This window comes from Eschrichtius robustus, chromosome 17 (assembly GCF_028021215.1).
Source record: "Eschrichtius robustus isolate mEscRob2 chromosome 17, mEscRob2.pri, whole genome shotgun sequence".
In the NCBI taxonomy this organism is placed as follows: domain Eukaryota; kingdom Metazoa; phylum Chordata; class Mammalia; order Artiodactyla; family Eschrichtiidae; genus Eschrichtius; species Eschrichtius robustus.
In genome coordinates, this window is record NC_090840.1 from 53,118,592 (window position 1) to 53,262,770 (window position 144,179).

The 144,179-nt window shown below is 39.4% G+C and overlaps 3 protein-coding genes and 1 pseudogene across 3 annotated transcripts in view; 3 read left to right on the plus strand and 1 right to left on the minus strand.

The window, feature by feature from the left end:
* The window catches only part of CTHRC1 (collagen triple helix repeat containing 1), an 11,322-nt gene extending 2,933 nt beyond the window's left edge, over positions 1-8,389 (plus strand). The window contains exons 2-4 of the mRNA XM_068526246.1: positions 2,186-2,407; positions 4,387-4,603; positions 7,858-8,389. Of these exons, the coding sequence (XP_068382347.1) occupies positions 2,186-2,407; positions 4,387-4,603; positions 7,858-8,000 (582 nt within the window). The 3' untranslated portion in view covers positions 8,001-8,389. The remainder of the gene's footprint in view (positions 1-2,185; positions 2,408-4,386; positions 4,604-7,857) is intronic.
* Positions 8,390-32,914: 24,525 nt separating this feature from the next.
* SLC25A32 (solute carrier family 25 member 32) lies at positions 32,915-88,833 on the minus strand. Its single transcript, XM_068526244.1, has 7 exons — positions 88,342-88,833; positions 46,397-46,547; positions 44,475-44,560; positions 43,023-43,183; positions 42,533-42,646; positions 42,061-42,206; positions 32,915-34,175 (listed from the first exon to the last, which is right to left on the minus strand). The coding sequence occupies exons 1-7, from the start codon at positions 88,493-88,495 to the stop codon at positions 34,040-34,042; spliced, it is 948 nt and encodes a 315-aa protein (XP_068382345.1). The 5' UTR covers positions 88,496-88,833; the 3' UTR covers positions 32,915-34,039.
* LOC137751584 (HMG domain-containing protein 4-like) lies at positions 51,267-53,150 on the plus strand (annotated as a pseudogene).
* Positions 88,834-89,005: 172 nt separating the features above from the next.
* On the plus strand, positions 89,006-114,911 carry DCAF13 (DDB1 and CUL4 associated factor 13). Its single transcript, XM_068526245.1, has 11 exons — positions 89,006-89,107; positions 90,817-91,016; positions 91,591-91,698; positions 95,234-95,323; positions 96,903-97,058; positions 100,784-100,861; positions 102,753-102,835; positions 105,866-106,030; positions 111,210-111,345; positions 112,607-112,770; positions 114,601-114,911. Exons 1-11 carry the CDS (start codon positions 89,038-89,040, stop codon positions 114,686-114,688), a joined length of 1,338 nt encoding a protein of 445 aa, XP_068382346.1. The 5' UTR covers positions 89,006-89,037; the 3' UTR covers positions 114,689-114,911.
* Positions 114,912-144,179: the final 29,268 nt, after the last annotated feature.

The following is a 144,179-nucleotide window of genomic DNA, read 5'->3' on the forward strand; positions in this document are numbered from 1 at the left end:
TTGCACTGTTGGTGGGAATGTAAATTGATACAGCCACTATGGAGAACAGTATGGAGGTCCCTTAAAATACTAAAAATAGAACTACCATATGACCCAGCAATCCCACTACTGGGCATATACCCTGAGAAAACCATAATTCAAAAAGAGTCATGTACCACAATATTCATTGCAGCACTATTTACAATAGCCAGGACATGGAAGCAACCTAAGTGTCCATCGACAGATGAATGGATAAAGAAAATGTGGCACATATATACAATGGAATATTACTCAGCCATAAAAAGAAATGAAATTGAGCTATTTGTAGTGAGGTGGATGGACCTAGAGTTTGTCATACAGGGTGAAGTAAGTCAGAAAGAGAAAAACAAATACCGTATGCTAACACATATATATGGAATCAAAAAAAAAAAAAGGTTCTGATGAACCTAGAGGCAGGACAGAAATAAAGATGCAGACGTAGAGAATGGACTTGAGGACACGGGGAGGGGGAAGGGTAAGTTGGGATGAAGTTAGAGAGTGGCATTGACATATATACACTACCAAATGTAAAATAGATAGCTAGTAGAAGCAGCTGAATAGCATAGGGAGATCAGCTCCGTGCTTTGTGACCACCTAGAGGGGTGGGATAGGGAGGGTGGGAGGGAGATGCAAGAGCGAGGGGATATGGGGATATATGTATACATATAGCTGATTCACTTTGTTATACAGCAGAAACTAACACAACATTATAAAGCAATTATACTCCAATAAAGATGTTAAAAAAAAAAGCTTTGAAGTTATTTTAATATATAAGGAATCTTGATTTTTTTGTTCTCACTGGACAGTATATTTATAGAGAATGATAGTATTAGATCATTTATACAAATAGGGATTGTTAAAGTAAAAATTTAAATGAATTGGGCTTGCGGTTTGAAGGGTCTAATAATGGACCAATTCAGGGATAGGCACGAGGATTAGGCAGATGGAGATCCAGCTTTACCACTGATGTAGCTGTATTGCTGTGGGTGGCTTATGGCTATGTGTGTTACCCAGCAGGTTTGCTAATGCTCTCTTCCCCAGTCCTAGTCCACTCAAGGGAGTGGACACACTTCCCCTGGGCCACTATCTCACATGGTCTTGAGGAAATAATAAGAATACTCATGGCTGACTATATACTATGTGCCAGGTACTGCTCTAGCACATTTTATGTATTATCTCACTTAAATCTCCTACAAGGTAAGAATCTTTATTATTTTTCCCCATATTTCAGTTAAGGAAACAGGCATTGAAATGTTGAATAACTTGCTCTATCTCACATAGCTAATAAATGGTGGAGCCAGGATTAAAATCCAGAGTATATGACTCTAGAATCTATCACTCAACTTCTACGTGATACTACGGCACCACCCCCCCAAGGAAAACAGAGATAATCCTAGCACTTAAGAGTTTGTTAGATTACTGCCACCCTATTAAAGACTAATGGTCACTTGCAATGAGATTATTTATTCCTTCTTCTTGGTGGGGAGGGCTGAGTGGGGTTGGAGGCCAGAAGTGTTCCAACACTTCCTCCACATGAAAATAGGGAGGAGAAGCATGTGTGCTTATCCAACTTAGAGATATTGCCAGTGTAAGATAACTATTGAGTTAAGATTTTATTTTATAATTATATCTCTGAGAATTTATCTTAGGGAAATAATTGAAAAGAAGAAAAAAGCTATGTGGATAAAGATTTTCATTACAATAATGTTAACGATAGAAAAAAAATAGAAATAACGATCCCAAAATAGTGCAATGTTTGCATAAAATTGTAAAAGTATAATTCTGAAATCCAAGTCTCTTTACAATATGTAGGGTTAGAAGAAAAGAGCAGTATATCAAATTATGTCTACCTTAGAATACAGCCATTTAAAAATTGTGTATGCTTTTAATGAGCAGTAGAAAAAAGCAGACAAATGAAAACATTTTCTCTTCTTTGATTGTGTGTGTGTGTAAAGTCTGCAAAAAAAAAAAAAGAATAGGAAAGAAATCCTAATATTTTAGAAATAAGTTTAAAAATCCGTTCTTTATATATAAAAAATAACTCATCTGGAACATGGGCAAGTGGTATGAAGGGATTCTTGACTCCAAGGCCTCAAAGTAAATGCAGTTCTGAGTCTTTGAATCTTAAGTGAAGGGAGTTTTTCCCCCTTTCTTTTTTCTGTTGCAGTATAATGGCATGTGCTTACAAGGGCCTGCGGGGGTGCCTGGGCGAGATGGGAGCCCTGGGGCCAATGGCATCCCTGGTACCCCTGGGATCCCAGGTCGAGATGGATTCAAAGGAGAAAAGGGGGAATGCCTGAGGGAAGTCTTTGAGGAGTCCTGGACGCCTAACTATAAGCAGTGTTCGTGGAGTTCACTGAATTATGGCATAGACCTTGGAAAAATTGCGGTAAGTAAAGTCTGAATTATTTTAAAGTTGAAGTAAAACTTAAAGGTTTTCATAGTTGAGTGATAATTTTAAGTGTGATTTTATTTTATTTTTACTAAAAGACAAAAAGTATTAAGGAATGGGTACCATGTGACTTCTAACTTAGAATTAGTGAAAACATTGATAACATTTCAGAATTAATTTTATAAAGCTATTTCTGAGATAAATATATCACCATATTATTTTAACCCTAACAATACTTAAAATAACTTACTCTTTTTTTTTTTTAAATGGAAACAAAAAGGGAGAGCATAGGTGTCTGTGTTGGACAGTAAGCAACTTTCCAATCTTGTCCTAAAGTGCATTTAAATTAGTCTAAGAAATTCTGCTGTGGTTCCAGATATAAAGGTGAAAAGAAATATCCAAGAAATTAACACATGATTGGAATTATCTAGAGGTGGGAAGTCCATTGGTATTTGTCCTTATTCTGGGTAGCAGGCCCAGCTTAAAATTGCTAAGCTTAAGAGAAGTAGAATGGACCAGAGATACACTACAATGACCATTTAAAATTATTCTGTAATATTTAGGGAGAAAAATTACTCAAAATAGCTTGTCTGGCAATGCATTTGGATTAATGACTCAGTCACTTTGATTAGTGTTTGCTTCCAAAGTAACTGGCAAGTCCACTGGGCTGGCACAGAGTTGAAGTTGGTGCCATTTCAAGCCTCTTTCTTCTTTTGTTGACAGACTCTGTACATGGTTCTATATCCACAATATATTATTCCTTGATATTAACCACTACTACCACCAGGCAAATAGAAGAGATTTTATTTTCATAAAGCTCTCAGGTTCTAAGTAGCAATCTGTGTATTATCCCTGCTCCTCTTTCAGCTCTTTAATGTCCGCTCTATTATCTATAAAAATGTTTGAGGCTGTCTTGATTTGATTTCTGTGTGGTAGAATTTCCATATAGCTTCCATAGTTTGGTGACTGACCAGTTATATTTTCACACGTGTTTTCTTAGAAAGCATTTTGTTAAAATGTTGCCTACTTCTTTAAACACCTGACGTTGATAGACTGGTTGCTTATTTATAGTTCATCAAAAGTTGCTGGCTGAGTTCTCTCTAAAAACTTGCCCTGTGGACTCTGGATTATTAATACAATATGTTTTCAAGTTCCTTTTAGCAGTGGTCAGAATGGGTTTGGGAGCCTTCTACAGGTAAAAGGTAGTAGGACCATGAGCCAATAGACAAACAAATTTTGCAAAGACCTGGGTCTTATCATTGTGTCATATAGGTAAAGACTAAAAACCCCACCTATGCTTTACTCCTGATATTGTTTTCTGTTGCTTAAAAAGAAACAGGTTAGGGACTTCCCTGGTGGTCCAGTGGTTAAGACTCCGTGCTCCCAATGCAGGGGGCCCGGGTTCGATCTCTGGCCAGGTAGCTAGATCCCGCATGCTGCAATTAAAAGATCCCGCACAAGGCAATGAAGATCTCGCATGCCTCAACTAAGACCCAGCGCAGTCAAATAAATAAATAAATATTAAAAAAAAAAAAAAAAAGAAACAGGTCAAAGTAATATATATGGGCAGTGCTAGTCTAGAATGTAAGTTCCACGAGGGCAGGGATTCTGTGTTGTTTACTGTTGTATCTATAGTATCCAGAACGTAGGAAATAATTTTGGAATAAAAAGAAAAGTAAATATATAGACTGTTTTGGTCTAAAATACTGAAGACTGGCTGTTTTTGGTAAAAACTGAAAGATACCCTCAGTGGAGTGAATAATTCTAAGAAAGCCATAATTCTATTTTCTTAGAGTTTCTAATATCAGAGTCTCTTTTCCATTTGCAGAGAACTGCTTTCCCTCTGTAAAAGCTAAGTTTTTAAAATGCAGTTTGGGGAAAAGGATAGTTAAATAAAATGCACAATACAATTTGAAAGCATCTTTTTAATTAAAATTGAAAATGCTAATTAAACCCTATTTCTGTGTTTGTGACAGGAGTGTACATTCACAAAGATGCGTTCGAACAGCGCCCTAAGAGTTTTGTTCAGTGGCTCGCTTCGGTTAAAATGCAGAAGCGCATGCTGTCAGCGTTGGTATTTCACATTCAATGGAGCTGAATGTTCAGGACCTCTTCCTATTGAAGCCATAATTTATTTGGACCAAGGAAGCCCTGAACTGAATTCGACAATTAATATTCATCGCACTTCTTCTGGTACGTAGAATGGTGACGTTGCAGAATGTGCCTCAGATCTTTAGAGACTAAAGATTAGTTTTGAGTCCACTATCATGGTAGGTCATAGCAAGCTTTCTGTGCATAATTCTCCATCCTGGTTGCACTTCAGAATTTCTTATAGATCTTTTAAAAACTATGTGGATGCCTGGGTCTCATCTGTGATCAACTGAATCAGAATCTTGGGGTAAGACCCCAGCAGCTGTGTTTTTTAAAAGATCACAAGGTTGAAAATCACTGAGTTAGATGAAATGGCGAAATAGCCAATAATGCCGTAGAGCAGTGGTTTTCAACCTTAGCTATACCTTGTGTTCAACTGGGGAACTTTAAAAAATCACCGTGCCTGGGTAACACTCCTCCATGAAGGCTGACTTAATGGGTCTGGTTGCACCTCAGGCAATGGAACTTCCAAAATCTCTCCTGGTTATCTCAATGTTCAGCCAAGCTTGAGAACCACTGGCTTAGATTGATAAGAAGGCTGATTTCTCTGCCTTGTTCTTTAAAAAGGTAGGTACAGTCCGCTGCATTTGTAAAAGAGAACATTTCTATATTGTTCCTGCATTCTCTGTTTGCTTCTACCTCCTATAAAAGAAACGACATTCAATTAAACCAGTGGTCACTTAAGCTGTTAAAAAAAAAAACCTTGGACTTCCCTGGTGGTCCAGTGGTTAAAACCCTACGCTCGCACTGCAGGGGGCGCGGGTTCCATCCCTGGTCAGGGAAGATCCCGCATGCTGTGCGTGGCCAAAAAACCCCAAAACTATTGGGTTTTTTGTTTTGTTTTGTTCTGTTTTTGTTGAGTTTTTTGGGGTTTGTTTTGCTGTATTTTAAGGTTCATTGAAAGAGTTTAGAAGCTACCAAAAAGTAGAAGGGGAAAAAACTACCTATTAATGTCATCACCCAGACACACCACTATGAGCATTTGGCTGCCAGCTATTTTGCTTTCTTGAGTTGCTGTGTGGCAGGAGCTGGGAGTGTGGCACACCATAACACAACACATGCCGAGAGAATCACAAGGTGTCGATAGCGATAGCTTCATTTCCCTGATTTCTTGAAAGGATTTCTCATGAATCTTGTACTTAAAAATGTCAGAGGGAAGAGAAGAGATCCCCTCACTGCTAACCAGAAGAAATATTTCAGCATTCTTAGGGATCAAGTCAGATACTGATCCCCCAAATTAATAGAGCACATTTATCCCTAAGAAATCAAGGGCATCCCTTCCATTTTCTTCCTCAGATCCCCACAATATCCTCAAGATGTAAAGAAGATACTTTAACCCCTTCTCTCTGCACATAGAGGAGGTCCAGGGAAATAAAGTGTCTTACCCTGAACAGTCGACTCTGTCCTGGAGAGCAGAAACCAGAGCCCTGCTCTCTTGTCTCCCAAGACAAGGTTTGATCAGATGAAAAAGCCTTTTCACTAAGTTCTGTGCTATAAAGGAAGAGGTGCTTTCCATCTGAGAAGCAGTAACTAAAATTTTTAAAATCTGGGTAAAATACAAAATTTGACTAGGAAGTGATATGTGTTTAAATAGTAGTTGATATAAGCAACTTACTTTCTATTGTAGTATCTTTAAATGTGTGTGTTAATATCTTGCTATAATGTAAGCTCTCAGGCCTAGGAACTGTGACCTATACATACATATACTTTGTAAATTATTTAACATAGCATTTCCCAACCATGTTGTGGAAACTTATTTGGTGTGATCAGTTGGGTAGAATGTCAGAAGTAATTTGTTATTCATAACAGTTTTTGTCTTAAGATGAGTTAAAGGTTACCTCTATAATAAATTCACTTTCCCTTGCACACTGATACTCTTTCTTGAGGGAAAGGAAAGGGATGCACTTACAGTTTGCACATCAGAGGATGACATTAAGCCTTGGATATGTCCATGGGAGTTTGACATACATTAGGATGTCATCTTCTTACCTGGATCTAGGAGGAAAACAGGTTGAGAACCCCTAATCCAACATAGTTTAAGTGCTTAATAAGCTGCAATACTACCTTATCACAGAAAAAATGTTCATTCATTCAAAAAACATTATTTCATTTGTTAAAGACCATGAAGTGACCACTTGACTCTCCCCGTCCCGTGTGAGGCTGACACTGAACGCAAACTTGTCTGACCTCCTGTGGGATGAAGTGAACAAATTTTTAGGCCGTGGATGTCAAGACCTTGGGAGAACATGAGGATTTCCAGGCTTTCTCACCTGGCATGATACTGAGAATTCTAGATTAAATGGGATTGTGGGCACGCACTGCTTAGTTCTCCCAACTTTGAAAGGGGCCTGAACCAGTCACAGGTCCCCAGATTCAGAGGGACTTGCCTTCAATTCACTGATGTCACAGCTGGTGGAAGCAGATTGCTTTAGGCCTGCAACCCCTGGCTCGGTTCAAATGCACTAACCTTAACCAGATAGGAAAACTAACCAGTCACATGTGGTCATCCCTACCCTACTTATATGTAAGAACCCGTTTTCTTAAAGAATGTGCCAATCTGCCAGCCTTTTCCCCCTGACACAGACGTCAAAGGGGTTGTACCTTTTGCCTATTAAAATCAACACTGGGGGAATTTTTTTTAATGTTGGAGAAGAGCCTTGATAAGAAGGAATGCGACTTATATATATTAGTATGTGAAAGTCGAGAGGACCTGTGAAAAGGCACGTGTTTATAAACCATAAAAACACAGAGGAAAAACAGGATTTACTTAGTTTTTTGTTTTTTTCATGGTGAGGAAATTCTGGATTGAAGGACTGATATAATGATTACGCTAGAATTTTCTTTTAATGTTATAAAAGTCCTTTTTTTTTCTAGTTGAATACCATCAAGTGTATACAGGTAAGTGTTGGAAAGGGCTTTCTTTACAAAAGACTTACATATCACGTCGAAGTCTTGGCTTTTAAAAGTGTAGGCTTCCTTTGTTTAGTCAAATAAATTGCTTTTTTTTGTTTTAGGTCATCTCTGTAACTAAACAAAGTCTCCCTTTATGATTAAAACCTCTAAGAAAATTCCCCGTGAAGCTTATTTCATAGAATGGATATGTATACATCTTTAAAAAAATATTTATGTGCTAAGAAAAAGAGAACTTATCTGTATGAGACCTTTATTAAGTATTAGCATTTTTAATTCCCTGTACATTAAGTAGATTTAACCTAGCTTGCTGAAGTAATACAGTTGAGCTAAAGGTTTTTGCTTTTTGTTCTATAGAGATCTGTAATTCTCACCTTGTTTTGCAGTGGAAGGACTCTGTGAAGGAATTGGTGCCGGACTAGTAGACATTGCTATCTGGGTTGGAACTTGCTCAGATTACCCGAAAGGAGATGCCTCTACGGGGTGGAATTCAGTGTCTCGTATCATTATTGAAGAGCTGCCAAAATAAATCCTTTCGTTTTTGTTCCCTACCTCTCTTGTATTATACCTTTGAATGGTTCATTTTAGTGACCCCTTATATAATTTTTATGTGTACATCTGAATGAAAAAACAAAACTAAATGTGTTTACAGACCAAAGTGTGATTTCACACTGTTTTTAGATCCAGTATTCATTTTCCTTCCATCAAAACTGGTTTTGGGATTTTTGTAGAAAATTAAAATACTTTCTTCATATTCCCATTCCCTGAACCTATAATTTGGAATGTTACTGCGGTCTCCGTTTCTTTCCTGTTCTCTTAGTGTAGCACTTTTTAAAATATAAAAGCTACCAGTCTTTGTATAAGTTGTAAATGTTCAGAATTGTTTTATATCTGTGAAATAAAACTTATTTCAAACAACTTTAATATCTTTAACGTAATTGCCACTAAAATGAGGGTTTCTGGTACTTTATATCTGGAAAGTTGAGGATAAACCTGATTTTGTATTTATCCGTTTAACAATCATGTTTTAAATTTAGTACATGTATAGTCCTGTTCCATATTTTGAGGGATTCAAAGAGAAAGGGATATTTATGTGTCAGGAAATGCACTAGCACTTTACAAATTTTATCTTAATTTAACAAAGAGTAAAAAGACGGGGACTCTGGTCTCAAACTGCTTACCATTTGGTAGGGAAACTAAGATACACACAAAAATAACAAATCAAAGATTTAATATGTTGATTGTGACAAAAGTTGTTGAAGAGGTGGTATAATTCAAAGAAAGGCCTATCACTTCTGGCTGAGGTGATCAGAAAGAATTCATGATGAAGGAAGTACAGGTGTAAGACTGATAAAGTTAAGTAAATCCTGGGCTTGACTTGGAAGTGTCAGTATGAACTCATAAGGTATCCTAAATAAAGCTATAAAACAATTAACAACAGAAACTCCTAGCTTTGTTTACTGAAAAGACCTAGAAATAATGACCAAACTAGTAATGCCCGGATTGTGATCTCTATATACCATTTCCTACTAAAAGGAACTAAGGCTCCTTGAAGAAATGGGTGATTTCAGCTCTGGGGCAGGAAATGTACAAGATGAGCCTGGAACATCTTGGCAACTATGAAAGACGACTCAACAGGATCCAAGAGCCAATGTGGATTGGTTCTCACTGGCAAAGATGATACGATTTAAGCATCAATGAAGATAACAACTGGAATGGTTTGAAACACATCAGATATGTTTAAATGCATGAGTTCATAATGATATTAAAATAAAATTCATTGGTCAACTTAGAGGATGCCAGGAAATCAACTTGTTACTTTGAAATTTGGGGAAAAAAGCAAAGCATTTGTTCTGCTTTCTCTACATGAACTGTATTTCTGGGTAACCAAATTGTTGATGAAGGAAAATTTCTCTATAGAATGTGTGTGTGTGTGTATTTTATAGTAATATATATTGGTATAGATAACAAATGAAGAAAGTGATGGGATATCCCTCTTTTCAACCCTGCATGATTTTAGGGCTCTAGCAATGATCATCAATGACTGATAACATTCCAACATGAAAAGAAGACTATGTGCCCCCTAAGGAAAGCACATAACACTACCCAAGAAGTTGTTTTGCAAGAAAGAATCAAACCTGGATCTGATTTAGCCTCCAGATACAACCGTTAAATTTTAGGCAATACAGGGGATAGAAGAATATGTTAATTGACATAGGATTATGATCAGCAAATCAGGACTATGGAAAACTTGAAAGACAACTGGGTTTCCTCAACAAATATACTGCAACAAAGGAGAAAAAGGAAAACATGGATTAAAAGAGATTTAATAGGTATTAACTCTTTTTGGTGTTTGGACTTTATTTGGATGCTTGAGATAGTTCAGGACATTTAAACATAGATATTTGATATAAAATGATTTTGGGTTTTGGTGTGAAGTAGTATTGTGGTTATTTTAAAATAGCACTTATATTTTAGAGATACAGACATATTCAAGATAAAGTGATATGATGTCTGGAATTTGCTTCAGAATAACCTGGAAAGGAAAAGTGGGTGAGAGGGGGTCTAGATGAAATAATGTTGAAGATAGGTAGAAGTTAACCAAGATGGGTAAAAGTTGTGACAAATGGGGACTGGGATTAAGGACATATTGAGTGGAGACCAGAACATTAGTTAAGACCTCTTTGAATTGGCACAGACTGTGAAGGTATTTGTGTCCCATGTGAATGCCCGCCAAAGGACATCAACTGCACAGGAGGCTCTTAATGATGAGGTGGACAAAATAACTCGCTATGGATGTGAGTCAGCTTCTTTCCCCAGCACTCCAGTGCTAGTTCAATAGACCCCTAAACAAAGAGGCTGAGGTGGCAAGGATGGAGGTTATGTATGGATTCAACAACATGTAATTTCCCTTACTAAGGCTGGCCTGGCTAGTGCTTCTGCTGAGTGCCTAATGGGTCAACAGAGAGTCCAACCTTGAGTCTCTAATATGGCATCATTCCCAGGGGGACAAGCCAGTCACCTAGTGCAGGCTGATTACACTGGACTTATATCATGGAGGGGCAGAGGTTTGTTCTCGTGGAAATAGACATATATTCTGGATACAGATTTGTCTTCCCTGCCCTTAATGCTTCTGCTAGCACTACCATTCATGGACTCACAAGAATGCCTTATCCACCACCTTGCATTCTAAACAGGATTGTTTCTTATATATATATATATATATTTATTTATTTATTTGGCTGTGCTGTTTCTTAGTTGCAGCACGTGGGATCTTCATTGCCGCGTGTGGGATCTTTAGTTGCGACATGCAGGATCTAGTTCCCTGACCAGGGATTGAACCCAGGCCCCCCTGCATTGGGAGCACGGAGTCTTAACTGCTGGACCACCAGGTAAGTCTCTAAACAGCATTGTTTCTGATCAAGAAACTTCATATCACAGCGGAGAAGTGCAGCGATAGGGCTTGTCCCATGGAATTAACTTGTCTTTCCACATCCCCCATCACCTGGAAGTGACTGGCCTAAATGAAAGGGGAAATGGCTTACTGAGGACTTATTGATGGTACCAGTTGGTAGACAACATCCTGAAAGAATGGGGTTCTGTCTTACAGGTGCAGTATATGCTTTAGATCAGAAAGCATTACATGGTGTTCTCGCTCCTATAGCCAGAATACAAGTGGCAGAAGTGGAAGTGGCTTCTCTCACTATTACATCTTATAACCCATTTGCAGATTTTTGCTTCCTGTCCTGACAACTTTGAGCTCTGCTGGTTTGGATATCTAAGTATCCAGTAAGGGAATGCTTCTGCCAGGGGATACAACAATGTTTCCACTGAATTGGAAGATGAGACTATGTATTTAAAATAACAGAAATGTCTTTATCCCATGGTTTCTGTGGGTCAAGGATCTAGGCACAGGTTAGCTGAGTCCTCTGCTCAGGGTGTCACCGTGCTGAAATCGAAGTGTTGGCTGAGGCTGCAATCTCATCTGGGGCTCAGTGTCCTCTGCACAGGTCATGTGGTTGTTAGCAGAACTCAGTGCCTTGCAGCTGCGTGATTAACGTCCCTGTTCTCTTGCTGTCAGCGGGGGATGGCGCTCAGCACCTGGAGGTCGTTCTCAGGGCCTTGCCATGCGGCCCCTCCTATCTCAACATGGTTGTTTTGCTTCCAGACTAGCAAGAGAACTCTTCTGCTTTTTTATTGTTCTGAAACATGTTTTTATCTTTCATTTAACATTAAGAACATCTTTTCTGTTGTTGTTGTTGTTGTTTTGGTGGGATTTTTTTGGTTTTTTTTTTTTTTTTGGCCGCTAGTGCGGCATGCAGGATCTTAGTTCCCCGACCAGGGATCGAACCCGTTCCCCCCTGCAGTGGAAGCACAGAATCTTAACCACTGGATCACCAGGGAAGTCCCAAGAATGTCTTTTCATGTAGACGAATGTATGTTTACCTCATCCTCGTAAACAGCTACACAGCATTCCATTATAGTAATAAAATAGATCATCATTTATTTAGCTAGACCCTAGTGACTGATTGTTAACATTGCTTTCTATTCCCATTGTTCCAAACAATGCTGCAATGAAATTTCCTTGCACACACAGAGTATGTCCTGGGGCATTTCTGCAAGTGTGCCTGTAGGGCAAATTATCCCTGGGTCCAAGAGGAAGCACGCTTCAAATTTTGATATATTACTGACTTACCCTCAAATATGACAATTTTCACTCCTGCCCATAGTGTTGGAGAATTTCTGTTCTCCCTACCCTAGCCAGCATGGGATATTATGAAACTTTTTTTCTCCTTCCAGTTTCCTTGAGATATAACGCATAATTATGCACGGCATAATGATTTGGCTTAAGTACATCTTGAGATGATTATCACAATAAGTTTAGTGAACCTCCATCATCTCATATAGATACAAAATAAAAGAAATAGAAAAAAAATTTTTTTTCCTACTGATGAGAACTTAGAATTTACTTTCTTAACAGCCTTCACAGATAACATACAGCAGTGTTAATTACATTTATCATGTACATTACATCCCTAGTACTTATTTCTATAACTGGAAGTTTGTACCTTTTGACTACTTTCATCCGCTTCCCCCTCCCCTCAATCCCCACGTCTAGTAACCACAAATCTGATCTCTTTTTCCATAAGTTTGTCTGTTTCTTTTTGAAACCTAATTGACCTACAACACTATGTTAGTTCCTTTTGTACAATATAGTGATTCGATATTTCTATACATTTCAAAATAATCTCCATGATAAGTCTGGTTGGCAACCAGCTGTTTGTTTTCTGAATCTACGACTCTGTTTCTGTTTTGTTGTGCTTGTTCATCTGTTTTGTTTTTTAGATTCCACATATAAGTGAAACCAAACAATATTTGTCTCTGTAAATATCTTCTCTCATTCAGTAGGTGGCCTTTATTTTTTTCGTGAATAGATGTTGAATTTTGTCAAAAGATTTTTCTTCATCTATTGAGCTGATCATATGATTTCTATTCTTCAGTTTGTTAATGTGGTGTGTCACACTGATTGGTTGGTAGATATTGAACCTCTTTCATCCCTGGAATAAATCCCACTTGATCATGGTGTATGATCCTGTTAATGTGTTGTTGAATTCAGTTTGCTAATATTTTGTTGAGGATTTTTACATCTGTGTTCATCAGTGATATTGGCCTGTAATTTTGTTTTCTTGTGTTCTCTTTGTCTAGTTTTGGTATCAGGGTGATGGTGGCCTCGTAGAATAAGTTCGGAAGAGTTCCTTCCTCTGCAATTTTTTGAACTAGTTTGAGATGGATAGATGTTAACTCTTCTTTAAATGTTTGGTAGAATTCACCTGTGAAGCCATCTGGTCTGGGATTTTTTGTTTGTTGGGAGATTTTTTATTACAGACTCAATTTCATTCCTGGTCATTCAGTCTGTTCATATTTTCTACTTCTTCCTGATTCAGTCAGGAGATTGTACCTTTATTGGAATTTGTCCTCGTCTTCTAGTTTGTCCACTTTATTGACATATAGTTGTTCATTGTAATCTCTTATGATCCTTTGTACTTCTGTGGTGTTTGTTGTAACTGCCCCTTTTTGTTTATGATTTTATTTTTGGGGGCCTTCTCTTTTTTTCTTGATGAGTCTGGCTAAAGGTTTATCAATTTTGTTTATCTTTTCAAAGAACCAGGTCTTAATTTCATTGATCTTTTCTTTTTTTTTTTTTTTTTAGTCACTATTTCATTTATTTCTGCTCTGATCTTTATATCTTTCCTTTACTAACTTTGGGTATTGTTTGTTGTTCCTTTAGATGTAAGGTTAGATTGTTGAGTTGATATTTTTCTTGCTTTCTGAGGTAGACTTGTATCACTATAAAATTCTCTCTTAGAACAGCTTTTGCTGCATTCCATAGGTTATGGATTGTGTTTTCATTTTCATTTGTCTCCAGGTATTTTCTTATTTCCTCTTTGATGTCTTCAATGACCGATTGGTTGTTTAGTAGCATATTGTTTAGCTTCCACGTGTTTGTGTTTTGGGTAGTTTTTTCCTTGTAGTTGATTTCTAGTCTCATAGCACTGTGGTCAGAAAAGATGCTTGCTATGATGTATGGTCAGGCCCTCAAGATGGCTGTTCTCTTGCTCTCTGTACCTCCCCTGATGAACCAGTCCCTGCTTTACTCACATGACTCTCTAATCCTCTTAATTATAGGGCTTAATTAGTAACTGCCTACCTACTTGCCCCCTGCCCCAGCTGCTGGTTTCCCTGGTAATTGATGAGCTAATCTGGCATCAATTCACCCTATAAATGGTAGCCGCTTTCTCCCAGGAGTGGTGAGGGTTGCTTCCATGTCCTGTCTGCTGTCTGCCACGCACAGCGAGGTGTTGCTCCAGGACCTTGCTTCATGTGTAAGTTTCTCTTCTCCAATAAATCCTTGATGTCTCTGTTGCTGTCTCTGGGTGAGAAAACTCCTGGGAGCTGAGATGTCAGGACATAAGGATGGGAAACAGAAAGTTGTGGAGGTGATTGCGAGGAGGCCGTCTACTAGCATGTGGGGCCTTGTGGTAGCTGTGTACCATGAGAGGTGTCTTTTTCTTCCATTATGTTGATGATATCCTGTTAACCTCAGTCTTTTTCCAGTTTAAAAGTAGCAGCCCAGTGCTCCTCGTTCATCTGACTGCACGGGGGTGGCTGGTGAATAGAGACAAAACTCAAGGACCTGGATTATCTACAAAATACAAGCATACCCCTGACCTACCACCCCTAAACAATTACAGACACAGGCTTTAGGGATATGAATTCAGAGACAGACTTGTGAATTGAACATGGCCCGTTACCCGGGAGTGTTTGGTTGAGGTCTGTGGCAACAGCAAAATAATAAGAGTGCCCTTGGGCTTCTGGTCCCAACTATGGAAGGGGGCAGAGCAATGATAGAGTGTGATGGAACAACAGCTATATGCAGTCTACGATACATTACAACAGGTGGAAGACATTACAAAAAAACTACCCGATTCTTTGAGCATGCAAAAAACCACTATTCATTTGTATGCAACATATAGGATCCCCGTGGACATCGATAGTGACCAAGGAATCTACTTTATTGGCCATGAAGTTCAGGAATGGGCCGATACAAAGGACATACACGGGCATTTCCACCTGCCTTACAACCCCACTGCTACCGGGCTATGAAGAGACTACTTAAACAACAATTGAGATGGGAAACTCACTCTTAACATGTGGACACATCCCAGGAGCAATCATCCCAGTGCCGACGCCATGTTAACCCGGAGGTAACTAGTCAACACTGTTCGAGTTCAACTGTTGACCACCGAAGGACTGTTGCCAACTACATCAGGACAGCAACTCATTTTTGCCCTTCACAGGATCTATCCCCAGGGGAACATATTATAAATAGCCCTTAGGACTGGCAGGTAAGTCCTCAGTGGTTTGGGTTTGCTGTCCCATTGGGGAATAGGATCAGAAATGTTTACAGATTTACAGATTTCACCTGTCTTCTACCCAGCCCCACCTCAGATTACTAAGGTAATTAATCCAGGCCTCTACTGTAGAAAGGCACCATTATACTAACCCTGTGCACTGTTACACCACCTCTCCAGTATTCGGCACTGGCTATGGAGACTGAGGGTGGGCAGGTGGTATGGTATTGCAGGCCAGGACAAAACGCTTAGACAGGAGTGGCATTACCTCAGAATGATGTTACTGCTTGTATTTTGCTTAACGGTCATGATCTTCCCTATATTGTGCCTGTTAGACATCTTGCATCTTGTCCTACTTTGAGTGAAGGGAATCTGTTTGTGGACTGGGTGACAATGGTGGCCTCACTGAGAAATGAGTTTGATTGCTGGCTCTACAGGGAAATGCCATTGTCACCCTCTGAGAGTCCATGAAAAATTGACTTGATAAGCACCTGGTTCCAAAGCTTGCCCAACTGTTGGACTGTCTGTATTGCATTTGTGGTATTTGGTTGCAGTTGCACTTCTACCTACCTGTCCTCAGAGATATAGCAGAAGAAGTATGGGCCAAGATTATAGAGGTCGTACAGGGTATGTAAGGGTGGAGTGTTTGACCAGGTCATTCAAGATGATTGTCCTCTTGCTCTGTATATCCCCTGCTCAGCCAGTACCTGCTTCACTCACATGACTATCCAATCTTCTTAATTATAGGGCTTAATTAGTAACTGCCTATGTGCTTGCTCCCTGCCCCAGCTGCTGGTTTCCCTGGTGATTTATGAGCCAACCTGACGTTCATTCCCCCTATAAATGGTAGCCTCCCTCTCCCCCGAGTAGCAAAGACTGCTGCCATGTCCTGCTTGCTGTCTGCCACGCACAGTGAGGTGTTGCTCCAGGACTTTGCTTCAGGTGTGTAAGATCTCTTGTCCAATAAGTCACTGATGTCTCTGTTGCTGTCTCTAGGCTCTTTCTTCAGTCTTGAGGCTGGCAACTACGAGGCTTGCAGGCCTGTGGGGTGCAGCCCAACAAACGATTTTAATCTTCAATTTACTGTGACTTGTCTTGTGGCCTAACATGTGACCCACCCAGGATAATCTCCCTTTGAATTATAGTCAACTGATTAGGGACCCTAATTACATCTGCAAAATTCCTTTTGCCATATTGTTCTATAATCATGAAGGTGATATCCAATTGTATTTACAGGTCCCTACAATACTCAAAGGCAATTACACTGGTGTTTACCCCAGGGGGCAGGAATTGTGGGATCCATCTTAGAATTCTGCCTACCACAGGCTGGCCCCCTGGCCATCTTACACTCCTTATACCACTGAATCAACAGGTGAAAAAGGTTAATCTACTGGTGTTATGATCTCAGTTACCGCAGGATATTGCTTGCCTTTATAATGGAAGCAAGGAGGATTTTTTCTGGAACCCAGGAGATTTTCTGAGGTTCCTTTCAATACTTCCATGCCAACAGTAAAGATCAATGGAAAGCTACAGGAACTGGAAAAAGGCAGGACAATTGAGGATTCAGACCATTCAGAAGGGAAGGATTGAATCATTCTACCAGAAAAGAATCTGGAGCTGTGGGTTCTGGCTGTGGGCAAGGAAAATAGGGAATAAGTGGGTGAAGGTGGAAGCTATAGACGTCAACTCTGACCTCATGAATAACTACAGAAACCAGGACTGGTAGCTTTGCATATTTTCTGTTATATGTATGTGTTTATTCTAACTTCTCCTTCCCATTTTAATTTTATATAACACTAGGTGGAGGTCAACTTTACAATGTAGTCTTTAGTGGGACCTAAGACTGAAATTGAGGCCTAATTAATATAGGCAGCAATGGATTCAATGACCATTGAGGCTTTGTGTTTTACTTGGGGGAAGGGCAAGAACTTCACTTATCAGAGAGTTAGCTGTTTGTTGCTAAAATGTAGTTTCTTTGTTGGGCAGGCATTGAAATGTGTGTAGAATGTGCATATGAAAGCTGAGAAGTCAAAGGGGTCGACTGAGCTGGTTATGAACTTATTGCTTCCCAGCTCCAAATTCATTCTCCAGTTGCACACCCAGAGTGCTCAGTCCTTTGACTGCCTTGTAGCCCCAGCCCAGGAGGCTTGGTGATCACCTTGCTGCGGTCTTAAGAGGCACACCGCATGCTTCTGGCTTCATGCTGTAGCAACCCACAGCCCTCACCACGCACACTCCCAAGCATGGCCCGACTTTCCTGCCCCCTGCAGGGCTGTTCCTGAGACCTTTCCAAGGTGGACAATGTCTGCTCTGGCTTGGCACCTGCAGAAACATCCCAGCTTCCTCAGCAACCTGCTTACATGCCTTGGCTTGCCTGTGTCCTAGGTGATTGTTTCCTGTTTATCAGATAACACTAAACCAGTTCTGGCACAGGCAACCCAGCAAACATTCTAACTGGCCAGTGGTCGTCTGCAACCGTACCTTCTCCAAAATTCAATTAACTATCAAGTTAAGAAAAAGGGAATTCTGTTGGAGCCAAACTGAGTATTATAACCCGGGAAGCAGATTCTCAGAAAGCACTGAGACCTCTTCCACATGTTAGAAGTTGAAGGCATAGACTTATACGTTTTTGAGACAAAGAATCATACATCAAAATGACATGCTGATATTTTATACAAAGTTCACCAAAGATACATAGTCCAGGTAAGCACATACAAAGCGAGCAGGGAGTCACGGTGACCCCCTGCAGAGCTGGGAAAGAACACTATTCCTTTAAGAAGTTACATTGCTAGTGTCAGAAGAAAGAAAAAGGTTGAGCAGGCACTCCCACCTTTGAGGAGCTCTGCTTAATGTGTAATGCAGATGCACACTGGACATTAGGGAGGGAGAAGGCCCAAACAGAATTTTATGTTTAATTTTTTTTGTCCTGCCTTTAAATTTTATTCTATCAGAGGTATGAATGACAGAGGGGGATCCTCTTCCAAGCTTGCCTTTCCTTGGGTACTCTCCCTGTGCCCTAGGGTACTGTTAAGGGTTCTCAACACGCAGTCATCCCTCAGCATGAGCAAGGAATTGGTTCTAAGGCTCCGCCCCCCCCCCCCCCCCCCCCCGGTCCCCTGCGATTGCTGAAGTCTCTTATATAAAATGGAGAAGTACAGTCTGCCCTCAGTACCCCGGGGCTCCGCACTGGAGGATTCTGCATCCGAGGATTCAATCTACTGCAATTCAATTTACAGTTGGTTGAATCCGGGGTGCAGGACCCATGGATACAGAGGGGCAATTGTATTTATTTCACTCTATTATAGCTTAACAATTCTGGTTAAATTTACCGTGTTCTGTCTCCTGGTTGGACCTAGATTGGTAGAGGTGTGATGACTTGCTTGACTTTGGGACAAAGAAGTGAGCATGAGTAGCACCTTCTCCCCTCTCTTTGGGAATAAGCTGCTCACAGAAAGCATACATTGGACCCCAATTCTCCATAAGTCTTACAAGGGCAGGTGGAAATAGTCTGGGTCCAGTGCTGTCTGTGGCTGGATGCGTATGTCTGTATCATTATGGGGCTCGGTGTAAGGAAGCCCTCTTTTACACAGATATAAGGCTGAAATTAGAGAATGAGGGTTCTAGTAATAAAGATAATACATCATGTTCCACATACCTCTTGTCTCCTTATGTATTACTTTAGAACCTGGGTGGGGAAGAGGTTAACATGCTTCACTTAAGGGAAGAAGCTTATTGCTATTTCCGTTGACAAGTTGAGTGTGAATTGGTTTTATCACTTTCTAGGCTTGTTCTATTCATAATTAACATATATGGAAACTTACATTAATATAAACAAACAATCCTGCAATATTTGCTGTCAGAAAATATATAAGGGACAACCTTCAAATCCAACTTTTGTGTAGTTGGGCCTTCAACTATAAGCAGATTTTAGTTATTTTTCTAAGTCGACTGGTCAATCTCTTATGTTTTTCATGGTGAGTTGAATATCTTTATTATAAAAAAAAAAAGTTTCTCTGTAAAACTAAACGTTTTAAAGAACCTATACAACGTACATAAGGGTCCCAAAATGCTCACTTTTCATAAAAATGACATCTATTTCCATAGACGAGTTCACCAACATCCTGACAGCTGATGGAAAAGTGACACATAGACTTTAGGGTCTAGATCACAGATTCTGTCACCTAGGAAGCTTTCAAGTACCGCAAGTAATAGAAAAACCCAACTGAGAATGGCTTACATAGAGTGAACCAATTAACTTCCTTTGAAACTACAGAGATACATGTTGCTAGGAGTGAGACTAGAAGCTCACATAATGTGACTTAGAACCTAGTTTCTTTCCATTTTTAACTGTCACTGCCCTGGTGTTGACTGTTTTTGGACAAACTCCCTCCCTACCCGCCCCCCGCCCCTCCGCCTCCAGTTCATAATCCTAAACTGACTTTGAGGAACTCAAGAATTACATGAATCCTTTTTGTGAAACAAAGAGAATCTATATCATATATTCAGCAAAAGTGTTTAAGAGTCACTGATTGGACCAACTTAGGTAATCGTGCCAATTCCAAAACATTCAGAGATGGCACATTCAGATTGGCTCTATGAATCAGGGCCTTTCTCTGGGGCAGGTGAGGCCCATTTTCCATCTAATCACAAAGGTGAGAATGGAGGGAAGGGGTAGGTACTGAAAAGAAATTCAGGCTATTACTCCAAGAAGGAAGAAAAATAGATACTGGGCAGCCATATAACAGGTATTCATTATAGGTACTTCCAGAGTCTATTTCCTATTTACTCAAAGAAATTTAAGACTTTAGGTAACCTCAAAATTCACATATTTTCTGCATGTTACCTAACACATTTTTAGAAAATAAAAAGGTAAAATAATGTGAAATGATTTAATTTCTATAAGTAATCTTATAATCAAAGAGACCTTGCTACAAAAGTGCAACTTTATCTAGAGGATTTTATATTCAGTAAAGTGTTCACATTCAAGAGCAAATTCTCATTCTGATGACTCATGAAGTCACTTGTGATATTCCTTCTTTAGTGTGGTGTTTATATAAAAACAAGAGTCTCTAAAATTGCCATGGCAAAAACACATATTGAAGCTTGATAGCCTTCTTTTCGCAAAGCATGGTTCCCATCGTTGTCTTGGATCACACTGTACCTTATGTTCATTCTCTGGTACAGAGCTCCAGCAGCTTTTTTTTTTCTTTTTCTCTTGCCCTGCATCTTAATCTTCAAGCATTCTCCTACAATCATGTTCTGGTTTTCCCTTTGTCAGCCTCTGCCACTTCCACTCCCTCCTAGACTCCTAGTACTTTTTTCATGCTAAAGTTCTTTCTTTACCTTTATCTGCTGAAATCCAGGAAAGAGCCTGTAGTGAAATGAAGACTTGCAGTTTTCCCCACCTGCTTAGTTGCTTGCAATCTGTCTTCAGCTGCTACAATTTGAATCTGCCTCAAGTTATCAGTGGCATTAATCTTCATCCTACCAAAATATTTACATGGTTGATAACCCCTTTTTCTTTGATCCTCTTATCTGATTGGTCTTCCTCTGTCACTCCTAAGACGTAGCCATGTCTTTCTGTTCTATTAATTTCTCTCACTGCTCTTTTATGCATCAAATAAACAGGTTTAGTAAGGCTCTGAAAGTCCTCATCTTTCTGGTCTCAATCTTTCAACTTCCTCTTCCATTTCTTGTTCCATTACATTGACTATTCACTGCTCAAGACATGTCATCTGTGCTTTTTTCCAAGGTTCCCTTGGAAATATCTTCCTTCAAGGCTCAGCTTAAATATTTTCCCTCCATGAACCCTGCTCTAGTTTCCTCCAAACTTGAACTACCTCCAACTCCGTTAACCAGGTCCATGCTCTATCACCAGCTCTTGACCGAATATTTTTTTTTAAAGGAATTCCTTTATTTTTATTATTTTTATTATTTATTTATTTTTAGCTGTGTTGGGTCTTCGTTTCTGTGCAAAGGCTTTCTCTAGTTGCGGCAAGCGGGGGCCACTCTTCATCGTGGTGCGCGGGCCTCTCACTATCGCGGCCTCTCTTGTTGCGGAGCACAGGCTCCAGACGCGCAGGCTCAGTAGTTGTGGCTCACGGGCCTAGTTGCTCCGCGGCATGTGGGATCTTCCCAGACCAGGGCTCGAACCCGTGTCCCCTGCATTGGCAGGCAGATTCTCAACCACTGCGCCACCAGGGAAGCCCTCTTGACCGAATATTTGCAAAAGCTCTCTAGCTAGTATCCCTGCTTCTTGCCTGTCTTCTACTTGTTTCTCCATACTACCACTAGAACTGTCTCTCATACAGTCTTAACCCCTCATTATGGCCTATAAGATCTGGCTCCTGCTAATGTCTATTGGCCCAGGAACTGTGCTAAGAACTTTACTTGAATTAATCCATTTAATCCTATGAGCTACATACAGTTTAAAATTTTTACATCTTTATTGGAGTAAAATTGCTTTACAATGTTGCTTTAGTTTCTGCTGTATAACAAAGTGAATCAGCTATATGTATACATATATCCCAATATCCCCTCCCTCTTGAGCCTCCCTCCCCTCCCTATCCCACCCCTCTAGGTGGTCACAAAGCACTGAGCTGATCTCCCTGTGCTATGCAGCTGCTTCCCACTAGCTATCTATTTTACATTTGGTAGTGTATATATGTCCATGCCACTCTCTCACTTCGTCCCAGCTTACCCTTCCCCCTCCCTGTGTCCTCAAGTCCATTCTCTAGGTCTGCATCTTTACTCCTGTCCTGCCCCTAGGTTCATCAGAACCATTTTTTTTTTTAAGATTCCATATATATGTGTTAGCATATGGTATTTGTTTTTCTATTTCTGACTTACTTCACTCTGTATGACAGACTCTAGGTCCATCCACCTCACTACAAATAACTCAATTTCATTTCCTTTTATGGCGAGTAATATTCCATTGTATATATGTGCCACATCTTCTTTATCCATTCATCTGTCAATGGACACTTAGGTTGCTTCCATGTCCTGGCTATTGTAAATAGTGTGGCAGTGAACATTGTGATACATGTCTCTTTTTGAATTATGGTTTTCTCAGGGTATATGCCCAGTAGTGGGATTGCTGGGTCAAATGATAGCTCTATTTTTAGTTTTTTAAGGAACCTCCATACTGTTCTCCATAGTGGCTGTATCAATTTACACTCCCACCAACAGTGCAAGAGGGTTCCCTTTTCTCCACACCCTCTCCAGCATTTATTGTTTGTAGATTTTTTGATGATGGCCATTCTGACCGGTGTGAGGTGATACCTCATTGTGGTTTCGATTGCATTTCTCTAGTGATTAGTGATGTTGAGCATCCTTTCATGTGTTTGTTGGCCATCTGTATGTCTTCTTTGGTGAAATGTCTATTTAGGTCTTCTGCCCATTTTTGGATTGGGTTGTTTGTTTTTTGATCTTGAGCTGCATGAGCTGCTTGTATATTTTGGAGATTAATCGTTTGTCAATTGCTTCATTGGCAAATATTTTCTCCCATTCTAAGGGTTGTCTTTTCATCTTGTTTATGGTTTCCTTTGCTGTGCAAAAGCTTTTCATTAGGTCCCATTTGTTTATTTTTGTTTTTATTTCCATTTCTCTAGGAGGTGGGTCAAAAAGGATCTTGCTGTCATTTATGTCATAGAGTGCTCTGCCTATGTTTTCCTCTAAGAGTTCTATAGTGTCTGGCCTTAAATTTAGGTCTTTAATCCATTTTGAGTTTATTTTTGTGTATGGTGTTAGGAAGTGTTCTAATTTCATTCTTTTACATGTAGCTGTCCAGTTTTCCCAACACCACTTATTGAAGAGGCTGTCTTTTCTCCATTGTATATTCTTGTCTCCTTTGTCAAAGATAAGGTGACCATAGGTGCGTGGGTTTATCTCTGGGCTTTCTATCCTGTACCATTGATCTATATTTGTGTTTTTGTGCCAGTACCATACTGTCTTGATTACTGTAGTTTTGTAGTATAGTCTGAAGTCAGGACGCCTGATTCCTCCAGCTCCGTTTTTCTTTCTCAAGATTGCTTTAGCTAATCGGGGTCATTTGTTTTTCCATACTAGCTCCCTTCAGGCTGTCTTCACATAGGCAACCTCAGTCCTCTCCCTGGGGTCTGACCTCTGAAGCCCGAGCCTCAGCTCCCAGCCCCCACCCACCCCAGCAGGTGAGCAGACAAGTGTCTCAGGCTGGTGAGTGCTGGTTGGCACCAATCCTCTGTGTGGGAATCTCTCCACTTTGCCCTCTGCACCCCTGTTGCTGCGCTCTCCTCTGTGGCTCTGAAGCTCCCCACCCCCCCATCCCCACCAGTGAGGGGGCTTCCTAGTGTGTGGTAACTTTTCCTCCTTCACAGCTCCCTCCCAGAGGTGCAGGACCCATCCCTATTCCTTTGTCTCTTTTTCTTTTTCTTTTTTCTTTTGCCCTACCTAGGTACCTGGGGATTTTCTTCCCTTTTGAGAAGTCTGAGGTCTTCTGCCAGCGTTCAGTAGGTGTTGTAGGAGTTGTTCCACATGTAGGTGTATTTTTGATGTATTTGTGGGGAGGAAGGTGATCTCTACGTCTTACTCCTCTGCCATCTTGAAGGCCTCCCGAGCTACATACTTTTAATATCCTCACTTGCAGTAGATACTGTTGACCACCCACCCAGATCCCTTTTACAGGACTGGTGCACCCACAGCCCAGCTGCTGCAGGTGTTGGCTAATAGCTCACACCTCCATCTTACCTGGAGGATTGCCCTTGACTGAGGAGAGGCACCCAGCCAGCCCTCCAACTCCTCCTTCCCACACCACAGGTAGTCAAGGACTGCCTGATATGGGAACATAATAGCCCAGCCCCTCAACTCTGGGCAGGACAACCTCTGTGGTCCATCCATACTGCAGAGTGCCCTGCTGGGTCAGGCTGAGGCTGAACTTCTGAAAACTCTTTTTCCCCTGCCAAATGCTGTTTTCTTTACTCCCTTATAGATTTCTTCTAAGGGCACTCCCTCAATAAATACTTGCCCAAGAATTCCCATCTCAGGCATGGCTCCAGAGGAACTGATTTTACAGATGATGAAACTTGAGACAGAGAAGGGTAAAGTGATTTGCCTAAGGTCAAACAGAAAATGGGAAAGCTGAAGTTTGAAGCCAGACAGTCTGGCTCCCAGGCTGCGCTCTTCCCCACCAGCGTAATGACTACTTCTCCAACCTCCTTTCTGGCCAAATTAATTCCCGCCTCAGGGCCTTTGTACTCCTTATTCTGCCTAGAAAGTGTTTGGGAAATAAAATCCATATTTTATAGTTAGACAAGAAAAACTTACATATAAAAATTTTGTCTCTGGCCTCCTGTCTCCCTGCTACTGTGCATCGTGTATCTGCATCATGCATCAGCCAAAAGTCCCGCATCGGCAGAAATACCTGCTCAACCATAAAGAGCATCATTCTCCTAGCATCAACAAGACAACTCCTTAAAAGACAGTATTCCTTCTTGATCTTGTAAGGGGCCATGATGATGCTTAGATCTGGATTGTGTAAACTGTCAATAATGTATCACTTAGTGTACAGCCCTCTGTCGCAAAAAACTTAACGTAACTGTGCCTTGACTTAACAAATGGGTGGAACAGTACTCAGAGCTTTCTGAGATGCTCTTCCTGGGTTATAATCCTCAAATTTGGCTTGAATAAAATTTTCCATTTCTTTCTTAAAAGATTGACTGATTTAATTTTTGTCGACATATACTTGGCATAGTCTGCAGGATATCAGACACCTGACAGAGGACACATGGAGTCTACCCAGAACCAGTGCTGGGTACCAGCATGGGCCCATTGGGCCCCACTGGCTTCTCGGTACTCCTCAGGTGTTTTGATGAGTTCTTCTGATATTCGGATCTCATTGTTTAGGTGATGATGGATCCTCAAAATTTTATTTGGGCTGGTTTTCACTTAAGACTTGGAATCTTAAGGGGCACCGGTGCATTTCCTAGGCAGGGCTTACGGGTTCTGGGCAAGAGGTCCAGGGAAGCATAGGTGGCTGGGTTTTTGTTAAATTTGGCTTAAATTTTAAAGAATGAGTTGATACATGGTCCGAACAAAACTTTTACTACTGAAATAAGAGACTGAATTATTCACCTTGGAAGAATAAAGGGACATATTGCTCCTTCTGGCCACAAGGCAGTCCTATAGGGGAACCCCACTATGACCATAAAGTAAATAAGTACTGCTCAACCAGGGGGCATAACAGAGGCTGATAACCTAGCCCCCCAACCACCCATGATGGTTTTAGGCCATCATAGGGAGAAACCAAGCCACATAAAAGAAGAAGTCAAACCCATCCAAGGATAACTCCTTGGGGAGCTAGACTCAGAAGCAGCACACATGTGATCCACCACACTGTCCTCAGAAAGTTGTTCAGATCATATCTCATATCTGAATTAGGCTACAAAATTAATACTGGGAAACTGTGCCCGTGCAAAGAGCCACCTGTGGGAATACCAGCTGGGTTTACATATGCTTGCAAGTACTCAGTTGGGAACTAAAGGAAATCGGGCCCTGAAATGGCCAAATTGGGGTCCTTTAGACACTCCAAAATGATTTTGAGTGTGAAGTTAACGCCGGCAGTCTTTTGGATCTGTGCCTGCAAGGTTTGCTGGAAACAACAGTGGTAATATTTTTCTAAAATTAGATTAGCAGGGGAAAATATTTGTAGGGCTAGCTCCATGGATCCTTTGGAGAAACATCCAAGCTGTTAAAATTTTAGAGAGCTCTTATCTATCTTAATCTATTGTACCTATTTTAATTGGTATGTAGATGCCCCAAAAGATTTCAAAATTCCAAAATAGCCTCACTGAAAGATTTGTTGCAGAAGGCTAATGAAAGTAATGATATAAAATGTACCTAAAACTTTTAACTACTGTTTCCCTCTATCCTTCTTTGAGTACTCATTCTAGTAATCTTCTGAATTGCCTTTCTACTCTGAAGACACTACTAAATGGTTACCTTTAGAAATGGGACCACATGAGGCTGTAGGCAAGCCTCTTCATATCAAAGGCCAAACTGAGGGTCATAGTTAAACCCAGGGAGGATCCTCAAAAGTGTTTGTAAGTGGATTCCCAAAATGGGAGGCCACCAATCTGACTAAACTGACCATAACTGATATTTGGAGCCTGATAGGAACTGTTTTCGGGGGAGGGGCACTTCTCCCCTAAGCTAAATGAGGGAAAGTAAAATATTCTAACATAGATGAATGGGTGTGTCAGTCCTTTGATATCATTGAGGTGGCCACCCAATTCTTTGAGGAAAAAAAACTGTCCTTATTTTACAAGTCTAGTCTTTACAGGACCAGAGGTGTGGATCCAGAAATAATCCAAAGCCTACCAATCCTTTTACCACTCCCCAAACCTCCCCTATTTATCATAAGAGGCTTGTAAGTATTGAGTGAAAAAAATTGTTTTCTGGCCTTATGGGAACAAAGTCATCCTAGGAGGAACTTGCCTTTCTCCTCCTATGCCTTTTTTTTTTAAGGTTTATTTATTTATTTATTTATTTTGGCTGTGTTGGGTCTTCGTTTCTGTGCGAGGGCTTCCTCCAGCTGTGGCAAGCGGGGGCCACTCTTCATCGCGGTGCGCGGGCCTCTCACTATCGCGGCCTCTCCCGCCGCGGAGCACAGGCTCCAGACGCGCAGGCTCAGTAGTTGTGGCTCACGGGCCCAGTTGCTCCGTGGCATGTGGGATCTTCCCAGACCAGGTCTCGAACCCGTGTCCTCTGCATTAGCAGGCAGATTCTCAACCACTGCGCCACCAGGGAAGCCCCTCCTCCTATGCCTTTGAGATGCAAATGTTTTACCTGTCTTTTCCAGGAACGCTTATCTCTGCTATGTTTTTAAAATGCAAATTCCAGGAAAGGGGGTAGGTAATTTGGAACTTGTCAAGGACAAATAGAAATCTTAAGTGTCTTTTCCATAAATATTAGTAAAAAGTGTTTAGCCATAGACAGGTGACCTTGATTTGTTCCATATGCCAGAAACCCAGTGTGAATCCAACCTCTTTTGTAACTGATCGATATTATATCATTGTACCTGATTCATGACTGAAATTTTGGAATGGGAACTATGAGGTCTCTGGTGTGTGTGTGTGTTTGTACGTAGCTATATGTGTGTTGTAGATGTGTGTTGCAGATGTGTGGTATTGCCAAAATTAATTTGTAAAAGAGCTCTACTTAATTGGCTTAAAGGAAATTAAGTGTTTACAAAAATACTTGTAAATATAAAAGAAACTGGCCAGAATGAACTTCAGGTTCATGTGATCTGGAAAATATTCAGTATTGAATTAATATGTGGTATTAAAGTTAGCCTAAGCTTGTTGGTTTGATTAATACGGACACGTCTTTGGAAAAGATGTTGCAGGAAAGAGTGGGGCACGAAAGGATGGTCATGTCCCAGGTCTCGGGTGAGTCCCTGGAACGGCCACCAAGTGTGGGTTCTTGGCTTCGCGCAGGGAAGAATTCAAGAGCGAGCCATGGTAAAGTGAAAGGTTTATTCAGGGAGGTACACACTCCATAGACACAGTATGGGCCATCTCAGAAGGCAAGAGGCAATGGGAGACACACACTCCACAGACAGTGTGGGCATTCTTGGAAGGTGAGAGGCCCCAAGGTATAGGGCTGTCAGTTTTTATAGGGGTGGGTAATGAATGGGAGGAGTATTCCAGCTATTTTGGGGAAGGGGTGGGGACTTCCAGGAACTGGGCCACTGCCCACTTTTTTGACCTTTTATGGTTGGCCTTGGAACTGTCATGGCACCTGCGGACGTGCTGATGTGTTACAATGAGCGTATACTGAGGCTCAAGTCGACTCGTCTGCCATCTTGGACCTAGTTGGTTCTAACCAGTTTATGATGCGTCCTTGGGCTATGTCATTCTTTTAAAGGTTGTGCCCTGCCCCTTTCCTGTCTGAGTCATCAATATTAAATATAATACTTTTACTGTACCTAGGTTTACTAGAAATCAAATAAGACCTTATTACTGTTAGTTTGTCAGCAAGAAAAATAATGGTATGAAAACTTTTAAGTAAATAAAATAGAGGTAAATGAGATAAGAGCTTTAGGTAAACTCTTTAGGAATAACTGTTTTGGGAATGTCTACTTTAAGGATAATATTTCCAGATTTTGGTAACCTGAAACAAAACTAAGTTAAACTACGAGAATTTCTTCACTATCTGGGTCATTACAAGTAGGATAAAATACTAGAACATTAATTGCTGGGCAGGCCTAAGTTTACCTACTTTTGTCTTATGAGAAACTGAAGATGTTTGAGTTTATTAGATACATGTCGTATCACATTGAGGAAAGAAATTCTATAAGGTGTATGTTTCCAGAGGTTATAAAATACGTTCATAATTGTCAATCAGGAAATGCTGGTATGACAGTTTATAATTACTTGCTTCTTGGTTTTTGCTAGAGATTAAGATTCTAAGGTTAAGAATTATAAGGGAAACATTTCAGTATGCAAGGAAAGTAGGATGTGTGTTTTCAGCAAAAAAAGAGGAATGAAAATGCATTTTGTTAAAAAAGGTCATTTTGTTCTAGAGCTGGTTGTTTCTAAATGGATACATAAAGTTGTCAAATGTTTGTGGAAAGGGAACACTGAGAGTTTTGTACATGATAGAATTGGCTTACATAAGATTGAACTTAATTAAGAAAGTGAATTTTAAAAGTAAAGTGGTACAAAACCTGAATTTGGTTCTCTAAAAGGACAAAGTTTTAAAATATTGAACTGTTTTTGATAATAGATTTTGAGTTTCTTTGTGTTTAAGTGATCTGTATTTGCCAGTGAGATCTTTTATTGTCACTTTAGTTAAGTGAATGGGTATTGTTTCACAGTGACCTGTGATTCTATTTGGCCAAGTGTTGTAAAACTTCTTGATATTTTTGACAAACTTCCCAAAGATAAAATCCTAAATGAAGCTCATTTGACCTCTAGCTAATTTTGACGTTTTACAAAGGGTCCCTAGAATACCTCAAAATATTTGTTTTCTCTCCATCTCAGAGAGAGGAATATTAAACTAATTAGGCTTATTTGGTATGTTAAATTACACGGGAAGCATTGTCAAATAAGTGGTGATAAAACTTCTTAGATTGTATCCTATGGGTAAATGTTACCAACATACATATTCTAGAAATTATACGGAACTCTTAAAATTCTGGTAGGTCCTGGTAAATTATATGCGTCATTATATTAGTAATTATCTTAAATTGTTGTGTGTCACAGCAATAACCAAGTTTTCCAATTGCATTATAATCAGGTCTTTAACCTTGACTTTTTAAGTCTTTTGACATTTATAGGCAGTTATCATTGTACTCTTTTTGCAAAATGCTTCACCTTCAAGAAGATCCACAGAAAGTACTTTTTGACATGAACAGATTTCTGATAATTTTCACATCATACTGCTCAACTGGGTAAGAAATTAGAATTCTAATAAACTGGATGGCTTCATGTAACTGTTACCAGAAGATTAAGATCAAGGACTAGTCACATAGGAGTGGGTGAACAGACTATGGTTATAATTTTTGGTTTTTGTCTGAAATATTACTGGGTTTTAATCTGTTTTCCAGATATAAGGAAACCTTTAAAATATACCTCTGTAAGTAGAACTGAAACCTTATCTTTTCTCTCTACCAGATGCCTCCAGAATTTGGAAACTCTTAGGTTCCCAGCAGCTTTATCAGGCACATAAGGAAGGCCACCTCCTAAAAGGTACAGGAACCTCACAGTATTTTGGGGACCTCGAGAAGAGAGGAATTCGCCTAAATCCATCACCCAAATCTACAGATATCACAGGTTGAATCTATGACACACCTTTGGTATGGGTTTACTAGTCCTGAGGTTTTTAAAGTTCAATCTGAGATTCTTCATGAAAAGTTCCAGCACAGCCAATTTAAAAGTCTATGTGGTCAATTACCCAGACTTATTTTGCAAACAAATAAGTCTTAATTTGGCTATATTTGGTAGAAATGAGGGTACTTTTAGAGAGAAAAAGATTGTTTCAGTGAATACAGAATTCTAGTTTTGTTAATTGATGTCTGTATCTACTGGAGAAGACTCACTTCCCAGATAACTCCTTGTTAAGTTTAGTCATTAAAAAGACACTGTTTCTGAAGTTTATCACAGTAACCTAACTTTGGAAGAAGATCAAGATGCGTCATGACCTGCAACCAGGTTACGCATACTGGAAAAGACATCAGATAAAGGACTCCTTTTGGCCACTTCGGAAGGGACCTTATCAGACCTCTACAACTGAATGAACTGCAACTCCAATTTCTGACACCTGACTTAGACTAAGACCAGCACTACCAGACCAGGATGAGAATATTACATCAGAAGTAGACAGCTGACCCAAGATGCCAGAGCAGGTCTGTATACTGATTACTTTGACAATTGCTCACACTTTTGCTAATGAACCAAATGTATTCCTTGGGCTCAATCACATGCAAGTTTCAAAAAATCAATCCAATTGCTGGGTTTGTGGCCAATTACCAGTACTCCCAGGTTGCCTTGGTGGATTTCTCCTCTCCAAAGCTCTAATTGGATGGTCCTTAGAAATTTTATTTCAAACGAAACTCTAGCACCATGCAAGCTAACATTGCCACCAATATCACTAAGTGATACCCTCTTACCTGGCCAATTAATGGTGCATGTTCTGAACCTGGTCATAATACTCCTTTTTTATTAGATGTTGAATATTGGGTAGCTCCTAACAGGACCCAATGGATTTACTGAACAAGGTTATGACCTTGGCTCTCCGCAGGTTGGTTAAGAAGATAAAAAACTGGTTTCTTTTGGGCTCAAGGTCACCTATGGCTACCGTGGAAACAGCCCCTGTCAATCTGTAATGTGAGTACTCTGGTTACTATCAGTTTTCCAAACGGCATGACCATTTAGCCATGATATTTGTTTACTCATCTTATGACCCATGAAGTGTCAGATTTCTGCTCTGAACAATCCTCTTCCCAGTTTAGGGGAAATACTAGGAAAATGGTTTTGTTCAGGAGGATTTTGGCTTAAATCTTTGCTAATGATGTTGCTACTACTACCAATCTAGTTTGTGGAACTTATAAGTTGATACTTCCCTGCCTTTCACGCTGTGTCACCTACTCATACTAAGATAATGTCTAAATGACTTGAAACTATAGATCACATCTGTAGTTCTATATAAAATAATGGACATACCCCACACACATGTGAGGAAAATTGGCTCGTCTTACTGGACAACTTAGAATTGAATGTCAGTCCTTGCCAAACATCCTGCTAGTACCACTCCCCCGAAAGGAGAGAATCAGGCCATTAAGACCTGGCATCAAGGGATAGGCAAGCAGCCACCCTGGTTTTGAGGGACCAAATATTTGATCACCTAACACTTTCTACTGAAAGATTATTTCACACTTTCCCCCCATTGATCATTAAAGTTCATATTTTATGGCAAGACAAGAAAAACAAACTTTTCTCTGCCCTTTGGTGACCTCTCTCCCAACTACTATGCATTGTGTATCTGCATTATGCATCGGCCAAACCTTCCCCATTGGCAGAAATACCTGCTCAACCGTAAACAGCAACACTCTCCTAGCATCAAAAAGACAACTCCTTAAAAGACAGTATTCCTTCTTGATCTTGTAAGGGGCCACGATGATGCTTAGACTTGGATTGTGTAAACTGTCAATAACACGTCATCTAAATGTATAGCCTTCTGTCTCAACAAACTTCTATAACTGTGCCTTTACTTCACTTCTCAGAGCTTTCTGAGATGCTCTTCCTGGGTTGTAATATTCAAATTTGGCTTGAATAACAGTTTCCATTTCTTAGGCTGACTGATTTTGTTGACATCTCATCGTGGCTTGCTTCCTCACTCATGTCAAAATGTTTCAAATATTACCTCCTCAGAGACCTTTCCTGACCCCAACTGTCCTACCTAGCATAGCAACACTATTCCCAACTCCTTAGTTTTACTTCTAGCATTTAATATTTGAAATTATATTATGCATATTTATGTTTTGTCACTCACACTAAAATGAAAATTCCCTGAGGGCAGGAATGTTTTGTAGCTCATTTACTGCTATATCCTCAATGCTTGGTAACATACATGGCACAGCGCAGGAAGGAGTGCTGTAACTGTTGATCAAGTGGAATGAATTCTCTTCTCAGAACTCTTGCAGGGCTTGTAGAAATCTTCTTGCATGTTCTTAATCTAGAACTGTAGTTATTTAATGCTTATTCATCCCACAAGCCTGTATGCTCTCAGAGGACAGGAATTATGGCTTATTAATTTAGGGGTACACAGGAGGCATTCAAATAATGGCACTACCTCTAAAACTCCAAATATCAACTGTAACTTGTCTTTCCATACAGGAACTACTATCAGGATTTCATATGAATAATAGTATTATTCAGAAGGAGGAAAATACATCACATTTAATTTATAATGCATTCCTCTGCATGTAACGAGATACAGTAAATACAATTAAGTACTTATCTTTATTTTTAAAATAAAGCCATTTTCAAAATATAAAAAATAGACCTCTTTTCAAAGAACCATTTAAATATGGCTTTGAGAGCCACAGTATTTTATTTATAACAAATAGATGGTACTGCAAAAAGCATTCATAGATGTTTACGTAAATAAAAATGTTAGTATCATTCTGGCACCCTTTTGGGGCAGGCCTTTATATTTATAGAAAAATTACTGTAACTCAAAAGTAAAATCAATAATGGCCTTTAGTGTAATTTGTATTTAAACCTGAATTTGAGCAACCAATGTAGATTGGTCACTTATTTGGGATCTGGACCCATATGTCTGAAATCTGAAGTAGAAAGTTAAAGCTTCTCATTTCCATACAGTTTGTCAACAAATGTACCCCAGTCATTCTAGTATCTATATAAGGTGATCTATCAGCAACACCAGTAAGTGATTTATAGACAAATATGCTAAGTAAGGGCTGACACAGCTGGATCCTAGTTCAGATTTTATAAACAGACACTAAGTATCTATGCCGAAAACTAATGTGATCCAGGATTACATTTTAAATTATGAAAGAGCTTCTGGGAAAAAAATGTGATGGAATGACAACAGATGTCAGGTACTTCTCAAATTAAGAGAAGTACATAACTGCATTCCAAATGAAGTAAAACAAAAGCAAATTTACAGTGGATTTTTTTCCCCACCAAACTTTCCCATTTCTAAAATGGTCAGGATTTGGGCAACATCTTTCCCAGCAAACTCTTGAAACAGCAATGACATCTTTTAAGAAGCCATTTTTTTGCTATTGCACAGAGGCTGATTTTAAAGCCAATACAGACAAACGAGTTCAGAAAAAGGAGCAGTATTCAAATCCATTCAGCAAATGCTGCAAATCAGCTTCTGCTTGGACAATGAAACGGAGAAAATCTGTGAAACTCTCCATTTGGTGTCAGTTTTACTGTTGTGTTGCTGGCAACCATTTCAGGCAGAGGAAGCCAAGTTCCATACGTATGGGGAAAGCAAAAGCAGAAAAACATTGTGAAGGCTTAGCAGTTCTGTGACTTCTAATTATGAGCCATGTTTGCTGTACAGTATTCTTCTGAGTTTCATGTCTCAAATACAAAGGAGCACATGGCTGCCTTGGGCAGATGCACTGGAATTATCTTCTTTTAGTTTACTTTTTCTTTTCTCTAAGGCCAAGTAAAAAATGTGAGACATTTTCATATACCACAAAGGTAATACAGCAGGCTGGAGTCACTCTAATCAAATTGGGGGCAATTCCTTTGTAAAATCCACGGATGCCTTCTTTCCTTTAGAGAGAGAAAAAAAGTATATATATATACATATATACTTAATTTCCTACAGAGCTAGCCTGAAGATATAATCATAACCATCTTTCAAATGCCTTTAAATGTATGAACATGTAGGAGTATTAGCTGATCTAATGTAGGCATTAAACATCTCATAACTAATAAAAATGCTAGACAACACTAAATATAGCACACAAAAATAAAACTTTATTTTCTTAATGCCTAGAATTGGAATAAAGCCTTAAAACTTTTCACTTACGTTCTCAATATATATATTTACTAAAGTGAACTGAATTTAAACGTTTAAATACTCTGTTCTGGCCTTTTAGAATTAAAAAGAAACGTTGGGATGTATACCTATAACAATTTAACCATTCCCACACTGAAGACATGCATCTCTTCCATACATGGAAACAAGTGTTTGCAAAAGTTCTGCTACCAGTAGCAGATGTGGGGCCTTTTTTTCTTTCCTTTTTTTAAAATTGGAGTATAATTGCTTTACAATGTTGTGTTAGTTTCTGCTATACAATGAAGTGAATCAGCTATATGCATACATATACCCCTCCCTCTTGGACCTCCCACCCCTCCATCCCACCCATCTACGTCACCACAGAGCAAGGAGCTGAGCTCCGTGAGCTATACAGCAGGTTCCCATTAGCTAGCTATTTTACACATGGTAGTGTATTTATGTCAAACCTAATTTCCCAATTCATTCCATCCTCCCCTTCCCCCCCCCCATGTCCACACGTCTGTTCTCTACATCTGTGTCTCTATTCCTGCCCTGGAAATAGGTTCATCTATGATTCCACATGCATGCATTAATATATGATACTTGTTTTTCTCTGACTTACTTCACTCTGTATGACAGACTCTAGGTCCATCCACATCTCTACAAATGACCCAATTTTGTTCCTTTTTATGGCTGAGTAATATTCCATAGTATATGGAATATACTGCGGTATATATACTATACCACCTCTTCTTTATCCATTCATCTGTCCATGGACATTTAGGTTGTTTCCATGAGCGGGCTACTTACAAATAGTGCTACAATGAACACTGGGTTACATGTGCCTTTTTGCATTGTGGTTTTCTCAGGGTATATGCCCAGTAGTAGAACTGCTGGGTCATAGGGTAGTTCTATTTTTAGTTTTTTAAGAAACCTCCATACTTTTCTTCACAGTGGCTGTATCAATTCACATTCCCACCAACAGTGCAAGAGGGTTCCCTTTTCTCCACACCCTCTCCAGCATTTATTGTTTGTAGATTTTTTGATGATGGCTATTCTGACTGGTGTGAGGTGATACCTCACTGTAGTTTTGATTTGCATTTCTCTAATAATTAGTGATGTTGAGCAGTTTTTCATGTGCCTGTTGCATCTGTATGTCTTCTTTGGTGAAATGTCTATTTAGGTCTTCTGCCCATTTTTTGATTGGGTTTTGTTTTTTTGATATTGAGCTGCATGAGCTGTTTGTATATTTTGGAGACTAATCCTCTGTCAGTTTTGTTTGCAAATATTTTCTCCCATTCTGAGGGTTGTCTTTTTGTCTTGTTTATGGTTTCCTTTGCTGTGCAAAAGTTTTAAGTTTCATTAGGTCCCATTTGCTTATTTTGTTTCTATTTTCATTACTCTAGGTGGTGGGTCATAAAAGAGCTTGCTGTGATTTATGTCAAAGAGTGGTTTTCCTATGTTTTCCTCTAAGAGTTTTATAATGTCTAGTCTTACATTTAGGTCTTTAATCCATTTTGAGTTTATTTTTGTGTATGGTGTTAGGGAGTGTTTTAATTTCATTCTTTTACATGTAGCTGTCCAGTTTTCCCAGCACCACTTATTGAAGAGGCTGTCTTTTCTTCATTGTATATTCTTGCCTCCTTTGTCATAGATTAGTTGACCATAGGTGCGTGGGTTTATCTCTGGGCTTTCTATCCTGTTCCATTGATCTATATTTCTGTTTTTGTGCCAGTACCATACTGTCTTGATTACTATAGCTTTGTAGTATAGTCTGAAGTCAGGACGCCTGATTCCTCCAGCTCCGTTTTTCTTTCTCAAGATTGCTTTGGCTATTAGGGGTCTTTTGTGTTTCTATACAAACTGTAAAACTTTTTGTTCTAATTCTGTGAAAAATGCCATTGGTAGTTTGATAGGGATTGCATTGAATCTGTAGATTGCTTTGGGTAGTAGAGTCGTTTTCACAATGTTGATTCTTCCAATCCAAGAACATGGTATATCTCTCCATCTGTTTGTATCATCTTTGATTTCTTTCATTAGTGTCTTTTTCTTTTTTTTAAAGACTGTTTGGAATTTATTCTCTTAAATAAGAACAGTAACATTTGTTAAAAAAAATTAAAAGTACAACACCTTAGTTTCACAGTAACGGAAAAACAAAGTTACACAATTAAATAAAAACTCACAAAGAAACACACCAAAACTCACAACAGCACAGGTTAAAAACAAAGGCAAACGCAAGGCTTCATGGCAGGAAGCCTGGAGGTGGACAGGCGCACCGTTCCTGGCACAGCTCTGGCCTCTGTACCACGCCTGGGGACCCGCCTGCCGCCCTCCACCCCAAGCTTAACGGACCAGGAAAAGTGGGGTGCAGAATCCCTTAATTCACTGGTCAGGCCTTCAAGGCCATGCTGAGGCCCCTTTCTGGAGAGACTAAGGATTCCACTGTCCTACAGACATACTAAACACCAAGAGACAGCAGGGAGCTGTGGTAACAGAGCTGGGGTGGGGGGAGGGGGCAAACACTGGCCTGAAAGCAAAGCGGTCCCCTGGGGTTCCTGAGCAAGAGCCCTGCTCCCCTGGTTTGTCTAAGTCACCTTTCTGGGGTTGGGAGTGTGCACTGCTCACTTTCTGAGACACTTGCCCCTGTGGTCCCCACCTCCCCCAGGGTGCCTGGCTACTCTGCTCTCTCCAAACCCCGACCGGAATACTAAGCCAGGTCAGTGGCACGGTCCCCAGTGTAAGCCAGAACCAAGGAACAAGAAGATTGGGAAAAAACTTCACTAGTATGTTATTATTATTTAGGGCACAATACGTAAACGTTTACTTGTATATATGAAACTAAACCAGTGCAAACATATGTGTGTATATATATAAATGTTCATACAACACCATCTACTTTGACTCTTGGGGTAGGGTTGGGGAGGGAAGCTGGATTCGGAATTCTCTTTGCTTTTCTAATAGGCTTTTCAGAAATGCCTATAAGAGAAGAGGGCTTGGGAAGCAGTGGGAAGATCTCGTAACTTCCTCCTGATGGCAGGAACCCAGGATTGTACCGTATGGCTATTCTAGCTGGGAAACGCATGCATTTCCTAATGGCTCATTCAGCATCCAAACTATGGAACCCAAAGGTGACCATGCAAGTGACCACGGGCATGCACCAGCCACAGTGAGGCAGCCTTTTATGCTAAGATCATCTTTCCGTAAGACGACAGACAACAAAGCCTTTCTCCCATCCTATGTCTGTGACCTGTACTGGAAGCAATGCTCTTCTGTTCCCTGTGATACCCCAAGCCTGTACACTTCAGTTTTGGTTACCCACTATGTGAGGTGTAAAGGGGATTCCTCCGGATGAAAAAAGGATCTAAAAACCTTCAACCGAGAGTCTTGTATTCAACGGGAAAACATCCCACTGGGGGTTTTCTTTCTCTGCCTGTTGTTATCCAAATGTTTCCTCAAGTCAGGGAAGGTATGATGAGGCCAGGGTAAGAAAATCTGTGCCAGGTCCACTGACCTGCAGCAGAAATATAAGAAGCTTTTGAAACAAAGCATTTACTGATTTTGAGACCAGAAAAGAGGGTTTCTACATTAAAAGCACATTACAAACAAAGATGCTAAACCAGGCAGTAGCTGTAGGCCAGATTGCCAGAGACAGATGATGCTGGACTAGATTCTAACTTGCGGGTTGTGTTTTTGGCAACAGCAGTCATTTTGTTGTAAGAGGAGAAGAACATAAGGGAAAAGAGGGAAATGCCCATCAGTGTCTTAGTTTTCTGAGTACAGGTCTTTTTGTCTCCTTAGGTAGGTTAATTCCTAGGTATTTTATTCTTTTTGTTGCAATGGTAAATGGGATTGTTTCCTTAATTTCTCTTTCTGATCTTTCGTTGTTAGTGTATAGGAATTCAAGAGATTTCTATACATTAATTTTGTATCTTGCAACCTTACCAAATTCATTGATTAGTTCTAGTAGTTTTCCGGTGGCATCTTTAGGATTATCTATGTACAGTATCATGTCATCTGCAAACAATGACAATTTCACTTCTTTTCCAATTTGGATTCCTTTTATTTCTTTTTCTTCTCTGATTCCGTGGCTAGGACTTCCAATACTATGTTGAATAATAGTGGTGAGAGTGCACATCCTTGTCCTGTTCCTGATCATAGAGGAAATGCTTTCAGTTTTTCACCATTGAGAATGACGTTTGCTGTGGGTTTGTCATATATGGCCTTTATTATGTTGAGGTAGGGTCCGTCCATGCCCACTTTCTGGAGAGTTTTTAAATCATAAATGGGTGTTGAATTTTGTCAGAAGCGTTTTCTGCATCTGTTGAGATGATCATATAGTTTCTACTCTTTAATTTGTTAATATGGTGTATCACAATGACTTGCCGGTATTGTAAAATCCTTGCATCCCTGGGGTAAATCCCACTTGATCATGGTGTATGATCCTGTTAATGTATTGTTGGATTTGACTTGCTAGTATTTTGTTGAGGATTTCTGCATCTATGTTCATCAGTAATATCGGTCTGTAATTTTCTTTTTTTGTGATATTTTTGTCTGGTTTTGGTATCAGGGTGATGATGGCCTCGTTGAATGAGTTTGGGAGTGGTTCCTCCCTCTGCAATTTTTTGGAAGAGTTTGAGATGGATAGGTGTTAGCTCTTCTCTAAATGTTTGACAGAATTTGCCTGTGAAGCCATCTGGTCCTGGACTTTAGTTTGTTGGAAGATTTTTAATTACAGTTTCAATTTCATTACTTGTGATTGATCTGTTTATATTTTCTAATTCTTCCTAGTTCAGTCTTGGAAAGTTGTACCTTTCCAAAAATTTGTCCATTTCTTCCACGTTGTCCATGTTATTGGCATAGAGTTGCTTGTAATAGTTTCTTATGATCCTTTGTATTTCTATGGTGTCTGTTGTAACTTCTCCTTTTTCATTTCTAATTTTATTGATTTGAGTCCTCTCCCTTTTTTTCTTGATGAGTCTGGCTAAAGGTTTATTAATTTTGTTTATCTTCTCAAAGAACCAACTTTTAGTTTTATTGATCTTTGCTATTGTTTTCTACATTCCTATTTCATTTATTTCTGCTCTGATCTTTATGATTTCTTTCCTTCTACTAACTGGGTTTTCTTCGTTCTTCTTTTTCTAGTTGCTTTGGGCATAAGGTTAGATTGAGATTTTTGTTTCTTGAGGTGAGACTGAATTGCTAGAAACTTCCCTCTTAGAACTGCTTTTGCTGTGTCCCACAGGTTTTGGGTCATCGTGTTTTCGTTCTCATTTGTTTCTAGGTATTTTTAAATTTCCTCTTTGATTTCTTCAGTGATCTCTTGGTTATTTAGCAGCGCACTGTTTAGCTTCCATGTGTTTGTATTTTTTACAGTTTTTTTCCTATAACTGATTTCTAATCTCATAGTGTTGTGGTTGGAAAAGATGCTTGATACAACTTCAATTTTCGTAAATTTTCCGAGGCTTGATTTGTGACACAAGATGTGATCTATCCTGGAGAGTGTTCCATGTGCACTTGAGAAGAAAGTGTATTCTTCTGCTTTCAGATGGAATGTTCTATAAATATCAATTAAGTCTATCTGGTCTATCCTGTCATTTAAAGCTTGTGTTTCCTTATTTATTTTCAGTCTGGATGATCTGTCCATTGGTGTAAATGGGGTGTTAAAGTCCCCCACTATTATTGTGTTACTGTCGATTTGTCATTTTTTGGCTGTATTTGCCTTATGTATTGAGGTGCTCCTATGTTGGGTGCATATATATTTATAATTGTTATATCTTCTTCTTGGATTAGTCCCTTGATCATTATGTAGTGCCCTTATCTCTTATAAGAGTCTTTATTTTAAAGTCTATTTTATCTGAAATGAGTATTGCTACTCCAGCTTTCCTGTGATTTCCATTTGCATGGAATATTTTTTCCATCTCCTCCCTTTCAGTCTGTACGTGTCCCTAGGTCTCAAGTGGGTCTCTTGTAAACAGCGTATATATGGGTCTTGTTTTTGTATCCATTCAGCCAGTTTGTGTCTTTTAGTTGGAGCATTTAATTCATTTACATTCAAGGTGATTATCGATATGTATGTTCCTATTACCATTTTCTTAATTGATTTGGGTTTGTTTTTGTGGGTCTGTTTCTTCTTTTGTGTTTCCTGCCTAGAGAAGTTCCTTTAGCATTTGTTGTAAAGCTGGTTTGGTGGTGCTGAATTCTCTTAGCTTTTGCTTGTCTGTAAAGCTTTTGATTTCTCCATCGAAGCTGAATGAGATCCTTGCGGGGTTGTAGGTTTTCCCCTTTCATCACTTTAAATATATCCTGCCACTCTCTTCTGGCCTGCAGAGCTTCTGCTGAAAAATCAGCTGATAACCTTACAGGGATTCCCTCCTATGTTATTTGTTGCTTTTCTTCTGCGGCTTTTAATATTTTTTCTTTGAATTTAATTTTTGTTAGTTTGATTACTATGTGTCTCGGCGTGTTTCTCCTTGGGTTATCCTGCCTGGGACTCTCTGTGCTTCCTGGATTTGGGTGGCTATTTCCTTTCCCACGTTAGGGAAGTTTTCTACTATAATCTCTTCAAATATTTTCTCGGGTCCTTTCTCTCTCTCTTCTCCTTCTAGGACCTCTATAATGCGAATGTTGGTGCATTTAATATTGTCCCAGAGGTCTCTTAGGTTGTCTTCATTTCTTTTCATTCTTTTTTCTTTATTCTGCTCCTTGGCAGTTATTTCCACCATTCTACCTTCCAGCTCACTTACTCGCTCTTCTGTCTCAGTTGTTCTGCTATTGATTCCTTCTAGTGTATTTTTCATTTCAGTTATTGTGTTGTTCATCACTGTTTGTTTGTTCTTTAGTTCTTCTAGGTCTTGGTTAAACATTTCTTGTATTTTCTCCATTCTATTTCAGAGATTTTGGATATCTTTACTATCATTACTCTGAATTCTTTTTCAGGTAGGTTGCCTATTTCCTCTTCATTTATTTGGTCATGTACATTTTTACTTTGCTCCTTCGTTCGTAAAATTTTTTTGTTGTCTCACTTTTTTTGATGGGTGGGGCTGTGTTCCTGCCTTACTGGTTGTTTGGCCTGAGGTGTCTAGCACTGGAGTTTGCAGGCAGTTGGGTAGAGCTGGGTCTTGGTGCTGAGATGAGGACCTCCGGGAGACCTCACCCTGATTAATATTCCCCGGGGTCTGGTTGCTCGGGGGCTCCTCTCATCCCCTTAGGTGTCTGTGGTCCCCCACCAGTGCCTGGTAGGTGTCCTAGTTGTGAGGAGTCACGAACTCCGTGTCCTCCTAGTCTGCCATCTTGACTCTGCCCCACCTTGGGGCCTTCTTAATTCTATTAAACTAGGTTTTTTATGACTTCCTATGTTCAATGCCATTCAAATATTTTATAACACCTAAATTTTAATTAATTTGTCAAGGTACTTTCACACATCTCATTTGACTTTTATAAACAACTCTGTCAACCTAGATATTCAAATTTTATAAATGAAGAAGTTGAGGCTCATGGTTTTCCATGGAGTAAATGGGATATGGGGAGGAAGGGTCCATCAGCCATGTTTTCACCACAGACACAGGTCTTTGCTATAAAACTAATGATGTCAACTGGACGGTGTAAGATTTACAAGGTACCTCCTAAGAGCCATTTTGATATACCACATACTCTTACCTCCATGTCTTTGTGATTACATCCAATACACCATTGTAAAACATGTGTTGATCCTGCAGACGAGCTCTTACAACTTGGTATGGGTATGTTGCTGCCACAGCAAATATTTTGGATAATGCTGCAACTGATATATATTCTACTGTGCTCTAAAATGACAACAGAAAACATTTGTTTTTCTTTAGGTAGGGTTTCTTTAAAAATATAGAAGTAAAATTTACATAGGGAAACCAACACTGAAGTGGATCCACAAGTGAAAAATACTGTTTCCCCTCTTGAAACAAGGTCTGTGCAATGGGGTTCTATTTTTTACAGTTGTGTGCCATTATCCTGTAAAGTATTTAACTATAAATTAAATTAGTGGCAAAATCGGTACTTATCATCATAGCAATACTACCAAAGTAAATGTGACAAAATTTCCATCTATTTAATGCCCATAAAAATAAATACAGTGTTTTTTCAAGTATCACCTTACCAACTGTGCTTCTGGTAATCTATTGGTATGTTGGTTGTATTTCAATTTCAACAATTCATATGCCATAAACTGAAGGGCACCGTGTGATGTTCCAAACAGCCCAGGAATAAACCCCTAGAAAGGAACAAGTGAAGAAAAAAAAAAAAAAAAAAGCTAAACTAAGCAAGTTTCCAAGGGACCACAGCTTCCGGGGAGGGGAGTAAGGAATGAGTGGCCTCAATGTGTGACTTAGAGAAATGGTTACTCTACAAAGTTTTATTTTAGACAGTCCTTCTCATACCCACCAGTGTCATGATGATACTTCTTATGGTAATGAGGATAAACAATTTAAAGTACAATTTCAATACAGATTTTGGTTGTCATTAAATTGTTCCTTGCCTAAGTCTGGTTTCTTTTCAGGACTGAGTACAGGTCATTCAGAACTCAGACAATAGAGCCAAGGGAAATTACAATTGTCAGCTATTAAAATATATTGATAATAATTCATTACCTTATACAATCCACGCACACCTTCATACTTATATATTTTCAAAAGTGTATCAAACATTCCTTTATATTGCCGCTGTGAGGCATTAACAACACCATCGTACTGTAACATAAGGCGAGTTTTTGTTACCCATAATGGGTTGGTAATGCAGAGGGTCATGGCTCCTGAAATCAGATTTAAATAATATTACTCAGCATACAGGTACTTTCTGACTTCTGACAAGCTGAATTAAGAACAGTCCATTTATATAAGGAATGGGGCTGTACCTGCAACAGCAAGGTGTGGTCCCTTAGGCACAGACCTAGGGTTAATGGGTAGACATAGTTTTTGGTGGTCTTAAAAAGTTCCCCATGTGGTTAGTGAGAAATAAATTTTAAAAGGTGATGAAAACGTGAAACACTTTCCCTTTGAGGTGTGAGGGTAGCAAAGATGTCCTGGCTCCTAAACAAAGTGGCCTAGTGTGGAGAACAGACCGAGGTCCTGGGAAGCAGATGCTGATAAGGAGATACATATACTTAGGAGGAGGACACAGTACAACCCAGAGGGGCTGAAGATTAGGGGAAAAGGACCAGCAATCCAGCACCTCAATCATCTGTGCATGTGCACATGTATACCCACCCCAACTTTATCACACTCTTCCTCAAACCCACTCAAACTAGACATGACACCTCAAAAATTAAATACTATGTAATATCAAAAGAAATATTTACATTCTTTACAGAGAGTGATGATTTTGTTAAAAAAAAAAATTCAAATGGTTAAGTTTCTCATTTGCCAAGTTTCCTAAGTAGTCCTTTATTCAACAAGTATTTATGGAGTCCTATTGTGAGTCAGGTCTCTGCTAGCAGCTAGGTATTCAAAATGAGCAAGATAATTCTTGCCTTAAAAAACAATCAGTAAACATTAAGAAACCAAGGTGGGGAATTCCCTGGCGGTCCAGTGGATTCAGCACTTTCTCTGCCGAGGACCTGGGTTCAATCCCTGGTTGGGAAACTAAGATCCCACAAGCCGTGCAGCATGGCCAAAAAAAAAAACAAAAAACAAAAAACCAAGGTAACAAGGTATCAAAGTAGGAGTTAAAAGACTTATGAGTCCTACTTTGTTTTTCCTTCTGAATATTATACATACATGAGGCAATTAAACAAGACTATTAAATTGTTTAATTTGAAAACTGAAATCATATTTTAATGGAAAAAACACTATACCAAATCATCTTAAATCATTAGAGAGTCATAACCTTTCTAAATATTACACCCTTTGTGACAAGTAAAATTCTTGAAATCTATCCAGAGTAATCCATCAGAATACTTGCCTTCTAAGAAATTTCATGTGATAACTGATTAGTATAGTTAGATGAGCATATTTAAACTCCGGTGTTCATAGGAAAAAAGGCAAATAAAGAAAAGTGAAAATCAAGTTGGAAGTTGATGTTTTATATTTCAAACACTACCTTACCAGCTTCAGCAGCTGAGACGAGATATTCTGTTGCCTCTAACCTTTCAGCTCTTCCTTCTGTCTTATATGATTTGATGGCATTGTAACTAAAAGAATTAAACATGAACAGTTGGATAAATATTTGAATGGGTGACACAAAGCAGTAAATTCTATTTTAAAGTGTGGGTAACTTAAAAATACCTCAAAAGTAGAAGTCAATGCATAATCCAACTACAAAACAAGACCTTTTTCAAATAATGGATTTACTGGAAATGGTTTACTGTAAGACTATACCATCTCTCCCCCCAAATATGTAGGCTGGCAATACATATGTAAAATATTTTCATCACATGTTCAACCATTAATAAAAACAGCAAACAGGAAAACTGGAAGGGGGAGGGTGTACTGGTGCAGCAATTGGGCAGACAAAAAAGGGGCAGCTAACTATTACGTTCAGATACTGTGGCTGGCAATTCTGATACATAAAACACTCCACGGATCCCACCTAACAGATCAACAAGGACCATAGTGGCACACAAGAAATCATAACAAAAGATAACACAAACAGTATCATGAGAGATTCAGGAACTATTACTGAGATCAGAGAAGGCTTTGGGTAGGAGGCAACACTGAGCCAGGTATGGAGAGACAGGTGCAGTTTCAATAGGGAAACACAAGCATGAGCAAAAGTTATAGGGGTGGATGGGAAGACAGGGCAAACTGAGCTACACTTGAGTGGCACACTGACATTTACGCTTTACTTGGCAGAAAACAGCCACAAAATGCTTCTGAGTAAGGGAGTTAAATCACCTTTTTTGTCAAACTCCAATTTCCACTTTCCTCCAGGAAGAAGACTTCAACTAAATAAATCTTTCCAAACTTGACCAATCCATTCTATCATAAAACAAGTATACTGTTTTATGATAATTTCAACACATAAACCTTACATGGCTTGCCCTTAGAAACTCTCTTTAAAGAACCCACACAGCTCTGAAATTATTAACATAATAAATTTTATACATACGGTTTCACCCATCTAGGAATGTCTTACAACTGAAAATAGGAAAAATATTTAAACAATATTAAGGCTGATGTTTATTTTGATTTCACTTAGGAAATATTTTAAGGTTGGTTTGTATACTGCCATAAGATTATGAGAGATCAAGTAAAATATAAGACACAAAAGAGAAGAAGGCAAATATACCAGGTATTGGTGTTTTCCTAAAAATGCCATGTATTAAAACAAAAGCCTCCCCATTCATGGATTCAGTTTCAGATATCAGAGGCAAGCTCAGAGCAGCACCCACTCCTCCAGTGCAGTGTGATAATACTTTGTTTCCATGCCCTTGTACACTCAACAACTTGAATATGGCTGCCACAGGTGCTTTCTGTGGCTTCTTCAGTAAGCATCCAATAGCAGTTATTACAAACGGTGATGATACCTGACAATGAAGGAGTGAGGAAATGAATGAGCTACAAAGATGAAGGAGCAGGTCAAATAGGAGGTAAGAAAGAACATGCCTTAGACTCTTTCAGTCATGCACTGGCTTTGGCTTTCTGTTCCCATAGGGCTATCCTGTGATACATGTTCTTATGAGGACTCCAAGATCTGTCCTCTTCTGCTTTTCCAACTTCATTATGAATCAATGTATTTTGGGAAGCCACCTTCCTGAATCCATCTCACAGAAATGGCTTCTGGAAGAGTGTTTCTCCATCTCATCCTTTTACCTTCTTCTTATTAATAACTTTTTCCCAGACTAAATGCCTCTGATAATAGCTTACAGAGAATGAGACTAATACGCCATTTTGCTCTTTCTAGCCCTTCCAATTCAGAGAAACTGATTAAATGACTCACCTTGCTTCACCAACTGATTTTTTAAAAAATCATTAAAAACATAAATTCCTTTTTATTTACTACTGTAAAATCTCCCAGACCTACTCACAAGAAAAAGTAGAGTCCCCAGGATAAGCCTGCACCCCACACATTTGGGGCTACTCCTTGGTAAAGTCCCCGTAGTCCATCAAGTTTCCAAATGGTGGTCAAGCAATGCAAAACTCCTTTATATTTCGGTCTCAGTTCCAATCCATCACTCACTGCAGTAAAGGATACAAAGAGTTAGGTGGGAGCAAAGTTCTAGCTCTGAATTACATATAAACGTATAGATATCACACAATCAATCACAGAAAGGAGGTAAATTCAAAAGAAAAAATTTTTTGGTAGATAAAATTATTTTCCACGATTTGATATTTTTAAATTAATAAATTCATATATTTATCTAAGTTTTAAGTGTGTAGTATACCCTCAATAAAAACTTGGATAAAGATGTGAGAAGCGATAAGAAAGCAAATGTAGAGAATGGGATAAACTTTCCTGGAAATTCTCTTGTCACAGTCCCCACCAACACACACACACACACACACACACACACACACTGAAATCAGAATAGAAAGTAGAAAATCCCATCCATTGTTTTCTTACTATCAAAAGTTCTAAATTAATAAAACATGATAGGATAAAACAAAAACTGATACTACACACATCCTATGTTACTTAAATAAGGAGAATTCAAATCTGTTTTGGAAGTTTAAAAGATAATGCTTATTTTAAATAACTTCTATTTCATGAAAGACTCCACAAACCAATAAGAGATTGAAAGAAGTTTGTAGTATAGGGTTAATATATCTAATTTACAAAAAGGATTCACAAATCAATAAGAAAATGACAAACAGCCTCTAAAAAACTTATGGGCAAATTACATAAACTATCAATTCACAGAAATGGAACAGAATGGAGAGCCCAAAAATAAACCCACCCACTTATGGTCAATTAATCTATGACAAAGGAAGTAAGAATATACAATGGAGAAAAGACAGCCCCTTCAGTAAGTGGGCTGGGAAAACCAGACAGCTACATGTAAAAGAATGAAATTAGAACATTCTCTAACACCATATACAAAACTAAACTCAAAATGGATTAAAGAGCTAAATGTAATACCAGATACCATAAAACTCCTAAAGGAAAATACAGGCAGAACACTCTTTGAAATAAAATTGTAGCAACATTTTTTTGAATTTGTCTCCTAAAACAAAGGAAATAAAAGCAAAAACAAACAAATGGGACCTAATTAAACTTAAAAGCTTTTGCACAGCAAAGGAAACCATCGATGAAACGAAAAGACAACCTACCAAATGCGAGAAAATATTTGCAGATGATATGACCAATAAGCGGTTAATATCCAACATGTATAAACAGCTCCTATAACTCAATATCAAAAAAACAAACAACCCATGGCACAGGGGCTGGGTGCTGAAACATGGGCTGCAGCAAACAAACTGGGGGAGAGGACTGGGGTTGGCTGTGCAGAGACTGCCCAAAGGGACTGAAGTGTGGTCTGGGCCACAACAGGGTGTGTGTAGGGTGCAGCCCAGATCTGCCATAAAATCCCCATTGTTAACACACATGCACACACACACACACACACACACACACAAAGTGAGGGGTGGGGCCCTGCCATAGCAGCCTCATTCTCAGTGTGCTCACAGCAGGTGCGGCTCCGCTTCTAGGAGCTCTGGGAGTGCGCAAATGCCCACACGCAGAGATGAGGCTAAAATCTGAGCAGATCCCCAATGCTGGAGACTTCAGAAGCAGGGCTGAAATCTGAGCCATGTCACAGCAGCTGTGTGGATTTATGCTGCTGGGGCTCTGAAAGTGTAGTGCCTGTGGGACACTGGAGCATATTACTGGCACTGGAGCAGGTCTGGTGTTAGCACTGGTGGGCTTTGTGGGCACTTGCATGTGGAGGTGGGGCTGGGGTCTGGGCTGATTCCATAGCTCTCATGGGCAGATCCCCATGCTGGACTTCAGTGGCTCTGTGCTGGCGGCTTTGTGAGCACAGCACCTGAGGGACATCCTGGCCGATTGCCTGCATTCCCAAGGCTGAGGGCAGTGCCAACAACACTGTACTTTGTAAGCTCACACAAGTGACACCACAGAGTGCATTTCCTGGTGGACAGCTCCTGAGGAGGAACACTCAGCGGCTCCTATCCCAGAAGGAGCAATCCAGTCCCACCTACCTCACACTGTAGCTTAGAATTGAATATGGGGGCTTCTACTCCAACAACTGGGGAGCAGACCCTGCCCCTGACAGGGCTGTGACAACCACAGAGCAAACATGAGGTCCCGTTCATGATCCAGTGCAGGCTCTGGTTACCACAACAACAATCACACCCCCTCTCAAGGGGATAACAGCCAGCACACACTGAGAAAAGAAGCAGCAGGCATCCATACTAAAAACAGCCCTTGCACCAAAAATATTAGACTCACGCAGGCTACACAGGGATGCTCCCACATAAAAACAGCCTTTCAAGACCACAGTAGATAACTGTTTTTCGTAAACTCATAGTCAGAGAAATATAAATAAAATGAAGAAACAGAGAAACCACTTGCAACTAAAAGATCAAGAGATTTCCCCTGAAAGAACAATGAAATAGCCCTTGCCAGTCTACTAGACCTTGAGTTCAAAAAGGAGGTAATAAAAATACTGAAGGAATTAAGCAAGGATACCAACAGAAATGCAGATTACTGTAAAAACGACATAGAAACTATAAAGAGGAGCCAACTAAAATTAGAAAACTCATTTGCCAAGAAGAAAGCTGAACTAAAGGCAATAAATAGCAAACTGAATAATGCAAAAAACAAATAAGTGATCTGGAAGACAGAATAATGAAAATCACCCGATCAGAACAAAAGACAGAAAGACACATGAAAACAATATATGAGACCTATGGGATAATTTAAAGCATGGCAATCTATGCATAATAGGGATCCCAGAAGGAGAAGAAAGAGAAAAGGTGATCAAAAATATATTTGAAGAAATTATGGCTGAAAAATTCCCAAACCTAAAGAAGAAAACAGATATCCAGGTACAGGAAGCACAGATGGTCCCAAACAAGATGAACCGAAACAGACCTACACCAAGACATATTATAATTAAAACAGCAAAAGTTAAAGATAAAGAGAAAAAAGTTGATTACAAGGGAACTCCTGTAAGGCTATCAGCTGATTTTTCTACAGAAATGCTGCAGGCCAGAAGGGAATGGCAAGATATATTCAAAGTCTTGAAAGGGAAAAACGTGCAACCTAGGATACTCTACCCAGTGGGATTATTGTTTAAAATAGAAGGAGAGATAAACAATTTCTCAGACAAGCAAAAACTAAAAGAATACAGCAATACTAAACCTATGCTAAAAGAAATATTGAAAGGTCTTCTCTAAATAGAAAAAAAGCAAGAATCTATAGGAAAGACAATCACAATTGGAAAGTAAATCATTTAAATAAGATAAATGTTTTTTGTGAAAGCAATTATAACTATAAACAGATAAATATGAAGATGTAAAAGAGGCCATCAAAATCATAAAATGTGGGGAAGGGGAGTAAGAAAACATAGACTTCTTTTTTTTTAAGAATATTTGAACGTATATGACTATGAGTCTAAAGCAGGTATATAGTAATGGGTTAATGTACTTGAAAACCAGGGTAACCACAAATCAAAAACACAACAGATTCACAAAAACCAAAAAGAACTCGTGCATAATTTTTAAAAACCCATCAAACCAAAAAAGTAGAAAGAAAAAGAAACAGAAGAAATACAAAATCAACTGGAAAACAAGGTTTAAAATTGGAATAAATCCCTATCTATCAATATTTACCTTAAATGTCCATGAAGTAAATGCTGAAATCAAAAGACAGAGTGGCAGATTGGATTAAAAAAACAAGAGCCTCCAATATACTGCCCACTTTAGAGCGAAGGACACACATAGATTGAAAGTGAGGGGATAGGGACTTCCCTGGTGAGGCAGTGGTTAAGAATCCGCCTGCCAATGCAGGAGACATGGGTTCGATCCCTGGTCTGGGAAGAACCCGCATGTTGCAGAGCAACTAAACCCGTGCACCACAACTACTGAGCCCATGCACCACAACTACTGAAGCCCGTGCGCCTAGAGCCTGTGCTCCACAACAAGAGAAGCCACTGAAATGAGAAGCCCGTGCACCACAACAAAGAGTAGCCCCCACTTGCCACAACTAGAGAAAGCCTGCACGCAGCAACAAAGACCTGACACAGCCAAAAAAAAAAAAGAGAGGGGATAGAAAAAGATATTCATGCAAATGGAAATGACAAGAACAGGGTAGGAATACTCATATCAGACAAAATAGACTTTAAGACAAAGGCCACAAAGAAAGATAAAGAGGAACAATATATAATGATAAAAGCATCAATACAAGAAGAGGATATTACACTCAATATATATGCAACCAATATGATCACCTAAATACATAAAACAAATACTAACAAAGAGAGAAATTGCTGGGAATAAAATAACAGTAGGAAACTTTAACACTCCACTGACGTCAATGGACAGATCTTCCAAATAGAAAATCAACAAGGCAACAGAAATACTAAATGATACAATAGAACAGGTAGACTTAATTGATATTTTCAGGACATTATATGCCAAAAACCCCCAGAATACACATTCTTTTCAAGCGTGTGTATTTCAGAATACACACGGAACATTCCTTAGGATACACCACATACGAGGACACAAAACAAGCCTCAACAAACTTAAGAGGATAGAAATTATTTCAAGGTCTGCGCTCTGGGCTCGACTGAGGCTCCCTGGCTGCTTGCGCTTTTCGCTCCTTCTCCAAGATGGCGGCAGTCAGCGCACTGAGGCAGGATCCGGGTGAGCCTAGTGAAGATTGCTTTGATGGTGATCACAGCTTTGAGGACATAGGGCTAGCTGCTGGCTGAAGCCAACAAGAAAAGAAACGTTCTTACAAAGATTTTTTAAGGGAAGAGGAAGAAATCACTGCTCAGGTCAGGAATTCTTCCAAGAAGAGGTTAAAGGACAGTGAACTTTACTTCCTGGGGATGGACAAGCACAAGAAGAGGAAGCACTCCTCTGATGATTACTACTACGGAGGACAGTGATTCTTGTTCTGAGTGCCGATAAACCAGGGTGAAGGAGGAGAGAGGTAGAGGGCTGGTATTTTGGAGGATTCAGCATAGAAGAACAGTCTTCATTTGTGATACACCAGATATTTCGTCTTTGGAATCATCACAGAAGAAAAAGAAAAAGTCCAGCCCTCAATCTGCTGATACAACTATGGACCTGTTGAAAGGGATCACTTCCCCTCTGGCAAAAGACACCAAGCCCCCCAAAAAGACAGGAGAAAAGTCCTCCAGTTCTTCAAGCCATTCAGAGAGTAAAAAGGAACACCACAGGAAGAAAGTCAGCGGAAGCAGTGGGGAGCTGTCCCTGGAGGATGGTGGTTCCCACAAATCCAAAAAATGAAACCGCTCTATGTGAACACTGAGACACTGACCCTTTGGGAGCCTGATGGGTTAAAGATGAAACTTATTCTCTCACCAAAGGAGAAGGGAAGCAGCTCAGTTGATGAGGAGTCTTTTCAGTACCCCTCTCAACAAGCAACTGTGAAAAAATCCTCTAAGAAGTCAGCTTGAGATGAGCAAGGTGCTTTACTCCTAGGACACGAGTTACGGAGCTTTCTGAAAACAGCCTGGAAGAAGCACAACTCATTCTCAGATTCACGTTCGTCTCCTGGCCCTGATGCCTCCCAGTTCCCAGAATCCCACAGTGCTAACCTTGATCTTTCAGGGCTTGAACCTATTCTAGTAGAATCAGGCTCCTCCTCTGGCGGGGAGCTGGAGGCTGGGGAGTTAGTGATTGATGATTCTTACCGGGAAATCAAGAAGAAAAAGAAGTCAAAGAAGAGCAAAAAGAAGGACAAGGAGAAGCATAAAGAGAAGCGACACTCCAAGTCTAAGAGAAGGTCAGGACTTCATGCTGCTGCAGTGGGAGAGGTCCCAGCGCTGCCCGGCCCTCCGCCCAGCATCCCGTACACTGGAGCAGCCGCCCCTCCCCCACGTTTCCTGGTCTCCACACAGATAGGCACAGTGAGAAAAAAAAGAGAGAAGGACAAAGAGAGAGACAGAGGAGAAAAGCCAAAAAAGAAGAACATGTCGGCCTACCAGGTGTTCTTTAAGGAGTATCGTGTAACCATTGTGGCTGACCATCCAGGCACAGATTTTGGGGAACTGAGTAAAAAACTGGCTGAGGTGTGGAAGCAATTGCCAGAGAAGGACAAACTGATTTGGAAGGAAAAACCTCAGCATCTGCAACACAAACAGAACAAAGCAGAAGCTACAACTGTGAAAAGAAAAGCATCCAGCTCAGAAGGTTCCATGAAAGTGAAAGCTTCCTCTGCAGGAGTACTGTCACCCCGAAGAAATCCCCACCCACCAACGTGCTATTATTACCCGCCTCACCAGACAAAGCCCCCGAGACAGAGCCTGTCAACGTGGCCGCTCATCTCCAGCTGTTGGGAGAGTCCCTGAGCCTCACTGGACACCACCTGCAGGAAACCGAGGGCATGGTGGCTGTGTCTGGCAGTTTGTCAGTGCTTCTGGATTCCATCATCCGTGTGCTTGGCCCCTTGGTGTGTGTGACCACACAACTACCTGAGCTGAATGGCTGTCCCAAACAGGTCTTGTCAAACACACTAAACCACACTGCTTACATCATGCCTGGACCATGACAGCAAAGACTCCTGGGACAGAAACCTTATCTTGCCTGTTGCTGGCTTGTGTATATGTGACTGCTCCAGAGCCCTTCACTGGCCTCTGGGTGCAGGTTTTAAATTTTTATATATATGCATAATGTGTATATATATGTATATATAACGTATAATATATACATAGGACTGTAACTACTTTCCTTTTAATAATTTTATGAAATGGCAAAGGTTTAGCCAAGAGGAAACCTTGGCATGAATATGGGCTTGGGATTATTTCTTCTCCTGTGGTGGATAAATCTGCCTTAAAAATCAATGAAGACCAGGGGAGGAACCAAGATGGCGGAGCAGAAGGACGTGCTCTCACTCCCTCTTGCGAGAACACCAGAATCACAACTAGCTGCCGGACAACCATCGACAGGAAGACACTGGAACTCACCAAAAAAGATACCCCACATCCAAAGACAAAGGAGAAGCCACAATGAGACGGTAGGAGGGGAGTAATCAGAGTAAAATCAAATCCCATAACTGGTGGGTGGGTGACTCACAGACTGGCGAACACTTATACCACAGAAGTCCACCCACTGGAGTGAAGGTTCTGAGCCCCACGTCAGGCTTCTCAACCTGGGGGTCCGGTAACGGGAGGAGGAATTCCTAGAGAATCAGACTTTGAAGCCTAGTGGGAATTGATTGCAGGACTTCGACAGGACTGGGGGAAACAGAGACCCCACTCTTGGAGGGCGCACACAAAATAGTGTGTGCATCAGGACCCAGGGGAAGGAGCAATGACCCCGGGGGAGACTGAACCAGACCCACCTGCTAGTGTTGGAAGGTCTCCTGCAGAGGCGGGGGGTGTCTCTGTTTCACCGTGGGGAAAAGGACACTGGCAGCAGAAGTTCTGGGAAGTACTCCTTGGCGTGAGCCCTCCCAGAGTCTGTCATTAGCCTGACCAAAGAGCCCAGGTAGGCTCCAGTGTTGGGTTGCCTCAGGCAAAACAACCAACAGGGAGGGAACCCAGCCCCACCCATCAACAGTCAAGTGGATTAAAGTTTTACTGAGCTCTGACCACCACAGCAACAGTCAGCTCTACCCACCACCAGAGCCTCCCATCAAGCCTCTTAGCCTCAACCACCAGAGGGCAGACAGCAGAAGCAAGAAAAACTTTAATACTGCAGCCTGTGCAACAAAAACCACATTCACAGAAAGATAGACAAGATGAAAAGGCAGAGGGCTATATACCAGATGAAGGAACAAGATAAAACCCCAGAAAAACAACTAAATGAAGTGGAGATAGGCAACCTTCCAGAAAGAGAATTCAGAATAACGATAGTGAAGATGATCCAGGACCTCGGAATAAGAATGCAGGCAAAGATCGAGAAGATGCAAGAAATATTTAACAAAGACCTAGAAGAATTAAAGAACAAACAAACAGAGATGAACAATACAATAACTGAAAAGAAAACTACACTAGAAGGAATCAATAGCAGAAGAACTGAGGCAGAAGAACGGATAAGTGACCTGGAAGACAGAATGGTGGAATTCACTGCCGCAGAACAGAATAAAGAAAAAAGAATGAAAAGAAATGAAGACAGACTAAGAGACCTCTGGGACAACAATTAAACACAACAACATTCGTATCATAGGGGTCCCAAAAGGAGAAGAGAGAGAGAAAGGACCAGAGAAAATATATGAAGAGATTATAGCCAAAAACTTCCTTAACATGGAAAGGAAATAGCCACCCAAGTCCAGGAAGCACAGCGAGTCCCGTACAGGATAAACCCAAGGAAAAACACGCCAAGACACATAGTAATCAAATTGGCAAAAATCAAAGCCAAAGAAAAATTATTGAAAGCAGCAAGGGAAAAAAGACAAATAACATACAAGGGAACTCCCATAAGGTTAACAGCTGATTTCTCAGCAGAAACTCTACAAGCCAGAAGGGAGTGGCATGATATACTTAAAGTGATGAAAGGGAAGAACCTACAACCAAGATTACTCTACCCAGCAAGGACCTCATTCAGATTCCATGGAGAAATCAAATGCTTTACAGACAAGCAAAAGCTAAGAGAATTCAGCACCACCAAACCAGCTCTACAACAAACACTAAAGGAACTTCTCTAAGTGGGAAACACAAGAGAAGAAAAGGACCTACAAAAACAAACCCAAAACAATTAAGAAAATGGTCATAGGAACATACATATCAATAATTACCTTAAACGTGAATGGATTAAATGCTCCAACCAAAAGACACAGGCTTGCTGAATGGATACAAAACCAAGACCCATATATATGCTGTCTACAAGAGACCCACTTCAGACCTAGGGACACATACAGACTGAAAGTGAGGGGATGGAAAAAGATATTCCATGCAAATGGAAATCAAAAGAAAGCTGGAGTAGCTATACTCATTTCAGATAAAATAGACTTTAAAATAAAGAATGTTACAAGAGACAAGGAAGAACACTACAAAATGATCAAGGGATCAATCCAAGAAGAAGATATAACAATTATAAATATATATGCACCCAACATAGGAGCACCTCAATACATAAGGCGTCTGCTAACAGCTATAAAAGAGGAAATCGACAGTAACACAATAATAGTGGGGGACTTTAACACCTCACTTACACCAATGGACAGATCATCCAAAATGAAAATAAATAAGGAAACAGAAGCTTTAAATGACACAATAGACCAGATAGATTTAATTGATATTTATAGGCCATTCCATCCAAAAACAGCAGACTACACTTTCTTCTCAAGTGCGCATGGAACATTCTCCAGGATAGATCACATCTTGGGTCACAAATCAAGCCTCAGTAAATTTAAGAAAATTGAAATCATATAAAGCATCTTTTCTGACCACAACGCTATGAGATTAGAAATGAATTACAGGAAAAAAAACGTAAAAAACACAAACACATGGAGGCTAAACAATACGTTACTAAATAACCAAGAGATCACTGAAGAAATCAAAGAGGAAATCAAAAAATACCTAGAGACAAATGACAATGAAAACACGACGATCCAAAACCTATGGGATGCAGCAAAAGCAGTTCTAAGAGGGAAGTTTATAGCTATACAAGCCTACCTAAAGAAAAAAGAAAAATCTCAAGTAAACAATCTAACCTTACACCTAAAGGAACTAGAGAAAGAAGAACAAACAAAACCCAAAGTTAGCAGAAGGAAAGAAATCATAAAGACCAGAATGGAAATAAATGAAATAGAAACAAAGAAAACAAGAGCAAAGATCAATAAAACTAAAAGTTGGTTCTTTGAGAAGATAAACAAAATTGATAAGCCATTAGCCAGACTCATCAAGAAAAAGAGGGAGAGGACTCAAACCAATAAAATTAGAAATGAAAAAGGAGACGTTACAACAGACGCCACAGAAATACAGAGCATCCTAAGAGACTACTACAAGCAACTCTATGCCAATAAAATGGACAACCTGGAAGAAATGGACAAATTCTTAGAAAGGTATAACTTTCCAAGACTGAACCAGGAAGAATCAGAAAATATGAACAGATCAATAGCAAGTAATGAAATTGAAACTGTGATTAAAAATCTTCCAACAAACAGAAGTCCAGGACCAGATGGCTTCACAGGTGAATTCTATCAAACATTTAGAGAAGAGCTAACACCCATCCTTCTCAAACTCTTCCAAAAAATTGCAGAGGAAGGAACATTCCCAAATTCATTCTATGAGGCCACCATCACCCTGATACCAAAACCAGACAAAGACACTACAAAAAAAGAAAATTACAGACCAATATCACTGATGAATACAGATGCAAAAATCCTCAACAGAATACTAGCAAAGAGAATCCAACAACACATTAAAAGGATCATACACCACGATCAAGTGGGATTTATCCCAGGGATGCAAGGATTCTTCAATATACGCAAATCAATCAATGTGATACACCATATTAACAAATTGAAGAATAAAAACCATATGATCATCTCAATAGATGCAGAAAAAGCTTCTGACAAAATTCAACACCCAGTTATGATAAAAACTCTCCAGAAAGTGGGCACAGAGGGAACCTACCTCAACATAATAAAGGCCATATACGACAAACCCACAGCAAACATCATTCTCAATGGTGAAAAACTGGAAGCATTTCCTCTAAGATCAGGAATGAGACAAGGATGTCCACTCTCACCACTATTATTCAACATAGTTCTGGAAGTCCTAGCCACGGCAATCAGAGAAGAAAAAGAAATAAAAGGAATACAAATTGGAAAAGAAGAAGTAAAACTGTCACTGTTTGCAGATAACATGATACTATACACAGAGAATCCTAAAGATGCCACCAGAAAACTACTAGAGCTTATCAATGAATTTGGCAAAGTTGCAGAATACAAAATTAATGCACAGAAATCTCTTGCATTCCTATACACTAATGATGAAAAATCTGAAAGAGAAATTAAAGAAACACTCCCGTTTACCATTGCAACAAAAAGAATAAAATACCTAGGAATAAACCTACCTAGGGAGACAAAAGACCTGTATGCAGAAAACTAGAAGACACTGATGAAAGAAATTAAAGATGATACCAACAGATGGAGAGATATGCCATGTCCTTGGATTGGAAGAATCAATATTGTGAAAATGACTATACTACCCAAAGCAATCTACAGATTCAATGCAATCCCTATCAAATTACCAATAGCATTTTTTACGGAACTAGAACAAATCATCTTAAAATTTGTATGGAGACACAAAAGACCCCGAATAGCCAAAGCAGTCTTGAGGCAAAAAAATGGAGCTGGAGGAATCAGACTCCCTGACTTCAGACTACACTACAGAGCTACAGTAATCAAGACAATATGGTACTGGCACAAAAAGAGAAACACAGATCAATGGAACGAGATAGAAAGCCCAGAGATAAACCCACGCACCTATGGTCAACTAATCTATGACAAAGGAGGCAAAGATACACAATGGAGAAAAGACAGTCTCTTCAATAAGTGGTGCTGGGAAAACTGGACAGCTACATGTAAAAGAATGAAATTAGAACACTCCCTAACACCATACACAAAAATAAACTCAAAATGGATTAGAGGCCTAAATGTGAGACTGTACACTATAAAACTCTTAGAGGAAAACATAGGAAGAACACTCTTTGACATAAATCACAGCAAGATCTTTTTTGATCCACCTCCTAGAGTAATGGAAATAAAAACAAAAATAAATAAATGGGACCTAATGAAACTTCAAAGCTTTTGCACAGCAAAGGAAACCATAAACAAGACGAAAAGACAACCCTCAGAATGGGAGAAATTATTTGCAAACGAATCAACGGACAAAGGATTAATCTCCAAAATATATAAACAGCTCATTCAGCTCAATATTAAAGAAACAAACAACCCAATCCAAAAATAGGCAGAAGACCTAAATAGATATTTCTCCAAAGAAGACATACAGATGGCCAAGAAGCACATGAAAAGCTGCTCAACATCACTAATTAGTAGAGAAATGCAAATCAAAACTACAATGAGATATCACCTCACACTAGTTAGAATGGGCATCATCAGAAAATCTACAAACAACAAATGCTGGAGAGGGTGTGGAGAAAAGGGAACCCTCTTGCACTGTTGGTGTGAATGTAAATTGATACAGCCACTATGGACAGTATGGAGGTTCCTTAAAAAACTAAAAATAGATGTACCATATGATCCAGCAATCCCACTACTGGGCGTATTCCCAGGGAAAACCATAATTCAAAAAGACACATGCACCCCAATGTTCATTGCAGCACTATTTACAATAGCCAGGTCATGGAAGCAACCTAAATGCCCATCGACGGATGAATGGATAAAGAAGTTGTGGTACATATATACAATGGAATATTACTCAGCCATAAAAAGGAACGAAATTGAGTCATTTGTTGAGACGTGGATGGATCTAAAGACTGTCATACAGAGTGAAGTAAGTCAGAAAGAGAAAAACAAATATCATATATTAACGCATGTATGTGGAACCTAGAAAAATGGTACAGATGAGCCGGTTTGCAGGGCAGAAGTTGAGACACAGATGTAGAGAACAGACATATGGACACCAAGTGGGGAAAACTGCGGTGGGGTGGGGATGGTGGTGTGTTGAATTGGGCAATTGGGATTGACATGTGTACACTGATGTGTATAAAATTGATGACTAATAAGAACCTGCAGTATAGAAAAAGAAACAAACAAAACAACTAATACTAAACTTTCATTGGGTTATTTGTATGGAAATATATTAATATAAATGTTTCAGACATTACATGAAATTTCTAAAAATCTTATATGTTTTGGTATAATAAGTCATAATTCTAGTTATTACTTTAAAATGTATATCTCAGAAATAACTAAATTTCCTTGTCAATTGCATTATTATGAACTTTCATCAAATCTTTAACCGTGGTCATTTTTAAGTCTTTTGTCATTTACAGACAGTTCTGGGTGTACTCTGATGCTTTTGCAAATATGTTCCTATAAAAGGGTTTCATCTTCAAGGAATTCATGGAAAAGACTCTTGACAAGTTCAGGTTTCTGGTAACTGACTGTACTGCTGAACTGAATGAATAAGCATTTTCAGAACTCTAATGAAAAACTGATGAACTCATAAAAGTGCTAACAAAAGATCAAGATGAAAAAAAAATTACATGGGTCTGAGTGAACTGATGAGGAGGATTATAATTTTTGGACTTTCTGTTTGAATTAAAAAAAAAAATCCCACAAGGACTCAGAGGCAAAGAATATACAAATCAATTTTCACTGCAAAGTAAAGGAGCTGTTACAGTGGAGGATTACTGGACTGAATGTCAATATTATGATACAGTATGAGTGTGTTTCATGTTTGGTAATTGCAATCATTGTTGCTTTTGTTGTGGTCATCCATTTACAATGCTTGGTGTCAGTCTATTTATCTCTTGTAAAAATAAAATACAGTGTGTGTGTGTGTGAAAAAAAAAGAACAAACAAACAAAATAATGGAACCAGTCCCAACAAAGGAGACTAGGAATGGGTCAGGATTAGCCAACCTCAGAATTTGCCAGATATTCTAAACCAATTATTCGTCATTTTTGTCTAGAATGGGTGCTGAATTCCATCTAAAGACTTTTCAACATTAATTAATATGACCATTTTTCCCTTCATTGATATAATGAATTATGCTGATAGATTTCCTTTGTATCTCATTATCCTTGCTCTCTTTGGCTAAACCCTACTTGATCATAATTATTGTTTTTTCATTGCTGGATTCCATTTGCTAATACTTTTATTCAGAATTTTTGCATACATATTAATAAATAAAATTAGTCTATAGTTTTCTCTATACTAAAAAAAAAAAAATCAATGTAACTTGGGGGCTGGGGGCTTGTTCTGGATGTCAAGTGCATCGCTTTAAGGTCAGCCAAAATGTGATTTTTTTCCAAACTCAACTGTACCTTCAGACCCATCACTGACCATTTGCCTTACCTGTCCTACAGTCTGAAATGCAATGGGAAAGATTATGGGAAGACGTCAGTTAACTGAGAGTACAAAGCTTTTCAACTTGAAGTGACCTAGGTGGGAGGTGATAACATCGTTCCCATCTGAAAGTTGTTGCGATGGCTTAAGTGAACTTAGTAGGGGGGTTCATCCCAATTCCTGCTCTGCCAGTGTCCATGTCTCAAAACTTATTGTAATCATTGGTACCATTGGCAGCCTCAGTCGGAGCCAAGGAGATTTGTGAGCCCTGGAGAGGGTAAGGCCATCAATGCCACCAGCTGAATGGCCTATATTGTGAGCTGACCCACAGCATTTGGTCTGCAGAGCTAAGAGCTGGTATCTTACATTGGCAGCGTCAGCTTAGCTCACAGTTCTGCTGCTTAGTTGCTTGGTGGGTGTGGAAGGTGAGCTTTGCCCAGCCTGATTCCTGGGTTCATCTCATTGGCTCCCCTGCTGGGCAGATACACAGTGTTCTGCATTCCACACTTAAGCAAATTGCAAAAAAAGTACTCTATTCTCATGTAGGTTTGTTTATGTGCGTGTGTGGATGTGTTTTAATTATGTGTATTTAACTCTTTAAACTCTCTTAGATTTTAACTTATCCTGTAAATTTCTGTATATATAATTTAAAAACAAGAGCCTCCACCAGCAACAGCATGTGGAAGATACAGATTTGTCATTTCTTCCTCCCCTCCTTCCTCTGGTCTCCTCTGCAAACTCCAAATTATCTACACTTTCAGGTACTGTGCCTCGAAAAGGAATCATATTGAGATTCTAGTTTGTTTTACAACTGAACAATGTCAAGACACTAAATAAAAAGGACTGTTACCATTACCAGCTGCCCTTATTTCCAAAGAACCAGATTTTTGCTTCCCAGTTCCAAAAAAAACAGTTGAGGGCTTCAGGGTTGTTTTTAAATTTGGTTTGAGAGTCCACATCAAAACCAGGCTCTGAGGTGACTGCTTTCTTCCCTTGGCCTGGATGGAGCACCGTAGTATCAAAGTAGATCTTTGAGGAAAGTGCCGCCAGCCTGCATCCTATTTAATTCCTTCCTTTCTTCCCACCAGTGTGGTCACAGGGCTGTGTCTCTTAAAGGTATTCTGGCTGCTGAATGCCATTCTCACCTCAGAGCAGTTTTGAGATTTAACTGGGGAAACAGAAGGAAACAGGAATGTTTGGGAACCAAAATCACGAAGAGCAGAAATCCTGGTTTGAGTTTGTGTGTTAACACCTGTCCCACGCCTCCTCTGTACCCATGTCAGTTTCCTGTTTGACACAGAGTATCAAGGAAGGGCCTCAGAGACATGGATTAGTACAGAAAGAAGCCAATCCTACCACTGTCATTTGTACACATTAATGAAGTCCTGATGAGGACCTGATTTTTGTTTGTTTGTTTTCCTTTAAAATCCAACCCTACTGTATTTGTATTTAAAATTTGTACACATTTGTATAATAATCTGTTCCTTGTGGTATTTGGTACTGTTAGAGGAAAACCTTTGGATTCAAACCTTCTTGCAGTTTTTATATCATTGTTTTATTTTGTTTTTTAAATAAATTCTAGCAGTTTGATCCAAATACCATTACAGTTGTATAAAGAAATAAAATTTTGTACTTACATTATTAAAAATCACGTTTTTAATATTTGTAAATAAAAAAAATTATTTCAAGCATCTTTTCTGACCACTATGGTATGAAATTAGAAATCAACCACAGAAAGAGTAATAAGAAAAAAAAAAACAAACCACGATTATATAGAGATTAAATAACATACTACTAAAAACCCAATGGGTCAATGATGAAATCAAAGAGGAAATTTAAAAATACCGTGAGAAAAATGACAATGAAAACACAACCATACAAAATCTATGGGATGCAGCAAAAGCAGTCCTAAGAGAAGCTCATAGCAATAGAGGTGGTCCTCAAAAAGCAAGAAAAATCTCAAATAACCTAACCTACCACCTAAAAGAAAAAAGGACAAACAAAACCTAAAGTTGGCAAAAGGAAGGAAGTAATAAAGATAAGAGAGGAAATAAATTCAGAGGTTAAAAAAACAATAGAAATAGTCAATAAAACCAGGAGCTGCTTTTCTGAAAGGATAAACAAAATCGACAAACCTCTGGCCATGCTCACCAAGAAGAAAAGAGAGAGGACACAAATAAACAAATTAAGAAATGAAAGGAGAAATAACTGACACCATAGAAATATGAAAGACCATAAAACAATACTATGAACAATTATATGCCAACAAACTGGACAACCTAGAAGAAATTGACAAGTTTCTAGAAACATACAGCCCACCAAAAACTGAATCAAGAAGAAGTAGATACTCTGAACAGAATGATCACTAAAAGTGAAATAGAAACTATATAGAAAAAAACCCACAAACAAAACCCATAAACTTCCCAGCAAACAGAAGTCCAGGACTGGTGGCTTCACTGGGGAATTCTATCAAACGTACTAAGAACTTATACCAATCCCTCTCAAACTCTTCCAAAAGAAAAGATACACTTAATAAACAAAAGTCCAGGACCAGATGCCTTCGCAGATGAATACTACCAAACATTTAGAGGAGAGTTAACACCTATCATTCTGAAATTGTTCCAAAAAACTGCAGAGGAAGGAACAGTTCCAAATTCATTAAATGAGGCCATCAACACCCTGATACCAAAACCAGACAAAAAAAAAAATCACAAAAAAAGAAAATTATAGGCGAGTATCACTGATGAACATAGATACGAAAACCCTCAACAAAATACCAGCAAACCGAATGCAACAATACATTAAAAAGATCATACACTATGATCAACAGGGATTTATCCCAGGGATACAAGGATTTTTCAATACCTGTAAATCAATGTGATATACAACATGAATAAATTGAAGAGTAAAAATTAAAAGACCATCTCAATAGATGCAGAAAAAGCTTTTAACAAAATTCAACACCCATTTATGATAAGAAAACAAAAAACCTCTCCAGAAGGTGAACATAGAGGGGACATGCCTCAACATAATAAAGGCCATATATGGCAAACCCATAACTAACATCGTAATAGTGAAAAGCTGAAAGCATTTCCTCTAAGATCAGAAACAACACAAGGATGTCCATTCTCGCCACTTTTACTCAACATAGTTTTGGAAGTCCTAGCCATGGAAATCAGAGAGGAAAAAGAAAAGAAATTCAAACTGGAAAAGAAGAAGTAAAGTTGTCACTGTTTGCAGATGACATAATACTACACATAGAAAATCCTGAAGACGCTGCCAGAAAACTACTAGAGCTCATCAATGAATATGGTGAAGTTACTGGATACAAAATTAATATACAGAAATCTGTTGTATTTCTATACACTAATAATGAAATACCAGAAAGAGAAATTAAGAAAACAATCCCATTTACCACTGCATCAAAAAGAAAAAAAAAAACCTACTAATAAACCTACCTAAGGAGGCAAAGAAACTGTTTTTGAAAACTATAAGATGTTGATGAAAGAAACTGAAGATGATACAAACACATGGAAAGATATACCATGTTCTTCCTGGATTGGAAGAATCAATATTGTCAAAACAACTATACTACCCAAGACAATCTACAGATTAATGCAATCCCTCAAATTACCAATGGCATTTTTCACAGAACTAGAACAAAAATTTTGTAAATTTGTATGGAAACACAAAAGACCCCAAATAGTCAAAACAACTGAGAAAGAAGAACAGAGCTGGAGGAATCACACGTCCTGACTTCAGACTATATTACAAAGCTACGGTAATCAAAACGGTATGGTACTAGTACAATAACAAACATATAGATCCATGGAACAGGATAGAAAGCCCAGAAATAAACCTACGCACTTATGATCAATTAATTTATGACAAAGGAGGAAAGAATATACGATGGAGAAAAGACAGTCTCTTCAGTAAGTAGTGCTGGGAAACTTGGACAGCTACATGTAAAAGAATGAAATTAGAACATTCTCTAACAAAACATACAAAAATAAACTCAAAATGTATTAAAGACCTAAATGTAAGACCTCTTACAGGAAAACACAGGCAGAACACTCTTTAAAATAAATCACAGGAATATTTTTTTGGATCCATCTCTTACAGTAATGAAAATAAAGATGAAAACAAATGGGACCTAATTAAACTTAAAAGCTTTTGCACAGCAAAGGAAACCATAAACAAAATGAAAAGACAACCCACAGAATGGGAGAATGTATTTGCAGATGATGCAACCAACAAGGGATTAATTTCCAAAATATACAAACAGCTCATACAGCTTAATATCAAAAGAATAAACAACCCAATCAAAAAATGGGCAGAAGACCTAAATAGACATTTTTCCAAAGAAGACATCCAAATAGCCGACAGGCACATGAAAAGATGCTCAACACTCTTAATTATTAGAGAAATGCAAATCAAAACTACGATGAGGTACCACCTCACACCAGTCAGAATGGCCATCATTAAAAAGTCTACAAATAATAAATGCTAGAGAGGGTGTGGAGAAAAGGGAGCCCTCCTACAACGTGGGAGGAATGTAAATTGGTACAGCCATTACAGAGAGCTGTATGGACGTTCCTTAAAAAAATAAAGTTATCTTATGATACTACAATCCCACTCCTGGGCATATACCCGGAGAAAACTCTCATTTGGAAAGATACATGCACCCCAATGGTCATAACAGCACTATTTATAATAGCCAAGACATAGAAGCAACCTAAGTATCCATCAACAGATGAATGGAAAAAGGAGATGTGGTATATATATACAATTGAATATTACTTAGCCATAAAAAGATAATGAAATAATGCCATTTGCAACAACATGGATGGACCTAGAGATTATCACATTAAGTGAAATAAGTCAGAGAAAGACAAACATATGATGTCACTTATATGTAGCATCCAAAAAAATGCTATCAATGAACTTACGTACAAAACAGAAATAGAAACAAACTTGTGGCTGCCAGAGGGGATAGTGGGGAGATAAGTTGGGAGTTTGGGATTAATGTATACACACTACTATGTATAAAAGAGATAAACAGCAAGGACCCACTGTATAGCTCAGGTAACTATATTCAGTGTCTTGTAATAATGTGTAGTGGAAAAGTATATGAAAAAAATATATGTATCTGAATCATTTTTTTACATAAATAAAATACTTAGGAATAAACCTGATCAAGGAGATGAAAGATTTATACACTGAGAACTATAAAATATTGATAAAGCAAACTGAAGATGAGAAATGGAAAAATATCCCATGCTCTTGGGTTAGAAGAATCAATACTGTTAAAATGGTCATATCTACAAATTTAATGAGATCCCTATCAAATTACCCATGACATTTTTCACAGAACTAGAAAAAATAACCCTAAAATTTACCTGGAACCACAAAAGAACCAGAATTGTCAAAGCAATCCCAAGGAAAAAGAACAAAGCTGGAGGCATAACCCTCTGAGACTTCAGACACTACTACAAAGCTACAGTAATCAAAACAGTGTGGTATGGGCACAAAAACAGACATATGGGTCAATGGAACAGAATACAGAGTCCAGAAATAAACCCACACACCTACAGTCACTTAACCTTTGACAAAGGAGGCAAAAATATACAATGGAGAAAAGACAGTCTCTTCGGCAAGTGGTTTTGGGAAAGCTGGACAGCTTCATGTAAATCAATGAAGTTAAACACTCACTCACACCATACACAATAATAAACTCAAACTGGCTTAAAGTCTTAAATATAAAACATGCCACCATAAAACTCTTAGAATACAACATAGGCAAAACATTCTCTGACATAAAATCATACCACTGTTTTCTTAGGTCAGTCTCCAAGGCAACAGAAATAAAAGCAAAAATAAATAAATGGGTCCTAATCAAACTTACATGTTTTTGCACATCAAAGGAAACCATAAACAAAATGAAAAGATAACCTATGGACTGGGAGAAAATATTTGCAAATGATGCAGTCAACAAGGGCTCAATTTCCAAAATATACAAACACCTCATACAGTTCAACAACAAAAAAACCAAACACCCAATTAAAAAAATGGGCAGAAGACCTGAACAGACATTTTTCCAAATTGGAAATGCAGATGGCCAACAGGCACATGAAAAGATGCTCAACATCGCTAATCGTCAGGGAAATGCAAATCAAAGTCACAATGAGATATTACCTAATACCCATCAGAATGGCTAGCATCAAAAAGAACACAAACAACAAATGTTGGGAAAGTTGTGGAGAGAAGGGAACCCTTTTACACTGTCAATGGGAAAGCAAATTGGTGCAGCCACTGTGGAAAACAGTATGGAGGTGTCTCAAAAAAAACCCCTAAAAACAGAGCTACCATATGACCCAGGAATTCCACTCCTGGGTATATATCCGGGAAAAAAAAAAAACAAAAAACACTCACTAACTTGAAAAGATACGGGCACCCCAATGTTCATAGCAACATTATTTGCAATTGCCAAGACACGGAAGCAACCTAAGTACCCACCAACAGATGAATGGATAAAGAAGCTGTAGTACAACATATCTGCAAAATGGAATACTACTCAGCTATAAAAAAAAAAATGAAATTTTGCTATTTGCAGCGACATGGATGGACTTGAAGGGCATCATGCTAAGGGAAATAAGTCAAAGACAAATACTGTATGATATCACTTATATGTGGAATCTAAAAATACAACAAACTAGTGACTATAACAAAAAAGCAGCAGACTCACAGATACAGAGAACAAACTAGCAGTTACCAGTGAGGAGAGGGAAGGGGGGAGGAGCAATATAAGGGTAGAGGATTAAAATGTACAAACTATTAGGTATAAAATAAGTTGTAAGAATATATTGTAGGTTGAGGGGCAGGGCCTTGGGGGGCTCTGGATGGAGTGGGTGGTGGAGGTGGTAGGAAGCGGAGCCCAGAGTGCCAGGAAAACCTTGGACACTTTTCTACCATGCTGACGGCATTCTAAATATATTTGTCAGTTTTCCCAAATTTTAACTGAAGAAAGCCTTAAGAATTTATGCTTAACGACTAAAGTGTGACTGCCAATTATCAGGCTTTCAGGATGAATCTGGAAAACCTCATCAAGCTGGAACTCCTAACACTATTCAGTATTATCAAAGGAGAGCTTGAAGCAGGGAAACTTGTTATAGAAGCTTTAAAGAATTAGCTGAAAGAGTCTTGAGGTCTGCTCTCTGCCATGGGGGCAGGGGCTGAGGGCACAGCCAGCAGGCAGTGCACCATGGGCTCTGAGGCAGCCCACTGAAAGTTAAAGAAATATTAATAGAAGATGGCAGAGTAGGACTTGAGTTCACCTCCTCTCACAAAAACACCAAAATCACGATTAACTGTTGAATATCCATCGACAAAAAAGACTGGAACCTACCAAAAAAGATATTCTACACTCAAAGACAAAGAAACGAGACAGTAGGAAGGGTGCATTCACGATACAATCAAATCCCATACCTGCTGGGTGGGTGACCCAGAAACTAGAAAATAACTATATCGCAGAGGTTCTCCCACAGGAATGAAAGTTCTGAGCCCCACGTCGGGCTCCCCAGCTTGGGGGTCAGGCATTGGGAGAGGCCTCCCAGAGCATTTGGCTTTAAAGACCAGCAGGGTTTCATCGCAGGAACTCCACAGGACTGGGCAAAACATAAACTCCACTCTTGTAGGGCACACAGAAGGTCTCATGCACACTGGGACCCAGGGAGAAAGAAGTGACTTCACAGAGGCCTGGGCCAGACCTACCTGCTGGTCTTGGAAGATCTCCAGGGATGCAGGGGGCAGCTGTGGCTCACTGTGGGGACAAGGACACTGGTGGAGGAGGTACCTGGGAGTACTCACTGACATGAGCTCTCCTGGAGGCAGCCATCTTGACACCAAGACCTGACCCCACCCAACAGCCTGTAGGCTCCAGTGCTGGCATGTCTCAGGGCAAACAACCAGCATGGTGGGAACACAGCCCCACCCATCAGCAGACAGGCTGCCTAAAGTCTTCTGGAACCCACAGGCACCTCTAAACACACCCCTTGAAACGGCCATGCCCACCAGAGGGACAAGACTCAGCTCTACCAACCAGAGGACAGGCCCCAGTTCCTCCCACCAGGAAGGCTGCACAAGCCTCGTAGACCAGCTTCACCCACCAGGGGGCAGACACCAGAAGCAAGAAGAATTATAATCCTGCAGGCTGCAGAACACAGAAAGTTAAGACAAAATGAGATAGCAGAGGAATATGTTACAGACGAAGGAACAAGACAAACCCCAGAAGAACAGCTAAGTGAAGTGGAGATAGAAAATCTACCTGAAAAAGAATTCAGAGTTATGATAGTAAAGATGATCCAAGATCTCTGAAAAAGGATGGAGGTACAAACCAAGAAGATACAAGAAATGTTTAACAAAGATCTAGAAGAGATAAAGAACAGAGTTGAACAATACAATAACCGAATTGAAAAATAAAGTAGAAAGAATCAATAGCAGAATAAATGAGGCAGAAGAATGAATAAGTGACCTGGAAGACAGAATGGTGGAAATCACTGCCACAGAAGAGAATAAAGAAAAAAGAACGAAAAGGTATGAAGACAGTTTAAAAGACCTCTGGGACAACATTAAATGCACCAATATTCACATGATAGGGGTCCCAGAAGGCAGAGAGAGAGAAAGGGTCTGAGAAAACATTTGAAGAGATAATAGCTGAAAACTTCCCTAGGGGCTTCCCTGGTGGCACAGTGGTTGGGAGTCTGCCTGCCGGTGGTGGGGACGCGGCTTCGGGCCCTGGTCCGGGAGGATCCCGCGTGCTGCGGAGCAACTGGGCCCGTGCGCCGGGGCTGCTGACCCTGCGCTCTGGAGCCTGAGAGCCACAACTGCTGAAGCCCATGTGCCGTGACTACTGAGGCCCGCGTGCCTTAGAGCCTGTGCTCTGTGGTGGGAGAGGCCACCGCAGTGAGAGGCCCACGCACCGCGGCGGGGAGTGGCCCCCGCTCGCCGTGGCTTGGGGGGCCAGCGCAGCCAAAAATAAATAAATAAATAAATAAAACAAAAACCAAAAACTTCCCTAATATGGGAAAGGAAACAGTCACCCAGTTAGAAGAAGCACAGAGAGCCCCACACAGGATAAACCCAAGGAGGAAAACACCAAGACACATTAATCAAATTGACAAAAATTAAAGACAAAGAGAAAATATTAAAAGGAACAAGGGAAAAGCAACAAATAACATACAAGGGAATCCCCATAAGGTTATCGGAGGATTTTTCAGCAAAAACTCTGCAGGCCAGAAGGGAGTGGCACAATATATTTAAAGTGATGAAAGGGAAAAACCTACAACCAAGAACACTCTGCTCAGCAAGAATCTCATTCAGATTTGAAGAAGAAATCAAAAGCTTTACAGACAAGCAAAAGCTAAGAGAATTCAGCACCATCAAACCACCTTTACAACAAATGCTAAAGGACACTGTTGGTGGGAATGTAAATTGATACAGCCACTATGGAGAACAGAATGGAGATTCCTTAAAAAACTAAAATACGACCCAGCAATCCCACTACTGGGCATATACCCTGAGAATACCATAATTCAGAAAGAGACATGTACCACAATGTTCATTGCAGCACTATTTACAAAAGCCAGGACATGGAAGCAACCTAAATGTCCATGGACAGATGAATGGATAAAGAAGATGTGGCACATATATACAATGGAATATTACTCAGCCATAAAGAGAAACGAAATTGAGTTATTTGTGGTGAGGTGGATGGACCTAGAGTCTGTCATACAGAGTGAAGTAAGTCAGAAAGAGAAAAGCAAATACCATATGCTAACACATATATATGGAATCTAATTAAAAAAAAAAGGTTCTAATGAACCTACGGTCAGGACAGGAATAAAGACGCAGATGTACAGAATGGACTTGAGGACACAGGGAGGGGGAAGGGTAAGCTGGGATGAAGTGAGAGAGTGGCATGGACATATATACACTACCAAATGTAAAATAGATAGCTAGTGGGAAGCAGCCGCATAGCACAGGGAGATCAGCTCGGTGCTTTGTGTCCACCTAGAGGGGTGGGAGGGAGACACAAGAGGGAGGAGATATGGGGATATATGTATATGTATAGCTGATTCACTTTGTTATACAGCAAAAACTAACACAATATTGTAAAGCAATTACACTCCAATAAAGATGTTAAAAAAAAATGCTAAAGGAACTTGACTAGGCAGAAGAGAAAAGGCCACAACTAGAAACAAGAAAATTACGAATGGAAAGCTTACTGGTAGAGGAAAACATACAGTAAAGGTAGGAAATCACCCACACACAAATATGATATCAAAACCAGCAACTGTGAGAAAAGGAGAGAACAAATGAAGGATACTGGAAATCCATTTGAAATTAAGAGACCAGCAACTTCAAACAATATTGTATATATAAAGACTGCTATAGCAAAACCTCATGGTAACCACAAACCGAAAATCTACAATAGATACACAAAAAAGAAAAAGGAATCCAAACACAACACTAAAGATAGTCTTCAAATCACACGAGAAGGGAACAAAAAAGGAAAGGAAGAAAAAAATACCTACAAAAACAAATCCAAAACAATTAGCAAAATGGCAGTAAGAACATACATATTGGTAACTACCTTAAATGTAAATGGATTAAATGCTCCAACCAAAAGACAAAGACTGGCTGAATGGATATAAAAAGAAGATCCGTATATATGCTGTCTACAAGAGACCCAATTCAGATCTAGGGACACATACAGAATGAACATGAGAGGATAGAAAAAGGTACTCCATGCAAATGGAAATCAAAAGAAAGCTGGAGTAGCAATACTATATGAGACAAAATAAACTTTAAAATAAAGACTGTTAGAAGAGACAAAGAAGGACACTACATAACAATCAAAGAATCAATCCAAGAAGAAGATATATCATATATCATATATATACATATATACACACACACACATAAATATATACACACACACACAACATAGGAGCACCTCAATATATAACACAAATGTTAACCATAAAAGGAGAAATTGACAGTAACGTAATAATAGTGGGGGATTTTAACACCCCACTTATATCAGTGTACACATCATTTAGACAGGAAATCAATAAGGAAACACAGGCTTAAATGACACATTAGGCCAGATGGAGTTAATTGATATTTATAGAGCATTCCATCTGAAAGTAGCAGAATACACATTCTTCTCAGGTGCACATGGAACATTTTCCAGGATTGACCACATGCTGGGCCACAAAGCAAGCCTCGGTAAATTTTTACAAATTGAAATTTATTGAATTTTATTGAATTTCACAACATTATGAGATTAGAAATCAACTACAAGAAGAAAACAGTAAAAAAACCACAAACACGTGGAGACTAAACAATATGCTACTAAACAACCACTGGATCACTCAAGAAATCAAAGAGGAAATCAAAAAATACCTAGAGACAAATGAAAACAAAAACACGATGATCTAAAACCTATAGGATGCAGCAAAAGCATTCTAAGAAGTTTATAGCAATACAATCTTACCTCAGGAAACAAGAAAAATCCCAAATAAACAACCTAACCTTATACCTAAAGCAAATACAGAAAAGAACAAACAAAACCCAAAGTTAGCAGAAGGAAAGAAGTCATAAAGATGAGAGCAGAAATAAATGAAATAGAGACAAAGAATACAAAAGGTCAATGAAACTTAAAGCTGGTTCTTTGAAAATATAAACAAAATTGATAAACCTTTAGCCAGAGTTATCAAGAAAAAAGGGGAGAGGGCTCAAATCAATAAAATTAGAAATGAAAAAGGAGAAGTTACAACAGACTCCACAGAAATACAAAGGATCATAAGAGACTATTACAAGCAACTATATGCCAATAAAATAGAAAACCCAGAAGAAATGGACAAATTCATAGAAAGGTACAATCTCCCAAGACTGAACCAGGAAGAAATAGAAAATATGAACAGACCAATCACAAGTGCTGAAATTGAAACTCTGATTAAAAAACTCCCAACAGGGCTTCCCTGGTGGTGCAGTGGATAAGAATTTGCCTGCCAACAGGTTCGATCCCTGGTCCGGGAATATCCCACATGCCGCAGAGCAACTAAGCCCCTGCGCCACAACTACTGAGCCTGTGCTCTAGAGCCCATGAGCCACAACTACTGAAGCCCGCATGCCTAGAGCCCATGCTCTGCAACAAGAGAAGCCACCGCAATGAGAAGCCCGAGCACCACAATGAAGAGTAGAACCCGCTCGCCGCAACTAGAGAAAGCCCGCACGCAGCAACGAAGACCCAACGCAGCCAAAAATAAATAAATAAATAAATAAATAAATATTTAAAATGTAAAAACAAACAAACAAAAACCTCCCAAAAAACAAAATCCAGGACCAGATGGCTTCACAGGTGAATTCTGTCAAACATTTAGAGAAGGGTCAACAGCTATCCTTCTGAAACTATTTTAAAAAATTGCAGCAGAAGGAACACTCCCAAACTCATTCTATGAGGCCACCATCACCCCGATACCAAAACCAAAGATACCACAAAAAAAGAAAATTACAGGCCAATATCACTGATGAACATAGACGCAAAAATCCTCAACAAAATACTAGCAATCTGAGTCCAACAACACATTAAAAGGATCTACACCATGATTAAGTGGGATTTATCCCAGGGATGCAAGGATTTTTCAATATCTGCAAATTAATCAGTGTGATACTCCACATTAACCAACTGAAAAGTAAAAACCATATGATCATCTCAATAAATGCAGAAAAAGCTTTTGACAAAATTCAACACCCAATTATAAAAACTCTCCAGAAAGTGGGCATAGAGGGAACATATCTCAACATAATAAAGGCCATATATGACAATCCCACAGCTAACATTTGAAAAGCTAAAAGTATTTCCTCTAAGATCATGCACAAGACAAGGATGTCCACTCTTGCCACTTTTATTCAACATAGTTTTGGAAGTCCTAGCCATGGAAATCAGAGAAGAAAAAGAAATAAAAGGAATCCAAATGGGAAAAGAAGTAAAACTATCAGATGCCATGATACTATACATAGAAAATCCTAAAGATGCCACCAGAAAACTACTAGAGCTCATTGATGAATTTGGTAAAGTTGCAGGACACAAAATTAATACACAGAATTCTGTTGCATTTCTTTACGCTAACAATGAAAGATCAGAAATTGAGGAAACAATCCCATTTACCATCACATCAACAAGAATAAAATGTCTAGGAATAAACCTAAGGAGGCAAAACACCTGTAATCCAAAAACTATAAGACATTGATGAAAAATCAAAGATGACACAAAACAGATGGAAATATATACGATGTTCTTGGATTGGAAGAATTAATATTGTCACGGCAATCTACAGATTCAATGCAATCCCTCAAATTACCAATGGCATTTTTTGCAGATCTGGAACAAAAAAAAAATCTTAAAATTTGTATGGAAACACAAATTCTTGAGAAAGAAAAACAGAGCTGGAGGCTTCAGGCTCCCTGACTTCAGAGTATACTATAAAGCTACAGTAAACAAAACAGCATGGTATTGGCACAAAGACAGACTTACAGATCAATGGAACAGGATAGAAAGTCCACAAATAAACTGACACACCTATGGTCAATTATGTACGACAAAGGAGGCAAGAAAATACAATGGAGAAAAGACAGTCTCTTCAATAAGTGGTGCTGGGAAAACTGGACAGCCACATGTAAAAGAATGAAATTAGAACACTCCCTAACACCATACACAAAACTAAACTCAAAATGGATTAAAGACCTAAATGTAAGGTCTATACTATACTATACTATACTATAAAACTCTTAGAGGGAAACATAGGCAGAACACTCTTTGACATAAATCGCAGCAGTATCTTTTTGGATCAACCTCCTAAAGTAATAAAAAGAAAAAGAAAATAAACAAAGAGGACCTTATTACACTTAAAAGCTTTTGTATAGCAATGGAAACCATAAACAAAATGAAAAGATAACCCACAGAATGGGAGAAAATATTTGCAAATGATGCAACCGACAAGGGATTAATCTCCAAAATATACAAACAGCTCACGCAGCTCAATATTAAAAAACAAACAACCCAATCAAAAAAGGGGCAGAAGATCTAAATAGACATTTCTCCAAAGATGACATCCAGATGGCCGACAGGCACATGAAAAGATGCTCAACATCACTAATTATCAGAGAAATGCAAATCAAAACTACAATGAGGTATCACTTCAAAGCAGTCAGAAAGGCCATCATCAAAAAGTCTACAAACAATAAATGCTGGAAAGGGTATAGAGAAAAGGGAAAACTCCTACACTGTTGGTGGGAATGTAAATTGGTACAGCCACTATGGAGAACAGTATCAAGGGTCTGTAAAAAAATAAAAATAGAGCTACCGTATGATCCGGCAATCCCATTCCTGGGCATATATCCGGAGAAAACTCTTATTTGAAAAGATACATGCACCCCAATGTTCACTGCAGCACTATTTACAATGGCCAAGACATGGAAGCAACCTAAATGTCCACTGACAGATGAATGGATAAAGATGTGGTATACACACACACACACACACAAACGGAATACTACTCAGCCATAAAAAAAATGAAATAATACCATTTGCAGCAATGTGGATGGACCTATCATACTAAGTGAAGTCAGACAGACAAATATCATATGATATCGCTTATATGTGGAATCTAAAAAATGATACCAATGAACTTATTTACAAAACAGAAATAGACTCAGAGATTTAGAAAACAAACTTATGGTTACCACAGAGGAAAGGTGGGGGGCAAGGGATAAATTAGGAGGTTGGGATTAACATATACACACTATTATATATAAAATAATCAACAAGGACCTACTGTATAGCACAGAGAACTCTACTCAATACTCTGTAATAACGTATATGGAAAAAGAATAGATATATGTATATGTATAATGAATCGCTTTGCTGTACACCTGAAACTAACACAACGTTGTAAATCAACTATACTCTAATATAAAATTAAAAAATTTGTAAAAGAAATATTAATATTAAAAAAATATATTGTACAACATGGGGAATAAAACAAATATTTTGTAAGTATAAATGGAGTATAACCTCTAAAAATTGTGAATCCCTATACTGTACACTGTAACATGTAATATTGTACATCAACTATTCAATAAAAAAAAAAGAAGCACTGAAAAAGCTTTCAGCCTCACCAATAAAATACAAATTAGACAAGGTAGCTTTTTTTTTTGCCCTCCAGACGGAAAACAATTTTAAGGTTTGTTAATTCCCAGTGTTGGTGCGGGTGTTTGGAAATAGACACTTTCATGGCCTTTCTGAGAGCAGTTTAACACTAATAAAAATTCAAATGCAAATTATTTTTTGACTTAGCAGTTCCATTTCTAAAAATATATCCTATAGAATTATAGCCCCAAATCTAAAAAGATACACATAGAACGATGTTCACTGAAGTGTCTTCTGCAACAGCAAAAGTGACAGTAATTTCAACATCCACCAATAGGGAAATGTTTAAATAAATTATGATATATGTATACTGTGGACTACTCTGAATATTTAGAAAAATTGAGAGCTATGAAAGTAATAGATTGAAACACTGCATATGGTTAATAGTAGCTATCTGCAGGGAACGAGACTGGCTGTGAGTGGTTGTAGGGGGAGAATGATAAAGAGAATTCAATAATACAAATTTCATGATGTAAAAAGTAAACAAAGATGACATATACCTTTTGTAATAAAATAAAACAGCAGCCCTAGGGAAATTTTTAAAATTTTTATTTCTATTATCCTTCACCCAAGAACATTTTCAGATGCTTTATATCTGCAACTGAAATAGAGTAATCTTAAAACCTTTTCCATGTAATAAATATTAAACCAGCATACAATCATTAAAAATGGCTTTTTGAAAAGCAAAACGTGTACGCTGTAGAACATTTACAAAATACAGAAGGAATAAAGAAAATAAAATCACCCACAATGCCACCACTCCAAGATGACTACCTTTATTGTGGTATATTTCCTCCCTTTCTTTTGTCTGTGAATATAAATGCCAGTTCTCTATCCCTAGACCAGACCTTTTTGCTTATCTTCAGATCTACATAGATAAATGCAACTAAGAGAAGTTGCAGTTTGAACATATGCAAAATTGAACTAGTATTCCCTATCCCTATTGCAGCTGGTCTTATTCTGCTGATCCGTATTGGTCAATAAACAGAACTACCATCTACACAGATGCTCAAGACAGAAACCTGGGGACCGTCCATGAACACTCCTCCTTTTACAACCTCTTACCAATTAAGATGTTCTGTTGATTCTGTATCACAAGTCTCTCCTGGACCCATTCACATCTCTCGGTTCACAGTGCCATCACCCTACTTCAGGACACCATTTCTCAACTAGCAACAGAATTTAAATTAGCCTTCTTATATCCAGTTTTGCTGCCCTGCCCCCATTACTTGCACTGTAGGTTAGGTAACCTTTCTAGAAACATGCATTTCAATAAGTCATTTATCTACTTAAAACTATTCTACACCCCAAACAATAAAGAATATATTCCTTAACATAGTACATAAGACCCTCCATCACTCTTCTGCAACAAGCCCCAGTCTCCTCTTTATTCTCTCCCTGCATTCAGTGATGCTGCCTTATGGAACTTACTGCATAGCGCCTGGCTCATTGAAGTTTACACTTCATAATATTTGATGAAAATTGCTAGAATGTTCAACAACTTTCAGCTCTTATACAGTCTCTGACCTTAACACTTCGGCACAGGCTACTCTGTCTGCCATGAACATTCTCTTATTACCTATTCCTTCACACGGTTAACTTTGATTCCTCTTTCAGGTCTCAGTTTAACAATCATTTCCTTTGGGGATCCTTTCCTACCCTCTAGATGGGGTCAAGTTTCTCTGTTCCCATGGCATACCATAATTTCCCTACCATAATAAAACACTCTTCATTGCAATTATTAGTTTTTTTGTTCAATTATCCTGGCTTCTCAGTAGCAAGATGCTCTGTGAGGGCAGAGACTACTACTTCCTCATTGCAATATGCCTACTCCTAACATAGTGCTTGGTACATTGCAGGCTCTCAATATATGTGTGTTCAATTAATATAGCCTGAATATCTTCTGTTTCCTTTCCAGATTCAGGGTCCACCCCTCTCAACCATGTTCTGCTCCAGAAGCCTGATCTTGCCTTCTAGCTGAGTTGGGTTAGTGGGGAGCCCTGGCAGATCAAAGGGATGGAAGAGAGCAGATGCAGCTATTTATTCTTGCAGGGGTTGCCTTGGGCAGGTTGCATTCCTCTACTGAAGGTCACAGCTCCTCTCAAGTTGGCCCTCTCTCAATGACTCTTTCTCCCTGTCCTTTGGCCCTTCAGGTGACAGCAGCCCAAACTGTTTCTAGCCCCAAATACTACATTATTCCTTACGGTTTTCCTATGATCTGCTTACATCTTTGTAAACAATCCTTTTAGGCACCCCCATGCCCCACAGCTATACTACTTTGAATGTGCCTTTTGTTTCCTACAGGGAAATGGCATGAAAGAGAATGCCAAATTTATAATCTTAATTATGTTTTTATAAAATTGGTATATCGTAAAATAAGATTTCCAAAAGACTCAAAAAAAAAAAAAAAAAAAGATTTCAACAATGACATGATGGTTTTGCCTCTCACAGATATCCCATCATTTGTACAAACAGTCCTCTAGTTGACATGTGAATTGTTTTTTTCTCTTTGCTATTATTAAGAGGTCTCTAAAAAAAATTCTGTTCAACAATTTTTTTTTCTTATATCCTTAGAATGGGAATTAGAAGGGGTCAAAGAGTATAAATTTGTTACAAATACACATAGAAACTGCCCCCCAGGAAGTTTATACAAATTACAGTCCACTAGTCATCCTCAGGCATGCCCAGTTCACTGTCCCCTTGCCACTACTTTACTGTGCATACTGCAGCCTGGCAAAGAACCACTGACTGTTTACCAACGCCAGGCAAAGAGGGAAAAGTCAATTTCTTTCATCATTAACCTGACAATGTTACACTATGAAATGAGATTAAAGTACACTAGGCTTTGTTAGAAGACCTGGGTTTGATATCTAACTTCCCTAATTAGCTACTTGGTCTTTTCTTCCTGAGCTTTAGCGTCCTCTTTAAGTGGGGATAAATATTACCTACCTGCAGGCTAAGGCTTATAGAAGATAAGTTTAAAAGCAAGTAGCAGAGTTACTGGTTCTCAAGAAATGTTTTGCTGTGTTCTTTATAATCTTTCTGATGTTTCCCTTGGATTTTATGGCTCTCATTCTCCTGTATAAATGTCTTCTAAGTAAATTTTCCTTTCAATAAGCTCACAACACAAGTTCTCTCTTGAGGTTTAAAAAAAACAAAAAAGCAAACAAAAAAACACAAATCACAAAACACCATCTTTGCTTTTCACAGATATGAACCAATGATTTCTTTGTTTTAAAAAGTCAATCCTAGGGATTTCCCTGGTGGTCCAGTGGTAAAGAATCTGCCTTCCAACGAGGGGACATGGGTTTGATTCCTGGTTGGGGAACTAAGATCCCACATGCTGCGGGGCAACTATGCCCGTGTGCTACGACAAAAGAACCCACAACGAATATCAGGCATGTCGCAACTAAGACCTGACACAGCGAAAAATAAATAAATAAAATTTAAAAAAAAAAAAGTTAATCCTAGAAGTGTAGAGTATGAAGTATCTCAGTAATAGGCAACAACATTCTGTACCCTATACTTCCTTAATACTATAATCTTATCTACTTTAGCATATAGTTAGGATCAAATCTTTAATTTTGAAAGATGTCTGCTTGTTCACAGATAATTATTTATTAAAAAAAATTAAGAAAATGATTTATTGACTATCACTGCCAGGCAAAGAAGGCATATAAACCTAAGTAGGACACAAACCCTGACCCTGAGGAAGATATAATCTGCAAGGCAAAATGGACAAGCAATCTCATTACAAAGTTATGAGCACCATGGTAAACCTATGAAGTGCTACAGGAATATAGAGGAAACACGATCAACACTTGTGTATGGAGGAACTGGGGGGATGTAGGAGGGTGACAGGGAAAGTGGGAGAGCAGATACTGGGTAGAGCCCTGAAGATTGATTAGAAACTTGTCTTTGGGAAAAGGAGAGAAAGTTTATCTCTAGACAAGTGGAACAGCTGGTACAAATACATGAAGTATCACAGCACCTGGCACTGCTGGGGAGAATACTGGGGGCATGGTACAGCTGAAGTAAACAGCTGTTAGAGGGAAAGGTTGGTAGGAAATCAGCCTCTAAAGAAGGGTAAGGGCCTGTTTAAGGACTGAATTGTGTCCTTCCTCCAGTTCATATATTGATGCCCAAACCCCCAATGTAACTGTATTTGGAGATAGGGCCTTTAAGGAGATAATTAAGATTAAATGGGGTCATAAGGGTGGGGTCCTAATTCAATAGGACTGGTGGGTCCTTATAAAGAGGAAGACACACTAGGAGTGCACATGCACAGAGAAAAGGTCATGTGAGGACACAGCCAGAAGGAAGTCATTTGTAAGCCAAGGAGAAAACCAACCCTGCTGGTCCCTTGATCTTGAACTTCCAGCCCTCAGAACTATGAGAAAATCATTTACTGTTGTTTAAGCCACTCTGTGGTATTTTGTTATGGTAGCCCAAGCAGACTAAGATAGACTTAATTGCAAAGGTTCTTGAAAATCACAAAAGAGAGTCTGCCTATGATCTCAAAGTCCCATATTTCTCAAACTTGGGTTCAAGTGTGCCTAAGATAACCAAATATGTGTTTAGAAAGGAGACCCAGGTACCCTGGGGGGAATGAATTTGAAGGTGGAAAACCTGGAAGCAAGAAAACAGGAGGCCACTGCAAAGTTACTGAGATGAAGAGGATCTGAATTAGGGCCTCTCTAATGTAGAATTAAAATCGCTATGTAAATAAAATACAGTAAATCCCCTACGGACATACGAACAAGGTCCATTCTGAGAGCGCATTCGTAAGTCCAATTTGTTCATAAGTTCAACACAGTTAGCCTAGGTACCCAACTAACACAATTGGCTATACAGTACTGTACTGTAATAGGTTTATAATACTTTTCACACAAATGATACATAAAAAACAAACACAAAAAATAAAGAAAACATTTTTAATCTTACAGTACCTTGAAAAGTACAGTAGTACAGTACAATAGCTGGCCTACAGGGGCTGGCATCAAGTGAACAGGCAAGAAGAGTTACTGACTGGAGGAGGGAGAGGAGGTGGGAGATGGTAGAGCTGAAGGATCCTCAGCAATAGGAGATGGAGGGCAAGCTGCAATTTCATTCACGCCTGACGCTGATGGCACAGGTTCTGGTTCCTTGCTGGATTCAATTCTATCTACCCTCTTGAAAAAACGATCCAGTGATGTCTGGGTAGTAGCTCTTTTTTCCTTGTCATAGATGACACGGTAGCACTGGATTGCATTCTGAACGCCTGCTGCAATCTTCGTGTACTGTTCTACATTCAGGTCCTGTGCCTCAAAAACGAACAGTGCCTCCTCAAATAAAGAAAAGAAAATCCCCTTGCCATTTCTGCACCGTGAATCTCTTCGGTTCTTCAGTTACTCTTTCTTCCTCTTGTCTCTTCGTCCTTTCTCTGGGCCTCCAATTCCATCAGGGCTTCATTAGTAAGCTCCTCGTTTTACACAGCAAGGAGTTCAGTGAAGTCGTCCTCTTGCAGATCTAGCTCCAGCTTTTCGCTGAGAGTCACTAAGTTGCTCTCTGGACTCCATCCACCTTCTCAAACCCATGAAAATCGTCAACAAACTGCAGGCAAAGGTTCTTCCAAACCCCATTCATGGTGACAGCTGTAACCTCATGCCCTCATGCCAAGAAAAGTCAATGTTTTTTATGGTCTTGTAGATGTTACAGTCCTCCCAAAATTGTTGCAAGGTTGTTCCCGATTCATCACTCGCCTTTACTGCCTAACGAAAAGTGTGATGTAATGTTTTTTGAAAGTCGCTATAACTCCCTGGTCCATACGTTGGATGAGCGATGTAGTAGGCGGCGGCAGATGCACTACTTTGACTTTGGGATGAAAGCTGTCCATGAATGGAGGGTGGCCCGGAGCACTGTCAAGCAGCAAAAGAATGTTGAATGGGAGATCCTCCTCCAAGCAGTATTTCTCTACCTCTGGGATAAAGTGGTGGAAAAACCAGTCCTGGAAAATGGCCTGTGTAACCCAGGCTTTGGGGTTATTCTTCCCCACAAGAGAAGCCCTTGGCTATGTTTTTAAGGGTCTTGGGTCCTCTGAATGATAAACTAAGAGAGGCTTCAGCTTCATATCACCGGAAGCATTGCCACCAGAGTTATCCTATCCCTTGGTGACTTATAGCCTGGCATCAACTTTTCCTCCTTACTGATGTAACGTCAGTCTGGCATCCTCTTCCAGTACAGTCCTGTCTCATCCACATTAAAAACCTGCTCGGGTAAACACAAGCCTTCAATAATTTCTCAAAGTGTTTCGGGAAATTCCCAGGGAGCTACCGTATCTGCACTCGCTGCCTCACCACTTACTTTTACGATGTGAAGGTTAGCTCTAGCCTTGAACCGATGAACCCAGCCATGGTTGGCATGAAAAGATGCGCCCTCTGATTCTCTGCTGTGTTTCTTCTTCAAGTCTTCATAAAGGCTTTTAGTTTTCTCTTGAATCAGCATTAAGCTGAGCGGGACTCGATGCTGATGCTGATCCTGCATCTACACACTGAGAAGTTTCTCCATCTCCTCCATCACTGTTCGACACTTCTTTGATATTATTGTCAACATCATCGGCACAGCAGACTTCACAAGTTCCGTGATCTTGCTCTTGTTCTTTAGAATCATGCCAATGGTTGAACAATTCATGTTATAAGAACGAGCGATGTCTACCATCTTTTTGCCTCGCTCCACTCTCTCAATTATTCACTTTTGTTTCCATCGTTATTACTTGGCGCTTCTTAGCAGTACCAGCTACATCACCACTGCTTTTACACCTGCTTCTGGACATCATGGGCTTGAAATAAAGATACTGTACTACTGTACTCTACACAGTACTGTAAAGTACACAAAAGCAAAACCACTTGTAGAGGATGCACGCACGTGACATTGTATGCCAGACACGTGAACTTACATGATTGGACATCGAACACACGTTCGCATCTTTGAAAGTTCACGACTTGAAGGTTTGTATGTAGGGGACTTACTGTACAGTGAATATTTTTGGCCTAAATGGCCTCATAATTGTCTTAAAAACACTTGCCACCGAAGATTTAGTAGGTACATCTAAATACCTCCTGCATAACTGTTACAATGGCCTACAATAGTACTAAAAGATGTCAACAGACACAATTGGAAGATAGAAAAGTTTGCTGTGCAGGAGGGAGCCAAGACAGGGGACACTAATTTTTACTACCCTATTACAACCTGTTTCATTTGTTGGGTATTAGTTTTACCCCTCCTTTCCTCTGTCACACTGAAGAGTTGGTCCCTCTTAATAAAACCAATCCCCTCTACCTGTACTCTATGTCAGCATTTTGAAACCTGCAGATGGGTCAAGAAATTCATTGAGGAGATCATTAAAACAAAACAAAAAAAAACTCCAAACCAAACCAAAACAAAAAAACCGCACCAACAACAGACTGTAATAGAAGACAATATAAATGACATCACAAGTAGTAAGGATAACTATTACTATAAGAAACTTGTTTCAGCAATATGTGTACATGCGTGCTCGCACCAGATAGCAAAGATAAAATTTATTTCCTACTGAGGGTTGTGGCCAAAAAAGTTTGAAAGAGACTGCTCTAGATTCTGCTTAAAACCCCTTAGAAATCTCACTCATTATCTTCCTGTCTCCATCTCCAATCTCTTTCTCACTTGTAGTTTTTTCCCATCAAAACGTAAACACTAAAGTATCTCCTGAGTGTCTCCTCTCAGATACCAGTGCCTCCCAGTCAGTTAAGCTTCTGGAAGAGATAACTACAATCTCAGCATGGACTTTCTCACCTCCATTGCTTCTCAATCCACTGCAAGCTGGTTTGGGCCTCCACCTGCTACTGCAGGTTAAAGACCTCCAAGTGCACTTCGGGATTCCTCTCTATTTAACCCTTGAGCAGCACCTGACATCGTTTACCTCCTGAAACACACTTCTTTGGGCTAGTTTCACTCTCTCATGATTTTCCTCTTACTTCTTTGGCCACTAAATTTCCTTTGCAGCCTCCTTCTCTTCTGCCCATCCTTTAAATGCTGATTTTTAGGCAGTCTGTCCACTCAACAGGGGTAGTCTCTCAATCATTAAGTAGCTTCAATTTCTATCCCTGCGCTATGGTTTCTACATCTCTAGTCCTGATCTCATTCCTAACATCCAGACCTGGCTTCCATTTTTACATGGCATAAAAGATGTGTCAATCCAGAAGCTTAACTTTCTGGAATAATTTTCATTTCAACCTTTAGCATTTTACCCTTTAGTTATACCAAACTACCCACTTATGGTTTCAGTCTAACAGCATATGCTATGAAAACCCAGACTTCCTGGGTTTGAACCCCAATTCCAACACTTACTGTGTGACCCTGAGTAAGTTACTAGATTACTCTGTGCCTGAGTTTTCTCATCCACAAAATGGGAAAAATAACAGAACCTAACTTTAAAAGTTACAGAGAATTAGTGAGTTAACACATATAAAGCTCTTAAAAGCATGCCTGGCACATAGCAAACATTCAGTAAGTATTACTTTATTTATGCTACTGGGTCTTGCAATACCATATACATACAAAACTTGACTGCATGTTATTCTTGTTACGGGCTCTACATTTTGGTTCCTTGATTAACCTACAGATTAGGATTTCAGGCTATTTTAGAAAATTACTATCTTTATACCTCATTCACATTCTTCGTTGGGGCTCCCTCTCATCATTCTCGATGACTTAAAGTGTCACCTTGAATACTTTAAGTCTTGAAGTTATAAGGGGCCTCAATAATCACCTCAAGTGACCTTTCCACCCAACACAAGAATATCTTCTAACCTCTGTCATCCAACTGCTGAACCACTGCCAGTCATTGCCAGTTTCACTTCTGAGCACCACCACTTTGCCAGGCCAAAATCTGCTTGCCTGTAATTTCCACCCAACCTCTGTCTGCCCTTCAGATCACCTGCAATAAGGCAGCTCCCTTTCCCACATGGCAGTTCTCTAAATACCTTAAGTCCCTCCCACCCCCTAAGTTAAACTAGTTCCTCCAGTCATTTCTCGTATGAAATGACTTCTAATCCTTTGACTACTCTGGACACCTCTGAGTTCCAATCTGTACCTGAACTCATTGAAATATTGCAGGTTTGGTTTAATGGTCAAGACTAACACCCCCATCACTAGGTATTATAATTTTATTATAAGGGCTTAATTTGATGAAAGCATAGAAACTCTAGTACTAATGCTGGTGGCCAGGCAACTATTTTGATTTCAGTTATTCATTTTCCTAAGTTTTCTTCTTTCTTATCACCATTTCACAGCCACACTATGGGCTTGTTATTACAAAGTTCTTTTTCAACTCCTAGATCTTTAATTTTGTCCCCCAATCCTATCTCAATCACTTCAGCCCTACTGGTCTCCTAATAGTCTCTCCATTTCATAAAGACTACCAATATTCTCAGGTACCAAGAATTCCCTTTTCTCAGGCACAGTTTGCTTCACAGCACTGTCTTAAACTCATCAGGCCAACCACACTATTCCTCAATGATCATCTCAACCATCACCTCTTCTGCTCTTACATAAAATGCTGCAGAAGAGAAATACCAAGTCATATAGGTCTGCACCTGCAGCCAAGCCCAGAATTCCTGCCTTCATGTTCAAGCCACAGTATACCAGGAATTCCTAAAGGTACTGGGGTAAGTCGTTAAGTGCCAGAGGGTACTTGAGTTAGACTGCCTGGATTCAAATTCCAGATCTATCTTTACAAACTTGTGACTTGGGCAAGTTAGTCAGCTTCAATTATTCTCACCTGTATAACGGGGATAAACTCACAGGGCTGTTCAGAGTAGTAAATGATATAATGCAAGTAAGGTTCTTAGTTCATTTCTCTTGCTGCAAGTAAATGCTCAATGAATGTTCCCTGTTGTCATAATTATTATTTGTGTGTGCATGGTAAACTATGGAAATTATATGCCTCTGTGGGTTTTCTTCTAGGGAGAACACTCCATAATTTTCACCGATTTTCAATGGCTTCTTGCCTCCTCTCCAGCTGTCAAAATTTTAGTCCTTCTCTGGGGAACCTCAAGATCTAATGGAACATTTACAAATACAGATATATATCCGTGGTCATCACCAATCTACACTTTTTTTTAGTTCTTTTCCTTTTTAATTTTATTTATTTATTTATTTTTGGTTGTGTTGGGTCTTCGTTTCTGTGCGAGGGCTTTCTCTAGTTGCGGCAAGCTGGGGCCACTCCTCGTCGCGGTGCGCGGGCCTCTCACTATCGCGGCCTCTCTTGCTGCGGAGCATAGGCTCCAGACGCGCAGGCTCAGTAGTTGTGGCTCATGGGCCCAGTTGCTCCGCGGCATGTGGGATCTTCCCAGACCAGGGCTCGAACCCGTGTCCCCTGCATTGGCAGGCAGACTCTCAACCACTGGCCACCAGGGAAGCCCCTACACTTTTCTTAACAGTCTATCTCTACTCATGTTTTGGTATTTGGATTTATTCCATTTTGCCCTTAATTTTATGTTGTCTACAATTACTTTTTATTTGACTAAGTCTCAAACCCACCATTAGAATGCAAGTTTCCTGAGGGCAAGAACTTTAGGTGCTTCTGTATCCCATACAGCAGTCTACAAATGTTAAAAGACCAATATACACCAGGTGAACAGAATACAATTACCTAACTCTTTAAGATAATCCACTTCTGATCTAATTCTCATGGTAGAAACTACCTTGTAGTAATGAAATAGAGCAGGACCCTATGGTCCTTTCCCCCCACATCCTCCGCTTGCCTTTTGCCTGTAGAAAAACTTTGGTCAAAGAATAAGTTTAATTAGAGAAGTGAGAAAATACGGAAGCAAAGGAAAACGGTCAAACAGGACCAAATAATAATAATTTACTCATTAAGCAAAGTCAAGGACCTTTAGTTCCTCTTCAAGGGCTGTAGGTAATATTCTGAGCCATATCCTTTGAGCTGTTTTGTAGATACTGAAATGCTCACCAGGTGGAAGAAGTTAACTACATGATGACCAGATTAGCCATGACATAAGCTGCCACAATTCCACGAACTGGCCTCAAAGAAATGGGAACAAACCGACCCTGGAACTGAAGACTAACTGTACTTAAAACAATCAAGATTATGCTGCATGACCAATTTCAAGATGACTGTCAGAGCTGCCTGCGTTGTTTCTACATGTAGCCCCCTCCCTCCTCCTATAAAAGGTCTTACCCACTGACTGTCCGGGAAGGGGGGCTGGGAATCAGCCTTTGGACACAAGGCCACCCTCCCGCCCCCAGATGCCTGCCTCTGAAATAAAGCAAACTTTCCCTTCCACCAACTTTGCCTCTTTATTGGCTTTTGAATGCCGAGCAGCTGGACCCCACTTTTAGTAACAGTAATAACAGAACTGAAATGACAGAAAATACTTTCCAAATAAAGTTATCAAAGACCTTCTTTGAAGCTATCTTTTCCAGAATTTAATGTTGAGTTTATCTGTTAAAGTACTTTGTTAATTTCAATATACTTAATTCACTTAACTCAATGAACTTAATTCAATAAAGCTAAATAAAAAACAATACTATTTGAATTCTAGCTACATATTCCTTCACAGGACATTGTACCACACTGTAAACACCAAAAACAAACTTTCAAGAGAATTCTATCCCAACCTCATTCCTAACCATCTGCTAAGGATTACTCCCTACTCCAAGCACTTGCATTTCCCTCTCAGCCCTGAGGCCAAACACGTGACTATCCTTAACTTTCAAAGTACACGTTTCCCTGGCTATGCGAAAGTAAAGCATGAAAGCTTTAATAAGCCAAAATTGCATAAAGCGAAGAAGCAATTACCTTAACACACACCTTGCTAATGGATGCACAAAATAAATCCAGATACAGCACAGATGCTCACAGACACAGTTCAAAGTTATGGCGGCTTGACGCTGAGATGCTGAGTGCAGTTCCCAGGAAAGGAGCTGGTGGTGCCACTCGCGCTGCCGGCGGTGCATGCTGCCTCTACAAGGGCTTGCTGCAGAACAGACGCTGAATGCTATTTTCGCTTTTCGTCTTTTTTTTGTAATGGCGAAAATCCACTTCGGATTTCTTTCGGATTTTTGGGTTAGCGGAAAACAGGTACTAATGTAAGCCTTTCCTAAAAGCGAGGTGCTGTAAAGCGAACTTTCGAACAGCGGGGGAAACCTGTACCTCCAAGGGTGAATGATTTACACCTGTGAGGGTTAAGCCCTAAAATGTGATAAACCCTTTCTTATTTTATAAATCAGGCTTTGAGTCCCACGTTCTATACCAATGAGAACTTTTCTCAGACTTTTATATCCATGTTCCTCATCCCTCAGTATTGGGGAAAGGGGACGACGGCGGCCAGACCACTTTACCAAACTCCCCTGCCTCAAATCTGGCCCCAGGCGAGCCCGGACAAACAGCAGCTTCTTCAACGCTCGCCTCACCTGCCGTATGGAAGAGGCAGGAAGAGGCCAATGCCTCCGTCTGCGTCTTTTATCACTCAGTTCGGGGTGAGAGCAAGGAGAAGCCCAGGGTCTGAGCGGTTTCTTACCGGCGAAGCGGATCTTCACGAGATCCAGCGGGTGCAGCGCAAGGTTGGAAAGGACCCCGCCGCTCACGCCCGCCACCAGATTCTCGTACCGGACGTGGCGGAATACTGTGCTCCACGCCGACGACCCGGATGCCGACTGGCCCTGGCCCGTCATGGGCTCAGGGCCCGGTGATGCCGTGGAAGTGGGACGAGATGCAGTGGCCGCCACCGTGGCGACGGTCGCCACGCTGGAGCAGAAACCGCAGGGCACGAGCCCACTTCCGGAACCAGCGCGTGGAGTCAGACGCCTGGGCGCGGGTTGAAGCCGAGAGACCCAGGGGCCAGGGGTACAAGAGAACGGTGCTGCCGCACGCCACGCCTACCCGGAGGAGAGTGAGAGGGGGCGGGGCGCCTCCGCCAAGTCCCCGCCCCGCCTCGCCTCGCCCACCTCGGCTGCTGGCTTAGGCCGAAGGGCGTGGATAGGAGAACGCCACTGAAACACCGCCCCCGGCCAACCTTTGTGCGCAAAACTACGGAGCACAGCAGGGCCCAGCGGAACCCGGTTTCCGCTCCGCGGACGTCACGTGACAGGAAGTAGTCTAGAAGAAGCGGAAGTGGTGTGTGTTGGTGGAGGAGGAGGAGGAGGAGGAGGAGGCGGCGGCGGCAACAGGAACCTGAAGGGGAAGGCTCGTGGAGTCGGGAAAAACTAGGAGCAAGATGAAGGTGAAGATGCTGAGCCGGAACCCGGACAGCTATGTCCGCGAAACCAAACTGGACTTACAGAGAGGTGAGACAAGTTAGTCGGGAGTCCGCCAGGCTTGGATCTGGCCTCGGCTTCCACCGAATAAAGCTGGAGGGGAGCCTGGTGTTCCACTCTCGTTCTTTTCCTGTTCCCTCTCGCCAGGGCATAAAGCCGTTCTGGTACTGGGTAGCAGAACCCTTGTCTTCAAGTCCTTTTTCTAATAACTTTCTCTAGTGGTAAGAGGGAAAGTTAGTTATATGGGGAAATGATTCCACCTCCCCCTTAACAGCTGCTGCCCCCTGATTGTTCTCAGGTTCCTGTTGAAAAGTGGAACTTGAGTGAGCCAAACTCGTGGACTGAAGGATTTAACAATTGAGCAGACTTCTTTAAACCTTTCCCGTTGCTCTAACTTTTGGCTAATTTACTACTTAAAATTACGTCCTTCTGGATGTGGGAAGAGATAAAGGTGAAACGTAAAGCCATCAGTTCTCTCTTAAAAACTTGTGGAGAAGTTTGATGTGGGAATGGCTAAAGTGAAATTAATGAGCTTTATTTTTCTGTTACTGGGTGTCTTGTTCCCCCGTTAACATGCTGACTGCTTATGAATTATAACTCGTGATACCTAAATGACAAGGGACCATCCATGTATGAACAGACTATTCTAAGCGAAGAGAATAACAGGTGCAATGCCTTAAGGCAGGAATAAACTTAAGGTATAAGAAAAGGGCCATGTCTTCGGAGTTTGAGTAAGGGGTAAGCCGTAGAAGGTGAGGCTGGAACAATATTTCACTATCATTGAGTCGTGGAGATTTAATTATGAGCAATGCTAAGTAAATATATGGTCTCTGCTCACAAAATGTTTACAGGTTAAATAACAAAACGGTAATGCTTCTAAAATGCAAATTAGGTTGTGTCATTTGGACTTGACATCATCCCTACTCCTTGAACTTGGTCCCATCTTCCTCTTCAGTTTCACCAGTGATTACTTTTCCCACAACTAGCTTACATTTACTCTTGCCAGTCTGAGTGCATTTCAGTTATTCTCTGTGAGGCATTCTGTGTCACAAGCCCTTACCCAGTTTCTCTCCTAGCTCTGGGAAGCTTTCTCTGAACAATAGTCTTTCCAAACTTACCCCCTGCACATTTCCCCCCATCCTGTACACACTTAAGCACTCTCCTTCTATGCGTCTGTCACATATTTTTATACTAATATCAGAGCTTTTATTACATTGCCTCGTTATTATTGTGACTATCAGTCTTTCCCATCAGACTGAGCTTGCAGAGAGTGGTACAATCGTATTTGGTTCTATATCCTGTATTTAGACAGCACCTGGTACCTAGTAGTTGCATTATTAATGTCTGAATGAAGGAATGAGTGAATGACTGGCTGGTCACAGAATCTTGAAGTTAGGAAGTTATTAGTTACCTGATCTTGTTATTAAGGGTCTTATTTCTTATAATATCTTCCTATTTCTTTATAGTTTCTGAATGGAAGTGTTAATAGATAACAAAATGGGAAGATTGAAGTATTGGAGCTCTGTGAAACATAAAATAAGGAAGACACTTCCATGATTTTCTGGTAATTTCGGCAAGGTTTTGGACAGAGGGTCTTCAACTTTTGTATTCTCCACAGTGCTAGGCACAGTGTCCCTGATAAAGGTTTTTTGAGTAACAAATTGAATGGTTAGCTTAGGAAGACCACAGGAAATATTAAATGTGAATTATTTTATTAAGAGGAATCATTCTTATTTCAGTTCCAAGAAACTATGATCCTACCTTACATCCTTTTGAGGTCCCACGAGAATATGTAAGAGCTTTAAATGCCACCAAACTGGAACGGGTTTTTGCGAAACCGTTCCTTGCTTCCCTGGATGGTCACCGAGACGGAGTCAGTTGCTTGGCAAAACATCCGAAGAGTCTGGCTACTGTCCTTTCTGGGGCATGTGATGGAGAGGCAAGTGTCACTCTAAACGTTGATATTTTAAACTAAAAATAGTTTTATTACAAATGTTCTTCCTTTAGTTGTGCGTTACTGTGGGTTTTAACTGGTTTGATTTTATTTTTCTGTGTTCTGTTTTCTTTTAATTCTCAAGAGTAAATTCTATTTGAATTGGCAATTTCAGTAGTTTCTTATCGAAACCTAAGATATTTAAAATGTAGTAACTTAAGGCTATTTGACAGTAAGTAATAAGGCATGTTTACAGTACAGATATTTAACTGAGTTTTTTTTCACAGAGGATGTTATTAACAATTCAACACTTAATTTCCCCACTCTGGCAAAGAAAGAAAACTTTGAAACACTTTAAACTAGAATCAACAGAGTATTTAACAGATTCAGTTTTCTGCTTGTTGATATTCTTATCCATAGACATTGCATTATTTTAATCTAGAGGATTTTGTTTTTAGCTGTCTGGTAGAGTGGTTTACAGCCTTTTCAGTGTTGAATTTATTTTTCTTGGAATGTACTCCTGTGCCTGAACGTTTTTTATTTATAATTCACTGAAATTTCCTAGTATGCTTTTTCATAGGTTAGAATTTGGAACTTAACTAAACGAAAATGTATTCATATGATACAAGCACATGAAGGTTTTGTACGAGGAATATGTACTCGCTTTTGTGGGACTTCCTTTTTTACTGTAAGTATGATGCAGTTAAATCATTAACTCTTTTCAACATGTTTAAGACTGATGTAATTGAATATTTTCTGAGTTCATTTACATGGTCCAAGGCCCTTTCAGAGTTTCACAATGCAAAATAACTTATTAAAACTTGGAAAAGTCCTGGTTTTCTTTATGTGATCCAGCCTTTTCCATACTTTTTAATCTTTTTATACATAATTACTTAACATATTACTGAACTAATATTCTATAGGACACTCAGAAGTGAGATTAAAACAAGATGAGTAGGGGCTTCCCTGGTGGCGCAGTGGTTAAGAATCCGCCTGCCAATGCAGGGGACACGGGTTTGATCCCTGGTCTGGGAAGATCCCACATGCCGCGGAGCAGCTAAACCTGTGTGCCACAACTACTGAGCCTGCGCTCTGGAGCCCATGCTCCGCCACAAGAGAAGCCACCGCAATGAGAAGCCCGTGCACCAAGAGTAGCCCCCTCCCGCCACACCTAGAGAAAGCCTGTGCACAGCAACGAGGACCCAAGGCAGCCAAAAAAAAAAGCAAGCCACTTTAAAAAAAGAAAACAAAACAAGATGAGTAATTTGTACTCCTTTGTCTGTTAGTAATACTTCATTGAAGGATTTTTGTGTGAGTATGATAAAATATACATAACATAAAATTTACCATTCTAACCATTTTTAAGTGTACATTTCAGTGGCATTAAGTACATTCATATCATTGTACACCATCACCACTATCACCTTCCCAGACTGAAACTCTGTACCCATTAAACACTAACTCCACATCTCCCACCCCTACCTCCCACCCCCGAGCTCCTGGTAATTACTGTTGTACTTTGTGTCTCTGTGTGTCCCTGTGTGTCTCATTTATTTCACTTAGTATAAAGTCCTTAAGGCTCATCCATGTTGTAGCATGTATCAGAATTTCTTTCCTTTTTAAGGCTGAATAATATTCCATTATATGTATATAACACATTTTGTTTATCCGTTCATCCATCAATGGACGTTTGGGTTATTTCCAACTTTTGGCTTTTGTGAATAATGCTATCATGTACAAATACCTGTTCAAGTTCATTGAAAGCTTTTTAATAGGGGAATGACAGAATCTAAGCTGAGCTTTGAGATTTTGACAGCAGTAAGTGATCAGTTTGGAGGCTGTTTTAATAGTCTGCATAAGCAATAATAGTCAATCCTGGGGAGTGAAAACAGTTGAAAGTAGTTGTTAGGTTTAGAAACATTTTTATTTTGGGGATTAGAAACAGTTTTATGGAGGTATAATTGACATATAGTACTGTGTAAGTTTAAGGTGTACAGCAATGATGATGTGACTTACATGCATCATGAAATGATTATCACAGTAAGTTTAGGGAACCTCCATCATCTCATATAGATACAAAATTAAAGAAATAGAAAAAAGATTTTTTTTCTTGTGGTGAGAACTCTTAGGATTTAGTCTCAACAACTTTCATATATAACCTACAGCCATGTTAATTATATTTATCATGTTGTACATTACATCTCTAATATTTATCTTATAAATAAGTTTGTACCTTTCACTGCCTTCATCCAGTTCCCCCTTCCACCTATGGTAACCACAAATCTCATCTCTTTTTCTATAAGTTTGTTTTTTTGTTTTTGAAGTATAATTGACCTACAACACTATGTTAGTTCTTGGTGTACAACATAGTGATTCAATATTTCTATGCATTTCAAAATGATCACCACGATAAGTCTAGTTATGATGTCACCATATATAGATACCCATAGTTATTGACTATATACACTGTACACTTATTTTGCAACTGGAAGTTCATACCTCTTAATCTCTCTCACCTATTTCTCTCATTCCCCCACCCCTCTCCCCTCTGGCATCCACCTTTTTGTTCTCTATATTGATAATTCTGTTTCTATTTTGTTATGTTTGTTCATTTGTTTTTTAGATTTCACATATAAGTGAAATCATACAGTGTTTATCTTTGTCTGACTTATTTCACTTAGCATTATACCCTCTAGGTCCATCGATGTTCTTGCAAATAGCAAGATTTCATTCTTTTTTTATGGCTGAGTTATATTCCATTGTATATATATAACACATTTTCTTTATCCATTCATCTGTTGATGGGCACTTAGGTTGCTTCCCTGTCTTGGCTATTGTTAATAATGCTGCATTGAGCATAGGGGTGCTTATATCTTTTCTAATTAGTGTTTTTGTTATCTTCCAATAAATACCTAGGAGTTGAATTGCTGGGTCATACGGTAGTTCTATTTTTAATTTTTTGAGGAATCTCCATGCTGTTTTCCATAGTGGCTGCACCAATTTCCATCCCCACTAACAGTGCACAAAGCTTTCCTTTTCTCTGCATCCTCACCAACACTTGTTATTTGTTGGCTTTGATAATAACCATTCTGACAGGTGTAAGGTGATATCTGATTGTGGTTTTGATTTGCATTTGCCTGATAGTTAGTAATGTTGAGCATCTTTTCCTGTGCCTAATTTACCATCTGTTTGTCTTCTTTGAAAAAATGTCTATACAGAGCCTCTGCCCATTTTTTATTTGAGTTGTTTTTTTGATACTGAGTTGTATGAGTTCTTTGTATACTTTGGATATTAACCCGTTATTGGCTATATCGTTTGCAAATATCGTCTGCCTTTTCATTTTGTTGATAGTTTTCTTTGCTGTGCAAAAGTTTTTTAAGTTTGATGGAGTCCTATTTGTTTCCCTTGCCTGAGGAAACATTTCCAAACAAATTTAGTAAAATTGATGTTTACCTAATATCTTGAACATATCTGCCACATACCAAAGTCTAAATTACCATAGTTTGTTGCCTTGCTTTCATTTGGGCTAAGGCGCCAGCAGTTCTACCCACCATTTCTTTCACCATCTGTGCAACTGTCAGCTTAGTGAAAAGACAAGCAATGCCTTTACTAACATGAAAATAATCTCAACCTCCTGGACCCCTGAAAAATTCTCAGGGTCCTTCAGAAGTCTACACTTCACAGTTTGACAGCCTCTGACTTAATAGTTTCTGGAGTTTTGTGTCATGCAAAGAAGGACTTTACCCATGCCAAGATTTAAAAATGCCTTCTCTCTAGTATTTTTTATGGGTTTTGTTGCATTTTTTACATTTAAAATTACCTGGAATTTTATTTTTATATAAGATGTCAGATTGGTTCATACTTCTTAAATGACCGATCTGATCTCACAATACCATTTTATTGTAATTCATTTTTCTCCCTAATTTGAAAAGTCATCTTTATTACAATAATGCAGTTTTTGCCATGTTTATGACCTAACTTTGTTTCTACCCTACTCTTCTTTTGCTCTGCTCATGCTGTTTTAAATTTTATGTACTTCATGTGTTTGTCACAAATCTTTACTATAACAAGGTGGGACATAAATGCATCAATAATAAATACAGTACTGGAAGAATATGGTATGTGTTATTTTTTAAACTGAGAGGTTTATAATTTGACGTATGTGTTGGCAAGTTTACAGTTTATAACTTGTTCATTGTCATCATCATCATAAATATTTCTAGGTTGGTGATGACAAAACTGTGAAGCAGTGGAAAATGGATGGACCAGGCTATGGAGAAGAGGAGGAACCATTGCATACAATATTAGGAAAGGTACAAAAATAAATTGACCCATACTTGGGCTATTAGAATTCTTCTCTTTTACCTACAGTTATTTCATAATTTTAATTTCAAAAGAGATATAAATAAGAAATCAGAGACTTTAGGCTGCAATAATTGGCCTGTTCTAAGCAACATTTAATGCAATGAATGTCCTTTGCAGTTCAAGAATTTGAACAGTTCTTCGGTGTTCATTACAGTAGGGTTCAGTTTCTGTTTTTAGCTAGAGGATGCAGTGAAACATTTCCTATAGCAAGAACATGGGAGGAAATCTGTAAGGTCAGAAAAAAATGCTTCAGCTTCTGATTTATATCATCATGGATCTTTCACAAAGCTCAGAATTTCTTACTTGAAAGAATTCTTTAGGAAATGAATAAATGTAATAGCGTGGTTTTTGTATAAATCTTACTTACATTTCTTAACATTCTGCAAATCAGATGATATAGTTTAGTTATAGCTTAATAATTCAGATAATTTGACCTACCCATGTTTTTTAATGCTTACGTTTTGATACTAAGTGAAATTCTGAAATTAGAATTAATCTTTAAATATCGCATCTTTAAAATCTCTTTGTCATTTCAGTATTATATTTAGTATATATTTAGGTTCTGCTTTTCAGGTTTCAAGAAGTTCTAAATGTTCTTTCTTTAAATGAGGGGTCCAGCCCATGATCAGGGCCTTCCTGTGTTCTAATGGTCGATCTAAGTGTTCTTGAAGGGACATGGAGGTGGGATATTAGTATGAAATGGAAATAATTTGCAGATGGTAAAAAATTAGTAATTCGTATAACAAAATTGGTTTCATTCTTGTAAAATGTCTTTTCTCTAGGAGTTCCAAAGACTTTTGAAACATTTAGTGTTACCCCTTCTCTGTGGTATTGGAGGTTAATTCTTATTATGGAAAAGTTTGTAGGACTTGCCTTCATGAATAGAAAATAATTCTAAATCTGCAGATGCTGATAAGAGTTCTTAAAAGCTTAAAGTATTGGCTAAATAGTTGCCTTTAATTTGCTTTGCAAACATTTTTTGCCATACAGTACAAAGGTAGACTTTTAAGCTGCTCCTGAATAGATGAGTCGCATATTTTTAAGTAAATAATACCAAATTTATGAGATTTTATTGCTTTTAACAGTTTTAGCATCCATGCTCACCAATTTTATTTCTTCCCATAAATTTTAATTAGTTGTCTGTATCTGTGTTTCTGTCCTGGGAATCAGTACTTCATATGTTTAATGTGGAATTAAGTTTTTTAGAAATTACCTTTGTGTTTCATTAGTTGGTTCCAAGATCCTTCAATACCCAATGATGATTTAAAAATTACTTCAGTGATACGTATTCAAACTTAATTAAATACATCCCATGTTAACTTTTTTCTTTATTCCCAGAATGTGTGATAAGAAACATCACTTCTTATGGTAGAGTTTTCTCCTTTCAGTGAGGGCTTCACAGAAACTTCTTTGTGAACAGGGATTTTCTTAAACAAATGAGAGTGTAGAGAAATATATTTAAAATATTCTGTAGATTTGAAGTACTAATGAAAAGACTCATCTGTAACAACATCTTTGCTTTAAAAGACAGTATATACAGGAATTGATCATCACTGGAAAGAAGCTGTTTTTGCCACATGTGGACAGCAAGTGGACATTTGGGATGAACAAAGAAGCAGTCCTATATGTTCAATGACTTGGGGATTTGACAGTATAAGCAGTGTTAAATTTAACCCAATTGAGGTAATGTTCCTTTTTGAAATATGTTCTGCTTGTTGTTTTCTTATTATCTAGTAATTTCAGCTCTGTTCAGGAAACTTTTGAATGTATGATACAAGAATTTTCTGAATTTTCATGGTGTTCCAGCATTCGGTCCATTTTCCAGATTATATCTGAGTTCTGATACCTTTGGTTAGGTCTCGACATGTTTGCCTGCAGTTACAGTCCCAGATACTAGTGTTCAGCACTGTTAAGAGGTGGGTGTGTGCATGTGCTCGTGGGGGTAGAATCCAAGCACGTACTGTCCTGTGAAACTCTAGTTTTATTTGTGCCTTCAACACTCGATGTTCCACAGATTAACATCTTTGTACCTTTAGGAAAATGTTAATTTTTCTTAACTCTCTTGGAGGTCAGAAGAAGGAGTGTTGAGCATTGTTTTCTTTAATTATTTGTACGTGGCAGGGGCACCAGTGCTTCAAAATAATATGCATGGTTATTTTTGTACTACATGACAATTAGTTATATTTTTCTTTGCTCAAAAGTCTGAACTGTGATTCCTAATTTCTTCCAGGTCTAAGGGAAGAGTTAGAGATTAGCCTACTTTTTTTTATATAAATTTATTTATTTTATTTTTGGCTGCATTGGGTCTTTGTCGCTGCGTGCGGGCTTTCTCCTTTGTCGCTGCGTGCGGGCTTTCTCTAGTTGCGGCGAGCGGGGGCTACTCTTCGTTGCGGTGTGCGGGCTTCTCATTGTGGTGGCTTCTCTTGTTGCGGAGCACGGGCTCTAGGCGCACGGGCTTCAGTAGTTGTGGCTCGCGGGTTCTAGAACGCAGACTCAGTAGCTGTGGCACACGGGCTTAGTTGCTCCGTGGCATGTGGGATCTTCCCGGACCAGGGCTCAAACCCTTGTCCCCTGCATTGGCAGGCAGATTAACCACTGCGCCACCAGGGAAGTTCCTACTTATTGTTTATTCAGGTCCAAATTTGGGAAAGGAGGCTTCCCTGAAGGCTAAGCTATCCCCTGGACTCCAGACTTCCCTGAGCTTTTCCTGAATACATAACAATTGATGAACTCATTTTCCAGAAGACTCAGTAGAGATGGCTTTTCCTGCAGAAAGAAAAGGAAATCACTGCATGTGTGAGCTGATTTTAGAAATTATCAGGAGATTATCTTGTTAGATGGTATCAGAGAAAATCCTGATCTGCAAGTTTTACACTCTTAGAGACCCTAACTGATAAAAGGAGGAAAAAGGTTAAGTCAGAGTAGCAGCGTATTAAGACTGAGGTGCTGCAGTGTGATGTGAACTTGGCTTTGAGGTGCTGCTGAGAAGTCTGTCAGAGGATGCCCTCCTGCCTCCAGCACACATCTGCATATACACTTCTGGGAGAGGGTCTAGAGCAGGGGTTGCCAAGCTATGGTCTGTGAGCCCACTGCCTGTTTTTGTTAAAAAAAAAAAAAAAGTGTAACTGTAACACAGCAGTGCCGTGCCCTTTTGCTCATTTATTGTTTGTAACAGCATTTGCACTACAAAGTAGAGTAAGCACTGCAGAAACCATATGGCCCACAAAGCCTAAAATACTTCCTTTCTGGCCCTTTACAGAAAATGTTTGCTGCTCGCTGGTACAGGGTATCTGTCCCTACTATATCTTCCTCACTCCATCCTCTATCTACCTTCCCTGTGTTCCCCTTGGTTGTAGAAGTGAGATATGGCATGAAGGGGCAAGCCAGCTTTGCAGAGCCAGCCCAAGGTGACACTAGGCAGAAGCAGGTTACAAACACAAGCAACTTGTGGGAACATTTTATGTCTTACTTGCGGTGGACCTAGGCTGGAACTGTATTTCCTGCCAGGATGCCTTTGCATTGACCTTATACAAGTCACAATTTTTCTCTGTATTTGTTTATTTTTAAAATGAGATTAATTATATCTTCCACTGTACTTCATAGGTTTGTTGTAAGCGTAAAATGTGATAATATATGTGAATATTTTTAAAAGGTGCTACCCAAATTTAAGATGGTGGTGTTACTGCTATTTAAAAAAAAAATAAACAGGAGGAACAGACAGATACTGATTCCTAGTTCTCTAAAGGGTAAACGAGATCTTTTGTTTCTCTATTTTGGTGAACACCTGTGTCAGAAGAGCTGATGGCCAATTCTAAAATCATAATTAATTAATAGTGATGACCTAGCAACCATGTTTTTCAAATTTTCCTGTATAAAAACTCTATTTGTTCAGCTGTGGGTGAATGCGTGTTTTATTAACCTACAAACTGACTTAGTGGTAAAAGCAAATGGTGTGCATGTCTCTTACCCTGTATTAAACTTAATGGAAAGGGCATGTTGCTTTGAACAAATGGAGTGTATTTGTCTCCTAATCATTAATAATTAATTTTCTGTTAAAATATTGAAGCCTAGAATTCTCATAAAGCCAAAAGTTTATGCTGAGCAGCGCTACATTTTACAGTATGAAAGTCAGCTTTGCGTCTAGGTAGAATTTTTTGCTTTGTTCAAGTTAAAGTCTTTACTTTTAGAAACAGAACCTGGTCAGGCTTTGGAGTGACATAATGAGAAACTAAGAAAGGTTGAGAGGAGTCACTAACTAGGGGAAAGGCTCAGAGAAGAAGTGGTTTAAGAAGGAGGGTTTTGGAAAAAACTGAGAAGAGATCGTGATGGTAGCATTGGCTTTATGAGTTTTATTTGAACTATATACACCCATGTAGTAGGAGCTAGCAGGCCATACAGCTGCTTAGTAAATAACTCTTCTAGTTCCTCTTAGCGCTTGCAGTAGGAATAATAGAGGCAGAAGCCAAGAGTTGTATCAGGAACCATGGGTGAGGAGGAATGGTACTACAGAGGGTGGGATTTGGGACTCCACTGGTAGGTAGACGGCTTATTTTCACTTAATGCCAAGGATTATGTAAGCACTTAGCACATTTATAACTGACTTACAAATAAATATTTTAAACATCTTGGAACAGTTGGACAAAGGACATGCCTAGTTTATACAGAGAGTTAATAAACAGGAAATGTTTAACTGCTAATAAAGCAATAATTTATATAGTAGGCCCTCCATATCTGCGGGTTCTGTGTCTGTGGTTACAGAGGGCAAGGGACTCGTGCATCTGTGGATTTTGGTATCCGTGGGCGGTCCTGAAACCAGTCCCCCACAGATGCCAAAGGATGACAGTATATAGGAAATATTGCCATACAGATATTATTTTTAAATGGCACTACCTATTGCTGCCCAGCTGCAGTAAAATTAATATATTTCCACATTGTAATGTATATTGGTACAACTCTTTGGAAAACAATTACTCCTAAATATCAAAAGCCATAAAATTGTTCATATTTTTGATTGAGTAGCGCCACTACTAAAATCTTACCCTTAGAAAAAGAAGAGCTAAATGTATGCAAATGTTTTTTGAAGTGTTATTTATAATACTGAAGAACAGGAAACAAGTCTAAGTTGAAGAATGGATAAATAAAATATGTTGTTTTAAAATAGAATGCAGTATTATTATCTGTACAGTATCATCACAGGCATCTAAAGTGGGGATTTAACAGTGAAAATACTTGGCTTAGGTTGCTGAGATTATGAGTGATTCATTGTACCCTCTGAAAGTGGAGTTTAATGTTATAACTTTGTATCTTAAACATAAACATTGAGGGTAATTAAATCATTTGTTCACTGAATGGACATGGTTTGCTGCCAAGCCTAGCTTTTAACTGATGATTGTTATACTTATTTTTAGACATTTCTCTTGGGAAGTTGTGCTTCTGACAGGAATATAGTACTATATGATATGAGGCAAGCTACTCCTCTGAAAAAGGTGAGTTTCAATTTGTCTTCTGCTTTATACAGTTGTTAATGCATCCCCCTGTAAGTGGAGTGACTGAAAATATGGAGCAAATGTTTTTTCAGAATTAAAAAAAACTCTTTAATAGAGGTGTCCTTAGAACCCAAAATGATCATAATGGTATTCTCTCAATTTCCTGTTGCTTGTTAGAGACCCTTAAATTTCCATGAGGTACTGTATCCTAGTCTTTGTGTCTTCCATAATGCCAGCAGATTTTAGGCATCTAGTTTGTACTTACTGAATTGGAAGTTGTTAAAAAAGTATTGCATCCCGTTACGTCAGGCCCTGTGATTATCATATGACACACATGGTATTTTATTCCAGAAGGTTTTATAACTAATTCACATAACTACCTTTATTTGTTTAGTTACATGCCAAGGGGTTTGACGTTTTATTTAGACAAGCTCTATCCTGTTCAAGGTGTCAGATTTCCCAACAGTTCTAAAGCAGTCATTCCAGGACTTAGATATCAAAGTTAATACAACCTTAAGCTGTTTCTAGAGAGGGAGAGAAATATTGTTGGTAAAGAGGGGAGTGCCATTATAAGTAAAAAGATATAAAGTTGATTTCAGGTGCTAGAACTGAGAGAGTGCAAGAAGAGCTAGACCTTGTTCATGTGCCACGAGTCTGATGTCATAGTCCACACGTAACAGAAATGCTTTTAATATTTTTGTTGTTCCTAACAGGTAATAAATTCAGAAATATTAGGAGTAGAGTATATTCTTTGAAGTTTGAACTAGATAAATAGGATAATCTTTCCAAAGTATAGTACCACTCCAATCATTTCACTCATTCATGTGATATGGAGGGAAGATCCTGCATGAACTTTGGTGTTAGACTTTAAGCAGGTAACTTAACCTGTGTTTCTCCTGTGAAATGGTGGTATTAATAGCTACCTTGCAGCCCAATGGTAAGAATAAAACAAGATACTTAAGCATTTAGCAGAATGCTAACATGAAGTACTAGTTTAATAATAGTAATTTCTACCTCCTTCACCCCTCCATTCTCAGTTGTTAATAATAGTGCTTCATTACTTTTAGGTTGAAGAAAAGAACTGTAGCTCTCAAGGGCCTCCAAAATCTGGTCCCAAATTGTATTCCATTTATTTATTTGGTTTAGTCAGTAAGGGTTTGTTACATGTATGTCACGTTGATGGATGCAGACATGCTATTTTCTATTATTTCTCTGTTCTACCTACTAGACTATCAATGTTTCTTCTATCTTTTCTCTCCTTAATGTAGCTGTTCTCATTCAGGGGTTGTACCACCCCACCAAGTATATTTTTGGAAGTGTGGGAGGGACATTTAAGAGACTGTTACTCGCATTATTGGGCCAGCTCCCGAGAGGCTAAATATCCTCCGGTAGACAGTCACACACAACAAAAGATTATCCTGCCCAAAATGTTCCTGTTGAGAAACACTATAATATTACTGGACCTTCACAGATCAGCTCAAATCATGCTTATCTTTTGAAACCTTTCTTCTCCACTTTAACCCTAAGCTCACCATTAATTTTGCCCCTGATTTGATACTTGATTATTTGCTGCTTCACTGTTTATATTTTAACTCTTCTTATGTGTATCTCATTTTCCTGACTAAACTATAAGCTTTTTGAGGTCAAAGGACCATTTATTAAGCATTTTTATATTTTTCAGTATTTAGCACTCTGCCTTTGTGTTCAGGAAACAATTAATTGATTTTCTTTTCCTATTGCATTGAGCCAAGTACTGTGCACATAATAGGTGTTTACTAAAGTACTTGCTTAAATCAATGAGAAAAGAAGGAAAGGAAATGAAGTAGGAATTTATCCATTTTAGAGGGACTTAATTTCATAGTAATGGGTTAGTGTATGCTTCTTTTCTTAGGTCATATTAGATATGAGAACAAATACAATTTGCTGGAACCCTATGGAAGCTTTCATTTTTACTGCAGCAAATGAAGATTACAAGTAAGTTTCCCTCTTTAAAACTTACTTAATTTCTATCAGAAATAACTCAGTTGTATATCTTACTAATGAAATATGTTTTCCTAGGTAGTATTCCTTCATATATTCTAGAAAATTGCTGTTTGTTTTGCTAGAAAAAAAATATTTCCCAAATTAGAGAAGTGCTTCTTAAAAAGTATTCTCAGTTTTCAAAATGATACAGACCACCGACGATAAACTGTGATCTGTGGACCAAATCCTGTCTGCTGCCTGTTTCTGTAAAGTTTTATTGGAGTATAGCCACATTTATTTCTGTATGGAATATGGCTGCTTTTGTGCTATAATGCCTGAGTTGAGTAGTTGCAACAGAGACCATATGACCCACAAAACCAAAAATGTTTATTATTTGGCCCTTTACAGAAAAAATTAGCTGATCCCTGACATAGACCATATAAATAATGGCTGAATCATACATGTTTTAAGAAACTAAAAATATCTGCCTACAAAGTGTGTAGTTCTTCAGGTAGTTGATACTCATATGGTCATGTTATCAGCTACCACTATTACTTCAGTAAGACAAAAGGAAAAATAAAGTTTCAGCCTTTACCTTAATATTTGCAGATATATTATTCTGTGACTTCATGTAAAGGTGACATAGAAGCCTTATGTTCTTGACCTAGATGGAATTTTATGGTTTCTTATATACTGCTTTAAAAGTTGTTGAAGCATTTGTCATCAGCTAACTTATTTTATCTTTGCAGTATCCCTGTAAGGTGGATAGGACATGTATGTTATTCCCTTTTTACAGATGAGGCTATTGATGTAGGGAGTTTAATCTCCTGATGAGGAAAGAGTGTCTTATTCATCTTTTTTTATCCAGGCATTTATTGTAGTGCTATGCATATGATGGATTCTTAAAACATGTTTTTTGGGGAAGGTGGAAGTTTGTCATTAGATTGAACTTTAGATCGTCTGTATTTAAGTTCTTTGTTCTTTCTACTACTCTTATTTATGAAAGCATAAATTAGCTCAGAAATAGGACTTATTACATGATGTTTTAGTGGTACCAACTAAAAACATCTCTTATGACTTTCCTGTACTAAAAAGAAGCTCAGTTGGACTCTCATTAACTAGCAATACCAAACCACATTAATTGAAGCCCTTTTAGCCTTTTTCTCATGTAGAAATTAAAACAGAATTTACTAAAACAAAATTTTCTAAAACAAAACAAACCTGGTTGAGAACCACTGCCTTAGATAGGGACTGTAAAGCAGTTGTCAACTCAGAAATTTAACCTCAAAGATCAGTATGACCTTGGCTGACAATCCTGTGGTATGTTTGAAGATTATGAAAGAGAACAATGACTTGTCTCTTGATGAGAATTTCATGGTATTTGGAAATTTGTATCATTAGCATCAATGACTTTTCATAATAATCACATTTAAAAATATTCTTTTTGAAGTGTTAGGTCTTTTTTTTTTTTTGATTTTTGTTTTGAAATAATTTTAGGCTTACTGAAAAGTTACACAAATAGTACCTGTCAGCTAATTTCCCCAAATGTTAATGCCTTACATCCCCACAGTTCAATTAGCAAAACCAAGAAATTAACATTGGTATACTACTATAAACTACAGACTTTATCCCATCACCAGTCTTCCCACTAATGTTCTTTTACTGTTCTAGGATCCAGTCCAGGATTCCAGTCCATTTGATTGCCATGTCTCCTTAGCCTGCTCACTCTGTGACTTTCTCAGTCTTCCCTTTTCTTTCATGACCTTAGTACTTTTGAGAAGGACTTTCTTGTCAATTATATTGTAGACTGCCCTTAATTTGGGCTTAACTGGTGTTTTCTCATTATTTCATTGAGATTATGCATCTTTGGCAAGAATACCACAAAATTGATATGCCCTTCTTGGTGCATCAAATCAGGGGTACATTATGTCAGTGTATCTTATTATATTACTGGTGATGTTAACGTTGATCACTTATTAACGTACTGTCTGCCAGTTTTCTCCACTATAAAGTTACTATTTTTTCCTTTTGTAATTAATGCATGTCTTTGGGGAGATACTTTGAAATTATGTGGATATCTTGTTTCTCCTCAAACTTAATCTTTGCATCTGGAAGTATTTTGATGTTGGGAGCTTGGTCACAGTAATGCTATATTACTACTGTCCATCATCCATGTTGGCTCATTTGAAGCACTGTTTTTTTAGCTGTTGATTAAGAATTTTTAAACCTCGAAAATCATGAAGTCATTGTTTTTGCCAATTGTGCGCAAAGTATAGTTTTCTAATTTTAGTATACCCTTTGAAAAGTTGTGCTCACTCTTATATATCACTGATGGAGTATAAATTAGTGCAACTTCGTTGGAAATGATTTGTCAACTCAAAAGACTTAAAAATGCTCATGTCTTTTCTACTTGTAGGAATCTATTCAGATCTAATTGAATCTGTCCCATTCAATTAAAACTTAAATATCAAAAATTAAAATTTCATTTAAGAATTATTTATAGTAAAATGTTGGAAACTTTATTAATAAATAGATTTATTTAAACAAATAATTATTTTAACTCATATTTACATATGAAAACATTAAAAATATTCTCAGATTATTTAATGGATAAATGTTCATAATATGCTACATGAAATATCAGGATATAGAGCTTTATACAGTATTATCTTAATTTTATTAAAAGGTACATTATTAAATAGTATGGTGAAAAGATTAGAAATAATTACACTGTGCTAACTGACTTTCTCTGGGTGGTGGAATTCAAGGTAAGTTTTGTACTCTTCGTACTCTTTTGAAGTTTGCACATTTTCTACAATGAGATTTATGTTTATAAGGTTGAAAGTGTGTAAGTGTAATCTTAAGGAATAATAAAAACTGTTGATATTTTTCCCTATCCCTTACCTGCTGTGTAAAGAATTGAGCTATTTATTTACATGTGCATTATTTAGCCAGCAGTCTTATTTTCACTAGTGTCTCTTAGTACTACATATGCTTTTTTTAATAGAAATTTGTATCAAATAATTAAAAATTCTTTTACAGCTTATATACTTTTGATATGCGTGCACTGGACACTCCTGTAATGGTACATATGGATCACGTATCTGCGGTGCTTGATGTGGATTACTCTCCCACTGGGAAAGACTTTGTGTCTGCTAGTTTTGATAAATCTATTCGAATCTTTCCTGTGGACAAAAGTAGAAGCAGGTATGTTACTACCGATAAACATTTGTTTTTGTTTGATTTTTTTCCTTGTCTTGATCATTTATCTTTTTTGAAAGGTTATTTGCTTGTGTGTATATGATGGAGCTCACACCCAGGTGTTGTGACTTGGGGTACCAACTTCCACTGCATCATCTATGGGTAAAACATCAGCCTACTGGGCAGTTTCTTCATTGAACAGGATATTATCTTTATATAATTTGTTTATATGAAATCTTAGTGTTTGCCTTAGAGCAAAACCTTTTATTTTAGAATTATTTTTAAGTGTTTTATAGTAATTTTTTTAAATAAAGACTTTATTTTTTTAGAGGAGTTTTAGGCTTACAACAAAATTGAGAGGAAGGTAGAGAGATTTTTCATATATTCCCAGCCCCTACACATGCAGAGCCTATCCCATTATCAGCATTCCTTATGGGGTGGTACTTTTGTTACCTCACCAGAATGTAAGATGAGCCTACATCATAATCACCCCAAATCCATAGTTTACCTAGGGTTCACTCTTGGTATTATATATTTTATGGGTTTGAATAAATGTATAATGACATATGTCCATCATGATACTATCATAGTATTTTCACTGCCCTAAAATATAGTAAACTTAAAAATTTTTTTAATTTGATAACAAAGAACTTAGATAAGGTTTTCCCTAATACAGTTTAAGAGCAGTTAATAACAATAATACCTTACATTTGTTATTTCTTACTTATTTAAATTCAGCTCCTACACACTGAGGCAAAAATAAAAAAGAGAAAAATAACAGTTTAAATTGTCAGGACCATTTTTCCTCCATCCCACTCTAGTAGGTATACGCCCTGGAATGATCAGGAGGTGGGAGATCTGAATGCTCAGCTGTCGTGTGCTCTGTTTGTGTGTCATTGTATAAGCACATTGAATGTAATTCTAGTGTTTAAGAGGTGTGTTGTTTTGTACAGCTTGGCCCTCTACTACATATTATAAGTTACTGAATGTAGTATATATTTATACATCCATATTATTATTATGTCATATGTTATTGTATTGAGGTAGTTTACAGTAAACTGTGGCATTTTAAGGTTTTCAAGGATAATTTTGACTGAATTTGATCTTTTGCTTTATAGGCCAACTTTAAAACTTAACTCCTATGTAGGATACAGCCCCTTGTATAGTGTGCTATGATTTACAGAGCACTTTCATGCATATTCAAAGCAAATCCAAGCAAACTAGAAGAAATTTTCCCATAAAAAATGATAGTTAAAGGATTATGGTGGTGTTGCTCACACTTGAAGATATCACCACCTCCATTTTAACACAGCAGTAATAGTAACATTAAAATGTAAAAAGAAAATATAAATATTCTCTCTAAGATAATATATATATACATGTATATGTGTATATATATATATACACACACACACACACACACACACACACAATACATGCATGCATATACATATATACTTGCTTGGGTGACCTAGTCTTGCTTTAGTGTAGGAGAAGATGGACGTGGTGAAAGACAAAGGGGAATGATTGGAAGTCATAGAAAAGGAAAGGAGACAAGCAGAATCAGGAAAAAGAAAGAACAGAGAACCTGTATACTGAGGGTGGGAGGTGATGATCTGTTCTAGAGGACAACAGTGTGGAGCTGGTGAAGCAGTTTCCCCAGCTACATAAAGATTGATTAGCAGAGAATTTTTCTGGGTCCCTTCCTTCACTTAAAAAAAAGTAAACCTAGAGAACATTCAGTTTGGTGTTGTAACTATAACAGCGTATAGAAATCTCACAATTTTAGTGCAATGATGAGAATTTTGATCGTTACTTTTAATGATAACTAGCCTAGCTTCTACAGTGCTGAAGGTGTCTGAACTTTCTGAAAAAATGATGTTCATTTTCAAAGACATATCCTCCTTTTTACGGCTGAGTAATATTCCATTGTGTATATATGCCACATCTTCTTTATCCATTCATCTGTCGATGGACACTTAGGTTGCTTCCATGTCCTGGCTATTGTAAATAGTGCTGCAATGAACATTGTGGTACATGACTCTTTTTGAATTATGGTTTTCTCAGGGTATATGCCCAGTAAAACTAACACACCATTGTAAAGCAATTATACTCCAATAAAGATGTTTAAAAAAAAAAAGACATATCCTCCTGACTCACCGTCTTTCTGTTCCAGCAGGGCCAGGATTAGAGTACATCTTAGCGAGCTGCCTATGGTTCAGAATTCAAGGAGTTACCCATTCTGAGGGTCATGCAAGTGCCAGCCCTGCATCTGCACCACCCTGAAAGAGATGCTTCCTTAAAGTTTATACTGTAGGCACCGCATTTGCCTCACCCTAGTCCCAGCCCTGTGTTCACACAGAGCCGCTTCTTTAGAGTCACACAGCTCTTTTTTTGGTCATAGCCAATCTGCTTGTCTAACTCTTTGGTATTTTTACTTGTGATAGTTGCATCTTTCTCCCCTCTAATTTGAGGAAACCATATTAATTCCTAAACCTTTTTGTATAATCATGAATTGCTAGCAAATAATAGTCAGCATCGTCATGTGTATGATTAAAAAAGTGCTTGAATTTGAATCAGAAGCATACTGAGTGGGTGTTCTGGTGACTTTGATCTTCATTCCATCATCTCTGCTGTGGAACTCCTCCTGGGGTTGGTTCCTATATGGCTGTTACAACTAACTTGATATTCTCCAAACTGTTGGAGAAAATGATGAATGAATCATGAAATGAATGGTTTGTTGGGAATTGTTCAGTCAGACCCAAGGCAAGGCTGAGAGTTTCCATTCTTCTCACCTCTCTGGAAAATATTAAGAATCAAGACAGTGTGGCCCTCCATCATTTCTTGGCACCAGGACCTCCAAAGGTAGTAAGTAGGACAATACTTTTCTAACATGACGCATAAGCAGACATGAAGAACAAAGGAAGAGTATGAGAAATGGGAATGTTTAGGCACCTATGATCCCAAGAGCCCTGCAGCTGAATTGTTCTGCAGCCAGTGTGGGCAGTTAAATGCCAGTCTAGTTAAAAGCTCAAATTATTCCAAAACTGTATGAAGTAAGGAGTTCTTATACCCCGTTTCCAGGGAATTGTCTCCTGATGTCATTTGGAGATTTTGTAATCACAATATAATATGTGTTACTTCCTGTTGGGTTTAGTTATAAATGATATTCCCTCTGACCTTCGTCTGCTTAACAGCTGCTTCTGGTTTGTTTCTGTGGTCTGCTCTAGTTTCCTATCATTACAAACATCAAATAACACAGGCAGTGCTTTGAATGATATGTATTTTTAAAATATTTTCCTTTGAAAGATCTTAAAGTAGTTAAAGTGTATTTTAAAAGTAAATTTTGAGTAGGTTTTCAAAAAGTACAGGTAAATGAATATTTGAAGGTAAGCTTCTGTTGGGATTTCATTCAGTATTTACTTAGCAAACAAGTAAATTCAGTTGCATTCACACGGAACAATTCATTTATCTTGACTACGTATATAAAGAATTTAAGTTTTTAAATGTATTTATCCCCAAATAGTATAACTTATAATGAACTTTATGTATCTATTTTAAGTACAAGCATAAACATATCTAGAAGTTAAGAACCCTGTGTAGTTTACCATTAAGGAGGATTCTAAGTTGGTTAAGTGACTAACCATTGGATTTGTCTGGTCTAATACATGAACTGATCTAATACATGAATAGGTTATTTTTAATGCTTACCAAAGCCTAATCGAATTTCCTAATATTTAAATTCAATACATTGCTTTGGGAAAAAAAGACATCTTAAATAGGTAGAGGTTATAAGAATTGAGTCTTGTAAAAGCAGAGCATTGAGAGAAGAAGAAAAAGCAGTCTGTCTCATCTACTTTTCCTTTTAATAGGATGTTCTTTCTAACCATCCTCTCTTTTAGAAATAAATTTCTTATGGTCTAGCTACATGTTCATTCAAGAGCTCAAAATGTATCTGTTAGAAACAGTGTAATAGACTAGTTTTGTGAGTGTACTTCAGAGATGTTTTTATAGATATGAAATCTATTTGATTTCATCATCACATACGGGTTTTCTTTTACTGTGCAGAATTTGCTGAGCGAGTTTCCTTTCTCTAAAGTAGTCTGGGGCTTCCCTGGTGGCGCAGTGGTTGGGAGTCTGGCTGCTAGTGCGGGGTACACGGGTTCGGGCCCTGGTCTGGGAAGATCCCGCATGCCGCGGAGCGGCTGGGCCCGTGGGCCACAGCTACTGAGCCTGCGCGTCTGGAGCCTGTGCCCCGCAACGGGAGGGGCCGCGATAGTGAAAGGCCCGCGCACCGCGATGAAGAGCGGTCCCCGCACCGCGATGAAGAGTGGCCCCCACTTGCCGTAACTAGAGAAAGCCCTCGCACGAACCGAAGACCCAACACAGCCAAAAATAAATAAATAAATAAATAAAAGTAGCTATAAAGTAGTCTGTATTTTGAATCACTTAATCCAGATATGGAAACTTTACTTCTCTAGAACTCTCATCCTTTTATTTTTTCTGACCTTGTCTTTTACTTGCTTTTTAATGCTCTGCTTAACACTTACTAATACAGTATCTTCTGTGAATTCACTTAGTATGTTTCACAGCCTTCCAAATAGGTATGATATTTGACATCTCCATTTATTAAATGATCCTTACCTCAACTCATCACTTCTGTAGCCCTCCATTTCTTTTCACATATGTAAATCATCAGCTCTCACTTCAATTAATTGAGCTTTTTAAACAATTTGACCAAAACAGAAATCAGACATTAGGATCAACATATCAGGATGTGCTCTTAGAGTGCCATTGCATTTATTTTTCAGTGAAATGAAACCCAAAAAAAGTGTGGTGGTTGACCTTATTGTTACAAAATTACTCCAGCTTCAACATCTTTTATTTGTGTTATATGCCCTCAGTTATTTTGTGATCTTTTCTGGACATCTAGTTTTGCTTAGTTTGTTTATACTTATTTTTCTTATTGGATTATAAAATCTCTGAGGGCAGGAATTTTTAATTCCTGAACACTTAGAATAGAATCTTGTTAGATTGGTCCCATAAAAGTACATTTAAATGAACTTTAATTTCTCTTTTATACTCTTTTAGGACTCAAAAATGTTATCCTGATACTTGATAGGCAGTGGTTAAAGAAAATCTGTACCAAAATCCTAAGAGTTTTAACTTAATTCCTCTTCTATAGGGAAGTCTATCACACAAAGAGAATGCAACATGTTATCTGTGTAAAATGGACTTCTGACAGCAAGTACATTATGTGTGGATCTGATGAAATGAATATTCGTCTATGGAAAGCTAATGCTTCTGAAAAGTTGGGTGTGGTAAGAGACCCCATTTTCTTTCATTGTCATAAAGCTAGTTTCTAGATTTATTGACTATCATTATAAAGAATTTATTTGAAATGCGTTAGTTGTGATAAAAAAGGCTAGCAACAAAACAGGGTTGTATTGAGGTTTACTTTTTTCATGTCAAAGGCACCTTCAGAGGCCTTTGTTTTTTGTTTGTTTGTTTGTTTGTTTTTGTTGTTGGCCACGCCGCGTGGCTTCTGGGGTCTTAGTTCCCTGACCAGGGATTGAACCTGGGCCCTTGGTAGTGAAAGCGCTGAGTCCTAACCACTGGACCGCCAGGGAATTCCCCCAGAGGCTTTTGTTAATTAAAATGTTTGATCATATTTGAGCCTTCTTGTTTTTTTGTATTCTCCTTGAGGTGGGGAGAGAAGATGTAGGGACTAGAGGCTTAGAACTTAGAACGCCCATTTCTTCTGTTAAAGGAATAGTAATCAGGTAAGTCAAAGGCTGCAAGTCTCTGTGAGGTATTTCAATATCAAGGATACAGTGAAACACTTAAAAAAAATACACAGCTTCAGACTTTTAAAAAAGACTCAGTGAAAATATAACAAATATTACCATTGGCTAGCTACCTCTGGGTTGTGAGTTATGGTTGATTTTTGTTTGTTCTTAATGTTTTTCTGAATGTCTCATGTTTTCATACAGGGTATTCGTAACTGAAATATTAAGTTTAAGAAGGAAAGGTTAAGTGTGGGTTATTTTCTACTTAGCTCTGGAAGGAAAATCAAGATATGATAAGTAGTAATTAAAGATAGTTTTATTTTAGGTTTAATGATTACTAAGTACTACACTATGCCTAGGTTTCAGTTCATCATTAAATGTTCCTCTAAATCATATCATCCTTAACAGTTGTTAGACGAAGGCTAGTTATTATGGCATCAGACGCTTTCTTTTCTGTTTCAGAAGATATTTTTACAGAAAAAAAATTTTTTTGAGTGATTCATTTAAGTGCTTTTACTATGCCTAGAGTGGTCCACAGAGCCCAGCTCCCTTGGCACTGCTCTTTTTCACTTGGTGGCATCCATCTACATTGTAGCCATGCTGCCTAAAAGGAGATTCAGTGCTCGCAAACCTGGTATCACTAACATAACCTTGTAAAGGGTATAGTTACATTAGCAATTTTGGTCGCACGTCATGAAAGTTTAGTTTTTTGGGGAAACATTGCTCCTAACTTTGTTGTACTGAAGCAAAACAAACACACCATTCATTAAAATATCAAAATGCATTTTTTCAGCTTACGTCACGAGAAAAAGCAGCCACAGATTATAACCAGAGGTTAAAGGAGAAATTCCAACATCATCCTCACATAAAACGTATTTCTCGTCACCGACATCTACCAAAATCTATCTACAGCCAGATTCAGGAACAGCGCGTCATGAAAGAAGCTCGTCGACGAAAGTATGTTTTGGAGCATTTGACTCTCTCTCAGTACCCTTTTCTAACTCCCCGCCTCGCGTCTCACCAAAAACAAACAAAAAAACGTGCCTTTCAAGGGAATAGTTTATGTGCTGTTGTGCATCAGAGGTGTTTTTTTGTTTTTAATTGGTGTATAATTGATTTACAATGTTGTGTTAGTTCCAGGTGTACAGCAAAGTGAATCTGTTATACATATATATATATCCACTCTTTTTTAGCTTCTTTTTCCATGTAGGCCATTACAGAGTATTGAGTAGAGTTCCCTGTGCTATACAGTAGGTCCTTATTAGTTATTTGTTTTATATAGTAGTGTGTATGTGTCAATCCCAATCTTCCAATTTATCCCTACCCCCCATACCCCCCTGGTAACCATAAGTTTATTTTTTACATCTGTAACTCTATTTCTGATTTGTAGAAGTTCATTTGTTGCCTTTTTTTAGATTCCACATATAAGCGATATCATATTTGTCTTTCTCTGACTTAAACTTCACTCAGTATGAGAATCTCTAGGTCCATCCATTTTGCTGCAAATGCCATTATTTTGTTCTTTTATGGCTGAGCAATATTCCGTTGTATATGTGTACCACATCTTTATCCATTCCTCTGTCGATGGACATTTAGGTTGTTTCCGTGTCCTGGCTATTGTAAATAGTGCTGCAGTGAACATTGGGGTGCGTGTATCTTTTCGAATTATGGTTTTCTCTGGATATATGCCCAGGAGTGGGATTGCTCTATTTCAGTTTTTTAAAGGAACCTCCATATTGTTCTCCATAGTGGATATACCAGTTTGCATTCCCACCAACAGTGTAGGAGGGTTTCCTTTTCTCCACACCCTCTCCAGCATGCATTGTTTGTAGATTTTTTTGATGATGGCCATTCTGACCGTGTGAGGAGGTATCTCACTGTAGTTTTGATTTACATTTCTCTAATAATTAGTGATGTTGAACATCTTTTCATGTGCTTTTTAACCATTTGTATGTCCTCTTTGGAGAAATGTCTAGTTAGATCTTCCTCCCATTTTTTGATTGGGTTGTCAGAGGTGTTTTTGAATAGTTCTCTGGGCCTTTTTCCTTTTCCTGATAAAGGGGGGAAGCAATGGTCATCTCACATGGTGAGAATTTTCATTACCTATCTTTGAGCATATGTTTAAAGGGCAAACAATGTCAGTGACTTATATCAAAATGAGAAAATGCTTCTGCTCATGCTAAAAAACTATTATAAATGGAGAATGTTTGTAAAAAATAATTTCTAATGTAGCTGGAATTAAGAGGTATTGTGTATTTTCCAGCTTAAATACTGCCAAGAACATTTGTTAAATAAAAATTTGTCTAATATGCTTCATCATAGCATTTGGAATCTAACATTTTGGCTCTAAAGCATAGCGTTCCACCATCACCACCATTTCCCCTGTGGAATATTCTTCTCCTTGCAGTCTTTGAATTCATGTGAAGTGTTACAGAAATTCTAAGACAGAGTTCTTTTTTCTTTTAATTAGACTATTCAAATGATTATTTTGTTGTCTTTGGGTAGATGTTGGGGTTGAGTCACTTTTAAATATTTTAACAACTGCAGCAGGTATTTAAAGTTAGTAAAGGACACTGATAGGTAATAAGAGAAGAAGCTAATAAATAAGTTAACAAAACTTGATTTCTAGCTGCTTTTTACATAATCTCATTGTGAAAACTTTTTTTTTTTAATAGATGGTTTTCCAATGAAAGAAAATGCCTTGTGATTTTTCTGAGGAAGTTTTCTTTGGTTAAGATGATTTCTCGTAAACTTGCTTATATTTTGTGTATTTTGTTTTATTTCTAGGGAACTGAATCGTATCAAACATAGCAAGCCTGGATCTGTGCAGAGGGTGTCAGAGAAGAAGAAACGCGTAGTGGCAGTTGTGAAATAATATTTGGTATTCCTACCAATACTGATGTCTAAGTATTTGTTATGTTTTGATTTGTGAACTCTACAAATAAAAGTACTGGCTCTAGTATAACAACGAATGTTTTAGTTGTATGTGTAGAGCTTAATCGTTGCACATTTTTGCTATCCTAAAAAATTATTTTTAAATGTGACCTGGTCGATAAGACTATCCAACATTTTATTCCTGATCTTCTTTCTTACTGCATTAAAGAATACAGTATTTACAAACTAAGTTATTTTTTGCTGTTAGAAATTGCAGATATACTTTCACTTTGATTTGTTATTTTAGACACTCTATGTTTGAATTTACATTTAAGACCAAACATCTCTTTTGTTACCTTTTAATATTACTTTAGATAATTATTGCAGTGATTCTTCCTAGGATTCCATAAACACATAGAAGAATTATGTCAGAACTTTTTTCAGTTGAATTTATTTTCTGTGCTTTATTTATTTGGCTTTTTGAGACATTAAAGATGATCAGCCTACATTTATATAACTTTTATAAACAATAATAACATATGGTCAAGTCAAGATAATAAAACGTCCTTTTTCTCAGCATTGTGACTTTGATCCATTTCTGCTAAATAATTTCACTTTAATCTCACTAAATTATAAATAGTTCTGTGTGACAAAGGTTGGTTTTTTTTTTTTAGTCATCAGTTTAGTAAACTGTATTATAAATACATATAAGTCTAATTTTTAGGAAATTATAAGTTAAAAAGACATTAAAAATCCGAAGCAAAAATATGTTGTTTAAGAATTCATATATTTAGGTACTTCCCTGGCGGTCCAGTGGTTAAGACTCCGTGCTCCCAATGCAGGGGGCAAGGGTTCGATCCCTGGTTGGGGAGCTAAGATCCTGCATGCTGCACAGCGCAGCCCAAAAAAAACCAACATATATTTGTAGTAAAAATATTATAACATGCACAGCGATGATAAAGATCAAAATCTGGAGAGTGGGAGAAGGGTACAGTCAGAGTGGGATACACAGGAGATTTCAACTCTTTTGATAAGGTTTTTTTTGGTATATAAATTTATTTATTTATTTATTTATTTTTGGTTGTTTTGGGTCTTCGTTGCTGCGCGTGGGCTTTCTCTAGTTGGTGTCGAGCAGGGGCTACTCTTCGATGTGGTGCGCTGGCTTCTCCCTGGGGTGGCTTCTCTTGTTGCGGAGCACAGGCTCTAGGTGCAGGGCTTCAGTGGTTGTGGCATGTGGGCTCAGTAGTTGTGGCATGCGGGCTCTAGAGCACAGGCTCAGTATTGCTTCAGTAGTTGTGGCGCACGGGCTTAGTTGCTCCGCGACATGTGGGATCTTCCCGGACCAGGGCTCGAACCTGTGTCCCCTACATTGACAGGCAGATTCTTAACCACTGCACCACCAGGGAAGTCCTGATAAGGTTTCTTTCCTAAGCTGTGTGTTCATTCTGTTATTTTTAATGCTTTCTTGGATATCTTAAATATTTCATCATGTTTTTCTCAAGGCTGATAATATCACCCATTTCCCTTTTAATCCTTAGGAGCTATTGTAGGCCTGGAATTACTTGATTGGCAAGGTGAACAAAGTTCTCTTGGGCATCTGTACTGCTCTTAGTTTGGGTGTGGTTTCAAAGAAAATAACGTAAATACTGGTCTGTAAATCTGAGCTTCTGTGTCAGTTTGATTCCATCAAGAAGCAGATGCCTATGGAAGACATGTCGCGAGAGATTCATTGGAGGGAAGTGTCTTTGAAGCATAAAGAGGAGGAGCGGGAGGAGGCAGGCAGAGCCTTCCATCTGTACTGTAGGCTTGACTCCTGGGGCAGGAGAGCAGGAAGGAAGGAGGACCGGCTAGGAAGAGCCTCAGGCTGCAATGCAGTTCTGAAAAAGGTTGGGCCAGGCTGTTGGGGTGTCCTCGAGCGCACGCTGCTTGTCAGAGGAGTCCCATGTTGTGCAGGACCGGGCCAGCGCTGGTACCCTCTCTGTGCTCAGTCAGTGGCAGGGAGCAGCCCCGGGGAAGCCCGGCCTTGCAGCGAATGCGGCGTTGAATCCAGAGCAGTGGCAGCCAGGACCCCTCAGCGGGGACTCAGTCAGCTATGCTTCCTGCAGCCAATTCTCTTGAAGGAATTCTGAACGGAGCATTCCTGTAGCTGCACCCCTTGCACCCCACAGACCCACTTCTTGCAGGATTGGGGAGCAACTCCGTGATTTCTATGTACTTTGCTTAAGGAGGAGTTGAATTGGATCATCGGTATCCCCTGTCACTGAAGGGCCACATCTAGTATTCATCCTGTCTTCCATCATCCATTTTATTTATTTTTATTTTTTTATTTTTTAAAATATTTATTTATTTATTTATTTATTTATGGCTGTGTTGGGTCTTCGTTTCTGTGTGAGGGCTTTCTCTAGTTGCGGCAAGTGGGGGCCACTCTTCATCGCGGTGCGCGGGCCTCTCACTATCGCGGCCTCTCTTGTTGCAGAGCGCAGGCTCAGTAGTTGTGGCTCACGGGCCTAGTTGCTCCGCGGCATGTGGGATCTTCCCGGACCAGGGCTCGAACCCGTGTCCCCTGCATTGGCAGGCGGATTCTCAACCACTGCGCCACCAGGGAAGCCCCATCATCCATTTTAAATGTTCCTCATCCACAGCTATCACCTTAGCAGGTTTTGGTGGCTTACCTAATGGTGTGACCCAAACCTTCATCCCTGAGGGGTTCCAACCTTTGCTAATCACACCCTTATCAGGCTGGGGTTGTTACACATATCCATTTACTGTTGCATTGGAGCAAGGGAATACCAGTAGGCACCAAATGGGTCACCTGTGTTCTGCACATAGTTCTACCATTCCCCCCGCCTCCCGCTGAGCAACGTCAGTGACCGCTGCCAGAAGGGTGACTGCTCTTCTAGCTTGCTGGTCCCTTGACATAGGAAGTCCAAAGTACCTTGGTGACAATAATGGCATGTAGTTCAGTAGGACTTTTGCTGTGTACCCTAGTAATAGTGTACCCCCTTTGGTGACCGATTCTTCCAACCCTGAAGAGCCCAGAGTTTTAGGAATGGTAAGCAGAGTCTTCCAGTGGGTCACTGGAAGTGATGGTAATTGGAGCCATCACTTGTATCCTCTCATCTTGTGATTTGATGCATATACTGCATCCTGACGGATGGTACCCCATCCTTTCAGCATGTTGCCTCTGAGCTGGTGCTTACATTGTGTCTTCAGTAGGCCATTCCAGTGATCTGTGAGACTGCAGATTGTGTTTGTGATATGATCAGTGGGTTCTGTGGTTGGGCCCACTCTCACTCCTTTGCTGAAATAGATCCCCCTGGATGAAAACTGTTTTGGGGTGGGATTCATGCCTGTGAATTAGGCATTCCATTAACACCCAAATAGTGGTGCTGGCTGAGACTTTGTAGCTCTGGTATCTGGGGATATCAGAATAGGTATCCCTGTGAAGTTGAATTGCTGGCCTTTCTAGAATCAAAAGGATCCAGTGTAGTCAAGACGACACCAAGTGGTCTGTTGTTCTCCTAAAGGAACAGCACCATATTGACATAGCATTAGTCTCTGTTGCTGACAGATCGGACAGTCAGAAACACAATAGCTAGATCAGCTTTGGTAAGTGGGAGTTCATCTGTTGGGCTCAGTCATAGCCTCTATCTTTGCCACAAGCAGTTCTATCCATGTGCCCATTTTGCCTCTTCCAGGGTGGCCAGTGTCAAATGATGGGATCATTTTATCTACTTGGTTGTAGATGAAAGTGCTTCTTCTATGGTGGATGCCCATACCCTCACCCGAGGGCCAGCCATTGACCACGGCCCAGGAATCTCACCTAAGGCCACTTCTACATAAAACTATGAGCAGGTACCTTGCTCCCAGATTTTCTTTCACTACTGTCTTTCAAGGCCCACCCCTTTATATGTCTCTAATGCAGCCATGGTCCATTTGTGTCTTGCACCCACAATTTGAGCCAAGCCAACCCACTGGTATTGGGCCCCGTCCTCCTTCAGCTGGTTGTACCCCACCTCCCCATATGGCTGTAGGTACAAACAGCTGTAGGGAAAACAGCGTTAATGCAACTGTGATTGACGTGTAGGTCTGAGCTTCCTGCTCATTCATCTTACTTGTACCCTCTGGTCTTGCTTGGGCTCAATCACATATGTACCGTTTTTGTCTTCTGAGGGACTGCTGCTGAGTTCATACAACTTTATCTATCTTGGTGGGTCTGACTAAACTCATAACGGGCAGTTCTGGACACATGGTTACTTGGTGTTCATGGTCAAGCATGCTGTGTCTACCAGAGCTCAGCAACATTTTAGGAGCTATTTCTCAAATGGCTTAATTCGCTGCAGATGACACGGCTTTGCTCTGGAATCCTAGAGTCTTGTGTTGTGGTTCTGCCGCTGGGGCTTGTCATAAACTCCACACTGCATCTTTCCCACCAGTGATGCTTCCTATACCGGAAGGTCTGCTGGATCTTGTGGCCCAAGTTTCAGGGTTGCTTGCACCACAGCCTCCTGCAGCACTATTTCCTGCCCTGGGCCCCATGCAAAGCTGGTAGGCTTCCATGTTACCAACATATGAGCCAGAGCATAAATATTCCTAGGTGTGGGATATGTTACCTGCACAACTCAAAGGGGCCTGCCAGGCACAGTGCTTCCTTCCAATGCAATATTTTGGAAGAGATATCATGGCATGCCCCTGATCGCTAGACCTCTAAAAAGTCACTGAAGTGGCAGATCGCTGAACTTTCATAGGATTAATTTTTCACCCTCTTGACTGCATGTGTCTTAACCAAGGCTTCAAGTGTACTAGTCACCTCTGGCTTGTCCTGTCCAATCAGCAGAATGTCATCAATGTAATGGATACATGTAATGTTCGGTGGGATGTCCAGTCAGTCCAGATCTCTTTGGACTATGAGAGAGCGCAGGAGAGTTAACAGCCCAAGGGCAAAGTTAAATGAATAGTATTCATTCCATGTGACTGCGAACTGTTGTTGCTGGTCCTCTTTTTAAACTGAAATAGAAAATGCATTTGCCAGATCAATAACCACATACCATGTACCTGAGGCCTAGCAACACATCTGCTCTAGCAACGGTACTATGTCCGTCACAGCAGTTGTGATTGGGCCTGCTTGCATTGACATTACAGTCATTCTCCAGAATCCATCTGGTTTGTGCAGAGGTCAGACTGACAAATTAAACAGAGATATGAAAGAAACCACACCTGCTCCTCTCCCTGCCCCCCCGCCCCCATATTTTAAGTCCTTAATGATGGCACTAATCTTCCCTATCCTACCCACCCCCAATGCAGTATTGTTTTTTATTTGCTAGATTTACCTTGGTTGGGAGGATGGGGTGAAATTTAAGAAGTTTTTTACTTGTTTTTCCTTACCCTCTTACCTTACAGGGCAAGGATTCAATATGGTGTTTACTCCAACTATATCATTCCCATTTATGCATTTGGGAACTGAGGAAACGACAACTGGGTAAGTTCTTGGACTTATAACTTACCCAGTCTATAAGTTACACTTTAGATAGATCTTCATTTATTAAATGGCCCTCATGAGCTTCCATTCTAACAGGGTCATGATGACTCTTTAGGTCTTTGGGAATCAAACTCTGGGTCCAAAAGTCCTTGCAATATCTAGCTATTCCCCCTTTCTCACAGTTCCCTGAGTAAATGGTCATAGGTCCTTTTGAGGAACCACTGTGGGGCATACTTGCTGTGGTTTTGCAAGATCCTTCCTCCTAGGGACCCAGCCACCTCTCTAGTCAGTGGTTCCAGTTATGAAAGCTGGCTCAGGTCTGGTAACTGAGCAAGAGCTTGCGCTTTTTACTGTGACTACACTTGGCCCCCCTAGTCCTACAGTCTTGCCTTTGTCTGGTTGTAGGCATCAAGGAGTACCCTCATTGGATGCCCATCTGTTTTGCCTAAAGGACACCATGCTTTGTTTTCACAATTCCCTGCAGATTAAGACTATTTGGCTGTCCCTCAGCCTTGCTGATCATTACAGCCTCCTGGCTTCTAATGGTGAAGCACCACCCCCTGACCTCTGTTACTGGTATATATTTGGGGGCAAAGGTGTGGTCACCATAGGTTTTAATGAGCGCAGCTCTGGCCTGCAGAGGAGAGCCAGCAATGAACATTTTGGTGATGTTAGTGCACCTCTCACCAGCACATTCCTGTTGACCTTGGTGAATGGTGTGTCTTCTAGGCTTTCCCATGGAACATAATCGGTTTTAGCCTAACATACTAATATATCCATCCAGCATGCCAACTTCCTTCAGCACTTCATTTCTTCCTTTATAGGCTACCAAAGCAACACAGGTGTTTCCACTTTGCTCAACATGGGCCATCACTTTCTCTAGGCTTCTAAGAGCCACACTTGTTTGCCCCATCTCCTGAGTCCTTGCCAGGGTGGTAAATCCCATGAAGTAAGAAAGTGCCCCCAGTTCAATGCATTCTTCCTTTTTCAGTGTTATGTTCCTGCCCCCTTGATCAAGCACCCTTAGAATCCAATCCCAGCAGCACTCCCCTGGCTCCTGCCACTGTACTCATGGCTCCTTTGATGTGTAAACTCTTTCCTCTCTTGTCAAGGCCAACATATCCCCAGACAAGAATTTAACTTTAGTTATTGGGCTGGCAGCATGCAGTGTAGATGGGGAGAGCTCCATACCTGCTGCGTTGCAAGGGAGAAGCCTCTGCAGTATCTTCCCATATGAGGAAGTGCTAGCCCTTGGGTGGACCACCTCTCCAAGTTCTAGGGATTCAGGGAGGTTTGCAGTGCCCAAATCCTTGGGACAACCTTAGAGATCTCCCACCCCATATTTCAAAATCCTATGTTTTCTCTACCAGAGCCCTCAGCATAACAGACCTACATTGGCTGAGCATTTAAATGTCTCAGGAGCTCTACAACTCTCATTATCAAATCCTTTGTCTGCTTCTCAGCTTTGTCTGCACTTTTACTGCAGCAGCTGAGGGCCTCTTTGGAAGCTAGCAAAGCCTCTAGTCTCTGGCTCTCACACTTACATTTAATTGTTAATGGCTCTCTTTGTTGCTCTGCAGGGCACCAGTACAATTTAATTACCAGTGACTCTGCAATCCTTACAGGCTCTTTGCCCCTCATATCTTTCAGATGCTTGAATCATCACACCTGCAATGGTAGTTTCCTTCATCAGGATATTTTTCTAGGTCATCACCACTGAAATCTTCAGCAATTGGGCCACTCAGGATAGTTTTTATCAGCCAGGCAGTGAGTGAGCCTATTTCCAAACTCCATCTTACTGTCTATGTGTTTTCTTGAATCACTCCCAGTATCACCTGGGTTTGTTCAGGTTCTCTGAGAAACAGACACCAATCAGGGTTAGACAAGCAAGAGATTTATCGGAGGGAACTGTGTGTGAAGGATAAAGGGGAGGGAGCAGGAGTAGGCGGCAAGAGCCTTCCACCTGTATTGAAGGCTTGACACCTGTGACAGGAGATGGTAAGAAGGTCTGAGTAGGAAGAGCCTCAGACTGCAATGTAGCTCTAGGAAGCCTTTAGCCAAGCCAATGGGGAGTCCTTGAGACAGAGTTGCCTGTCAGAGAAGCCCTGAGTCCCTTGATGACAGGCCAGCACTAAGACCCCTGCTGTGCTCAGTCACTGGCTGGGAACAGCCCAGGAAAGTGTAGCTTGACAGGAGCCTGGTGGTGGATCCAGAGGGTTTGCAGCTGGGGTTCTTAGGAAACAACGCCCCCCCCCCCCCTGCCAGTTCTCTTGAAGGAGATCTGAGTGGCACATTCCTGTGGCTGCTACAGCCACCCACTTTGGTGCCCATTGTCATTATGATTAAGTACCGATTCGTATTTCTGTATAGGAGATCTCAGATCACTGTTAAGTGCACAGTAATTTTTTTACTTATCCTGAAATTAATGTAAGTGAAAGTGCAGTTCATTTGCAAAGTGCTATTTAAATATTTGTCTTAAGTGATATTCACTTAAATGATATTAATTTAATACTGGCCTTAAGTGAAAGTAACTGTTAGGTGATTGGGAGTGACTGTGGGAGAGAAAGCAGCCAAGCTCAACACTTGGCACATAGTGGGTGCTCAGTAAGTGTTTGTTGACATAAAATAAAACCCAGACTTGGGTTCCTGGTAGAATATTTGCTTATGATTTTAGTTATGTATTTTCATGACTTAGCTCTTTTTCCTTAATGCCTTTGTCCTCCATAAGCTGAGGAATGCAGAATGTCCCTATGTAAGGAGAATGCTGCCTTAAAATATATTTTGTCCTGAAATAGTAAAAAAACAATATCGTCCACATGCATGAATAAAAAACATGTGGCTCAATTTTTTGATGGTTCTAATAATAAAAATTGTATTTGATACAACAAAAAGTTGATTAAATTCATTGAACTATGCATTATAGCTGGTTACGTTCTTTTTTTTTTAATCAGTGTAAGTCTTTTTTTTTTAACATTTTGTTTATTCTTTATTTTTTGGCTGCACTGTGTGTTAGTTGCGGCACGCAGGATCTTTCGTTGCGGCACGTGGGCTTCTCTCTAGTGTGGCGCACAAGCTCAGTAGTTGTGGCGCACGGCCTTAGTTGCCACGTGGCATGTGGGATCTTAGTTCCCCGACCAGGGATCGAACCCGCGTCCCCTGCATTGGAAGGTGGATTCTTTACCACTGGACCACCAGGGAAGTCCCTGGTTAAACTCATTTTGATGAAAATATTCAAGATATTTTTTGTCACCCATACCACACCTCAACTTGAATAAATAAATTGAAATAATTGATTAAAATAATTGAAAATATATCCACATACCAAAATTCAGTCAAATATTTAAAGTTAGGCCAAACGGATGTTTACAAGATACCTTTCTGATGTTATTGTTCTGTTGAAGAGTAATCACGGTAACTGAAACAGGACCCAGCCATGACTCCTAAGGGACAGGAGATGAGAGTGCATGTATCAGGTCATGTAGTTAAAAAGCAAAGCCCCAGTTTTCCCTTTTGCTTGATTTCTTTTTAACCATGCTATATTTTTTCTTAAATTTTACAAAGCATAAAAAGGAGGACCACAGATTTTTTTGCTTATTGAAGGTGATGGGCAAGGGTATTCAATGGTGGAAACCCTAGTACTAGTACATACAGTGTTCTGGCCTATCCACAAGCCATTTGATCACTTTTGAAATTTTCCATATTTGCCATCATTCTTTCTCATTTATACTTGAGGGCAGTGTAGAGGGAAATGATGGAGGGTGAATGGTCACAAAGCTTACTCTCAAGTATGATGACGGAGTTGTCAACTTGAAGTCAAAGAGAGAGGTTGATAAAATGAATGGACAGAAGCATTTTCTAAAAAACAGTATAAAGTAATTATATATAGTATATATATATTATACTTGGCACATATATTGCAAATGTCTAGGGAGGGGGAAAACTTCTGAAATGAGTTTTATTCCTCTGGCACTGAAGCTTAAAGTTCAATTTAAAAATCTTTTTTCTTCAAAAATGTTAAAGAAGGGTCTGGATTCACAGCTCCCAGACACCTGGGAGCAAGGCTTTTTACCTTTGGACCTGTGGTTCTCAACTGGGGACAGTTGTGTTGCCCTGGGGACATTTGACAATGTCTAGAGACATTTTTTATTGTTACAACCAACTGGGTAGGGGTAGAAGTTTGTTGTAACAGGGGCGGGGCAGGTGCCACCGATAGCAGTCCTGCTCAGCCGTTGGTTGGCACTGCGGTGGGCCCCTCCCCCTCCCCTTCCTCTGTATAAAAGGAGCCCCGAATTCGGACTGAGGCAAGACGGTTTTTTGAAGTCTGCCATTTTCTCCGTCTGCTGGCTTTCTGATTCAAGTCGTTATTCCTTGCCCCCAACAACTCGTCTCCCGATTTATTGGCCTGTCATGTGGTGAGCAGAGCGAGCCTGGGCTGGGTAATATTGTCACTGGCATCTGGTAAGTAGAAGCCTGAGATGGATGCTGCTAACATCCTGCAAGGCACAAGACAGAACCCTCACGAGGAAGAATTATCCGGTCCAAAATTCAATAGTGCCATCGTCAAGAGAGCCTGCTTTAGTCAAATTTAGCCAAGCTGCTACAAAAATGCCACCAGGGATCCTTCTTTTTCTAAATCAAAATGCAAAACTGCACATTTTTAACAGTTTATATTTCATTAAGAAAAAAAAAAAAAAAAAAAGATTCCAGGCAACAAAGCTGATCATCATCTAGCATTATCTTATCCTTACAGGTCATAAGAATGAGCCTAACAGGAAAGCGCATCCTTCCCTTACAGCTTCCCCTGAGTAATCAGTTCCAGTCACTGAAGCCAACTTTCAAGTGATTTACAAAGCTGAGTAGAATGGAAGTTTACTCTTTTTTTTTTTTCCTTTCTCTTTCACCACTTGACTCTGATCTTTCTCTTTTGCTGTTTTTCCTGCTCTTGTTTTGGCTGATCTAAAATGTGGTTACACCTGAGCCCAGTGAACTCAGAGTGTATACCACCTAAAAAATGCAACACCCATAGTGTGGTGTTTGCTCAGCATCTTGTCAGGGCACTGGCTACTATTGACTTGAAGGGAAGTACCACCTGCTGAGTCACTGGATTGACCTCCTGCTACCACCTGTGGTTTCCATAGTGACGTCTCAGTGAATTGCTCTCAACAGAACCTGACTGGTTAAAGACAAGCAATTTCCTGTAATTTGAGCCTTTTACTAATCTTGAAATGGAAACATGATTTCGACCATTCTGAGGAGTAAATTTTCCAGTCAAAATCTTTTGGAATAAAATGCACAGAGATGTTTGAAGAAGTGAGGTTATTAGGGTAGAACGCTGAGGGAGAAAATAAGAATGGTGGTGATATGAAAGTGTTGCTTAAGGAGATAGAGAAATGTTAGTAAATACAAAGGGTTTCCAGTAGCTCCTCAGGAAAGAAAGGTTGCCTCAAATACCTTGTTATTAAGTCTTGCCACTTAGTCACTGCCAGAACACTTATCTGATAGAACCAGAGGAAGCAGATGGTTATTCAACCTTATTTTTAAAATAATCTCCACTCATCTTATTTTCAGAAAAAAGAAAGGGAAAAGAACAATCAATTTCCCTTACCTGCCACCCACTTAGTGATGTGAACATAGAACAGTCTTTTTGTCTTTTTCTTCTTTCCTTCGTTCTTTCTTCATCCTCTTTTCCACCACCTCCCCTTTCTCCTCCTCCTTCTTCATTTGCTTCTATGTTTTTACAATTACAGAACAGATTAGGGAGAATTTTTCATTCTCCCTGGTATGTAGATGGTGTGACTTGAGGACTAGTTATAGGTAAGGAGGGATAATCAAGAAATCAGGCATCTTAAGTCCTTAGAGAACATTCGTGGTCAGTTTGGATGTTTGAACAATGAATCCAAAATTGGTTGCTGCCCAGTGAACACTGATTATTTATACAGGGCCTTAAAGCCCCATATTAGAAGGTACTAAATAAATATTTGATTATTTGATGAAAGAAATTTAAAAACATACAATAGATCAGTGTTCTTCAGTTTTTTGGTATTATAACATTCATAACAGTGCTAATGGTATATACAATTTAAAATAAACATTACGTTTACTTTGATCCCATTCCTTAAAGCTATTGAAGAGCTAGGGTTAAATCAGGGCCAAGAACTCGTTTATTGAACGAACGAATGAACGAATGAATGAGCATTCTCTCATTTAGTCAGCATTTATTGAGTCCGGACAATGGGAGTGTGTGTTTTTAAGTTAGCCTCATGCTTGGGTCTCTTCATAAGCATTGAAGCTGATGCCCCCAAATGAACTCATTATTTTGCTCCAACTCCCAAATTTTATCTCCTTTTTAATTCCCTATTTCTTAATGGCACATCACCCACAGGGATACCCAGACAGAAAGCTAGGTGGAAGGAAGCAAATTTTATTAATAATAATCGTAATAGTAACAATAGCTGCTAATGTTTATGGAACTCTCACAACACTGCAAATGCTTTGCGTGCACTTAATTTAAATTCATTTACTTTCAATTCTCCTAAGAACCCCCAAAAGAAGGCCCTTTATAATCCATATTTAGTCTCTGTACTCTGCGCTCAATGTATAAAAGATTCTGAAAGGAGCACAGTCTTTTTTTTTTTTTTGGCTGCGTTGGGTCTTCGTTGCTGCACGTGGGTTTTCTCTAGTTGTGGCGAGTGAGGGCTACTCTTCAGTTGCGGTGTGTGGGCTTCTCATTGCGGTGGCTTCTCTTGTTGCGGGAGCATGGGCTCTAGGCGCGGGCTTCAATAGTTGTGGCGTGTGGGCTCAGTAGTTGTGGCTCGTGGGCTCTAGAGCACAGGCTCAGTAGTTGTGGCGCACGGCCTTAGTTGCTCCGCGGCATGTGGGATCTTCCCGGACCAGGGATCGAACCCATGTCCCCTGCATTGGCAGGTTGATTCTTAACCACTGGGCCACCAGGGAAGCCCAGGAGCACAGTCTTAAAGGAGATGGACTTGTGAAAACAAGACATTGCAGTACATTTTGATGCCTGAGAGGATACTACAGCCTCTCCCAAGGGAAAGGGCCTAGCTTCCTGCTGGGGAGGAAGAAGCCTCCAGAGGTGAATGATGACCACCCGAAGCCGCTGGTTCTGGCATGTTGCCTGGGTGAGTAGAAACACAGCAGGACTGTTTTCAAAATAAATCTGTGATCCCTCATTCAGATGTGTCACTATGAATGAAAGAAACTGTTCCAGCAATGCTTATCAGAAACCTATTACCTAGGTCAAATAATATATAAGGTTTAGGCTAATATTCTCTAGGGAGATAAGAGAGTTGAGGATAGGCATTTCACTAGGCACTAAAGATTAAGGGATCAGAAAGCACAAAAATTATATCGAGGGGTCTTAGGGCAAGTGGCAGGTAAATATAAAGGTGGGTGTGAGCAGCAGTGGTGCTGAGCCAGAGTAGGGTGCGCTGCAGGTCCCGGTGGGTGACCCAGGGCAAGCTCAGCCGCTGGCAGGTGCCCACACACATGCCCATGTGTGTGAAGGAGCGGGGAGGAGGCTGGCTGCAGTGAAAAGGGAAGACGTCTTCTGATCTTTATGCCCATAACTCATCCACACAAAGGAGGGAGTCAGGTTAACTCTTAGGGCCAGCTTCAAAAATAGGCCTGAATGATTTTGTGGTTCCCTCTGTCCTGCCCCCACTAAATAAACCATCTCGTTATTGCAACTAAACACAAAGATTGAAAATACAGGGATTGGTTAATACATTGATTTTTTGTTTTGTTTTGTTGTGTATAGATTGAGGGTCATTTTGTTACAAGGAACAGTATTTTCCCCAAAGCAGTTCAAGAAGTTTGTGGGGAGGAATCTCACAGAAACCCAAGGACAGGAGCCCCAGTACAGCTGAGCCAGATGGCCAGGACTCTGGAGCTGGGTGTTGGAGAGCCACAAGGAAACGAGACTCCTGCATCTGCTCTGCCTGTTCTCTACCAACTGGCTGCTTCTCCTTGCTTGTAATTGCTGCTTTTTTGTAACTTCAACTCTTCAAGTCCACAAACGGCTGCCCCAGCCTGATTCAGCATGGCTTTCTTGACGCATCAATTGGCTCCTTACCTCTATGTCTTTCAACTTCAATTCCTGAGAGAGGGAAATCCCTTAGTTGGGAATCACTTACTTGGGGGCAGAGTCCTTTGTGGCAGAGTCACGTCAGAGGCCCTGGCCAGCAGATCTGCCCTTGACCACTCGCATAGCATGGGCTAGAGGTGGGACGTCTTCAGAATGAGCTCTGGGGATGCAAGTCCCCCAAATGCTTAATACAGTTCATTTAACCATCAAAACAAATAGCACTCAGTATGTTGCAATCATATCAGCAATCATATCAAAATAAACCACATCAGTATTTCGATATGGGCAAGAAGGTGAAGAAAATAGGAAGGACTTGGGAGTCCACAGTATGGGACAGGTCACTCCTGAGTTGATAGAAGGGCACAGAGAGAGGAGATTGATGTCAACCTTAACTCACTTTGACTGCCTCTGCTTTCCTAGCTCCTCTACTCCAGGTCTCCTGATGCTCGCCCCAAACACATCCCAGTCTTGCCTCTGCTGTGTCTAACTGAGGTAGGAAGTACAAGGGAGGCTTGGAATTCAGTTAGACTCCCTAGACCCTCAATGTCTCCCTGCGTCTGGTTGTAGATCCCAATCCTCCTTTTTCTCTATGGTCACCCTGAGCCCTGGTGGTGAGTAATGCCACGGAACCCTAACTAGTTCCTACTAAATTGGCCTCCCCCGTGGCTGGATCCTGCTGGCCAGGCCCTACTTTCTGGCATAATGGATGCTTTGGTACGTGTCTTGTCTGGTTCCTACACTGAACCACCACTCAGAAACCCTCCCTCCATGCTCTGACCAACCACTAATAAGCCCCTGAATGCTGTTCGAGCTTGCTAAACCACAGCACCTCTGAGAGCACTGCAGAATTACCAGCATCCACAGCCCCTGTGTTGCCAGGCCAGACCTTATTCTTACTGCTGAGGTCCCGGCATGCCTTGCACCTGAGAACAAACTTTGCAGACTTCATAATTACCTCAAAGGGAATTTTATCTTCACCTTAGCATGGATAAAATAGAAACTCTGTACAGAGGTGTTGTTGTCCTGCTAACACGTTCAGGAAGCCTTGCTTTGCATGATTTATGAAGCTTTTTGTTGGCTTTAACACCTTGAACTTCCTCATGAAGAAACGTTTCCCCAAGGATTCCTTAATCAAAACTTCACAACGTTAGACTTGTGAAAAAGTTCCCTTCAACAATTAGAATTTGTAGGGAATTTAAGCCCAAATATTGAGTTTGGCATGATGGTAATACACATTCCTCAAAGCTTTTGTTCTCAGTATCCATAATTTTAATTAAAAAATTCATTTGAACTTATTTGTGTTATCACTGTACATGGAATCGCAAATATAAAAGTTTCAAACTCAAATACAACAACTAACTAGAATATATTTGAGTCTAGTTTCAATTCTTTAAGGAAATAGGTCAGAAATGAATTTATAAAAAGCAATCTTGTTAATTAGATTCTTTCCAGGTGAAATGTGAAGCTTTGAATAGCATTATCTATTCTGATTTATAATTAATGGACTCAATTTCTGTTGTAACGAAGAAATGTCCTATTCATCCATCAGGGACTTTCAAATCACTATCATTCATTTTATGAAGAAAAAACGTGAAATAATCCTAGAGGAAATATATATTTAAAGAATAATTTTACAGGGGCTTCCCTGGTGGCGCAGTGGTTAAGAATCCGCCTGCCAATGCAGGGGCCATGGGTTCGAGCCCTGGTGCGGGAAGATCCCACATGCTGTGGGGCAACTAAGCCCGTGCGCCACAACTACTGAAGCCCGCGCGCCTAGAGCCTGTGCTCCGCAACAAGAGAAGCCACCTCAGCGAGAAGCCTGCGCACCACAACGAAGAGTAACCCCCGCTTGCTGCAACTAGAGAAGGCCCACGTGCAATGACGAAGACCCAACGCAGCCAAAAATAAATAAATTAATTAATTAACAAAAATAATTTTAAAAAATAATAATTTTACTAGTCATGTTTTACTTAAATTGGAGTAAATAAGGTAGAAGACATTAATTACTCCAAATCTGTTTATATTCCATAATAACCAATTAGGCCTATAGTACGTGATCATAGGCAAAACACTATCCTGAGACTCAGTCATGTCATATGTAAAATGGGTATATAAAATGGATATACCTACACCTTCAGAGAGGTGAGGGTTTCTAATGAGACAATGCCACAAGTAGGCAAATGGCAATCTTGACAAAGATGTGTGCTTCAAGATCTAAGAATCAAAGTCAAATGTAGACCTGGGTGGTGTTTATTATTTGAGTCAGCCAGTGAAAGTAACCGTTAGGCAGAATTTCTTTGCTGCCCTTGCAAATGCTTTTGAAATCCTTGGCTGAAATTCTACCCTTTCATTAAAATAACACTTTAGTAAATTATCAGGAGCAGGGTGCAGTGGGCATTTGTCCTCTTTGTGGCTGCCCAGTATCTACTCTGATGGAATCCATTCTGTGTGATTACTGGAAGTGACGGAGCCAGACGTTCCCTCTCCGCATTCCCTTATGGGAAAAGCCAATTGGATGTTTCTGCCCAGTGCTTTGAATCTGGGACTAGTGAAACTATTATACAGGGACAGTTTTGAATTCACACATGGAGGTGCATCCAGCAGCAGCAGAAGGCAAAAATGGCTGTCATGTCCATTGAGACATCACAAATAGACCCTTCTTGTGGTGGGAATTTGGCCTGGTTCCTGCTCCCTAGCTTTCCCTGGCTCCTCTCAAATTTCCAGCCTTGGAGTCTAGCCTTCCCATCCAATCTATGACCTATCCTCTACCTTTCCAGCAAATTCCTTTTCTGCTGAAGTTAGCAATAGTCAGTTTCTGTTTTTTTAAGAACAAGCATATAGCTCTGAGCCAATTAATTCATTAGGAAATTACCATTTGGTAGTTACATTAGAAATAACTCTATTAAATTTTTCTTAAGTAAATCTTGCCTTTCAGAGAATTAATTTTCTTTAAAAAAAGGTTGAGTGAGAATCCTACAAAAAATGGTAAGCCCTGTATTGATTTGGGTATCTTGCATGTGAACTGCCTCCTCTTCTGATTTCAATGGGGACTCTTTTTTTTTTCCTGTTGGGAATATATCTTTCCCTTTCTCTTTCCATCTGTAAGTCTGTCTTGCTTTTCTCAAGACTATTTTTTTGGGACTTCCCTGGTGGTGCAGTGGTTAAGAATCTGCCTGCCAATGCAGGAGACACAGGTTCGAGCCCTGGTCTGGGAAGATCCCACGTGCCACGGAGCAACTAAGCCCGTGTGCCACAACTACTGAGCCTACGTGCCACAACTACTGAAGCCCACGCGCCTACAGCCCATGCTTCCACAACAAGAGAAGCCACTGCAATGAGAAGCCCGCGCACTGCAACGAAGAGTAGCCCCCGCTCACCACAGCTAGAGAAAGCCTGCAGGCACCAACGAAGACCCAATGCGGCCAAAAAGAAATTAATTAATTAAAAAAAAAAAGATTATTTTTTCTCATTGTTCAATCCCTGCCCTACTGCACATTCCTGCCACTGATCCACAGATTAGCCCCAGTTGGTCAAGGAAGAGAGATTCCACAGGGAGAAGGAGCACAAAGGAAGGGAATCTGCGGCAGCATCTGGGAAGGGGAGAAGGGGCAGGAAGGAAAGCCTATCACATTTCTACTTTAGTAAACTTCACTCTCCTACATTCCCTGGGCAGTTTCTGCTTTCCACTCTTGGGGTAGAGAAATGAGAAAGGGGTAAAGGTAGAAGAGGAAAGAAAACCTTGTTGCCATAACTCCTATCCTCAGCCCCTTATTTCCAACTAGACTGCAAAGACCTTTGTATTGTTTATTGTTGATTTCTCAGCACATAAACAGAATCTAACAGATGCTAGACTGAGCTTGTTGAATAAATGTGATGGATCTCTTCAACATGATTTATATAGATTCTTATTCTAGCTACATTAAGGCTTAAAATAAATTTTTATGAACTGGTTTGGGAACTCATTCATGATTTGTAACTTATTCTATTAGAAATTATATTCCAAGAGTCAAAAGTAGTCTTACAAATAAACTTCTATAAGGCAAGTTCAGGTAGACTAGACACTGCCCTTCCAGTACTAATGTTGCCAGTGATGATTTAGTAGGTAAAGGAGACTTCAGCTCAAAGTTGATTTGTGTTGATGAAGAAAATATTAACAGGATCTTAATATATGAATTGGCTAATAACTTTTCTCCATTTTAAAATTATCTGCTCAAATTCTACCTTCATCAGTAACTCTGCACCAGAGAGCTAAAATGAATTTTAGTAAAATATTTAAGAAGTGTTTTTGAAAGTGGCAAAGAAACCTCAGGAGCCTCCCTCCCCACAACCACCCACATTCCTCTTCCTACTGTCATGCTAGGCATCAATCCCTGCCTTCTCCTCCAGCTGCCATACCAGCATCCTACACGCAACCTCCGGCTTCTCCTATCTGCCCTGCAACTTGCCAGCATTGCTCCACTAATTAGTTTGATAATTACCCAGACGCTAGATTTCTACTTTTGGATGTCCCGGGCTCTGCCCTGTCTTTCCATTAGTAATTAAGTCCTAAGTACCTTCTAATTATCTTCGAGTCTTCCCTCTCCTCTCCATCCCCACTGTCAACACCCCAATCTAGCCTCCACCAAACTTCACTCAAAGTACAATTAGGAAGCAAAGACTTCCTAATAGGTCTTTTTACATAAATTTCTCCCTCTTCTAATTTGTACTATACCGTTTGGCCAAAGTAATCTTTTTGAAAAAGCAAATTTCACCATGACTCTCCTGTGTTGAAAAGCTTTTCCATAGCTGACTGTTGCCATTAGAATAAAGTCCAGGGTTCTCAACACGGTCTGCTCTCTCAATCGACATCACACCTCCATCTTGTGCCACACTCCTCCTCCATCTCTGCGTTCACATAACTGAACTTCTCTCAGTTCTTTGATCACATTGTGCTTTCTCCTGCCTCACAACTTCCACAGTTTGTTCCTTCTGCCCTCAGGGCTTGTCCCAAATTCTTCAGATTTTCTCAAGCACCATTTCCTCAGAGAAAACTTTCTGGACCCCATAGGGCAGGAAGTTCCCTCATTCCGAAATCTCTGAGCGCTTCTCTGAGAGCTCAAAGGGGGCACAGACCATGCTTGTCTTATCCTCAGCTGTATTCTCAGCTCCCTGACCTGCTTTGTCACATCCCTGAAAGAACCCCTCTTCCCTATATCCTGAGTAGGTGTTATTTCTTTCATTCTTTTCTCATTCGGACTGTCTCTAAGCGAAATGTATCCAACAGTTAACCGACAGGCCTGGCAGTCAATGAGAGAGGTCTCTAATCAACCTATTTCAATAAGTAATTTTAGAGAGAAAGAATAGTACAGTAGTAAGATCGTGGTCCCTCAAGTTAGACTGCTTGGGTTCAAATCCTGACTTTACCAATCACAAGGAGTATAACCCTGGGTAAATTACTCAACCTCTAGCCTTGACTGAGTTTCTTCATCTGTAAAGTGGTAGGGATGTTGGGAGAATTAAGTGAAATAACATATGTCAAACAATTAGTGCCTGGCATAAAACACATGCTATGCCAGTATTAGCTATTATCACTTCTTAAACATGGACTCTGCACCACATTAGACTAACCAAGTTAGGCCTGCGAGGGGAGGGCTTATGCTGGTCTTGTTTACTTTGGTTTTCCTAATCACTTGCACAGTACCTAGCACTAAGCAGTTGTCCATTAAATACTTACAGCATGAAATCAAGTATGACCAAGTGAATGATTATCATTTGTTATATATCATCATAGTGGAGAATAGCATAGAAGGGATCTTTTACTGAGCAATTTCCCTAAGCCTCCTCTCCGTATCTGAAAATGGTGGTAATATCTTCTTCACAGGAATCTTGTGAGATTTCAGTGACAATTAAGTATGTAAAATACTTATTCCAGTGCCCAGCACTCTTAGCTCACCACTTATGGGCTAGCTATTACTATTCTCCAAGTTTGGAAGCTAGTAGGTCTAACTCTTTCTTTCTCTCGGTTCCAATATTAGATTCTCATGCCTGCAACTTTGGCTGTCCTTCTTCATTATGGCATTTGTGACAAGATGATTTTCTGTCTTCTCAGCCTCTGATCGTTGTTGTAAAATGTCTATGAAAGGTCAGCAGACTCTTCTGCCTTCAATATTAGCCAACAGTTTCCGCGTCTGGAGCTTACTCCATCCTTACGGGTATTGGGAAGATAAATGGAAATGATTAAGATGTACTTTCCAAAATATAAAACATTGTACTATAAGAGTTTGCCAAAGGGAATTAATATAACCAGATATCTGTAGAAGAACTTTATGAAGACCCTGTGTATCTCTCAACCTTACTATCTAAGATTGTAGATACGATAGAAGTCTGTAAACAGCATGTAAAAGCAAATTTATTAAAGGCTGGAACAACTGCATTACCCAGCTGTACACAGCGTGTTCTTTCTTCAGACGCTGAGATAAATGAAAAAAAATGGTTGTCATAGAGATAGTTAAACTATGCCCTTTGGCTAGCAGATTAGAAGTCCATTTCAACCTGGGAGAAGAGAATGTATTTTGCCTTTCCAGTGATATTTACAGATTATTCCTATCACAATTGCAACCAAGTTATTAAAGCTCAAATGCTAAACCTATGAACATTGCACTTTATGAAGACTTTTGTTCTTTTGCTAAAACTTATTTTTCCATTAATGTGCAAACCTTAAAGCTACTACTATCTTTTTTCCTCGGAAAATGTATTTTTAAAGTTCTTCCCCCTAAGATGTTATTAAACTCTTCCTTGAAATCTATTCTACCACATAGTTGGCTTCATTTCCTTTGAAGCTCATATTTTATTTTTGAATCATTTGTCAGAGGCAATATGTAGCATCACAAAGGATGCGCCAGCACAGGAAATGCTTGTGAAACATGGAAAACCCACTTAATAATAACTCATACTAATCAGTTAGCAGAAAGATTTGTGGGTGGTCATATTCAGATCCTTGTGTAGTCATTTAGTCTGTTCTTCAAAATTAAGAAAGTCATTACAAATCCGTAGCTGGGAAAATCTGCCAGCTGATGCAAGCATTTCCTGCAGGGAGGCAATTTGTCAAGGTTAAGCTTACTTTGCCTGGTTGGGTAAGATAGGTTCTGTGGATAACAAAGAGGAAGCTGGATTTTTTTTGGAAATTGAATGTATTTTATGTCGTCATAAATCTGACCACTGTTCCCTAAAATATTGCTGCATAAATCCATTTCTCAGGTGTGATAACTTAAAAGAGATTTGTATTCCCTAGGGAAATAATAATTTCCCTCCTTTCCTGGCATTGGGTATTCGGTGACAGCCTTCCATTGCCCAGACCAAGGTTTAGGTAATTTCTTCCTTCGCTTATGCTGGTGGTGACTGTTTATAATCTGTATGTGTGTGTGTGTGTAAGTGTATGTGTTTAATTGGGCATTTATAGGGAGGAAGAATAGTAGAGACAAAATACTTGGCTAAAATATCCTGAACTCCACACCAGGACCCCTTAACTTTCTAAATTTGGGTGAGTAAATGATCATGTGGCTCGTTTCTCATCTTCCCCTCATCCCCAATCTCCAATGTCTTTCTCTTAAATGTAGGAAAACCAAACGAGTCAATATGCATGAAGATCTTTTAGGACCTGAAGAGGAAGGCCACAAACCATTTAAGGTAGAAGATCAGTTTTCCTTTTTTCTGAAATGAAGTGGAAACAAGCATCTTCACACTTCCTAGATTAAGAGAGTTGGAAAAGGAGTCATACATTGTCCATGTTCTTGCTATTAGCCATAAAATAGGTTATTTTATTTCTCCATCTAAGAATCTTTTTAATGTTTGTACAAGGAAAAGTGTGGCAAACAATGAAATAAGACCAGCCTAAACCCATTCCCCGCCCTCTTCCCCATTCCCAACCCTCCACTAGGGAGGCTAGAAATGCTAAATATTTTCTTTCTACCAGGCTTACAGTTAGGTCTGGCCATGTGACCTGTTCTGGCCAATATGGCATAAGCAGAGATCTACTGTGAGCCTTCCGGGAAAGCTTTTTTTTTCCTAAAAAGGGGCAGATGTGGCTGATGCCACCTTCTTCCTCCCAGCACTCATCCATCTTTCATTATGTCTTAAATGTGAACGTGATATCTGGTACGGTGGTAGCCATACTGTGACCATGAGTCCAAAGTATGAGGCTAAGTAGGATAGAATAGAAAGATAGAAAAGGCCAGGGTCTTTGATGGCATCATTCAGTAGGAAATCTGACCTCCTGTCTTCTAATTCTGTGAGACAAATAAATCCCTATTGGTTTAAGCCACTGTTAGTTTGATTTTCTGAATACTTACTGCCGAGAAAACATCTTAACTGATACCAGACTTGGTTTGAGTTTCAGTCTAACCACCCCCGACCCTACCCCAAAGGATAAACATACTTTTCATTTTATTTCTTGGCTATTTTAGGTGAGATTGTTCCATCTGTAGTGATCATTATAAGCTTCTTTCAATTCGTTAAGTAAACTCGACTTTTCCAACGGGTGGAAGAGAGGTGATAATTTAGTGTTATGGAAACATTTGCATGTTATCAAGCTGTACATGTAACACAGTTCAAGAATCATCCTTAGGGTGATAATAATTTTTAACCAGTTTGGGAAATGAGGCCAGTTACAGGAAAGAGCAAATTTAAAGTTAATCCCTTTTAATCAGAGGTTCAGGTGGCTCATATCAAAGCATTTCTTTGTGTGTAAGTTAATAAAACTAACTTCCATACAGTAGAAAGCACATCTTCCCTGTAAGGATTCTTAGTTTTTCTACCCCAAATCTGTATCCCCGGGAATAGAACCTGCTCTCCTGGCAGATTCACCTGTTTTTAGTAGAGTGATGTACAACTCTTCTAAAGCACTTCTCCTGTTGATTTCCCCTGGTCCTAATTAGTACTCCTCAGAATAGTAGATGTACTTCTATAGTTTCTAAGCTGTCAGCTGCAGTGCCATGTATCTATCAGCTTCATCACCTGACACTATCAAGTTCCCCAGGATCTCCTAGTCACTTCGGATAGCCAGTCGTGTTCAAATTAATGTCACTTGTTCTGAACCAATTCTCCATCCGTTATGGGGAAGCAATGCTAAGTAATTTATACTGCTGTTTAACAGATATTAGCTAAACTTTGAGCATACACACTCATAAAAAGGATTCCCCTGAAAAGATAGCCTTTTATGGTTCTTTAGAAAATTATTTCAATTCAATGGGCTGTATACTCCATCAAAAGTCATGGCTATAACAATGGTGCATTCTGTTGATTCTGGCTTCAAATTTGCATGTCAGATCATTAAAATAACAATCATCAACTGCTTTTGGTTTTAAACTGAGGTTAAATTCACATAACATAAAACCGAGCAGTTTGAAGTGTACAGTTCATTGGCATTTAGTGTATTCACAATGTTGTGCAACCACCACCTCTATCAAGTTCCAAAACATTTTCATCACCCCAAAAGAAAACCCATACCCATTAAGCAGTCACTCGCCATTACCTCCCTTCAGTCTGGGGCAAGCACCAATATGCTTTTTGTCTTTATGGATTTACCTATTCTGGATATTTAATATAAATGGAATCATTCAATATGTGACCTTTTGTGTCTGCTTCCTTCAACTAGCATCATGTTTATCTACATCATAGCAGGTATTGGTACGTTATTTCTTTTACAGCTGAATAGTATTTCACTGTATTCGTATACTACATTTTGTTTATCCACTTATTCATTGATGAACATTTGGGCTGTTTTCACCTTTGGGCTATTGTGAATAGTACTGCCATAGACATTTATGTGAGAGTGTTTGTTTGAGTACCTGTTTTAAATTCTTTTGGCTACATACCTTGAAGTGGATCTGCTAGTCATATGGTAATTTTATGTTTAGCTTTTTGAGGAACCACCACACGATTTTCCACAGCAACTGCACCATTTTAGTTATCCATCAGCAAGGTACAGGAGTTCCAATTTGTTCACATCCTTACCGACACTTGTTTTCCTTTTTAAAAATTATATCCATCCTACGGACTTCCCTGATGGCACAGTGGTTAAGAATCCGCCTGCCAATGCAGGGGACACGGGTTCGAGCCTGGGTCTGGGAAGATACCACATGCCGCAGAGCAACTAAGCCTATGTGCCACAACTACTGAGCCTGCATGCCACAACTACTGAAGCCCGCGCGCCTAGAGCCTGTGCTCTGCAACAAGAGAAGCCACCCCAAAGAGAAGCCTATGCACCGCAACAAAGAGTAGCTCCTGCTCGCCACAACTAGAGAAAAGCCCGCGTGCAGCAGCGAAGACCCAACGCAGCCAAAAATAAAAAAATAAATTTATAAAAAAAAAAATTATATCCATCCTAGTGGATGTAAAGTGGCATCTCATTGTGGTTTTGACTTGCATTTCCCTAATGAAGTTGAGCATCTTTTCATGTGCTTGTAGACTATTTGCATGTCTTCTTTGGAGAAAAGTCTATATAGATCTTCCTCGACTTCTGGTGGGGCTATGTCCCAATAAACCCATTGTAAAGTGAAAATATCACACGTTAAAAATGCATTTAATATACCTAACCTACTGAACATGATTCAGCCTAGCTTACCTTAAACATACTCAGAACAGTTACATTGGCTTACAGTTAGGCAAAATCATCTAACACAAAGCCTATCTTATAATAAACTGCTGAATATCTCATGTAACTTATTGAATACTCTACTGAAGATGAAAAACAGAATGGTTGTATGGGTACAAAATGGTTGGAAGTGTATCGGTTGTTTACCCTCATGATCTCGTGGCTGACTGGGAGCTGTACCTCACTGCCAGTGCCCAGCATTGTGAAAGTATCCTATTGCATATCGCTAGCTAGCCCCAGGAAGAGAATAAAATTCAAAATTCAAAGTACGGGTTCTATTGAATGTGTATCATAAAGTCGAAAAATCACCATAAGTTAGAGATCATCTGTACATCTCTTTGCCCATTTTTTAATTGGGCTATTTATTTTTCCGTTATTGAGTTGTAAGAGTTCTTTGTATTTTCTGGGTACAAGTCCCCTCTTGGATATGTGATTTGCAGATTTTCTCTCCAGTTATGTGGGTTTTTTCAGTTTTTGACAATGTCCTTTGATGCACAAAAGTTTTAAATTTTGATGAAGTTCAGTTTATCTATTTTTTTCCTCTATTGCTCATGCTTTTGGTGTCATAGCTAAGAAGCCATTGACAAACCCAAGGTCATGAAGATTTACCACTGTGTTTTCTTCTAAGACTTTTATAGCATTAACTACTTTTGTGAAGTTAGCACAGCGTGACCACTTAAAAGAAATGAGAAATAAAGTTTATGTACTAACCTGCTCCAGACAGAGCTTATTTAGTGATAAAGACTTTGTTTTCAGTACTGTATAATTAGAAGTTGGTTCTGGATTCTGCTACCTAGACGTCACCTTGTTCTCTTAGCATCTAATTAACAGAGATTGTTAACTGATGAGCTAAGTGAGCAAAAGACAATTTAACAAGAAGGTCAGCATAGCCCGTGGAAGACAGGCAGATGGTTTGGTGACAAGAAGCCAGTCTTCTCACCAAATGAAGGCTTCTAGCACAAACCAATCTTTGCTATGTTTCAAAATACTCTACCCACCACATAAACTCATTTCATTTATTAAAATACTCCATTAGTGAATATCTTTCATTGAATATCAAGGCAGAGCCTCCATTAGTAAGATGTTAGATGTAGCTTTGAGATGAGTAATAGGAACCCCTCCGAATGCTATCCAACGAGCAGAGCCAGCCTTTGGAAAACTGGACCAGAGATTAAGTTTGTCTTTAGTACCCGTTTACCTACTGAGGTTTCAAAGAAAGATAGGCTAGCCTTCTGATCAACCTGGGCCCCAGCTATGAATGATTTTCTTAGTAGAGCCTCCACAGATGTTTAGCCTTGCAGGTTGAAAAATTATTTTTTTACTTCTTACAAAATTGTTCAAGTTTAGGGGCAACTCATTCATTCTAACTTAACTCAGAAGAGGCTGATTTATAAGTTAGGATGCCAATTTCAGAATTTACAGAAATTATATCTATCCAGATGCCAACATTGGCTATTTGCTTCAACTTCTCTCTCTAGTGGTAAATCCAATTGGGAGACAAAATGTTGGTGCTACATTTTGGTAGAAACTCAATAAGGATGTGTGCAGTGGGTCCAAGTAGGCTGGATCTTTACCTGTTCTTCATAGTATGTGGGTACTTGAATATAAATGTTAGTTGATTTTCTCCAAAGAGGGTCTGTCTTTCAAGAGGTACACTGTTCATTCCCATCCACAGCTTTTCTTTATGGTGGGTTGTAGCCTGAATAAAAGCATATTCAGTGTATCCAGGAACAATCAATCACTCCATCTGCCTCTCTACGTACACTTCCTTCCATACCAGGGGAGAGCTTGCTCTTCTATTAATCTAAAGCCCTCTTACAAGTGGCTACCCCCTGGCTTACACTTTGAGTAATCAGTTGTTTCAAAAACTTAAAAATAAGTCCCTGAGCCACCCAAGTAGGAGGGAATTAATGATGCTATATTTTTCCTCCTTTTTCCTCTCAAAAGGGAAGGAACCTGAAGAAAAAGTGAGTTCTAAGTGCATTTAGTACTTCCTTTCTTACACACCAAACCACAACATTCCTGTAGACAAACAATATATTGATATACCTTAGGGTTTCTCAGAATGGGATCTGTGTATCACCAGTTGTACAGTACACAGGTTGATTTCTTCTGTCACACAGATGAAGAACTTTTAAGGTTATACATTTACGTTAATATATGTTAGAAAAAGATGTAACTAGCTTATCAGACTCATGGGGTCATAGATACTATTGTTTAGGATGAAGCTAAAGTGTGAAAAAAATTAATTGTTTTAAAGAATTACATTAAACAGAGTATAAGTGGTATGATGATATGGCCAAGATGATAAAGGCAGTTCCCAAAGACTAAAATTGGGGAAACCCTGTACTTATTTCTTATATTAAGTAACACAGTTCTAGCAGCATTTATGCAATCTGTCTTGATAGCTGATTTAATACATCCAACTAATCAAATGCTATTCCCTATCTTCTACTTTGGTTCTAAATGCTTACCCCTCAATTGCTTGACGTTACAAAATATCAACTTCATTGGGAAAAAAATGCTTACTATGGCAAGCTCCACATGGGACGTCTTCTCCCAATTTTCCTCTTCATGCAGGCATTTAGATTCAGGTGTTATCTATAAATGCACTCCCTTGTGATTATGCCTCATCCTAACTTTCTCTCATCAGTAGGTCAGCCTTGCCTTTCTCCGAGTCTTTCTTTCTGTTCACCCACTCCTGAGCTGCATCTCTTGTGAAACTTCCATTCAGCAATTTATTTTCCTATCTGGCACTAAATGTACATTATTTTCCTCATCCATGACATTCTTATCCGCTCCTCTTCCTAGTTCTCTCTGCCTACTGCAACACTTGGTGAAAATAATAACAACAAAAATAGTTAGATGTAATTACTGGCTATTTTTATAAAATTAAGTGTACCTTGCCCCTGCTCTATTCTAGGTATAGTCTAACTGAATAATTGACATTGGTCCTCTGAAACCAAAGTGTCCTTCCATCTGGGGATGCTGGGTAAGACTAATATCAGCTTGCTCTCTTGCCTTCCTTTTCTTAGGTGCGAGGCCGACTTCCAATCCTCCTGTTATGACAGCACAACAAGAATCTGAGGCATTTGACAATATCACTGAGTGGACTACAGTTTTTTGAGAAACCCAGTGACTTTCTTAATTGGACTAAGAGACAATGGCTCCATTCAGGACATGTTTTTAAATCACTGAAAGTGAGTCATTTTTGCAGATGCAGTCCTATCCAATTTTTTTAGTTTGAATATCAGAAGCTAACCTTTCCTTGACCTCATCCCCAAATTTTGGAGCTGTATTCTATCTGGAGCCTTAATGAATTACTGTAATCTTCCATGTGGTTCCTAACCATCTCTGCATCCAGGTCCTAGTCTATGCCCTACGATAGGGTCTTCCTGTCTTAATCAGGTGCCAAATGTAAAGCAGTCTTGGCTAACAATATTTTTGATGATTAAACTTGTGACTAAAAAAAGATAACCCTTCCCCATTGAATGTGTGGATTTAAGGATATAGTGCTCTTGTTCATATGGGAGCAAGAGTAACTGAAATGTAAATGGGCTTTATGTTTTATCAAGAGGGATAGGATGAAGGTTCTGGAAGTCCTGGAGGTAAAACTATGAGAGGAAAAGATGGATAAAGTGAAAGGTAGAAGTTACTTAAAGAGACACTTGGGGAAAGTTCCAGAGGCATGAGGAACCAGAGCAGGAAGGATGCTAGGAGAGTCCAGTGGGAGAAGTACATAAGCTTTATACAGATAAGTTATCTAGAAAAGGCTTAGAAGGAGGAAGAAGCAGCTTAAATCACTTCACCTGAATAGGCCTAGGGCTCCTGAGATTAGAAATTTGATAAAGAGGTTTAGGATAGAATCCAAAGAGAACTGTTCAAGCAGTATCCGGAAGTTACAGAGAGAAAGCTGTTTTCATTTGGGACCAAGGGCAGTGCGTAGTGGCTAGAACTGAGCTGAATCACCAACTGACCTGGCAGTGAATTTTGAGTAACAGTCTGTTAAACTTGGGTTTAATGAGTTAAGAAGCATCAAACTGGTTTAAAAAGCTAGACTGTACTCCTATCACTCTGGATAATTTATATCCTGAAATTTTTTCACTGCAGAACAAAGCCATGCTGAAATATAAGTGCTGACTGCCTGAGATGAGATAACAAGACTCAGAAAGGAGGGGAAATTAGACACAAAATTAATTAATTAATTAAAAGAAAAGCCACAGTCCATATGACAGGTGATGAGGCCAAAACGTACCGGTCAGGGAATTCTAGGAAGATACTCTCTGGGGGTTATTCTGATATATTTTTGTCCCAAGGTATAAAAAAGATCATTTTGGGGTATGAGATCTTTCTAGTTACCTCCAAATCATGCCGTGTCTAGTCCTGAGAATGAACTGAAATGGGTCAAAATGTACCTTTTTCCCCAGCACGCACTGAAATCCAATGTGTGACTGCAGCATAGTGAAAAACTTTTACATACATTTTCCTTCAAAACAAATTTTCCCTATGTCTGAGGTTAAACCAAAGAAACACATGGTCCAATTCTTTATTCTCTTTCTACCACAATTGCTCCATTCTTCCCTACAGGTAGAGGTTCATGTAGTTATTTAGGTTTGGTGAGCAATGGTATGTTTTTGATTACTTGTAATTCAAATGACTTTTAAATTATTTTGTTGGCGGTGTGATTAAACTCCAAACACATTTTTCTTAGAGCTCATCTTCCCCAAAGACCAATTCTATTTTAATATAGAGGATTTTTGTAGCCTTCTTTTTAAAACAAAGCTGCTAATTGAATCCAGTGGTTAACACAGGCAGCACAAAATTTTGACTTTAGAATGTGGAAAAGGTTTGGAAGTTATTAAAACGAAGTGACTTGGGTGGTAGAAACAGCTCTCTAAGTGAACAAAAGAAAACAGGGCATATGACACTGTGCTATCTCAGAAATGGGAGACCCATACCCGTGTCCAGTGTCAGTAAAAGATGGCATCTGGTTCAGAGACAGACATCAGCCAGATAAGGCAAACCTGGGGATACTCTCCTGGGCTCTTATTTAGTGCCCTGCCCTCACTCACTGTGGTGGGAGAAAAACCCAAGGGGCAGTCAGACAAGGGAAAAGGAAATGGTCCATATTGCAGGTAATATGATAAGAACTTCATAAACATACCCTTGGCAGCAGAAGTGCAGGCAGAAATTGACATGTAAGCCTAAGGAAGCAAGTGGCGTGGGTAGGGGTGATGGATAAGGCTTTCTTTGAGAAGGGAACAGCCACATAGAAAAGT

Excerpts from the sequence above, each read along its gene's own strand:
- SLC25A32 (XM_068526244.1), bottom strand. The coding sequence starts at position 88,495 with ATGACGGGCCAGGGCCAGTCGGCATCCGGGTCGTCGGCGTGGAGCACA. Across the intron at positions 42,647-43,022 it reads GTGTGCGTGGATTGTATAAG|GGGTTTATTCCTGGGCTGTT; the intron begins GTAATGAATTAT and ends GTTCCTTTCTAG. Across the intron at positions 34,176-42,060 it reads GTAATCACAAAGACATGGAG|GAAAGAAGGCATCCGTGGAT; the intron begins GTAAGAGTATGT and ends CTCTCTCTAAAG.
- DCAF13 (XM_068526245.1), top strand. The coding sequence starts at position 89,038 with ATGAAGGTGAAGATGCTGAGCCGGAACCCGGACAGCTATGTCCGCGAA. Across the intron at positions 91,017-91,590 it reads CTGGGGCATGTGATGGAGAG|GTTAGAATTTGGAACTTAAC; the intron begins GCAAGTGTCACT and ends GCTTTTTCATAG. Across the intron at positions 95,324-96,902 it reads TGCATACAATATTAGGAAAG|ACAGTATATACAGGAATTGA; the intron begins GTACAAAAATAA and ends TTGCTTTAAAAG.